Source organism: Polypterus senegalus, chromosome 12, assembly GCF_016835505.1.
Source record: "Polypterus senegalus isolate Bchr_013 chromosome 12, ASM1683550v1, whole genome shotgun sequence".
NCBI classification, from domain to species: Eukaryota; Metazoa; Chordata; class Cladistia; order Polypteriformes; family Polypteridae; genus Polypterus; species Polypterus senegalus.
This window is the reverse complement of record NC_053165.1, coordinates 36,212,396-36,337,962: the sequence shown is the minus strand read 5'-3', so window position 1 is coordinate 36,337,962 and position 125,567 is coordinate 36,212,396. Positions and strand designations below refer to the sequence as shown.

The following is a 125,567-nucleotide window of genomic DNA, read 5'->3' as shown; positions in this document are numbered from 1 at the left end:
ATATATATATATATATATATCCATATATATATATATGGATATATATATGTTTTAAAATGTTTCCTTTTCTTTTTCATAACTTCTTTAACACACTATTTCTCCGCTGCGAAGCACGGGTATTTTGCTAGTGTATGTATATGTACAGGTGCCGGTCGTAAAATTAGTATATCATGACAAAGTTGATTTATTTCAGTAATTCCATTCAAAAAGTGAAACTTGTATATTAGATTCATTCATTACACACAGACTGATGTATTTCAAATGTTTATTTCTTTTAATTTTGATGATTATAACTGACAACTAACGAAAGTCCCAAGTTCAGTATCTCTTAAAATTAGAATATCAATTGACCAATGCAAAAAAGGATTTTTAGAAATGTTGGCCAACTGAAAGGTATGAATATTGTCAGGGATGCCAGGGGCAACGACCCGGCTGGGACGCCGTGAGGGACCGGAAGAGAGTCAAAGCCCACCTTGGATCACGTGTGGGCCGCCTTGCTGGTTGCTTTGGGGGCCACGGGTTGAGGGCATGGAAGCCCTACCCTGTAGGGACCCATGGTCACCGCCAGGAGGCGCCCCAATGCCTTGGGGACCTGTTGCAGCACAGGAAGTGCTGGGGGGAAGACTTTGGGAGACACCCGGGGAGCTGCCGGGAGGACAGCCGGCACTTCCACCACGCTGGGGCGTGGCCAAGGGAGGAATGCCGGGAACACCTGGTGTTCATCCAGGAACCATATAAAAGGGGCCGTCTCCATTCATTCAGGGCTGGAGTCGGGAGGCGGAAGGACGAAGCACAGGAGAGGTGTGGAGGTGGCCCGAAGAAAGGCATTTGTGGCCAGGACTGTGTATTTGGGGGTTGTGCACTACTGGGTCTGTGTGACCATTTAATATTAACTGTAAATATTGTAAATAAACGTGTGGTGGTTGAAAAAACAACATGTCCGCCTGTCTGTGTCCGGGCCAAGTCCACAACATGAAAAGTATGAGCATGTACAGCACTCAATATTTAGTTGGGGCTCTTTTGGCCTGGATTACTGCAGTAATGCGGCGTGGCTTGGAGTCGATTAGTCTGTGGCACTGCTCAGGTGTTATGAGAGCCCATGTTGCTCTGATAGTGGCCTTTCAGCTCTTCTGAATTTTTGGGTCTGGCGTATTGCATCTTCCACTTCACAATACCCCATACATTTTCCATTGGGTTTAGGTCAGGTGAGTTTGCTGGTCTCCTCCTTGAACCGTCACCTTATCGTGGTGGAGGGGTTTGCGTGTCCCAATGATCCTAGGAGCTATGTTGTCTGGGGCTTTATGCCCCTGGTAGGGCCACCCAAGGCAAACTGGTCCTAGGTGAGGGATGAGACAAAGAGCGGTTCAATAAACCTCTGATGAAGAATAAAAACCTTGGACGACGTTTTCCCTTGCCCGGACGCGGGTCACCGGGCCCCCCTCTGGAGCCAGGCCTGGAGGTGGGGCTCGATGGCGGCCCTGGTGGCGGGCCTGCACCCATGGGGCTGGCGGGCACAGCCCAAGAGGTAACGTGGGTCCTCCTCCCATGGGCTCACCACCTATGGGAGGGGCCAAGGAGGTTGGGTGCAGTGTGAGTTGGGTGGTGGCGGCGGGACCTTGGCGGTCTGATCCTCGGCTACAGAAACTGGCTCTTGGGACGTGGAATGTCACCTCTCTGAAGGGGAAGGAGCCTGAGCTAGTGCGCGAGGTCGAGAGGTTCCGGCTAGATATAGTCGGACTCACCTCGACGCACAGCTTGGACTCTGGAACCAATCTCCTTGAGAGGGGCTGGACTCTCTACCACTCTGGAGTTGCCCCGGTGAGAGCGCCGAGCAGGTGTGGGCATACTTATTGCCCCGACTAGGAGCCTGTGCATTGGGGTTTACCCTGGTGGACTAGAGGGTGGCCTCCCTCCGCCCTCGGGTGAGGGGAAGGGTCCTGACTGTTGTTTGTGCGTATGCGAACAGCAGTTTGGAGTATCCACCCTTTTGGAGTCTCTGGAGGGGTTGCTAGAGGGCATACCTTCTGGGGATTCCCTCGTTTTGCTGGGAGACTTCAATGCTCACGTGGGCAATGACAGTGAGACCTGGAAGGGCGTGATTGGGAGGAATGGCCCCCCCGATCTGAACCCGAGTGGTGTTTTGTTATTGGACTTCTGTGCTCGTCATGGATTGTCCATAACGAACACCATGTTCAAGCATAAGGGTGTTCATATGTGCACTTGGCACCAGGACACCCTAGGCCTCAGGTCGATGATCGACTTTGTGGTCGTGTCGTCGGACTTGCGGCCATATGTCTTGGACACTCGGGTGAAGAGAGGCGGAGCTGTCAACTGATCACCACCTGGTGGTGAGTTGGCCGATGGTGGGGGAAGATGCCGGTCAGACCTGGTAGGCCCAAACGTGTTGTGAGGGTCTGCTGGGAACGGCTGGCAGAGTCCCCTGTCAGAAGTAGCTTCAACTCCCACCTCCGGCAGAACTTCAACCACGCCCCGAGGGAGGTGGGGACATTGAGTCCGAATGGGCCATGTTCCGTGCCTCTATTGTTGAGGCGGCTGACCGGAGCTGTGGCCGCAAGGTGGTCGGTGCCTGTCGTGGCGGCAATCCCGAACCCGCTGGTGGACACCAGCGTGAGGGATGCCGTCAAGCTGAAGAAGGAGTCCTATAGGACTTTTTGTCCTGTGGGTCTCTGGAGGCAGCTGATAGGTACCGGCAGGCCAAGCGAACGCGCTTCGGTTGTTGCTGAGGCAAAACTCGGGCATGGGAGGAGTTTGGAGAGGCCATGGAGAACGACTTTGGACGGCTTCGAGGAGATTCTGGTCCACCGTCCGGCGCCTCAGGAGGGGAAGCAGTGCAGTGTCAACACCGTATATGGTGGGATGGTGCGCTGCTGACCTCACTTCGACGTTAGGGTCGGTGGGAGGAGTACTTCGAAGACCTCCTCAATCCCACTAACATGCCTTCCAATGAGGAAGCAGAGCCTGGGGACTCTGAGGTGGGCTCTCCCATCTCTGGGACTGAAGTCACCGAGGTGGTCAAAAAACTCCTTGGTGGCAGGTGGATGAGATACGCCCGGAGTTCCTTAAGGCTCTGGATGTTGTAGAACTGTCTTGGTTGACACGCTCTGCAACATCGCATGGACATCGGGGACAGTGCCTCTGGATTGGCAGACCGGGGTGGTGGTCCCCCTCTTTAAAAAGGGGGACCGGAGGGTGTGTTCCAACTATAGAGGGATCACACTCCTCAGCCTCCCTGGAAAAGTCTATTCGGGGGTTCTGGAGAGGAGGGTCCGTCGGATAGTCGAACCTCGGATTCAGGAGGAACAGTGTGGTTTTCGTCCTGGTCGCGGAACAGTGGACCAGCTCTTCACCCTTAGCAGACTCCTGGAGGGTGCATGGGAGTTTGCCCGACCGGTCTACATGTGTTTTGTGGACTTGGAAAAGGCATTCGACCGTGTCCCTCGGGGAATCCTGTGGGGGGGTGCTCCGGGAGTACGGGGTACCGGACCCCCTTATAAGAGCTGTTCGGTCTCTGTACAACCGGTGTCAGAGCATGTACAAGCAACAGGGATAACCGCACCCTGGAGAGGATTGTGAAACAAAACCCATTCAAAACTCTGGGGGAGATTCACCTAGAGTGGACTGCAGCTGGAGTCAGTGCTTCAAGAACCACCACACACAGACATATGCAAGACATGGGTTTCAGCTGTCGCATTCCTTGTGTCAAGCCAATCTTGAACAAGAGACAGCGTCAGAAGCGTCTCGACTGGGCTAAAGACAAAACTGCTGCTGAGTGGTCCAAAGTTATGTTCTCTGATGGAAGTAAATTTTGCATTTTCTTTGGAAATCAAGGTCCCAGAGTCTGGAGGAAGAGAAAAGAGGCACAGAATCCACGTTGCTGAGGTCCAGTATAAAGTTTCCACAGTCAGTGATGGTTTGGGGTGCCATGTCATCTGCTGGTTTTGGTCCATTGTGTTTTCTGAGGTCCAAGGTCAACACAGCTGTCTACCTGGATGTTTTAGAGCACTTCATGCTTCCTTGGGTGTTAGGCAGACGCCCGAGGAGTAGCAGTAGTGGTTGCTCCCGCAGAGTTTATTATGAAGGGCGGGAGTGACCGGAAGGCGGATGACTCTCTACGGAAGGCAGTGGGAGTCGGGACTTGGGATTCCCCAACAACCAGGGCTCTCACGCTGGGGAAACCACATCCCAAGTCGCTGTTTGGTGGTGCCTACCGAAGCCAGGGATCAGAGAGGCGAACGACCAAAGCAGAGTGAAGAGAAGGCCAACTGCAGGAAGGGCCACTCCCCTGTTGAGAATTCCAGATGGGGGAAGCAGGGGAACCGCAGGTAAAGAGGCACTGGCTTGTTGTTATTTTTTAGAAGAATGCTTCCTGCACTATTTTGACCTCATTGTTTTTAAGATGACTTTTTTCTGTTGTTTTTAACCTCCACATTTCATTTCTGGTTTTATTGGATTATTTATTTAAAGACTGTTTGGAAGGCACTGCACTTTTATTTGAACATTATTTTGATTGTTGTGTTTTTTTTTTTTTAAATAAAAGCCTTTGGCACTTTTGTACACCATCCCCTTGCTTTGTTGTGCCTCACTGCTAAGGTTATCAGTAACATTACCGATGGTGTAGGGTTCAAGGGCTCCCTTCTTGAATGGGAAGTTAAGCTCATGTTAAAATTTAATACATTACAGCATGGCTTGAACAGAGACAAGAGTTTTATAGCCAGATATGAAGACTGTTTGCATCTCTCAGACTGACACAGACAACCTGACTACAGATCTGCATTGTTTTGAAAAACTTCACAAACTTCAAAGGAATTTATTGGACAGTGATCTTATCTAAAGATCTTGACCATACATTGTTCTTCTATCTCCTGTTAAATTAATCTTAGCCTGAATGAACCTATTAATTTTTTACATTTAAGAGTTTTCATTCAAAAATTTACCATTGTTGTTTCTTGTCCTAGTGTGTGGATATAAACACAGGAAACTTCAGTTTCTGTATTACATCTTGCCTGAAGAAGGGGCCTGAGTTGCCTCGAAAGCTTGCATATTGTAATCTTTTTAGTTAGCCAATAAAAGGTGTCATTTTGCTTGGCTTTTCTCTACATTCATAATGGCTAACACGGTACAACAACCTAGTACTATGTCTTTATTTGTAAATCTGACAAAGCAAATAGGGTTTCAGGAAGAACAGCAATCCTCCCACCCCTTACTCAACTCAACATGTGGAAAGGTTTCTCAAACCAGTTTGGCAAGTGACACGCTGCAGGACATACTCTCAACCAACCCCAGCAGGATAGCCATAAACTATCTAGCTGGCAATCTTCAGCTCAACAAATAATCTTGGGGGCAGGTTTGAAAAGGCAGCTTATGTACCCATTTCATAGGGCTGTTGGGGATTGATTTTGAATCAGAAGCCATTCTGTACCACAATGGCCTATTGGTGTAAGGATTTGGACAGAGAATATATACATTTGGTCACTTTACCCCTCCCTCTGTCCCTCTCACAGTATGGCCATGAAGAGAACCGGGCAAGCAAAACTCTTGTGGCCTGTCCTGAAGAAAGCCGACTAGAAATGATGACTTAAGGCATTTAAGTGTGTGCCACCTGAAACTATACACCTAGCATTTATCAGGTTGTATGGTTGCCAATATTCACATGTACTTTGCTTATTGTTAGTACTTTATGAATTATCATTAATACATTATTTAAAGTTATAACTTAACTTCCACTTGTCATTTTACTCTATGCAATTTCCTGAGGTTATGGGGAAGGTTGGGAGAAGTTATAAAGTACAATAACTTATAAATCTACAATCTATATGATTTGAGGCATTCTCATAAAGTCTACACAAAAAAGAATACAAAAGTAATAAATTTTACCAAGATAAAAACACTTGGTGTAGCGGGCAGAATTTTGGGGTAACCATTTTTACACCATGTTTGTGTGCTGTATGTATGTGTATTTTATTGTACCCAGTGTACAAACATATAAGCAAAAAATTGTTGAGACTTAATCTGTCATGAGAGCATCCACATATTTGTTATAGCTGGTGCTATTGAGTCCCTAATTGGAGTACTGTGGAGGTGATAATCTGTGCAAGTATTACCCACATGTACCTGAATGTATGGAATTTTAATGAGTCCTATGTGAAGTACTAATAAATGATTGGCAGTGCAGGATCATTCATAGTAAATGCTTGAATTGATAGGAATGGTGTGTGTGTTATCGTACAGGGGCAAAATTAGGGCGACCCATAACAGATTTGGCATATTGTATTAGAGTAGCATTGCAGACTTGAAAAAGGCGGCTTTTAGTATGAATTTAGGTATCTTCCAGTGGAGTGGCAAAGGCAAGCAGGGTAAATCTGGGATAATGGAAACCTGTAATGCAGGAGCATGCCACAAAATGGAAGGGAGTTGGAAGCATTAAAAGTAGGAAAATGGAGATTAGGTTAAAAAAAAACAGCTGCTGTTGTAAGAAGTTTATTTATAAGGACGAACAGTATGAGAAACAAAATTTCAAAGTGATTGAAAGTGGAAATGGAATGATGTGTGAATGTTTAAATTCTGAGAGATATAACAGTTGGCATTAAAGATTTGAGGTCCTAGCATGTCGAACACCCACTGCTAAAGGAAAGCAAAGGAAAATTGAGTGTAAACTGCCTGTGGTAAATGTTAGGGCAGTAGTAACAGGATCCAACTGGAACCCTAAACCATAGGTGGGTGACTTACCTAAGACTGATAAGATGTGAGCTGTGGAAATGTATGAACAAAAGGAGGCTCAATGACAGGAAATGGAGCAAGGGTGTTTCCTTCCATTATTTTTCAATTCACTGCATTCTCCATGCAATTCTGATGTCTGTCCAGTATTTAAAGAACATGTTACACTGTTCTGTTTTGCCACTGTTAGAAAATATAACCATGTTGTACTGAAATTTGATTTAGGAAAAAGAATTCAGATAGAAGGCAGAGAAGCTAGTGACTTTGAATGGCCATTGGTGACTGCACAGCATGAAGTGGATAATGGAATATGGGAACTGAGTAAAGACAGTGTGGAATTAAAACAAGGCACTGTGGAAATGAAAGAAATTCAACTCCTTGTGTAGGAAAGGTCTAAAAATGTTAGTGCAAGAATAACAGAGTTGGAAAGAAACTGCAGTAGGGCAATTGATTTCAATGAAAAAGGAAAACGGATCCTATTTCATGTCTGAAGGTGTATGCTGTGGGGGATGGTATAGTCATCCTGAAAGAATGTTTGAACCGGCCCTCTTTGTCAAAGAAACAGGAGATTGTTAAAGTCACTGCAACTAAAAGGGAGAGAAGTGAGATGACTCTGAACAAAGGTCAGTTTTAGGAGACCTGCTGTATTTGGCACTTTTAGCCCACATTTTCAGACAGCAGTTACCAGGCATTGAAAAAATTGGAAAGAAAGTTCAAGAGGACAGGAAAGAAAATATAAAGTTAATTCTAAATAATTTTTTTCCTTTTCTTGAACTTTTGTAACAGTGCAACTTTTATTTTGAGTTTTTACAGACTTTGGGCTGGTGCAGATAATAAAGAGTGGAGGCAAAATGCAGAGTAAAATCCCTGCAGGAGACCAGGTTACAACTAGAACATTGGAATGGAGTGGCCAAGCTGATCCAATCAATGCCTGGAAGCAAAGTTTGAGTGTTGGCACCAGGTGGACAACCAACAAGATGAGATGGACAAAAACTGCTTTGTCACCTTCCATTTTGCAAACCTGTCTACACAGTGGAGTAAAGAAACAGGCAAAGACTTAAGACAAAAGCATGAAGAAAAACTGAAGAGACAGCAAGGAAAAGACACTTAATGTGGTTTGAATGAGTAACTAGTTCACAAGTCATACAATAACAAGACTAGTCACAATAACTACAGATTTTCTGACCCAGGATATACTGGAATAGAGTAATTGCAACACATTTTCAAAAGTGGAGTGTTGTGGTGTGAAATTTTTTATATAAGGGCGCACACACACACACACCAAGCACAATTTAGGATTGCCAGTGCACCTGTCTTTGGACTGGGGGATGAAACTGGAGCAAACCCGGGAAGAACATGCAAACTCCACGCAGGGAGGACCCTGGAAGCGAACCCGGGTCTCTTTACTGCGAGGCAGCAGCACTACCACTGTGCCACCGTGCTGCCCCAAATATGAAGACTGTATAAAGCAAAATAAACAAAAGGAGCAAGCAGAAGCTGAAAAACTCATCAGGAGCACATCCAAGTTCTTCAGATTGTGTTTGAAATAAAGAAGATATGTAATGAACAAATTATCACACACAATTTTGAAAACAGCAATCACTGCAATGCAAAACACAAGTTGTGCATCAGACTCTTCAAACAATTAAGACTGCTTAATTATATCATAAAGACATTGTACAAAATATTTAAAAGAGGTGGAGCTCTGTGGTGTGAAATTGTGTATATAAGTTAATAAATATTTTTTATATCTTATCAAATAAAGCAAATGTAATAGTATTTCAGGAATGATGTTTTATTTCATTGATGACAGCAGCAAAGCTTTCATGTCTAACCAACCCCCACTCCAGTCTTTAGGACTGACTCAAGGTGTGGAATTTATTGTAAGGTTGCTGGAGGTGCCTCAAACTGGTTTGGCAAGTAATTCTCTGCAAGACTCACTTTTAACCAACCCCCACAGGATGGCCATAAACCTGGCAAGCTTCAGCTCAACAAATGGGGGCAGTTGTGAAAAGGCAGGGTGTGCATCCATTTTGTCTGAACTATGGCTGCTTGGCATTGATTTTGAATTAGAGGCCATTCTATCCCACAACACCCTATTGGTATAAGTGTTTGGACAGAGAATGTGTAAATTTGGTCACTTTACCCCTCCCTCTCCCCCTCTCTCACTCACACTCTCTCTCACTATGGCTGTGAAGAGAGGAACACAAGCAGAAAGCACAACTTGGCAGCTATATTGAGAAAGGCATGCAGCCTGTCCCGAAGAAAGTGTTTTGGGAAAAAAAACTTTCCTCTGTTTTCAAAGAAGTTATTTACAGAGACGAAGTGAAAAGGCAGAATGATTCTTTATATTTGCACATGTATATGCACAAATGTCTCAGGCTTGGAGTGAGCAATTATTTCCTTTTTATACTTTTCTGTTACCATTACCTTATCTAATACATCAAAGCATTTGATTCTTAATATGCAGAATTTAGTCAATCACCTACAGCCACCAGTAACTTTGTATATATGTCAATTCTTCCATTATTCTAAACATTACATTGTTAATAAGGGTGTTCTACTGGTTTTCCCATTAGTCTTATCACCTATTCACAATAGGGGTGTTTGGGCTTTCTCGCTATTTTGTTGTTGTTTTTTCAGGGGGCATTCATTATATATCTACTTCATTGTAACCTTATCAACTATCTTTGTGGCTCATCTAAGAGTCTAAGGGCTCTAAGGGCTCCTCATGTGCCCAAGCTTTAAGCCATGTTTAGTTAACCCTTTAGTTACATTCAGTCCTTTTCTTTTTGCTTTAAATAATCCATTGTTTCAACTTCATTCAAATATACAGTATGCTTATATTAATTTGGAAATATTACCATGTGTTTATTGAAAATATCTGATTAAAATTTTATAAAAGCTGACAGATGTAAGTCTCTTTGATTTGAGTCATTCTGATAAAGTCTACACAATAATATTTGATTGATAAATGGCATATAACCAAAAACTGTTGAGACTAAATGTGTGTCTTAATGTCTTAATGTGTGGCATGAGGGAATCCACATATTTGTTATAGCTGCTGATATTGAGTCCCTAATTGGAGTACTGTGGAGGTGATAGGCTGTGCAAGCAGCATCCACATGTACCTGAATTTATGGGATTTTAATGAGTCCTTTGCGAAGTATTTATGAATGACTGGCAGTGTAGGCATAGTAAGTGCTTGTGCGGATAGGAATGGTGTGTGTGTGTGTGTTAGCATACAGGGGCAAAAGTATAGGCCAACCCATAACGAAATTTGGCAAATTATTTTAATATACCATTGTAGACTCAGAAATGCCTAAATTCATAATAAAAGCAGCCACATTCCAGTGGAGAGGCAGAGGCAACCAGGCTAAAGCTAGGAAATGGAAACCTGTCGAGTAGTTACAGAGAGCAGAAGCTAAACAGAGCATGCCGAAAAAATAGAAGAGAGCTGGAAAGATTAAAAGTAGGAAAATGGAAATCAGGCATAAAAAAGACAGTTGCTGTTGTAAGAGGTTTATCATCTTATTATTATTGGTAATACGAAAGAATGATGTGAGGAGAACAACACAGTGGTTGAAAGTGAAAATGGAATGATGTGTGAATATTTAAGTTCTAAGAGTTAAGATGAAAAATGTGAGGTGCTAGTTGTAGAAAACCTACTGCTAAAGCAGAAAGAAGAGAAAGCAATGGTAAAAAACTATAAACCACCCATGGTAGAATTTAGTGCTGTAGTAACAGAATCTGAGTGGAACCCTAAAACATGGACTTTTTGACTAACCTGATTCTGATTAGATCTCAAATAAAGAAAAATGTGAGTGTGAGTGAGCAAAATGAGGCTGAAAGGAATGAAAAAGAACAATGGTGTTTCCTTCCATTATTCTTCAATACACCAAATTCTTCCTGTAATTCTGAGGTCTGTCGATTATTTAAAGAACATGCTACAATGATAGCTATTTCACCACTGTTAGGAAAGGTAACCAGTGCTGCACTGAAATTTGATGTAGGAAAAAGAAATTAGATAGAAGGCAGAAAAGCTGGTGAGTTTAAATGGCCATTGGTGACTACACTGGATGAACTGGATAATGGAATATGGGAATTGAGTAAAGAAAGTATGGAAATTAAACAAGGCTCAGTGGAAATGAAAGAAATTCAAGTGGTTGTGTGTGAAAGGTCTGAAAATGCTAGTGCAAGAATAACTGAGTTGGAAAAAAATGCAGTAGTTCAGCAGTTGGTTTGAAAGAAACAGGATTAGAGGGAAAAAGGGTCCTATTTCATATCTGAAGGTGTGTGCTGTAAGGGATGGTATAGCCATACTGAAAGAATGTTTAAACTGGTCCTCTTTGTCAGAGAAGCAGGAGCTTGTTAAAATCACTGCAACTAAAAGGGAGAGAAGTGAGATGACTCTGAACAAAAAACAAAGGTCAATTTTAGGAGACATGCTGTATTTGGCACTCAGATTTTGGAGGGTTTTAGCCACCATTTTCAGGCAGCAGTTACCATAAAATAATAAAGAGAAAATGCAGGCTATGAAAGAAATTAGAAGGACAGTACAAGAGAGGTAATTCTTAATTATTTTTTCCTTTTCCTGAATTTTTGCAACAGCGCTACTTTTATTTTGAGCTTTTACAAACTTTGGGTTGCTGCAGGTAATAAATAGTGAAGGCAATAGACAGAGTAAAATTCATGCAGGAGACCGGGTTACAACTAGAACACTGGAACAGAGTGCACTAGTTGCCAAGCTGTTCCGATGAATGCCCAAAAGCAAAGTTTGAGTGTTGGTGTTACCGGCCTTAGGCCTAGGGGAACCAGGGCCAGGTACAAGCCACTGTTGCTGCAGGATGTAGCCACAGCAATATGGTGAAAAAGCATAAAAGAAGCAGGTAGCAGTCACAAGTCTCAGACCATACTTCTCTGTTCTACTTTATTCTCATTTTACCAAAAATATACAAATGCTTCAATTTCTGCATAGATCAACATGATGATCAGCTAAACAATGGTGAATGGCAATTTACTCTGCAGAACAATATTATAAAAACATTTTGGTTCAACAATAGTATTGTTGTCAGCTATCACAAAGTACCTGATTAGAAACCGATGTCCCCAGAACTCATTAATTTTCAAAGGAAGCAGGCAGTTCTGTATCACCACATTGTGTGTGGATGAGGTACTAATCAAAGCAGTCTGATTTAAAAGTAGATTTAAAAATAAAATAACTTTGTTGGTGACCCAGGATATTCTGGCATAAAGTAATGGCAGCAAATGTACATTTCAACTGGTGGAAACTGTGCAGACCTGTTAGGAATGCCAAAAATAAGGGTGTTAATTTTGGTCTTATAAAGTGTAAACTCTGGGCATTAATTAATTAATTGGGATAATTCATCTAATTAATTCTATTATTAAGGAAAAGGTATATTGAGCACATTAATGAAGTTTTCAAATAGGCAAGCGCAGCTGGTACATTTATAAGTCATATGGGCTCCAATGTTTAGGTGTAGTCTAACTGGAAAAACATGGGAGCCCTGCTGCATTTGTCAGCTGTGTACAGACATTTCTGAATTGTGATGCTTAGCACAGTGGGTATACATATGATGATCAAATAATTCTAAAGGTGGCCTAAAGGGGGAATGATGAGGGTTATGTAGCTATGATGCCTGATGATGGTAATACCAGCCTATACGGGTAAAGGCCGATGGCAGTAAAGAGTTACACCATGGGTGGAAAAGTACAACAGGCAACTAACTCAACCCCAAATGTGTGAATAATTGTTTGTAACTACTTTATGCAGATCACATGTGCTCTCACATTCAAGATTTTGAATTTAATAGTACAGCTGCATATGCTTTGATTAATAGTTTGGAACAGTGCTCTAACTAGCACTTAGACACAGAACCAGCATAGACTAAGAAAATATTCCCACAATAGACTTAAATGGAAGTGGGTTAGTTCAGTGGAACCACCAAATCTGATAAAATATGAAGACTGTCAGTCAGCCATTGTCCAACCTGCTATAAGTTATAACCCGGCTAAGTTTAGGGCAGATTTCAAAATCTTCCTTTTAACATATAAAGCATTAAATGGCCAAGGTCCGGCTTACTTGTCTGAACTTATCATGACTTACAAACCAGAGCGCACATTAAGATCTCAAGATGCTGGTCTGCTTAGGTTTCCAAGGATTAATAAAATAACAGTGGGAGGTTGAGCATTTAGTTACAGGGCCCCTAAACTGTGGAATGGTCTGCCTGCTACTATAAGAGATGCCCCTTCGGTCACAGCTTTTAAATCCCAGCTGAAGACACGCTACTTCAGTTTAGCATATCCTGACTAGAGCTGATGATTAACTGTACAGACTTCATCTCTGTTGTTAGTCATTAGCATTAAAATATAAGTAACATTATAGTTATAATTTGATACTAACCCTCACTTATTCTGTTTCTCTTCTTGGTACTCAAATGTGGCACTCGGTGCCACGGCCCACCTGCCAAGTTGTTTTGCCTGCCTAAGGTAAAGTCATCCCTCATGGAGGATCACAGGAATCATGGGAAAGAGGGGTCCTTTCATCAGATTGGCTGGCCCAGCACTGTTTCAGCCGTGGAATCGCCAAATGTTGGAGGCAGCTTGATGGATGAGGTCTCCAGGACTCTAAACAAATCCAAATCATATTATGTGATATCATCTACTGTTAAATTCTGCTACGTACTTCTAAATTTTTTATTTGTATACTGTACTGAGGATTTGTTATGTTCTGTATATTGTATTGTATGGTATTGTATTGACCCCCTTGTTTTTGACACCCACTGCATGTCCAACCTACCTGGAAAGGAGTCTCTCTTTGAACTGCCTTTCCCAAGGTTTCTTCCACTTTTTCCTTACTGGGTTTTTTTTTGGGAGTTTTTCCTTGTCTTCTTAGAGAATCAAGGCTGGGGGACTGTCAAGAGGCAGGGCCTGTTGCAGCCAATTGAAGCACTCCTTGTGTAATTTTGGGCTATAAAAAAATGAATTGTATTGTATTGTATATCCTTACACAGGATCATGGGGTCTGCTGGAGCCAATCCCAGTGAACACAGGGCGCAAGGCAGGAACAAATCCCAGGCAGGGTGCTAGCCCACTGCAGGGCACACACACACACACACCAAGCACATATTAGGGACAATTTAGGATTGCCAGTGCACCTAACCTGCATGTCTTTGGACTGTGGGAGGAATCCGGAGAGAACATGCAAACTCTACGCAGGGAGGACCCGGGAAGCGAACCCGGGTCTCTTTACTGCAAGGCAGCAGCGCTACCACTGCGGCACCATGCCACTCCAAATATGAAGACTGCATAAAGCTAAATAAACAAAAGAAGCAAGCAGGAGCTGATAAAACTCATCAGGAGCACATCCAAGTTCTTCAGATTGTGTTTGAAATAAAGAAGATATGTAATGAACAAATTATCACACACAATTTTGAAAACAGCAATCACTGCAATGCAAAACACAAGTTGTGCATGAAACTCTTCAACAATTAATACTGCTTAATTATATCATAAAGACATTGTACAAAATATTTAACAGAGGTGGAGTTTTGTGGTGTGTAGGAGACGTTATAAAGTACAATTCCTTATAGTGGTATATCTTTAGGATATGAGGAATTCTAATAAAGTCTACACAATAAAGAATTCAAAAGGGGAAAGCAGAATAATAACTCTACAAAACAAATGTCATGACGTATATCTCTAAAGATGAGCCTGGTGATAAAATTCTTAATTCATTCCTCTTTGTTTCCAGGCTTCATATGAGGGTTCATATGAGAAGATTTGATGAATTTAGTCTTGTTGGAAGTGAGGCAACCGCCTTCATTCCATTATCACAGGTATGTGCATGATGTTTTGACCAGGTGGCACAAATCGCCACCACTGAAGAACCGGAAAAGACAGTAAAGAATAAAGTAGAGATTAGTAAAGATTGCAGATCCCTGAGAAATATACTGTAATTCCATGCCCATATAGTCTTTTAGGAGTACAACTAAAATGTAGCTACAAAAAAGACAAATTAAAACAATGGATTTTTAGCAGTTTCTTTTAAATGTTCCATAGTATTAGACTGGTGAATTTCTATTTGTTAATTTTTCCAGATTTTAGGTGTATAACAGCAAAAGCAGAGGACCCAGAAAGATCCTTGTGGTACACCATATACAATATCATGGATCTCCAGAGTACAATTACTTTAACTAACAAAGATTTTTTTACCTGTTAATTAAGGCTGAAAGCAATTTAAGATGCTGCTGGTGAGGCCTGCCCATTGTCTAAGGATACTGTGGTCTGTGGTGTTGAATGCTGCACTGAATTTTAAGAGAATTAACAGATATATGGTCTCTGTCCACATTAACCCACAAATTGTTTACTACTTTAACCAGTACAGTTTTGTACTGTGATTTGTTCTAAAACCTGATTGAATCTTGTCAAGAAAAAAATGTTTATTGAAGTAATCATTTAACTGCTGAAAAACGGCCTCTTCTAGAATTTTACTTAAGAAAGGCAGGTTAGAAATTGATCAAGACTTTGTGTGCAGAAACCACTTAGGGGGGCCACAAGTCATCAATCATTGCAGTTGTTGAAACAATCGAGACCAAAAAAGTGGTAATTGCTGTGCTACATGAAATGTCCAAGTGTCTGCATGCTGGCATGCTTAAAGTTTATTTGATTCTGTGTTAAGGAGCTCTGTTCATTATGTCACCCAGAGGCCTGTACCTACGCAAGCGTTGTAGTGTTCATACTTGTACGCGTACTTTACATAAATCTGGAGGAATCCACCAAGTGACAGTGCGAGATATTTTCACGGTGAGAATATGTTCGGCTTCTCTGTGTTGTGAATTTCCTAGAACACTCATTAAATTCTGATGACACCTTACCGCAATATCTCTGAAAATTATGTTTATTGATTAAATCCATCAATCCAGGGATGTGTCCATTCCTGCAATGAAGTATAACTCCGGCCTTAGTGTAACATAGAGGATACACATTTTTAGGAAGGATAGACAGAACAGAAAAGGAGGTGGGGTTGCTGTTTATGCCAAACACAATTTAAATCTGTCCTCTTCAGTTGGACGATGAGCCCCATCTTAGTGAGGATTTGTGTCTTTGCCTGGAAAATATTAGGAAAGTGGTCTTATTTTAATAGTGTGTTATAGACCACAGAACTCACACAGTAATTTCAAGACACAGTAATATCTAAAAAGGCAAGTTTACAGGGAGATTTTATAGTAATGGTGAACTTTAATTATCCAGATATTAACTGGGATAACCTTGCAGATTGAGGAGCACTTGAGCAGGAGTTTTTAGAAGTAATCAGTGACTGTTTTTAACAACAGTATGCTAAAGCACCAACACGGGGTAAATTCTGGAAAGTTGATTCTGTTCATCTGGACATAGTTTCTTCCCGATATGTTTTATCACTCATCCAAGTGACTTCCTCAGTCTCAGTTGACTGCAGGTTTCTTCAATCTCATAAACAGTTCCTTGGCCTAATGACCGAACTAGCACCATTGACTAACAATGGGCCGTGTCATCAATGATATGCAAATTATCCATTGATCAATGACCATGAGTACCATTCACAGAGAGTTGGGGAATGGCTGCAATCACTGCATTGTAAGATGGTGAAAGATGTACCCTTCGGCCCCCTCCTTGGTTCAGAGATGGTCGGTCGTTCCTTTTCCATGTAAATGGCCTCTTTGACTCCTTGCTCAAACCAGCGTTCCTCCCTGTCCGGGATGTGAACATCTTCGACGCTGAAAGAGTGACCACTGTCCTGCAGAAGTAAATAGACTGCAGAGTCCTGGCCTGACGAAGTAGCTCTTCTGTGTTATGCCATCCGCTTCTCCAGTGGTTGTTTGGTTTCCCTGATGTATGATTCACAGCAATCCTCTTGGCACTTAACTGCATAAACTATATTACTCTGTCTGTGCTAGGGCACCTGATCATTGGGGTGAACCAATTTTTGCTGTATCGTGTTTTGGGGTTTGAAAGCCACCAAGACCTGGGGCCTCATGTATAACGCCATACGTAGAATTCGCACTATAACATGGCGTAAGCACAAAAGCCGAAATGTGCTTATGCACAGAAAAATCCAGATGCAGGAATCGGTGCGTACTCCAACTTCCACGTTCTTCCGGTACATAAATCCCGGTCAGCGCGAAAAGTAATGCTCATGCATGCACCTTTATGTCCCGCCTCAACTCCTCCCAGAATTACACCTCTTTGAATATGCAAATCAATATTAATCACCCTTAAGCTCAGCCTTCTGTGAAAAGACAATGGCAAAAGCATGGGGGAAAAATATAAGAATTTCAGCGAATACCAAGTGGAGGCAAAGGAAAAACATACTATTTGTTTAATTAAAGTATGGTATAATCAACAAAAGGAAATTTATCAAGTGACATGGTGCAGTGATTGTGCGCGACCTTCGATGAAATTATTTATTGCAGCGGTACTCATGAGCGGCTCTAGGCTCGTGGCGGCTGTGGGCAGAGAAAGAATCGGTGGCTCCTTCGCCCGCCAATGTCAATATGGTATCTTATGCACGGCGGATGGCCATGTCCGTTGCAGACACTGCATAGCCGCCTCGTGCTTATGACACAAGCGTTTAACTCTTGTCGAAATTTGCCGCTGCATTTTTAGCTGTGTTGTTATTTTCTCTTTCTGTTTTATATTCAATATATATTGACGTGGCCGCCCCTGCAGTCCTTGCTTTTCCTTCTCCATGTAACCGATTACCACACAATCAGCTCTGTAATAGATGTTAAGCCATCTGTAAACTTAGAGCGCTGATTCTTCAAAATATTTAAGGAACATTGAAATATCTTCGTAGTACATGTTTAATTATTCTATCCTTCATGTCGGTCCCAGTGAAGAATATAGATTATTTAAATGAAGTTAAAGTTTTACCTGTATAATATAATAAACATATTTTGCTGCATTTCATCTTAAAAATGATTTCGTCATCATATGTAAATATGCGCTTTATAAAGTGGCTCAGATTGTGCAATATTATAACTGTAGTGCAAGTTTACAGTGAGGTAATTCTACTTATAAGTACAGATAGTTCTACAAGGAGCAATTGATTGAGTGCATTTAAAGTTCTTGGGATGAAACTGTTTCTGAACCGCGAGGTCCATACAGGAAAGGCTTTGAAACGTTTTGCCGTGGCTGAGGGAGTGTGTGCTTGATACTGTATACCGATGATTCTATTTCTGATCAGCTGCTGCTGTGATTCACACTCAGATACAGTGATATAAATACTCCGACTGGTGCAGTGAGAGTAATATGGAAACAGATGATCCGCTGTGGCAGCTCCTAACGGAAGCAACTGATAGAAGAAGAAGAAAGTGCAGTGAGAGTAACAATGCTAAAGCAGTTATGGTATTTGGAATACTATGACTATTCCCTGGACCATTGTATTGTTACAAGTTAATTACAATCAGATGCATCACACTAATAGACAATATGCAGTTAGTTTCAGTGTATTTATAAAGCCGCGCCAGGAAAATAAAAGAGTAACCACACAGGAACAGTAGCTTTGACGCTGGGTGCTGCCAGTCTGCAAAAGCGAGCGGAGAACTTGCGTACGACAAGGTATGAGTTACCGTGGAAAAGTGCGTGGCTTTATGCCAAGTGTAGGTTTTATACATTGTGATTTGACCATGGAAAAGTTCTTACGCAACATTACTGTGCATACACACTGTTTATACATGAAGCCCCTGGTGTTTTGAAACAATGCGTCTCAACTGTTCCAATACTCCTGACACATAAGGGATCACCAAAGGTTTTCACTTAGATAGCGGTTGTCCTTCCTCTCTCCTAAATTGCTTAGAGCATTATTTAGGTGTCTTCTCTGCTTTGACAAAAGTCCAACTGGGATAACCATATTTACTCAGGGCCTTTTTGATATGATGTTCTTCTGCTTCCCTGGCCACTCTGTCGGTGTTTGCTCTGTGTTGTAGAGTCCTGATGACACCAATTTTGTGCTCTAGAGAGTCAAACCTTAAATACAGATCCGTATGCATTGGTTTATGGTACACATCAACTTTTAAATGGCACTCATTGCTGATGGAAATTTCACAATCTAACAAAGCTAGCCTGTCATGTTTCATGTCCTCCCTGGTGAACCGAATGTGTTTGTCCACTGAATTGATGTGGTCAGTGAATTGTGGTACCTCCTGAGATTTGATTTTCACCCAGTTGTTGTCCACATACCTGAACCAATGGCTCGGTGGTGTTCCAGGATAGGATAATAGCTCCCTCTTTTCCACTTCTTCCATATACAGATTGGCCACAATAGGTGGAACTGAGGAACCCATGGCGCACCCATGTTTCTGCCTGTAGTACTGGCATTTGTATATGAAATATTTGGTATGTTTGGAGACACAGTTCCAACAGCAGACACACTTAGTTGGTGCTGAGAGTCATTTTTCTGAGTATGGGGTCATCCTGTAATCTCTTACAGACCACCTCCACTGCTTCCGTAACTGGAACGCAATTGAATAGAGATGTCACATCATATGAGACCATAGTGTCATCTGCCTCCATAATAACATCTCTCACCTTCTGCACAAAATCTAAAGTGTTCTGACTATGGTGTTTTGAGCTGCCTACCCAAAGGGTTGAGGACAGCGGCCAGGAACTTTGAGATGTTATATGTAACCAAATTGTCATGCACACAATGGGTCTTAACAGTGCATCCTGTTTATGTGTCTTCGGTAAACCATACAGACTTGGTGTAGCTTCCCATGGGTATAATCTGTGGTATGAGGTCTGGTCAATAGCGTTGTCATGCACTAACTGCTTGAGATGATCCATCACTTTTTTCCTGTAACCACTACCTGGATCTCGTTTTAGGAGTTCATAAGTGTTTTTGTCACTAAGCAGAGACAAAATTTTCTCATGATAGTCCGTCTGGTTTAGCACCACTGTGCACCTCCCCTTGTCTGCCAGAAGGATGATGCTTTCATCCTTACTGAGTACCATGAGAGGCTTCCTTTCCTCAATACTGATATTGGGTGCAGGGGGCTTGGCATTGCTGAGACATGCTGAAACTTTTATCCACAGTTGCTCCGCTTCCACCTCCTCAATGTTGTTATTTCTGATTGCTGACTCTGTGGCTGTGATTTTTTCCACTCGCGGGATTTGTTTCGGTGTAACAGCAAAGTTTAACCCTTTAGCAAGGACGTTTTTTTCCGCTTGGGTGAGTTGTCTATCAGACAGATTCTTCATCCACTTGTCCAAATCCTTGGTTTGTGACTGGCACCCTTGTGTCTGTTGGCTGTAGAGGACACTCCCTATCATATGCGAATGTTTATGGCACCCCACAAGTAGATCAAACTTCCTCTGCTGCCTGGTCTCAGACTTTTCGTGCTGTGCTAGACAAGTCTTCTCAGTGAATTCAATCACCTGTTGAAGCACGTTCTCATCTAAAAGCGATGAAAGCCTTTGTTGGATCTGCTCCTCTTTAGATTTCAAAACATCAATAGTAAAGTTAGTTTGTCTCACCCATTCATTTAGCAGCTGGCTCTGTGCATTCTGTAGGATTTTTGTAGCTCGGAGACCCTTCACTGATGATTTAATCTGTAGACTTTTAGGTGTAATTCCGCTCTGTCTACATCTGAGGCTGAATTTCAGGTGGTTCCTGTAATCTGCCATCTTACGTGTTGTTTGCTCATACTCTCGTACAAGCGTTAGGCAGTTCTTGCCGAAGTGAGTCAAAATGACTCAATGCTTGCTCAAGAATCCAGGTAAACTTTGGGTACTGTTTATAGGGTTGGAGAAACCTGCAGTCAACTGAGACTGAGGAAGTCATTTGGATGAGTGATGAAGCGTATCGGAAAAAAAACATGTCTAGATAAACAGAATCAACTTTGTAGAATTTCCTCACCTGGATTATTGAGCATGCATCGAGACAACACGGGGTGAAGCTTGTCTGGACTTAGCATTTTGTAATAATCAGGATAAAATTGAGGGTGTAGAGGTGATTGAACCACCAGGGTCAAGTGACCATAATATAATACAATTCTCAGTATTTTGTGTGCAGATGCAAAGACTAAAATTTTTAAGTGGAACTTTGGTAGGGCAAATTTTGACCAGATGCGAGAAGGTCTAAGTAGGAGAGACTGGGATAAGCTATTAAGCGTGGAGACAATTGAGGAGCAGTGAAACAGATTCAAAAATGTTTTACATGTAATGCAAGACAGATATATACCTAAAATTGGAAGTAATAGGAAATTAAAAAAAAAAAAACTCCACAGTGGATTAATAAAGATTGCAAAGGAAAAAAACTACTTTATAAGCCATATAAGACTAATGACTGCAAAGTGAATCATAGAGCGTATGAGAACATGAGGGCGTCCATTAAGAAAGATATCAGGGAGGCTAAAAGACAGTTGGAGAGGAATATAGCAGATAAGGCGAAAGAAGACCCTAAGAGATTCTTTCAGTATTTTAGTAAAAAAATAATAGTCAAGGAGGAGGTCAAGTTCATCAGAAATAGCAAAGGGGAATTAAAAGATACAGACAATGAAATAGCAGATGCCCTAAATTTACTTTGTTACTTTGCAATTCTAACATGTTCATTTTACATTATGTTAAAGGCTGATTTATTTGTAAAGAATTATTATTCTTTTAGATTCAATGTTAGTTCCCTGTTTTTTTTATGTGTCAGCTTCTCATACCATGATTTTTCTTGGGGATACACAAGAGACAACATGTTAAAATTCAACAATGTCACATAAAGATTTTTATTTAAGTAAATTTGCTACAAAAGCAATCAAATTAAATAATTAGTCCTTATCTACAAACATGGTGGATTACGTTTAATCTGAACCATAGGCAACTTTTATTTTTACAGGTGGCACAACTGTGCATTGACTAGATCCGCTGACCTCCTGCTATCAAGAAAATGAATTTTAAATCATCAACAATCATGAACAGTAGTGTGTCAGATGGGGACTTTTTTTTTGTACACTGGCTGGTTCCATTAGGCACCCATTGTTGGGATTGGGGGTGAGAAGTTAAAAGGCTGTCTGCAGGATGAAGGTATTTACTATATCGCAAAGGAGTCACCACTTTGAAGTTTTTGGCTGGTTAAGATTACAAACAATACCAAGCTGTGATAACAGATTATGTTATTTATCGGATGTTTAATCCGATTGTCTAGAACTGATAATGGTAGGGACTGAAGGAGATTTAAACTTCTGGGCAGATGAAGTCAAAGGGAGGGACAGTCCACTGAGAACGCTGCCAAGACTCGCAGAGAGCACAGGGGCTCACTGGCAGACTGGGGTACGTGGCTGGTGCGACGTGAGGGATGGCAACACTTACCCCGAGGGAGGAAGAGACAGCTCCACAAAAAGACGGTTGTGGGTCCAGCGGGAGAGGGAAGCCGCATGAAAGGACCGAGCAAAGCTGACAGACGAGAAGTGAGGCGTGCCTAGGTCACAGCAACACAAGGAGCCCAGAGTGGAGAAAAAGAATGACGAGGAGACGCTGACAGGGATTCCCAAATTTGACAAAACTTCTGTTGGGAAACGAGTGTCCAGTGAACAAAGTGCATCGGTGGACAGTTGGACGATTACTTGTTGGGGTAACACAGTGTACAAACTGGACTCTACACTACTCTGTATCCTCCACTTCTGTTTTTGACGGACTTTTAGAGTGTGGACTGTGTGTTTTTCTTTTATTAAAATGAAATTCGTTCTTGATATTGTTAGATTTTGTTTATGTTCATTTATCTTTTTAATGTACTTATTAAGGTTTGGTGTAGCAGAAGTTACTGTTGCTTTTCCTGAAATTACTGTTGTGTCTTTCATTGTGTGTTTACTCACAGCCAAATTTAAAGAAACCTGTGTACTATTATTGGTAAATTTCAGGAGTTCCCAGTCTCTTAATAAAACTGGGTGACGTAGTCAGATATTTTAACAGTGTCAAGGTTAGATTACCTGTAAGTGTGACCAGACACCTGTCACAAGTGGACTAACCTAGAAAAAATGTTACCAAATGGATGGTGACTGTGGTGTTTAACATGCACTCTGAAGAGTTATATCTAATCAGGCCACTTTAATTGTCACCATTTTGTGACAATAGATATATGCCCTTGTTAAAATGAGATGATTTTTGCCTGCATACAGTTGCACTTGCAAAACAAACTGAGATACTTATTGGACACAGCAGAGAGTTAACTTGTATTGAGGCCGTTTTTCTTAGCAGATTTTTGTCTGCATGGATTTCTAAGTTTCAGGTGAAAACTGCTTAGACTAAAGGTAGGGACACAACACTTGCTGTGCTTTTTTTTTGCTCAAAGGCCATCCATTCTTACCTGACTGGAACTACAGTACTGTCATCACGGAAGAATATTTCTGACAAAATTAAACAAATAAATAAATAAGTAATGCAACTTGGTTTACAGTCAACTTGCAATCCTTACATAATTTAATTTTGTCTTCCGAGTTTGATATGGGAATCACTCAATTATATGGACTCATTATGGTGTCAATCTCAGAACTGACAGGGTGGCCTTTAATGCTCATTTCCACTTTAAATGGATGTACTCATTTTATGCTATCACTAGTGACACTTCATTTGCTTCTCGTTTTTATCTTCTTCATTTAATGTGTACACAGTGGCTGTGTAAATTATCCCACACTTACTTTTTCTCCTGCTATATGTCCCATTTTACCATTCATGACACTTTTACCACATTCATGTTTACCTTTGCATCTACAGTATAACATTCCTCAGTTTGGTGATGTCTCTCATTCCTGGGCTTTGTGTACATTTTTATATTATGGCTCTTGTTTTCACACGATGGCATGCCATCCCAGACAGCATCCTGCCAAGTTTTTATTGGCAGTTTCTAATGCAATAGCTATTTTCAATTAATTTTCAAAGATTCATTTGGCTTCCAATAACAGACACCTTTGAATTTGGTTATTGTTGATTCTGCAAATTAATTGGTCTCACAGCTTTGTTGCAACATGTTGTCATATTTACAATCTTGAGCTACCCTCCTTAATTCCGTGATGTATTTTTTCACTGATTCTTTGGGCTTCCTGGAGTGAGAGTTAAATGTATATCTTTGAACTATCTCACTAGGTTCGGGGTTAAAGTAATCTTTTAAATGATTTGTTTATTTCATATAAGAATTTTTATTCATATTCATGGGACTCAGGAGGTTTCTCAATAAGCTGTATGTTTGTGCTCCTACAACACTGATAAGAATCTTTTTCTGTCCACTTCTATAGCTTTGTTTGCCACTAAAACTGATTTAGGAATTCATAGTTTGATTTTCGTATCATATTTATACTTTAACACTCTCTTTCTTTCTCTCTTTTAATTATTATTATTACAAAAACAATATGGAAAAGCCTACCACGCTCCTTAGACTGATGTGGAGAGACACTTGCTTCTTTTTTTAAGCCTGCACTATCCATGTTCTTGTTTTTGGTAACTGATATAATTAAAATCAATTGGGACTGCAGATTGCTAACACTGCTTAGTTAAGTCTGTTGGGGATATTATATTTGGTATAATATCCTCAACAATTAATAATTAAGACTTACTAATAATTAAGCCTGTTCAGGATATTATATTTTGTATTCATTTTTTAAAATTTATTTAAAGCAAGTACCATTCTATACAAACAAGTCAAACTTAACAAAACTAAATCCAGTCCAACCCCCACCCATGATAAATAGAGGAAAGCCAACAGCCAGGATAAAACTTTAAGAGTAGAAAAGAAGGAAGATAATCCTTCTCCCCAATATAAAAGCTTATTCTAAAATGTTATTGATTAGATCCTGCCAGGTTTAAAATAGTTTTGAATAGATCCTCTAAATGAGAATTTGATTTTTTCCATTTTCAAATATTATATGACATCAATTACCCACTGACTTAAAAGAAATGGGCTAGGATTTTTCCAGCTGCACAAGACAAGTCCACATGCTAGTAGTGAAGTAAAGGCAATTACAGTTTGTTTGTCCATCTCCACTTTAAGCCCACCTGGGAGTATACCAAACCCAGATGTTAAAGATTTAAAGATTTTGGTCCAGAACGATGTTAGTTTGGTACACACCCAAAACATATGGGCCAATGAGGCTTGAGCTTGATTGCAATGTTTGCAGGGTGGATCTTACACTAGAAACATTGCAGACAATTTTAAACAATAGATAGATGTGCTTCATAAAATATTTTAAATTGAATAATTGTATGGGGGCGGCACGGTGGCGCAGTGGTAGCTCTGCTGCCTCGCAGTTAGGGGACCCGGGTTCGCTTCCCGGGTCCTCCCTGCGTGGAGTTTGCATGTTCTCCCCGTGTCTGCGTGGGTTTCCTCCGGGCGCTCTGGTTTCCTCCCACAATCCAAAGACATGCAGGTTAGGTGGATTGGTGACTCTAAATTGTCCCTAGTGTGTGCTTGGTGTGTGGGTGTGTTTGTGTGTGTCCTGCGGTGGGTTGGCACCCTGCCCAGGATTGGTTCCTGCCTTGTGCCCTGTGTTGGCTGGGATTGGCTCCAGCAGACCCCCATGACCCTGTATTCGGATTCAGCGGGTTAGAAAATGGATGGATGGATAATTGTATGCTTTGCATATATGGAGCTAGAGTGAATTCTGTGCATGGCTGCTTTCCACTCCTTTTCTGAAATGTTGAGTAAGAGATCCATTTCCCACTGTACTCTTTGAAAGGAAGGGACTTTGAAATGTTTTTATATGTTATAGAAATGTTGTCTGAATCCTCAAGACTGATAAATATTTCTTCTGGAATAGAAGTAGGTGGGAAGTAAAGAGTGTAATTGTTCATAGGATGGAATGACATTATATACAAATCTCTAAGTGCTTTAATCCTGTACATTTTCCAAATATTAAAAACTATGTAAGTTTGAGAGGGTGGGAAAAGGTGGTTATCATGTAGAGGTGCCACAGATGAAAGTTTATTAGTCTTGAAGTACTACCTACATTGGTTCCATATTCTGAGTTAATGAAGAACAATTGGGCTGTTAGCATATTGACAATATATTTACTGGGACACAAAGCAAGGAATATAAAGAAGTATTGTAGGATTTTATTTCTATTGTGGACCAAACCTGTGTGTGTCCATCTATTTGTGTCAATGTCCAGGTTTTTAATAACTTGTATATTTGTTGCCCAGTAAATAAAATTGGAAATTAAGTAGAGCCATGCCACCTTCTGCTTTAGGCCATTGTAGGGTGTCACAAACTCGACACAGAGTCATACAAAGGTTTGGTGCAGCCACCTATATAATTGGTTTCCTGGCTGCGAAGTTGCTTATATTGATACAGCACTGATGTGCACAAAACCGAGTCCAAAACAGAACTGAGGGAATAGGGAAAAGGTGGAGGCTTTTAAAGGGGAAGCCAGGAAGTGAAGTCAAAGGGGTCTGGCTCATGCAGGTCTTCTGCCATTGGTGCGAGCCTGGGTGTGACATCACAGAGGCCAGAGCCGGCATTTGTCTCCTTCCATTGGCTCGGTCCCAGAAGTAATGTCAAGAGGACCAGGTGGAATCTCCCGTGAATGGTCTGCAGGCAAGGAAGAAAAAGAGTCAGTGCACTCTGCCACATCCCGGTATGTCTCAGAACTGTCCTTACTCAAGCCCTTTAGCTGCCTACCATATGCATGTGTGTGACAAGGGTCATCCTTTGGATGTTTTGAATTCCAAATAAATGAGGTTAGGATTGAATCTACTTTCTTAAAAAATGATTTGTTAATGTATATGGGATGTATATTCATCCTGACTGTGTTCATTCTCCCTACTAAAGTGCGATGGAGGGTTGACCATCTATACACATCTTGTTTAAGTTTTTCCATGCAGACAGCAAAATTTTGTTGAAAAGGAACTTTATGTTTACTTGTGATGTTTACCCCTAGGTATTTAAACTGATCTGTGTTGAAAAAAGGGGAGATGTCCAATCTAATGTTTAGTGCTAGAGAGTTCACTGGAAAAAGCACACTTTTATTCAAATTAATTTTGAGTCCAGATATCTTTTGAAATTCTGCTAGTGCAGGCACAGTATTTTGTGGATCTGAGACATATAGTACCATATCATCTGCATATAGTGATATTTTCTGTTCAAGCCATTCTCTGATAATATCCTTTATCTCAGAAGCATTTTGAAAGTAAACTGCCAATGGTCCAATTGGGACTGCAAATAGCAGTGGTGACAGGGGCCATCCTTGACTAGTACCATGTTCTAGTTTGAAGTAGTCTGAAACAATGTTGTTAATATAAACTTAGGCTTCTGGACCAGTATACAGTATTTTGATCCATGCACATATATATGGACAAAACCCAAATTTGTGCAATGTAGTGAATAGGTAGCCCCATTCAACCATAGCAAATGCTTTTTCTGCATCCAACGATAATAACATCTCCAGGGTGTTAGACTTTGTCAGTGAATATTTTACATTAAACAGGCATCTAAGATTGAAAGCTATGTGCCTGCCTTTTATAAATCTGGCTTGGTCTTATGATATTACTGAAGGAAGCACTTTCTGTTTTTAAAATTAATTTATTTTTTATACTTTTATTGATTTTAATTAGAAACAAATAACATTCCATACAGTCAAGTCAATTTTAAACAAATTAAGCACCTTCACAATCCTTCTAGCTAGAAGTTTAGAGAGTATCTTAACATCATTATTCAGAAGTGAGATTGAGTCTGTATGGTGTACAGTGTAATAAGGCCTTATTTTTCTTAGAAAAGATGGTAATTAATGGATGGCAAAAAGTTTGAGGTAGAATTCTATTGAGGTAGAATTATTTTTGAGAATATTTTTCAGCTATGAATTTCACTGGGATTAGACTTTCATGGTTTTCAGAGAGGCCTTCAATTCTGATATTATTCCTTCTGCATCTATTTTCCAGTGCAGCTAATCTGTCTCCAAGCACTTTGTATTTGGAATTTGCAGCCATTCCTTTTTCATCAATGGTAGATGCCAATTATTCAACTATTTCAATACAAGTCATGAGCATTTGCTTAATGATTTCAATTTGAGCACCAAGTGCTCTAAATTTATCCTCAAACTTTTTCGCATTTTCCTGTATTTTTGTTCCAATTTTTTTCTAGCATGCTTTTAAAGGTTGCCTCAAAACAATTACTTAAATGTTTCTCCTGGGGCCTCATGTATAAATGGTGTGTAAGCACAAAAGTGTTGCATAAGAACGTTTCCACGTTGAAATCGCGATGTATAAAACCTAAACCTAGCCACGCACATTTCCACGGTAGCTCATACCCTGTTATACACAAGTTCTACACTCAGTTTTGCAGACTGATGGCACCCAGCGTTAAAGCAGTGCTACTGTTCCTGTGTGGTTACCCTTTCTTTTTCAAATCCACATCCCTGATGCGGCTTTATAAATACACTGAAATTAACCGCATATTGTTTATTAGTTTAATGCATCTGATTGTAATTAACCTGCAACAATATAATGGTCCACAGAATGGTCAAACTATTCTAAATACAATAGCTGCTTTAGCTTTGTTACTCTCTGCACCTTCTTCTTCTTCTTTCAGCTGCTTCCGTTAGGGGCTGCCACAGTGGATCATCTTTTTCCATATTACTCTCTCTGCACCGCTCAGTATTTATATCACTGTATCTGAGTGTGAATCACAGCTGTACAGCAGTTGATTGGATAGAGAATTATTGGTATACAGCATCACGCACACGCTGCCTCAGCCATGCTGTCTATTGAACTGCACTCATATGGCAAACGCTTCAGAGCCTTTCCTCACAGTTCAGAAACAGTTTCATCCCAAGAACTATAAATGCACTCAATCAGTCCGTCAAGTGCTCCTTGTAGAACTGTTTGTACTTATAAGTACAATCACTTCATGGTAAACTTGCGATACAGTTATAATATTTTACAACTGAGGCACTTTATAAAGCGCGTGTTTACATATGATGACAATATCATTTTTAAGATGAAATGCAGCACAATATATTTATTATATTATACAGATAAAACTTTAACTTCATTTAAATAATCTATATTGTTAATAATTAAACATGTGAGGACACAGTGCTGCAGTGCTAGCGAGCCGCTGGTGCTCCATTCACGGATTGTTCATGCCTCGCTCTGTATATTTGCTGGGGTTGGCACAACACTGGATGGATAGATGGATAAATTAATTAAACACATACTATGAAGAAATTTCAATGTTCCTCAAAAGTTTTGAAGAATCTGCATTCCAAGCTTACAGATGGCTTACCGTCTATTACAGAGCTGATTGTATGACGATTGGGTATTTGGAGAAAGAAAAGTAAGGACAGGAATTTGAGGTTAGTACGTTTAAAAGAGACAGTACTGTTACAATAAAGTATTTCATCGAAGGTCGCGCATGGCGCAGGAAGCATCTTGTGTGAGACATAAACAATCACTGCGCCACTGTGTTCCCATGTTTAATAACATGCTTTAACTCCTATCATCATGAAAATGATATCACGTATACATCTCAGTATTTTAGCTATTCAGAGAGCTGTAATATCATGAATGTAATGGATTCAGTGACCTGTTGGAGGAAGAGAAAGCCCAGAAGCATGTAGTGATTCGCACACATAGACGATCAAATACAAAACAAAGCATTTAATGTGCTACTTTAGTTACGATGGGATTTGAGAAACTAGTAAATTAAACAATTTTAAGATGAAGTTTATGATGTTCTACTTTAATGACAAAATAAACTTTGTGATTAAAGTAGAAATTTCGAGACTAAAGTTGACATTTTGTGCTTTTTTCCCACTGTGTGCCTTTTTTTCCCTCTGTATTCTAATAAGCTTTCATATGACACTCAGACGGTGGGCTACGACTTGCCTTTTAACAGCGACTTTGATATTTGACAACTTCTTTTTTATTTCGGGCTCTATTTCACTCGATCAACTTCCTTTTGTTGTTTATACTACTGTTTAAACCAACAAAGAGTATGTTTTTTCCTTGCCTCCACTTGGTATTCGCTGAAATACTATTTTCCCTTGTGCTTTTGCCATGGCCTTTTCACAGAACACTGAGTTTAAAGGCTATTTATATTGATTTGCATATTCAAAGAGGCGTAATTCTGGGAGGGGTTGGGGTGGGGAAGCAGGCACGTGCATGTAGCAGAAGAACGTGGAAGTTGGCAAACGCACAGATTTATTCATCCAGATTTTTTCTGTGCGTACGCCCATTCCTGCTTTTGTGCTTACGCCATGTTATAGTGTGAGTTCTATGCACAGCGTTATACACGAGGCCCCTGGTGTTTAATATCCTGAGGTAGCTTCTTGTTTGTCATGTTTATGTCCTTTATATCTTTCCTTATATCATTTGTATCATTTCCAACCTTCTTTATATTATTTATATTATGACATTTTTAAATAGATAATTCTAGAATTACCTAGGATTCGGAATAGTAGAGTGGGCCATGCAAGGGGTTTTCTATACCAATTAATGATTCCAATCAATCTCACTTAGAAAACTGAAACTTTTCTTCTTCTCTATTTAAGTTCTGGTTATGGTATATTAACTTACTAGAACTCATCAAGTGTAGTGAGTATCTATAAACCCTAACTTATTTGGGTTTGTTTTACTATATTCTTTTTTAGTTACTTTTACTGATTTCACAGAAAATATCTAATGTAAATCAAGAAAATCTTGAAAATGGTTATTAAAATGGTGTTTGTTGGATTGTAACAAGTACATAGATTGGAAAAGGCTTGAATAGTTCAGAAGTAATTAAATAAAAACAGTTTGAAAAACAGGAGAAATAATATTATAATATAAAAATTATTAAAACTAGCTAAATTGGAAATTAAGCTTACAAACTCAACAAACAATTAAAAAAGGGATTGGAAGCATACAGATTTACAATATAATTTACACAGTTGATGTTTATACGTGTTACATTTGTGCCTCAAAGAATACAAAGACATCCAGAATATTAGGAAATAATTAAAAGATATGAAAAAAAAAATATTTCAAATCTATAACCCCAATACATTGTACAAGCTTTCTGAAAGAAAGCCAAGATTAATTAATTTGTCTTTGATCTTTACACAATTTCTGCAAGTACACAGAAGAACATTATGCTTGTATTTTAGGGTTCATATTTTCTTCTGCCTTGAATAAGAAAAATTTCTTTCATGATTTATGCTTTCAGTTTTTATATGACTGATTTTATAAGGTTATGCTTTTAATAAATATATTCATTAATGTTGTATTTTTGCACATGATAGCCAGTGCAGAACATTGAATCAAGCATTATTGTGAGCATATATATACAATTACCTTCCTGTTGGTAGAGTATAAAGGGCTTTAAAGCACCTGGATGGAGTGCAGGCATAATTAAAACATGGCAATGGGTGTTTTCAGCACTCACAGTCATCAGTGTTTGGCAGAACTTGTTAATTAAACAATACAATGTGATGTTTAAGAAGGCAGATGCTGCTTGTGAAAGACTGAAGATGCTGCTTGTGAAAGACTGAAGATGCTGCTCTATGTTGTTTCAAATGAAGTTAAAGAACGTTACAAGCAGATTTAGTCTCATTACAATGTTTTCTGTGTAGTTTCTTTGCATTACTCTCTTTTTTCCCCGGGCCACAGGAACAATTTTGGTAAGGAATGCTGCCAATGATGAAGCCTATATAGTAAGCATACACTATCCACACAGGCCTACATGACCTACTTGCAGTACATGCACGAGAAAGTAGTTTTGTGGTCTATTCCAAATGCAGCAGTTGCCACCATGAACCTGCAATTACAGTGCATCCGGAAAGTATTCACAGCGTATCACTTTTTTCCACATTTTGTTATGTTACAGCCTTATTCCAAAATGGATTAAGTTCATATTTTTCCTCAGAATTCTAAATACAACGACAACATGATAAAAGTTTACTTGAGGTTTTTGCAAATTTATTAAAAATAAAAAACTGAGAAATCACATGTACATAAGTATTCACAGCCTTTGCTCAATACTTTGTCGATGCACCTTTGGCAGCAATTACAGCCTCGTCTTTTTGAATATGATGCCACAAGCTTGGCACACCTATCCTTGGCCAGTTTCGCCCATTCCTCTTTGCAGCACCTCTCAAGCTCCATCAGGTTGGATGGGAAGCGTCGGTGCACAGCCATTTTAAGATCTCTCCAGAGATGTTCAGTCAGATTCAAGTCTGGGCTCTGGCTTGGCTACTCGAGGACTTTCACAGAGTTGTCCTGAAGCCACTCCTTTGATATCTTGGCTGTGTGCTTAGGGTCGTTGTCCTGCTGAAAGATGAACCGTCGCCCCAGTCTGAGGTCAAGAGCGCTCTGGAGCAGGTTTTCATCCAGGATGTCTCTGTACATTGCTGCAGTCATCTTTCCCTTTACCCTGACTAGTCTCCCAGTTCCTGCCGCTGAAAAACATCCCCACAGCATTATGCTGCCACCTCCATGCTTTACTGTAGGGATGGTATTGGCCTGCTGATGAGCGGTGCCTGGTTTTCCCCAAACGTGACGCCTGGCATTCACACCAAAGAGTTCAATCTTTGTCTCATCAGACCAGAGAATTTTGTTTCTCTTGGTCTGAGAGTCCTTCAGGTGCCTTTTGGCAAACTCCAGGTGGGCTGCCATGTGCCTTTTACTAAGAAGTGGCTTCCGTCTGGCCACTCTATCATACAGGCCTGATTGCTGGATTGCTGCAGAGATGGTTGTCCTTCTGGAAAGTTCTCCTCTCTCCACAGAGGACCTCTGGAGCTCTGACAGAGTAACCATCGAGTTCTTGGTCACGTCCCTGACTAAGGCCCTTCTTCTCCGATCGCTCAGTTTAGATGGCCGGCCAGCTCTAGGAAGAGTCCTGGTGGTTTCGAACTTCTTCCACTTACGGATGATGGAGGCCACTGTGCTCATTGGGACTTTCAAATCAGCAGAAATGTTTCTGTAACCTTTCCCTGATTTGCCTTGAGACAATCCTGTCTCGGAGGTCTACAGACAATTCCTTTGACTTCATGCTTGGTTTGTGCTCTGACATGAACTGTCAACTGTGGGACCTTATATAGACAGGTGTGTACCTTTTCAAATCATGTCCAATGAACTGAATTTACCACAGGTGGATTCCAAATAAACATCTCAAGGATGATCAGGGGAAACAGGATGCACCTGAGCTCAATTTTGAGCTTCATGGCAAAGGCTGTGAATACTTATGTACATGTGCTTTCTCAATTTTTTTATTTTTAATAAATTTGCAAATATCTCAAGTAAACTTTGTTTACGTTTTCATTATGGGGTGTAATGTGTAGAATTCTGAGGAAAAAAATGAATTTAATCCATTTTGGAATAAGGCTGTAACGTAACAAAATGTGGAAAAAGTGATGCGCTGTGAGCGAGGTGTGTACAAAGTGCAGGAGCATCTAAGAAGACGCATGTTTGTCGCGGATGCGAATTGCTGTATGTAGCGTGTAAAACAGTTTGCTATGGTGCACGCGGTCGTGTGTCGTAACCGAAAACTTGGTTTTTAAAGACTGGTTACTTCATTGTGTATACGACTGTAGGTGAATGAAAAGATGTAACTCTGGAGAGGGCAACATACAATACAGTGTTTTACACGCTGCATACAGCGATTCACATTCGCGACAAATTGTTTTACACGCTGCATACAGTGATTTACATCCGCGACAAATATGAATCTTCTTAGATGGTGCTGTCGCGTCCCCCCACGCTCTCGAAGTACACACACTGCCTGGTCATGTGCCCGCTCGCAAGAGCAACTAACAGAGACTCGCCCACCAACTGTAAGATCATGGGATACCCTTCGCAAACTGCTCTACACACCGCGTACAGCGATTCACATCTGCGACAAACAAACTGTTTTACACACTGCATACAGCGATTCACAGCCGCAACATGATTTTTCTTAGATGGTCCTGTCGCCACCCTCGCTCTCGAAGCATACACACTGCCTGGTCATGTGCCTGGTCGCAAGAGCAACTGACAGGGACCTGGCCACCGAGTCTAAGACCATGGGAAACCCCTCGGAAACTGTTTTACACGCTGCATACAACGATTCACATCCGCGAAAAACTAACTGTTTACACGCCGCATACAGCGATTTACATCCGTGACAAACATGCCTCTTCTTAGATAGTCCTGCCGCGTCGTGTGGTGCCTCTGTGTGAACTGGTCAGGCACAGAGAATGTCAGCTGCTGAGAGAATGTCTCGACTGTTGCAGGGCCTGCATTGGTGAAGCAGGTGAGACGGTAATGAAACAGAGGCACAGGGCTTATTGGTTTTTAAAGACTGCTTCCTTCATTTTGTTTTAACCTCAGTTTTAAAGGATTGTTTTAAGGATCCCATGGGATACCCCTCGCAAACTGTTTTACATGCTGCATATAGCGATTCACTTCTTTTGAGAAACATGCCTTTATGAACAGTCAACGTGGCTCAGAGCTTCATGTGAACTCTACGACAGATGAACATAAATGACGCCGTTTTTCCTGTGTCGTCGCGTCCGAGTTGGTGGCCGTGGCTCCTTCCTGCGTGCGCCATGGGCATCTCACTTGTCGGCGGCTTAGTGAATCCATGCCCCTTCCGGCGTGCTTTCCATGGTTGTCTTGCCTTATTGAATTATATATATAGATTATGGTCCCAATTGTTGATTACATCTATATATAGACAAATATTCTGATTCCTTAAAAGACCAGAAATTGTAATAAACAAATATATACGTATTATGTAATACAATAGACTGTAATATACTTATACTTCTGAAAGACAATTTTATGTGCTACTCCATACTATGATCATACAGAAAAATGAAATTAAGTAATAATAACGGATTGCCTTTTATTTGAATACACCAAATGTGGCCTTGCTTTCAGCTGTGTTGCTTATGAATGTTTTCATAAACGGCTCAGCATCCAGCATGTCCAGTATCTCCTTATGCATGTGTAATGATAATCTTACGGCTCAATTATTATCCCACCCACAAAGGGTGCTACTGCACCCATCTATCCTGTGTCCTTGCTTTATTTAGTCTCGGAGGCAATCCTTTGTTATTATATAGTGAATGATTTTAATCTAATGAAAAATACTTCATACTGAGTCAGGTCCAGCAATACACATTTATCTGATTTGTGATCATTGTAAAATGTTGCTCCTGAATGTTCCCTACGTCAATAGGGAATGCCAGCACAAACACACCCAAAAGGCCACAGTCAATTAGTCTTTAAGGCTTAAACAAAGAAATCTGATGCTATCTATTGCACAATGATCCTGAATTTTCTGGTTGTGCTTTCCAGTTTACTTGAAATGTCCTTCCTGTTGATTTATAAGTTCAATGTCTGTGAAGCAACACATGTAACAGGTCTCAAATGTCCACAAGGAGCATTCTCTGGCATTCTTTGCCCTTTAAATAGTGCAAAGGATGTAACACATATCAAGAACATCAATATATTTCTTCTAGACAAGGAGTGCTGCAAAGGGCTTTAACAAGCCACATTTTATGATAGTTCCCCCCCAGCCTTGACTACCTAAGAAGACAATAAAACCCATCCATTATCCAACCCACTATATCCTAACTACAGGGTCACGGGGGTCTGCTGGAGCCAATTCCAGCTAACAAAGGGTGCAAGGCAGGAAACAAACCCCGGGCAGGGCACCAGCCCACCGCAGGGCACACACACTAGGGACAATTTAGAATCACCAATGCACCTAACCTGCATGTCTTTGGACTGTGGGAGGAGACCAGAGCACCCGGAGGAAACCCACGTAGACATGGGGAGAACACACAAACTCCACGCAGGGAGGACCTGGGAAGCGAACCTGGGTCTCCTAACTGCAAGGCAGCAGTGCTACCCACTGCTCCACCATGCCGCCCAACAAGAAAACCTCCCCCCAAAATAATAAGTAGGGGAAAAAGTGGAAGAAATCTTGGGAAAGGCAATTTAGGTAGGTTGGGCATGCAATGGGTGACATAAAACGGGGTAAATACAATACACAAAACACAACACAAGTAATTCTTTTCACAGAACTATAGGGGCAATCTGTCATTTTGGATTAACTGAAAGCTGTATAAAGAACGATTAGAACAGCCAGTGAATACCACATTGCAATAGCCAAACCTACTAGAAATAGATGTTTTAATTATTTTCTCTCCTGCCTTGTGTCCTGTGTTGGCTGGGATTGGCTCCAGCAGACCCTCGTGACCCTGTGCTCGGATTCAATGGGTTGGGAAATGGATGGATGGATTATTTTCTCATTATCAACTAATTTCCATTCCTTATCTATTAAAACTCAGAGGAGACAATAACTCCAAAAAAGGAAACATATTTATAAAGCATCCCAGAATTATTCTTAGGAATTATAATAAAAGTCACACTAGGATAGGAATTTGTCCTAGGAGTAGGGCATAACAAGTACTTACAAAGACCCAGTCCCATTCCAGAGCTGGAATTTACATCTAAGAATGAATAAAATCCCAATGATGTCTAATATTAACACTAAAGTTTCACCACAAAGAAGATAATAATAATAATAATAATAATAATAATAATAATAATAATAATAAGAAGAAGAAGAAGAAGAAGAAGAAGAAGAATAACAAGAAGGAAAACAATAAGTTAGGATATTGCTCTCAGCTTCACATAATTGTTGCCACATGATCACAGCAATATCAAGAATAATATAATAAACACACCAAGATGGAAAGAACAAGACACAGAGAAGATGGAAATTAAGCCTGATAACAGGTTTGTTTATTTAACAAAGAATGATTCACTGCCGTATTTTCAGAAGAATCTACTTCCTGCTTCCTGCTTATCACTAAGGCAAGTGCCTTTGGTCCCTTTTACATAAGTTTTTGCCATGCGAAGTTTCACACTAGCTTGCCAATCTGCTTCTTGTGCCCTCTTGCACTTTCTCCCTCTCTAACAATTTCTCTATAGCAACAATCTAAGATGTATTTTCCCCATACGCTGTTACTGAAAACAGACTCAATTAAACCACTGTTTTTTATGATTTGTCAATTGCAACATTTTTTGCCCATATATTTGGTTAACTTTGGTTTCTTTTTGCTACTCTGAAGATTGTCTTCTATTTTTGTATTTTATAAGGTTCTTCCCTGGCAGGAGTATAACATAGATAGGTACACATTATTTTGGAAAGACAGGCAAACCTAAAAAAGTAGAGTTGCCATTTATGTAAAACATAATTAAAGTGCAAGGCTTCTGCAATTAGAAACTAAACCACAGCTTAATGAGGATGCGACAGGTGTCTGGTCACACTTAACAGGTAATCTAACTTAGACACCATTTGAATATCTGACTATGCCACCCAGTTTACCCCTTAACATCTCAGATTATCTCAGGCTACAACGTGAGCTACCACAGCTATGCTGATGACACACAGCTGTACTTATCAATAGCACCTGATGACACCGACTCTTTCGATACACTAACACAATGTCTTACTGGTATTTCTGAATGGATGAATAGTAATTTTCTCAAACTAAATAAAGAGAAAACTGAAATTTTAGTAATTGGCAATAATGGATTCAGCGAGGTTATCAGAAATAAACTTGATGCACTAGGATTAAAAGTTAAGACAGAAGTAAAAAATTTAGGGGTAACCGTTGACTGTAATCTGAATTTTAAATCGTATATTCATCAGACCACTAGGACAGCATTTTTTCACTTAAGAAACATAGCTAAAGTTAGACCTCTTATATCATTGAAAGATGCGGAGAAATTAATTCACGCTTTTGTTTTCAGTAGACTAGATTACTGTAACGCACTCCTCTCAGGACTACCCAAAAAAGACATCAATCATTTGCAACGAGTGCAGAATGCAGCTGCTAGAATCCTAACTGGGAAAAGAAAATCCAAACACATTTCTCCAGTTTTGATGTCACTACACTGGTTGCCTGTGTCATTCAGGATTGACTTTAAAATACTGCTTATGGTTTATAAAGCCTTAAATAATCTCGCTCCATCTTATTTATCGGAATGCCTGACGCGTTATATTCCAAATCGTAACCTTAGATCTTCAAATGAGTGTCTCCTTAGAATTCCAAAAGCTAAACTTAAAAGAAGTGGTGAGGCGGCCTTCTGCTGTTATGCACCCAAAATCTGGAATAGCCTGCCAATAGGAATTCGCCAGGCAAATACAGTAGAGCACTTTAAAACACTGCTGAAAACACATTACTTTAACATGGCCTTTTTATAACTTCACTTTAACTTAATACTGATACTCTGTATGTTCAATTCTTCATAATAACTATTCACAGTTGCTCCAAAATCCATACTGACCCCTACTCTCTCTTCTGTTTATTTTTCCGGTTTCTTTGTGGTGGCGGCCTGCGCAACCACCACCTACTCAAAGCATCATGATGCACCAACATTGATGGACTGAAAGCCAGAAGTCTACGTGACCATCATCATCAGGTCCTTCCATGAAAACCCTCAATACAAAGAGGACTGTTTGACTTATGTTAGGTAGATTGCCCAGAGGGGACTAGGTGGTCTCTTGGTCTGGAACCCCTACAGATTTTATTTTTTTCTCCAGCCTTTGGAGTTTTTTTGTTTTTTCTGTCCACCCTGGCCATCGGACCTTACTCTTATTCTATGTTAATTAATGTTGACTTATGTTTATCTTTTATTGTGTCTTCTATTTCTCTATTCATTTTGTAAAGCACTTTGAGCTACATTTTTTTGTATGAATATGTGCTATATAAATAAATGTTGATTGATTAACATGCACACGTACCGGTCCCGGTACATAACGACGATTTTACGACGTCACAATCATGTCACAGCCATGTGTGCATGCCCCTCTGTCATGCACCTCGACATACTACACATCAAATGAAAATTCAGAGTCTCGTCTTTCCGATGATATAAACCATTTTGACACACAACAACCACAGCACTGACACTAAATCCTTTTTTACAGAGAAGTAAATACTTTTAAGAGCTGACTTTTCCTACCTTTGACTACCTTTGAAGGCTCTCTGCACGTCAAACATCAATATTTCCGAGCAATATTGATCTCATTCTGTCCGTAAGGCTCCAGGAAATATAATCCAGTAAAACGATTAGGTCCAAAACACACGATAGATCCTCAAAGGGACAAAAACTCCAGAAAACGTTTTTTAGCTCGAGACTAGCTCCGACATTTTTTTTCATTTCTATTGGTCATATCAGACGTAATTTGTTTCTGTGGGCAATAACCATGCTAAAGCATGTTACACGGAAGTGTTAGCTTCTGATTGACACCTAAGTTGGCCAATTACGATGGGTCTGGGGGGTGACTGGCACCTCGTATAGCCAACGAGTGTCACAGACAGCTGAACGATGACGCACAACTCCAAACCCTGGTAGAATCTACCCGTTTGATTGGACGCTGTGAGTGACACTCCAAACTTACAGCCAATGAGCAGCTGACCACGCTGATATGTAACTTGCCATACCAACTTGTAAACAAAACCGATCGGAGCTGCGCGAAGCTGGCATTTGTGCCAGTCTGCAGACTTGGTGCGTGGTTGTTTATTGTGATTTCACCTAGTTTTTTCGCATTTTAAAATATGGATAAAAGTACAGATAAACGTAAATACACTCTCGATTAAATAATAGATGCATGTACGCGCGTGACAGTTATCGATCGACCAGGAGACGTCTAATGGCAGAGAGCGACATGTGACACGCCTTGTGCTTTCTGCCTGCTAGCGATTGCTACAATCAGTGGCACATGGAAAACGCTGAGCTGTATTGTAACAGTTTGTAAAAAAATGTATATAGTTTGTGTGCATTTTATTAAAAAAAAAGTAAAAAATATAATATATATATATATATTTTTAGCCCATAAGACTTGTTTTGACTATTTTTATATTGAAATGTGTATTCTTTATTGTTTTTATTATGGAATATGAATTTCCATAACTAATAGAGTGACACTGTATGTAGATATAGATTCCTTTAGGTGTAAGCTTTCAGTAGAGCCCTCATTGATATATGTGGGTTGAAGCATTCAAAAGTTATTACACTTTTTCCATACGTTCCAAAATGTGGATAATGGATAAACCATAGGTCCCTCTAAAAAGCACCTGGACATGCCCACATAAAACTGGTGTAAAAATGTCATTTTTACAGGTATTCTTTTCAAATTTGAAATGTGAGTAGTCAACAAGTTATTCTGTTGGTACATAGTGTGTTTCTGTCCCCACCTACCTACTGCAGCTATAGAGGCCTTTATTTTCACAAAAAAACTTAGGCAAGAACAAAAAAATTCATTTTTTCTGTGAGTTCTAATGTGCATAACTTTTGATCAGTCACACCTACAGTGATTCTACTAAGGGTGAAACTAGAGAATATTACCTTTACAAAGAGACCAAACATGTGTTTATACTCCAGATAGTTCAATAACAGCAATGATTCTAATTTGGAGTGGTCAAATTACAAGCGATTTAGCAAAAATGACCCCGCTTGATAAGGGGTTTTAAGGGACTAGGAACTCCTGAAATTTACCAATAATAGCACACAAGATTATTTAAATTGGGCAGTGAGTAAACACACAATGAAAGACACAACAGTAATTTCAGGAAAAGCAACAGTAACTTCTATTACACCAGACAATCATAAGTACTTTAAAAAGATAAATGAACATAAACAAAATCTAACAATATCAAGAACGAATTTCTTTTTTTTTAAAGGAAAACACACAGTCCACACTCTAAAAGTCCGTCAAAAACAGAACTGGAGGATACAACCTTTAGTGGTGCAGAGTCCAGTTTGTGCACTGTTACCCCAACAATCAATCGTCCAACTGTCCACTGCTGCACTCTGTTCACTGGACGCTCGTTTCCCAAGAGAAGTTTTGTCCAATCGTGCAAATCCCTGTCAGCGTCTCTTTGTCATTCTTTTTCTCCACTCTGGGCTCCTTGTGTTGCTGTGACCTAGGCACACCTCACTTCTCGTCTGTCAGCTTTGCTCGGTCCTTTCATGCGGCTTCCCTCTCCCGCTGGACCCACAACCGTCTTCTTGTGGAGCTGTCTCTTCCTCCCTTGGGGAAAGTGTTGCCGTTCATGTCCCTCACGTCGCACCAGCCACGTACCCCAGTCTGCCAGTAAGCCCCTGTGCTCTCTGCGAGTCTTGGCAGTGTTCTCAGTGGACTGTCCCTCCCTTCCCTTCTCCTCCCCAGAAGCTTAAATCTCCTTCCATCCCTACCATTATCAAATCTGGACAAATGGATTAAACAATGACACATCTAAATTTCCTAACAATTAATGAAAATACAAGTTAACAAAATGTATTGTTACCAATCATGAATAAGTACAGATATGCTGATTAGAAACCAATAGCGTCAGACATGTAATCTCCAAGTTAGATAAATACACACATCCTCCAAGGAAGTATTGTTTGGTATTGTTTGTATACTCACCCAGCCAGACTTCAAAGTGGTGACTCCTTTAACAGACAGCAATACCTACATCCTGCAGACAACCCTGACACAATCAGTAACTGGATTATACAGGAAATCGAAAAACAAGGTCCCCTTCTGACAAGGATGTTCAGACTACGCTTGATAGCATTAGGGATCAAGACCTTAAATTAGAAGTGTGTTTTAGACCCACTAATGCAGACTATTTAAGTTTAAATATAAATCTTTTTAATGATATTAAGAAGGCAAGTTTTAAGGGGAATATTTTAGTAATGGGGGACTTAATTTGCCAGAATATTAACTTATGAATAGAATATATCTTATAAATTGTGGAGCATAAGAATAGGCGTTTTTAAGTGTAATCAGTGACTGTTTTTTAACACAGCATGTTAAAGCAAAAGCCTGTCTAGCTTTAGTATTATATAATAATCAGAATAGAATTAAAGGTGATTGACCTATTAGAATCTAAATATAATATAATATAAAATAATATAATATAATATAAAGTCAAGTCAAGTTGGGAAACATGATGAAATAACTCAGGATCCTGGTTGGCAACCCCCCATCCAGACACGTGGTCCAGTCCCACCCTCCAGAAATGACTCTCTATCTGCCACAGCCAGGTGTTACATAGGCAACCCCTTGGCCTGGTCCAGCCACTCGGGTCCCCAACAATGATGATCTTATCAGCTGGATCACCCTCGGGGAAATGCGCCACATGGCTGTAGTGCTGTAACTGACACTCCCTCATAATGTAGGTAATGTGCCTAATTTGGGATTCCATGAGCAACTGCTCATTCGACACAAAGTCAAACCAACGGTACCCAAGGATTTTCCGGAGAGACACATTACCAAAGGAGTCCAGTCTTTGTCTCAGGTCACTGGATAGCGTCCATACCTTACAACCGTATAGCAAGATGGGAAACATCAGGGCTCTAAAGACTTGGACCTTTGTCCTTTTGCATAGATATCGGGACTGCTACACACCTCTTTCCAGCGACCTCATGACCCCCCCATGCTGTCCCAATCTGTCTACTGACTTCACAGGAAGAGTCACCAGAGACAGGAATGCCACTGCCAAGGTAAGTAAACCTGTCAACAAGGTCGACACTCTCTCCGCAGACAGACACACGGCTGTGCCCAAGAGGTCATTAAAGGCCTGGATTTTGGTTTATATCCAAGACACTCGCAAACCCAGACATTCAGACTCATTGCTCAGTCTCTTAAGCGCCCTGATCAGAGCTTCCATTGACTCTGCGAAGATCACAGAATTGTCAACAAAGTCAAGATCCGTGAATCTTTCTTCACCAACAGATGACCCACACCCTCAGGACTCCACGACCTTGCCCAACACCCAGTCCATACAAACATTGAACAGAGTAGGAGCAAGAACACACCCCTGACAAACCCCAGAATCAAATGGGAAGAACACAGAGCTACTGCCTCCAATCTGCACAGCACTCACAATACCAGTGTATGATGCTGATATCCAGCATCCTTGCGGGGATCCCGCGAACCCACAGGATGTCCCACAGGGTAGCTCCATCAACTCTAACCACAGTAGTTCTTTAAAGCAACGCCCAACCATCATATATTAATGTGACTGCATAGTCTCACTTTTTATTTAACACTAGAATTACCAGAGCCTATGGAAAAACTATGCTAGGAGCATCGGCTATTCCATCCCCCCACCAATTTAGAACATGCACGAACTTCTCTCAGCTCATGCCTTGATTGAGTATCTGGGAGTGAAGTGGAGTTTTAGAGTGGAAATAATAGATCATTATTTGGAACACATGCATTTCATGTCTGTTCCGTTTCTACAGTAATCTGTGTAAACACATTGTTAAAACAGAAACGTTTTTTATATTCTAGTAGTAGATGACAAAATGTAGGCATAAACTATATAATGTATGAAGCCTGAAGTCCAAATATCAAATAAAAAGGTACAAATATAATACAACAATTGCGCTTTTATTCAAAAATATTACTGCAGAAACAAAAAGCCGCCTTAACATGCGACATTGACAGCTGTTTATTGTAATTACCTCCGTGGTTAATTAGAATCAGTTCCTGTTTGGGAATCAAAAGGTTGCGAGTTCGATCCTGCACCACTACTTTTTGAGAAGTAAACTGTTCTTAGTCTTACTATTTTAGAATAAAAGCATACATTTGATTTCGGTCTGTAACAGCCGGTGCAATTTATGATCCTTGTAAAGGTTAGCTTTTTTTTTTTATTCACTTTTCATTCTCTCAGTCACGTTCAGAATCAATCAATACGATCCCATCTGACACAGCTGTTTTCACATAAAGACGCGCTATAGCTCTGCAGTGTACCACGATGCATACTAAAGCCCCCCCAAACCAGGTTGCTGACACACAAACGCTGGCGAAGCTGCTTTCTTCGTATCTCACTGTCACTTGATTTTCTTTTTATTCAGTTTTATTGAGTGTTCCTGCCAGTCTATGCATGTTGCTGTATGCTGTTTCTTTTGTACTCCAGGACATGCAGAGGAAAGAATGGTAAAGAGCAGTAACTTCGGCGCTATATGCAATAATCAGACACTCCCCATCTGCCCGTTGTTTTGTTATACTTTTACACCAACATATGTTCCTGTGTTTGAGCATGCTCAAACTTGCATGCTCAAAAAATACACGTGTATTGCCACGAAAAGTACACGCTGACACTTCATTTCGCAAACAAAACAAGTGCACTTTTATTCAAGACTACCTGTATAACCGAAGAAAAAAGAAAGCAAGTTACAGTAGGCGATTGATACGACAGCTTGTATGGTGCAATGCTAAGAAGTGCTGATTTCCATTCCGGGCTATATAAAATCATCACATTCAAATATTAACAGTTCCCAGACACCCAAGGATCGTCCTTCCTACATTTACGACACGTGTACTTGTTGCAGTGCACACACATCTCTGTGCTATGGTTCCTATTACACTGAATGAGCACCTGACACTGTACTTTCTTCCCTGGGGGAAGGTCCTACATCAGAGAATTTCCAGTTCCTGCATAAATTCACACCCGATCTGACGCTGTTCGTTTTCAAATAATATTGCATTAGTTACTTTTCGTGGCATTACACGTGTATTTTTTGAGTATGCCCGTTTGAGCCCGTGACAAGGACCCCCCCAGCCCAGACTCATTGGGTTGGGTGTTCCTGACTGAGAGGTCATGAACCCAAGAAAGAGCATTGGCGTTGGTGTGAACATAATCTTGATGATGAATCAACGAGAACTTGTACGGCTGTAGATCAAGAAACCACCTGGTAACCTGTGGATTCGACTCCTTGCGCAGGACCATCCACTTTAAAGGTGCATGGTCCGTAACAAGGGTGAATTCTTGGCCCAAGTGGTAGTACCTCAGCTGTGTAATCACCCATTTGATCACCAAAGCCTCCCTCTCCACAGCCGCATACCTGGTCTCCAACAATTTCCGACTCAGGAACATGATGTACGATGATGATGTGTTCAACACCATTGACGCTCTGGCTCAGCACAGTACCCTGGCCTATGTCCAAAGCGTACGTCTGAATGAAACATAGAGAAAAGTTAGGTGCTTTTAAGATTGGTGCGGACGTAAGGGCCTGTTTCAAGTCACTAAATGCAGCACCTGTCTTATCAGTCCATTCCACATTTTTTGAGTCCCTCTTCCTTGTCAAATCAGTCAAGTGCGCTGCTCTCTCAGAGAATAGGGGCACAAACCGGTGGTAGTACCCCACTAAGCTGACAAAGGCTTGGACCCTGCTGCTTGGTACGCGGACTGGGCCATTTCAAAATGGCATCTACTTTGGAGCACTGTGGCTTCACGGTACCACGACCCACCAGGTAGCCTAAATACTTGGCTTTGTTTAATCCAAAGAAACATCTCTTGGTATTAATCCGAAGTCTGGCCTCACCAAGTATCCATAATACTGCTCGTACCTTCAGTGATTGTTCTGTCTATGTGCTGAAATAGATGACCACCTCATCCAGGTAGGCAGCACTATATGCATTATGAGGCCTGAGCACTCTATCCACCAGGCTGGAAAGTTGCAGGAGCCCTGTGTAATGCAAATGGAAGGACATGATACTGCCAGTGTCTGGTAGGGGTACTAAACACAGTCTTAACTTTTGTGGAGTCCGTTAAAGGAACCTGCCAGTACCCCTTTGTCATGTCAAGCGTGTTCAAATATTCAGCCTGTCCTAGCCTCTCGAGGAGGTCATCCACTCGTGGCATTGGATAGACATCAAACTGGGAGACTTGATTATGCTTGATTATGATTGCAAAACCCTCAACTCCCATCAGGCTTACTGGCCAAGGCGATGGGAATGGACCAGGGACTATGACTCTCCTCTATTACTTCTAGTTCTAGCATGTGTTTGATCTCAAGCTCCACTTCCATTCTTTTGGCCTCGGGAAGACAATATGGGCGTTCGCGAACTATAACACCGGGTTCTGTCTCGATATCGTGCACAATCAGAGAGGTCCTTCTGGGTGTTTCACTCACTACCTCTGGGACGGACAGGATAACTGTTTCCAGCTCCTGTCGCTGTCTAGAGCTTAAATTTGTAAAGTAAATAAGCTACTTATGTGAGCAAAAAGTGAGTTGGGCTGACCAGAGGAGGGATCGGGGTCCCCGTCCTTCCACGGTTTCAGCATATTTACATGATAAACCCGCTCGCTCCACTGACGATTAGGCCGTTTCTCTCCTTAACTTCATATGGACCTAGCTAATGTGCTAGTAATTTAGAGTGGAAGGAAGGGACAAGAATCATGACTCGATCTCCCAGTTGGATTTCCTGGAGAGACATGCCTTGGTCATAATATCAGACCTATTCTGCTTGTGCCTCTTCCATGTGACTTTTAAGAAGAGGTCGAATTCTACCAATTCTGTCACGTAATTGTGCGATATATTCTAATATATTTGTGGAGGGAAGTGCCTCTTCTTCCCAGCCTTCTTTTAAAATATCCAATATCCCCCGGGATTGTCGTCCATACAATAACTCAAAAGGTGAGAACCCTGTTGAGGCTTGTGGAACTTCCTGATATGCAAAAAGGATGAGGGGGAGGAGCTTATCCCAGTTCCTTCCATACTCGCTGATCACCTTACGAAGCATTTGTTTGAGAGTCTGATTGAATCTCTGTACCAGACTATCCATTTGAGGATGATATATCGCAATCTTTAGATGCTTTATCTTGAGAAATCTGGCCGTTTCCTTGAATGTCTCTGAGGTAAAAGAGTCCCTTTGTCCATCGGAATTTCCTTAGGGATCCCAACTCGTGCAAAGACCCCTACCAATTCCTGTGCAATGGCTTTAGAAGTAGCTGAGGCCAACGAAACAGCTTCGGGATATTGTTTCCTTTGGAGGCATTAGCTCTCTGGAAATGTGTTATTTTGAAATTGCGGCATATTAAGTAACTAAACAATATAATAATATGACAGAAAAGGCGATATCCCTCCAATCGTGATTACCACGGTATAAGAATCACATGAGAAAAATATACTTTAGCTTACATTTACTGACGTTTTTTACGCGGTTACAGACGGGAGGCCTATGACAAACTCTATCCAGGTGTGGGAGTTTGGATCTACGCAGTCTGCCATTTTTCATCACCATGCTGTGAGAGGATTTTTGGACGGAAGTCCAAACAGCTTCAAAGGGTTTGGCTGTTGTCTAAGCCTTTTATACTGTCTGCTTCATGTGCTGGTCTTCTCTGGTCTCCCAACAAGGGCTGGTAAGGACTGAACTCCTCCTCCACAAAATACAGGAATAACATAATGCCTACATGCCGGTTCTCATTCTCCCAACAAGGAAAGAAGATTTTGTACTGACAGAGGACATAAATACTATTCTGTGTTTAGGCTGAGTATACGATCCTCCAGTTGTCTTTGGCTATCTAATCCAATGCTTGGTTGGCAATTCTAAATGCTGAGCCCCTGTGTGCCAAACTTAGCATGCACATGTGAATGGATCCTTTAACAGTGTTCTCCAGAGACTGTGACATAAATATTAAAGAAAAATGTATTATAACAGATATTTGATTGCATAATCCACAAGGACTAAAATATACTTGTGTCCTCAGGCTGAAGGTTCTCTGGGTCCGACTATGTCTACCCCGATTCTTTGAAATGGGACATCAATTAGGGTAATGGGAATGAGAGGAGCACGGTCCTTCCTAGGAGTTTGTCACAATTGACACTCTGGACAGGAAGTGCAAAAGCGATTAACCTCCTCATTGATTCCCAGTCAATAAAAGCAGAGCTTAATCCACTCCAGAGTGTTTTTGGTGCCGAAATGGCCTCCTAGAAGGTGGGCGTGTGCCAACTCACAGACATGCCGTCGGAAGGTCCGTGTGATTAGCAGCAGCTTTTGCACCTCCACTCATGCTCTGATACCCGATACAAAAGATCATTCTCTAAAATAAAGTGGGGATCCTGTGGCATGGGCTGATGAGTGCAGTGGCCATTGACAAGGATAACTGCATTTTTTATAAATTTAAGGGAATTGTCATTCCACTGTTCCCTTTTAAAAGAAGTCAGTGTTTCTCTAAATTGATACTGTAGGATAGAGAGAGGGTCAGGAATGTGGTTTCCTCCCATTCCGCCGCGACGTTGGTTGATGACATGTCAGTTCGCGACAGTCTGGGATTCGCCACGTCACTCTGGGGGACCTCTTCGTCTCTCTCCACTGGTTGGTTACACAGCGTGGAGGCAGCTTGAGATGGTTCATCTCAGCCTGTAATTAGGTCCAAATTTGACTTGTTATGAGTGTTATGTGTCCAACCATTTTTAATATTAGACCAGTCTCGCCCCAGTATCACCGGGAATGGTGGGTTTGGAAGGACCACCACGGTTAATTTATTTAGCGATCCTTTGCAATTGATAATACAGGTGGCGGACCTGTACCAGCGGATTTCTCCGTGGATGCAGGTTAGACTGGTCTTATGCTTTAACCACTGTTGTGGTAGCACAAACCGGCGGGCACCAATGGAAATGTTGCTGCCAGAATCGAATAAGGCTTCGGTTTTATACCCGTGTAAAATTACCTCCCCTGTATGTGGGGCCGTCAGAGGATTCGTCAGAGCACACCAACCTCCTCTCTCTCTCTCCTTGCACTTCCCCTTGTTCCAATGTATGTAGCATGCCCACGAACCCGGGGACTTTAGCACAGGCTCAGGTTTGTAAGGGAGGGGCAGAGACTTTGGGACATACTTCTTCTGTCATCCAATAAAAAGTCATTCTGCCTTCCCAGATAACGAGTCTGTCCTGGGTTTTTCATTGAGTACTGCAAGTTCTCTCATGTTTGTAAATGTTCCCCACACTCGCTGGGTGACATTACTCGGGAGACTGGTGAGAAATAGGTAGCAGGCCACCTGCTTCACCATTTGTAGGGCAGTATTCTGGTATGGCCTTAGCCACTGCCCTACATACTTCCACAGAGCCAAAGCCGATGACTGGGTCAGCCAATCTGGGTCGAAATGCCATTCTTTTAACTTAGCCACCTGCTGGTCTGGGGATGCTCAATATTTTATTGAGGCCTTGGCCTTACTGGGGGGAACTGCTCTCCCTTCCGAGAGAGCATAGTAAGCCCCCTTCGCTCCCCCCATAGGGACCAGCCCAATCCTGTGTACCTCTCCCAAACACTCCCCATGTTTTTTATTCTGCCCGGTTATGTATTTTGGGAGCAGAGCCTGTACCTGGCCTTTCCGAATCCTGGTACGTACCACCCACTCGGCTATGGTACTTTACCACCTGGTTACGTTTCAGGTTCTAACCCCTTCTCTTCTGAAATCCATTAATCCTGCTGGCAACGCCACTGTCACAAACTCGACCAAGAGCCATAGCAAGGTTTGGGGCAGCCACTGTATATTGTTTCCTGGTTGCAGAATTGAAAAAATGATAGCACTGAGGTGCATGATTCAGAGTCCAAAATAGAACTGAGGGAATAGGGGAAAGGTGGCGGCTTTTAAAGGTCAATATAGGAAATGACATAAGAGGGGCCGGACCCGGAAGGATCTTCATCCATAGGCTTGGACCTGGAAGTAACGTCAAAGGGGTCGGAAGCAGACTTGACGTCATCTGGACCAGGCAGAATTTCCCTTGAACAGTCTCTAGAAAAGCGAGTAAAAGAGTCAATGCACTCTGCTACATCCCGGTCTGGCTTCAAATTACTCTCATTCCAAGCCCTTTAGCTGCCTCCCATGCTCACGGTTGTGACAACATTTATACCAAAAATTTTTGAATGTTTCTTAAAAAGTTTGAAGAATCTGCGCTCTAAGCTTGCAGCAGGTTTTTCATTAGGTGTACGTTTGACAGACACAGTACTGCTGCAATAAAAAACAGTTCTGTGCGTCACAGCAAGCATCTTGCAGGAGGCAAGAACAATTCCTAAATGGGGCACCAGCTCATTGCTACCACTGCTCACCATGCTCCCACATGTTCAACACATGTGTTAATGCATTTCATCATAAAAATGATATCAAGTATACATTGTAGTATTCTATAAGATGTACTATTCACAGGGCTGTAATATCATGAATTTAACATATTCTGTGTGGCGAATGGCGATCACTGCTTGCACACTCCTGTCTGCATAAGAGAAAGCCTGTTCAAGAAGCATGTAGCAATTAATTACTGAGTCAGGGAACATATAGAATACAAAGCATTAAATGTGCTACTTTATAATGGGATTTGAGAAATTCAAATTCGTTCACGGTAGATTCAACCTGGCCCTGTTGATGTCACTTCCGGGACCGATGCTATGGAAGAAGACCTTGCCGGATCCGGCCCCTGTGATGTCACGTCCAGGCTCGAACCTATGGCTGAAGACCTTCCTGAGCCCGACCGCTTTGATCTCGCTTCATGTCTTCCCCTTTAAAAGCCTCCACCTTTTCCCTATTCCCTCAGTTCTGCTTTGGACTTGGTTTTATGTACAGCAGTGCAATCATTTAAAACGTCAATTTGCAGCCAGGAAGCCAATTATATGGGTGGGTGCCCCAAACCTTGCTATGGCTCTTTGTGGAGTTTGTGACAGTGGCGTAGCTGGCAGGATGGAATGGTCCCGGAGGAGAAGGGGACAGGGACTGCAATGTACCCAGCTTGGAGCATACCGGGGCCGAGTTTTCAGGCAAGGAGGGTGTCCCGTGGTTCGGAGACACCCGGCACGCTTGACTAGGCAACCTAGGCAGGCCAGGGAGTGTGCGGGAGGGGCTCACAGAATTGGGCTGCTCCGGAGGGGGGAGGCAAAAGGGGCTTATTATACTCTCTCGGAGGAGATTGCCTGCCTTCCTGTGAAGCCCGAGCCCCGATTTCCACCTAGGGGTGCCCCAGACTGGCAGGTGACTAGAGTGGAAAACTGGAGGTTCGACCCAGAGCGGCTGACTCCTCAACAAGCATGGTCCTTATGGGCAATGGTAGGGCAGTGGCTATGGCCACAAGAGAACAAGCCTACCAAGTAATAAAGCAGGTGGCCTGCTACCTGCTCTTGAAAGCACTACCCTGTGGCTTCACCCAGCAGGTCTGGAGTAAACACTTTAAGAATGTGGCAGAGCTCATAGAGCTCATAGAAACACATAGGACAGCCTCACAATCTGAGGGAGCAGAACTGTCTTTTAGTCGAACTCGACCGGAAACGTCCCAAAACCTAGCCCCAAACGACCCCACCCCCACCCCCACCCGTACAACCTAGAGCTTGTGCCGATGTTCCTGGAGTTGTGGGTGCCCAAACCACTTGGGAGTGAGAAGGAATGCAGGTGGAGGGGGAGGAGGGGTTGGTGTGCACTGACTAACCCATTGGCAGTCCCACACACAGGTGCGGTGATTGTAAATGGGTATAAGACCACAGCTTTATTCGATTCCGGCAGCAACATTACCATTGTTGCCCACCGGTTTGTGCTGCCGCAACAGTGGTTGAAAATTAACACCAGTATAACCTGTGTCCACGGAGAAATCCGCTGGTACAGGTCTGCCATCTGTGCCATCAGTTGCGGAGGATTGGTAAAAAAATTAACCATGGTGGTCCTCCCAAATCCACCACACCTGGTGATACTGGAGTGGGACTGGTCTGAAATTAAAAGCGGTGAGACACATAGACAGGGATGAGCTGTCTCAAACTGCTTCCATGCCATATACTCAGCCGGCAGAGAGAGAGGAAGTGGCCTTCCTGAGTGATGTGGCAAACTCCCGGACTGTTGCATCCGGATACGTCATCCACGAGTACTGAGATGGAATGGGAGGAAGCCATGCCCCTTGAGGTCGGCCTGGACCCTCTCAGAACTTTTGCACTTTCAATTTAGAAAAACACCGGCTTCTTTAAAAAGAGAACAGTGGAATGACAACTCCCTTAAGTTTGCCAAAAATGCAGTGGTCCTGGTCAACATCCAGTGCATTCACCAGTCGATGCCACAGGGTCTTCACTTTGTGTTGGAAAATGACCTTCTGTATTGTGTAGCAGAGCATGAGGGACAGGAGAGACAGCTACTGCTAATCCCGTGGACCTTCCGGTGGCAGGTCTGTGAGTTAGCACACGCCCACCTCCTAGGTGGCCATTTGGGCACTGACAAAACCCTGGAGCGGATCAAGCTCCAATTTTATCAGGAAGTTCGTTGCTTTTGCACTTCCTGCCTGGAGTGTCACTTGTGACAGATTCCTACGAAGGACCGTGCTACTCTCATTCCTATTCCCCTAATTGATGTTCCCTTTCACAGAATTGGGGTTGATTTAGTCAGACCCCTAGAGCCCTCAGCCCGAAGACACAAGTACATTTTAGGCCTTGTGGATTATGCTACTAAATACCCCGAAGCTGTTCTATTGCGCTCAGCCACTTCTAAAGCCATTGCATGGGAATTAATAGGGGTCTTTGTGTGCGTTTGCATCCCTAAGGAAGTCCTGACAGACCAAGGGACACCTTGCTCCTTAAAATAAAGCATTTAAAGACTGCAGTATATCATACTAAAACTGATGGTTTGGTAGAGAGGTTCAATCAGACTCTCAAACAAATGCTTCGTAAGGTGATCAATGAGGATGGAAGGAACTGGAATCAGCTCCTCACCCTCATTCTCTTTGCCTATCGGGAAGTCCCACAAGCCTCTATGGGGTTCTCCCCTTTTGAATTATTGTATAAGATATTAGATATCTTAAAAGAAGGATGGGAAGAAGAGGCTCTTCCCTCTACAAATATATTGGAATATATTGCGCAATTACGCAATAGATTTGGTAAAATTCGGCCCCTCCTTAAAAGTCACATGGATGAGGCACAAGCAGCACAGGTCCAATATTATGACCATGGCACGTCTCTCCTGGAGTTACGCCCAGGAGATCGGGTCATGGTCCTAGTACCTACCTCCCACTCTAAGTTGCTTGCCCATTGGCAAGGTCATTATGAAGTTAAGGAGAGGAATGGACTCGTCGACTATTTGGTGAGTCAACCCAATCATCGGCCGAGGGAGTGGGTTTCTCATGTTAATCTGCTGAAATTGTGGAAGGACAGAGATCCCGATCCCTCCTCTGGTCAGCTCCGCTCACTCTTTGCTCACACGGCTAGCCTTAACTTCGGTCCGAATTAAGTCTCAGACAACAACGGGAGCTGGAAACTGTTATCCTGTCTGTCCTGGAGGTAGTGAGTGAAAACCCCAGAAGGACTTCTCTGATATTGTGATATTGTGACAGAGCCCGGGGTTATAATTCGAGAAGGTCCGTATCGTCTTCCAGAGGCAAAAAGAGCTGAAGTGAAGCTTGAGATCAAGCACATGCTGGAACTAGGTGTAATCGAGGAAAGTCATAGTTCCGGTCCAGTCCCATTGTATTGGTTGCTAAGCCTGACGGGAGTTGGAGGTTTTGCAATGACTTCCGTCGACTTAATTTGATGCTTATCTAATGCCATGAGTGCACAACCTCCTGGAGAGGCTTGGACAGGCTCTATATTTAACCACACAGGACATGACAAAGGGTTATGGGCAGGTTCCTTTAATGGACTCCATGAAGGCTAAGACCACGTTTAGCACCCCTAGCGGACACTGGCAGTATTGTGTCTTTACATTTGGGTTACACGGGGCTCTGGCAACCTGCCAGCGTCTGGTGGACAAAGTGCTCAGGCCTCATAACTCATACAGTGCTGCCTACCTGGAGGACATGGTCATCTATTCCAGCACATGGATGGAACACCTACAGCAGGTAAAAGCAGTATTGTGGACACTTGGTGAGGCCGGGCTTTGGATTAATCCCAAGAAATGTTTCTTTGGATTGAGCGAAGTCAAGTATTTAGGCTACCTGGTGGGTCGGGGTACCGTGAAGCCACAGTGCTCCAAAGTAGATACCATTTTGAAATGGCTATGTCCACGAACCAAGCAGCAGGTCCAAACCTTTCTCGGTTTAGCGGGGTACTTTCAGCGGTTTATGCCCTGGATTTCGGAGAGAGTGCTGCTCTTAACTGATTTGACAAAGAAGAGGGCCCCAAACATTGTGGTATGGGCTGAAAAGACAGGCGCTGCATTTAGTGACTTGAAGTAGGCCCTTACATCTGCACCTATTTTGAAAGCACCTAACTTTTCTTTACCTTTTATCCTACAGATGGACGCTTAGGACACAGGCCTGGGGGCAGTGCTGAGCCAAAGCGTCGATGGTGTGGAACACCCCATCATGTTCCAGAGCTGGAAACTGTTTGGACCGGGAGTGGCTTTTTGACCTCCAGCCATACAAGTTTTTGCTCATTCATCGTCAATGTTCTTTCTCGGGTTCACGACCTCTCGGTCAGGGTCACCTGACCCGATGGGTCTGGGCTGGGGAGGGTGGGTCTTGTCATACACGTGCGCATGCGAGGCAGCTATAGGGATTGAGTAAGGGCAGTTCAGAATCATGCCAGCATGTGGCAGAGTGCACTGACTCTTTTTCTTCCTTGCCTGCAGACCATTCACGGGAGATTCAACCTGGCCTTCTTGATGTCACTTCTGGGACCGATCCTATGGAAGAAAACCTTGCCGGCTCCGGCCCCTGTGATCTCACTTCCTGTCTTCCCCTTTAAAAGCTTCCACCTTTTCCCTATTCCCTTATTCTGTTTTGGACTCGGTTTTGTGCACAGTAGTGCAATCATTTAAAACATCAATTTGCAGCCAGAAAACCAATTATACGGGTGGCTGCCCCAAACCTTGCTATGGCTCTTTGTGGAGTTTGTGACTATATATTTTAATATATATATATGTTGTGGTCCATGGCCGGCTTTGTATCCCAGCCAATACCCCCAGGCTGCCAGATGGAGCCCTGACAGTGGCATGGAAGGTCTCCGAATTCCAGCGGAGCCTCATGGACATTGTAGTTTTTATGGACAGCCCTGCTGGATACCATGGGGGCCACCAGGAGCCGCTATAGGGAGGCTTGGGGAGTGTTATTTGCCCTATGCCCCGGAAGTAATTCCAAGTCATATGAACGGAAGGAATGATGTACTTCTGGGGTGAGAAAAAAGGACTTTTATCTGACCCGGAAGTGATAAGGAATTATGGACTAAAGGATGAGAACACTTCTGGTTCGGGTACTATAAAAGGACCATGGGAACTCCCAGACAATGAGCTGAGCTGGGTGGTAGGAGAGCAACGCGTCTAGGAGAGGAGGATTGTGATTTATTATTATTGTATTGTGGTCAATGAATACTGTAGAGTGGAGGGGGCTTGGTGCACATTATTATAATAAAAATATTTATTATTGCTCTTTTACCTGGTGTTTGGCGTGGTACCTGATTGTTCGAGGGAGCGATAGCGCCCTCTACCACTACAATATATATATATATTTATTGTCACAGACGACTGGGGTTCAGGGACGCCTAAATGGACCGTAAGGTCATTTGAATAGCTTCTGGGCCACAAGGGGGCAACCGCCCTGGAGCAGGAGAGGACCACAGGAAAGTAGAAAAAGGGTTCTGGACTGTTTGGACCAATGGCCACCGCTAGGGGGCATCTTAAGCCTCCTAGAACCTGGGAGAACATTACTTCCGCCACACTTGGCAAGATGACGGAGGAACCTGCCAGGGATGCCCGGAGTGCTTCCGGGGCAAAGGGCAGCACTTCCGCCACACCAGGAAGTGCTGCCGGAAGATCGTCATCAGCTACCTGGAGCACATCCAGTCGGGAATAAAAGGCGCCGCCTCCCAGCAATCTGTCGGGAGTGTGGTATAGTGTGGTGTGGTGTGGTGTGGTGGACTATGTTTATTTATGTTAAATAAATGTGTGGCTTTTATAAAGATATGGTTTCCGACTGGTGGTGTCCGGGCAAGTCTCATTATATATATATATATATATATATATATATATATATATATATATATATATATATATATATATATATATATATATACATACTAGGGGGCTTCGCTCGCCAACCCCCGTTATTGTTTTTCCGGATACACACTCTTAAGATTTTTTTTTCTTTGAATTGTTGCTATTTCATTAGTTTCACTTTTATTTCAAATCTTCAGTAAAATCAATATTTGGAATCTTTCGAGTCCCAATGTGCTGAATCTTTTTAATGAGGTCAGTAAGACATGTGTTTAATGACTTTGTACCATAATTTAGAATAGGTTTCTCTGTTTGGAATTTCAGCACAGACAAAACGATCTACATCATGAGCAGTTAATATTTTTTTTTGCAAAGTAACCAATAAATGCATGTGAGGTAAACTCCGTTTTTGAAATTCTCTTGACTTAAACTTCAAAGCCTTACAATATTTGCATACTTGTGACATATCACCTATGTCCATATATTCGATCTCTTTTCGCCTTTTCATTATTTCTCCAAATAATAATTTCTCTTTCTTTGTGCTAATGCGATATTTACTTTGTTTGTTTTGACACTGTCATTTTTTTCTGCTTTCATATTCTTTATCTTGCTCTGCATGTGTTTCTACAAGTCTTTTGAATTCCATTTTTCATTATCTCTAACCTGCTCTGCATGTGTTTGGCCCCTTGTTTTTTAAGCTCTTTATGACATTTTACTTTGTTTTCTACTCTGTCTTTTATTTCTGACCTCGCTTTATCCTGCTTTTGTTTCAATGACACCTGGTCTGTGGTGATTACTTTCCCGTTTTCAAGTAATAATTTCAATTTGTTTGCACTCCCGAGATCTGTACTTTCTTTTTTTATACTTTCTAATGTTCCTACTTTCATATTCTTTAACTTTTTTCCACATGTGTATCGCGCCAACATTTTTTTTGCGCCTTTTGAATTCCACTGCTTTCATAAGCACTAACCTGCTCTGCATGTGTATAGTGCCAACGTCCGGATTGGGTGTGCTTTTTTTTTCAATCACACTTGTTCCGGGCTGATAATTACTTATCATTACTTTCATAATCTCTAACCTGCTCTGCATGTGTATAGTGCCAATGTCTGGATTGGACGTGCTTTTTATCAATTCGACTTGTTCCGGCCTGATAATTACTTTCCTTATTTTCTTAATTTGCACCTATATTATTCTTTTTCTTTTTTGTCTCTCCAACGCTTTTGAGTCTGTTTTCTCCACACTGCTTTCTGCCTGTGTACAGCAGCTATCCTTTTGCCACTTCGCATCTCTGTCGCTCGCGTTGTGAAGGGGCTGGGATGAGAGGGTGGGGCAAGGGTTAGTTTGGCTGAACACACGCTAAGGAGAAGCATTCTGATCATCTGCAGGCTTTTTGCTGCTGGCAAGCTGCGTGTTTTGCTTGTCTCTTCTCGTTGATTTAAGAGCTGGGAGCACATGAAGCATGCCTGCCAACAGCAATCCAACAACTGCTAGGTTATATGTCCGTGGACCTGTTTTAAATGATGTCTCACCTCCTTGTCTTGTATGACATTGTAAACACAATACTTGTCCTTTATTTCCAGCTCCGGGCGTGATTAAATCTCTTTCTCAGGACGTATAATGCTGCTCGCGTTGTCAAGGGGTGGGGGGCAGCTGAATGCATGCTAAGGAGGTGCCATCACGCTGCTATACGTCTTCCGTGCTGTACTCTGCCCTCCATCAATCGGACCTAACATTTAAAACCAAAAAGGCTTAACCTGGCTAGGATGCTACAATACTTTAAAATTTTATTGGTTTCATATTCTTTACCTTTCTCTGCATGTGTATCACGCCATCATTTGTCTGAGCCTTTCAAATTCCACTGCTTTCAAAATCTCTTATCTGCCTTTTTTTCTCTCCAACGCTTTTGGGTCTTTTTTCTCCCCGCTGCTCTTTCTTCTTTCGTTGATGTTTCATCTAGAACGCATTGTCCTTATATGCTTTATATGTGTTGAGAGCACATGATCTGTGTGTGCTATGTCCCTTTACATGACTGAGAGTTATTTGATATTGTTTGCGTCTCGTGCGTCTTTTAAGTGTCTTCCGAGAACTTCCAAGAAGATCATATATCGTTGCCCTGCTTTTCTTTTATATATATATATATATATATATATATATATATATATACACACACACACATACATATATATATATACATATATATATTGTAGAAGAAGCTCAAACACAGACAGATACTGAGACAGCCAGAAGTCCCAAAACACACCTGCTCTTCCTTTAGAGCGCACAGTGCACAAAGCACCACAAATAGCTGACAATCCTCTTTTTTCTCTTCTTCTTTGCCAACTCCACTCCTCTCCTCACAAGCTGTGTTCTCTGCCTCCCGACTCTGGCTCCCCGAGTGGAGTGAGACGGCCTCCTGTATACAAGCTTTCCCTGGGTTCGTTGCCTACCTCATGGATCCCATATATATATTGTGGATTTGAACCCGGACACAGACAGGCAAACATCTTAATTTCACCCAACACACGTTTATTTTACAAATATTTACAAGTTGACCTCACGTGCACCCCCAGTGCCTCCAGCACCGATCCCCCAAAGTCCAGGCCACACAGTCCTTCGTGCCTCTCTCTCTTGGCCGCCTCCAGTCCTCTCTCTAGCTCTGTCCACTTCCACCCGACTTCTGCCCTCGAATGAAGGTAGGCGGCCCCTTAAATAGGAACCCGGAAGGGCTCCAGCTGCTTCCCGGCACTCCTCCGTAGCCACGCCCCAGTGTGGCGGAAGTGCCGGCTGCGCGCTCGGAAGCCGTCCGGTGTCCCCTGTCATCTTCCCCCCAGCACTTCCTGGTGTGGCGGAAGTGCTGGGCTCCAGGGATATTCAGGCACCGGGGCGCCACCTGGCGGTGTCTACGGGTCCCTACAGGGCTGGGCTTCTAAGCCCTGTACCCGTGGCCCCCAACACAAGCCCTCCTCCGGTCTTCCTGGGCGTCCCAGCTGGGCTCCAGCCCCGGCCGGATGCCACAATATATGTAGTGGAATAAAAGACCAAATACTCATAAAGGTTTGGGGTGATTAGCCCTGTATGCTGCAACAAAAAAGGTCAAACAATTGCCACAAATCATTAGACAAAAAGGGATGAGTGGACGGACATTTTAAAGAGCCAGATCGGAAATTAAGAACGTGGAATGCTGGGAAGGCGTGGTGGTGGATGGGTAGTAGGCATCAACAGTGAGGGACCAGAGGATAGAAAGGGACCTGAAAGTGTCGTTCTCTTAAGTGTCCAGGTAGGATTATGGTGGTGGTGCTTTGTCTTTTCTACAGAGAAAGAGAGAGAGAGGTTAGTACCCCGCCATTGCCCCCTGGCATAACTTGTTGCGATGCGTTTCGGGTTCTTAAGCTGCTCCCCATGCGCTCGTGCGTGACAATATATGTATGTATATGACTGACTGACTCACTGACTCACTCACTCACTGACTCATCACTAATTCTCCAACTTCCCGTGTAGTTAGAAGGCTGAAATTTTGCAGGCTCATTCCTTACAGCTTCCTTACAAAAGTTGGGCAGGTTTAATTTCGAAATTCTACGCGTAATGGTCATAACTGGAAGCTATTTTTCTCCATATACTGTAATGGAGTTTAGCTTGAAAGCCGTGGGGGGGCGGAGTTTCGTGTGACATCATCATGCCTCCCACGTAATCACGTGAACTGACTGTCAACGCAGTACGTAGAAAACCAGGTAGAGCTCCAAAAAGCGCTGAAGAAAACATGCATTATATAATTGAGAAGGCAGCAAAACAATAAGAAGTGAGCGAGTGACATATACAACCATATTCATGAGTGCTGCTACTTCGGAATCAAAGCACGGTGTAAACCTAAAGTTTAAATTAAGTTCATAGACACGCTGCTGGCGTTTGTCATTCCACGGCTAATGCGGGATACAAGTTTAATGAGAGGACGCAGGATATAAACGAAAGTTTTGATCACTTTGTAACTAAGTTAAAATTGCAGGTGAAGGGCTGTGCTTATGCAGATTCCGAGAGACTGTGTTTGTGGGGTGATTGACAGTTAAGGCAGGTGGGGAAGTCACGTCATCATCTCCCCTCCTATTCACCTCATTTCGGTCTGAGCTGAGCTCCGCAGCTAACGCAGTCTTACGGAAGTGACTTTGTGACACTGCTACCAAATACTCACAGAAAAATCCACAAGTTAATACACACGCTGTCTCTAGAGTTTCTCCACACTGAAACCTTCAGGCACTACTTACAAAAGGTTACATTGACAATCGTGTTACGTTATTTTTAAAATGTTTCCTTTTCTTAGCACAAGCACAGCTGAGAAGCTTCGATGCATGTGCTCCATAACGTTAAAAAATAATGCATTTAATCACACTTTCAATTCCAAGCAAAGGGGAACTTCTGTCAATGCATGATTTTCTGGTACACCAATTACATTGATCAGCGCTTCCCGATTCATTTTACCCTCGCACCCCCTTGGTTTGAGAAGAAGTATGAAAAAGTATGAGGTTAACACAGAAAAACAGATCACCAATTGAATCTTTATGAATAATCGATTCGCCATCAATAATTGTTTTGGTAAAGCCATACTCAGTGTAATCCTCCTTCAATTTTATAAATTTTCCGCCACTAGCCATGATTAAATGAACGGTAAAAAAGTAATAGTGAAGCGAGGGTGACTTATTCAGGCAGGCAGGCGACAGCTCAATAGCTTGAATTTGGATATAAGTAGGTTCTATTTAGTCGACAGAAATATGTTTTTTAGGGATGGAAGTTGAATTTAGTTTTTAAATTTCTATGGTAAAGAAAAAGTTATGCAATGATAACTAAATTTAACTATATAAAGTCAAAACTTGTGTATATAAAGTCATTCCCGAATATATAAAGTCAAAACTTGATTATGTAAAGTAAGTGCTGGAATATATAATGTCAAAACTTAAATATATAAAGTCAAATTCGGAATATATAAACTCAGCTCTGGAATATATAAAGTCAAAACTTCAATATATAAAGTCAGCGTCGGAATATACAAAGTCAGCGCTGGAATATCCATCCATTTCCCAACCTGTTGAATTCGACCACAGGGTCACGGGAGTCTGCTGGAGCCAATCCCAGCCAACACTGGGCGCAAGGCAGGAACCAATCCTGGGCAGGGCACATGCATCATTTTCAAAGCATTAACCGAACTGTGTTTTTTTAATTTATTTTTCTTAATATGGGCGGCACGGTGGCGCAGTGGGTAGCGTTGCTGCCTCTCAGTTAGGAGACCCGGGTTTGCTTCCCAGGTCCTCCCTGCGTGGAGTTTGCATGTTCTCCCCGTATCTGTGTGGATTTCCTTCCACAGTCCAAAGACATGCAGGTTAGGTGGATTGGCGATTCTAAATTGGCCATGGTGTGTCAGCCTTGGTGTGTTTGTGTGTGTCCTGTGGTGGGTTGGCACCCTGCCCAGGATTGCTTCCTGTCCTGTGTTGGCTGGGATTGGATCCAGCAGTCCCCGTGACCCTGTGTTCAGATTCAGCGGGTTGGAAGATGGATGAATACATTTTTGTTAACTTAGTTCAGTTCAGAGTCGTTTCAATCAATATATTTTGACTTTGACTTTATATATTCAGGAATGAGTTTATATACTCCGATGTTGACTTTATATAACCAGGAATGACTTTATAAATTCTGACGCTGACTTTATATATTCAGGTTTTGACTTTATATATTCCAGCGCTGACTTTATATATTCCGACGCTGACTTTATATATTTAGGTTTTGAATTTATATATTCCAGCGATGACTTTATATATTCCGACACTGACTTTATATATTCAAGTTTTGACTTTATATATTCGGGAATGACTTTATATATTCAAGTTTTAACTTTATATATTCCAGCGCTGACTTTATATATTCTGACGCTGAATTTATATATTCAAGTTTTGACTTTATATTGACTTTATATTTACCGACGCTGACTTTATATGTTCAAGTTTTGACTTTATATATTCTGACGCCGACTTTATATATTCAGAAAATCAATGTATTTGCCTGTTTGGCACCCCATAGTATATGTGTGTGTATATATGTACACATGCATGTATATATATATATACATCTATATATATATATATATATATATATATATATATACACTCACCTAAAGGATTATTATTAATGCAATTATCTAATTAACCAATCACATGGCAGTTGCTTCATTTAGGGGTGTGGTCCTGGTCAAGACAATCTCCTGAACTCCAAACTGAATGTCAGAATGGGAAAGAAAGGTGATTTAAGCAATTTTGAGCGTGGCGTGGTTGTTGGTGCCAGACGGGCCGGTCTGAGTATTTCACAATCTGCTCAGTTACTGGGATTTTCACGCACAACCATTTCTATGGTTTACAAAGAATGGTGTGAAAAGGGAAAAACATCCATTATGCGGCAGTCCTGTGGGCGAAAATGCCTTGTTGATGCTAGAGGTCAGAGGACAATGGACCGACTGATTCAAGCTGATAAAAGAGCAACTTTGACTGAAATAACCACTTGTTACAACTGAAGTATGCAGCAAAGCATTTGTGAAGCCACAACACGCACAACCTTGAGGCAGATGGGCTACAACAGCAGTAGACCCCACCGGGTACCACTCATCTCCACTACAAATAGGATAAAGAGGCTACAATTTGCACGAGCAAACCAAAATTGGACAGTTGAAGACTGGAAAAATGTTGCCTGGTCTGATGAGTCTCGATTTCTGTTGAGACATTCAAATGGTAGAGTCAGAATTTGGCGTAAACAGAATGAGAACATGGATCCATCATGCCTTGTTACCACTGTGCAGGCTGGTGGTGGTGGTGTGATGGTGTGGGATGTTTTCTTGGCACACTTTAGGGCCCTTAGTGCCAATTGGGCATCGTTTAAATGCCACGGGCTACCTTCATGACCACCATGTACCCATCCTCTGATGGCTACTTCCAGCAGGATAATGCACCATGTCACAAAGCTCGAATCATTTCAAATTGGTTTCTTAAACATGACAATGAGTTCACTGTACTAAAATGGCCCCCACAGTTACCAGATCTCAACCCAATAGAGCATCTTTGGGATGTGGTGGAATGGGAGCTTCGTGCCCTGGATGTGCATCCCACAAATCTCCATCATCTGCAAGATGCTATTCTATCAGTATGGGCCAACATTTCTAAAGAATGCTTTCAGCACCTTGTTGAATCAATGCCATGTAGAATTAAGGCAGTTCTGAAGGCGAAAAAGGGTCAAACACAGTATTATTATGGTGTTCCTAATAATTCTTTAGGTGAGTGTATATATATATATATATATATATATATCTTTTCTTTTTACTTCTCCGCTGCCAAGTGCGGGTATTTTGCTATATATATATATATATATTGTGGAGCCGACCCGGACACAGACAGGCGGACATGTTGTTCATCAAACCACCACACGTTTTATTTACAACTATTTACAAATATGGTCACTCAGACCCATTCCACTAGCGCACAAAACACCCCAAACACAGTCCTGGCCACAAATGCCTCTTCTTTGGGCCGCCTCCACTCTCCTCTCTTGCCTTGTCCTCCTTCCACCTCGAATGAAGGGAGACGCCCCCTTTTAAACATGACCCGGATGAGCTCTAGGTGCTTCCGACACTTCCCCGTTGGCCACGCCCCAGCGTGGCGGAAGTGCCGGCTGTTCTCCGGCAGCTCTCCGGGTATCGTCCTTATTCTTCCCTCAGCACTTCCATGCCCTCAACCCGTGGCCCCCAGAGCAACCAGGAAGGCGGCCCCCACGTGATCCAGGGTGGGCCTTGACCCTCTTCCGGTCCCTTATGGCGTCCCGGCCGGGTCGTTGCCCCTGGCATCCCTGACAGTGCCCCACAGCCAGCGAAGACCACTAGGGAAGAGCGACCCGTCCCACGAGGGCAGCACAGTCCCGAAGCGGGTCCTACTCCAGGACAGCCGGGGTCTGGTCCTGCTCTCCAAGCAGGGATAGGGGCGGAGACGCGGCCTGAGCACCATCACCTGGTGCTCCCCTGTGCCTCGCACAGGTTCCGCTCCCTCCTCTTACCGGCACCCTGGGGCCCCCTCGTTTGGCACCCCCTCCGAGGCCTCCGCGCCCCTTTGGTCAGAGTCACTCGCTCCCTTGCAGCCTGCACCCGCACACCAGCAGAGAGATCCCTCAACAGACGGTCCGACATCTGAGGGCAGGTCCCCAACGAAGGTGGTCTGTCCCTGCAATAGAGAAAAACACGGGGCAGAACCGCTGCCTAGGCACCCTTCCTGTGCCACGCACTGGCAGCGTTCCCCCCTCCATTAGGCACCCCGGCACTTGCCTGTTTGGCACCCTTTCCGCGGCTTCCATGTCCCTCTTGATGGTGGAACCGCAGGCACCGCCTGCGCTCTCTCCGCCGGCCTCAGGGCGGCCAGTACCCGGACGCGTGCAGCCAGCACCGCGTCCCAACATATCGGAGGAACCGGCACTCAGCCTGCCATTCCTCCTGTCACTCTGGGATGCCCTGACGGTTTGAGACTCCTTACTACAAAGAAAGAGCCTCTTTCCCGTCTGCGTTCCTACAGTGCGGCGCGAGACCGTGGCCGGCTCGGGGGGGAGGGTGCTAGGACCCGGGGCACTCAGCAGCCCGTGTCTAGGCAGCGTCCTCACGGACTCCCCCCTCGCCGCGCGCACAGCTCGTTGCGCCTCACCCACTGTTGGTGGGCCGCTCACTTGGAGCTGATATTTGGCATCACAGCCATGTTCAGCAAGCCCTCCCTCATGCTGTACAGGGATGGCGAAACCTACCTTCCCCGCCGTGCCGTTCCGGCTGGAGAATCCAGAGCTGCGCCTTCGTATTGCTACTTGTAGCTCCTCTATGGACGCAACTGCCTTCCTCTCCAGTTCCTCCATCTCTGCCCGGAGGGCACGTAGCACCTGGAACAGCCGGCAAAGACAGGAAGTTAACTGACACGGAACCTACCTGTCTGTCAGCCTCCGACGCCGGCCACTTCCTGTTGGCCTTCTCCTCCGGCATTGGGGCGCCTCCTGGCGGTGACCACGGGCCCCTACAGGGTGGGGCTTCAATGACCTCAACCCGTGGCCCCAGAGCAACCAAGGCGCCCCACGCGATCCAGGGTGGGCCTTGCCCCTCTTCCAGTCCCTCACGGCGTCCCGGCCGGGTCGTTGCCCCTGGCATCCCTGACAATATATATATATATATATATATATATAGATATAGATATAGATATAGATATAGATATAGATATAGATATAGATATAGATATTGTGGCACCCGGCCATATACTCTGTGGCGAACGGAGCAGATGCCCAGAAGTACAGGAGGAGGGATTGCGTTTCATCCAGACCACGAGGGGGCAACTGGGAATCACGGGAAAGGAGCATGGAAGAACGTGGTCCCCGCCAGGGGGCACCCAGATGCCTGAGGAGCCCTGGCCGTCAGCACTTCCGCCACACCTGGACGTACTGGGGGTTAGACCAGGGACACCCGGAGTGCTTCCGGAGCACAGCCGGCACTTCCACCACACCAGGGAGTGCGGGCAGGAGTTCATTGGGAGGCACCTGGAGCACATCCAGGTGGATATAAAAGGGGCCGCCTCCCTCCATTCGAGGGCTGGAGTTGGGTGGAAGAAGGACAGAACTTGGAGGAGAGGAGTGGAGGCGGACTTGAAGAGAAAGGCATTGATAAAAGGCCTGGACTTTGTGGGTGCTTGGTATGGGGTACTGGGTTGTGTGCACTGTAAATATTGTACAGATGAATAAACGTGTGTTGGTTGGTGAACTATCTGTGTCTGCCTGTCTGTGTCTGGGCTGGCTCCCACAACACACATACATATACATATATTTACTAGGTGAAACACCCAACGTTGCCCGGGAGGAAAACACATTTTTTTTAATTGTTTGAGAAAAACGTAATTAAAAAAACACAACTTTTTAAAATAAAAATAAATTAACAAGCAATAAACCTGGGTTCGATTACCGGGTCCTCCCTCTGTGCAGTTTGCATGTTCTCCCCATGTCTGCGTGGGTTTTCTGCGGTGGGCTAGCACCCTGCCCTGGGTTTGTTTCCTGCCTTGCACCCAGTGTTGGCTCCAGCTACCCCTGTGACCCTGTAGTTAGGATATAGCATGTTGGATAATGGATGGATTAATAAAGACTCACTAATGTGCTTGTCTTGCAGTGTTATATGTATGTTATCATTCAGTTGACGCTCGGAACCAGCCAACTGTTTTTAATTTGAAAAGCAACAGGGGCGCATTGGTTCTCAAACATAAAGAATGCTGGCAGTCACCTCCAGTTCGCCCTTGTGTTTTTTTTAATTGTTTGAGAAAAACATAATTAAAAACACACAATGTTAAAAATAAAAATAAACTAAGAAACAAAGACTCACTAATGTCCTTGTCTTGCGGTCTTGTATGTATGTTATCATCTAGTTGACGCTCGGAACCAGCCAACTCTATTTAATTTGAAAAGCAACAGGGGCATGGTGCTGCTCAAAAATAAAGAATGGAGGCAGTCACCTAGTATATACTAACTGTGTAAGCCCATGCTGTTAAAAGCACAAGATCCTAGAAAGTATTTAAAACGCCAGAAATACTCTGGGCATCTCTCTGCTAGAAGGATTCATGTTGCTGAAGTGATTGCATCGTTTTGTGCATTAACAACTAAGCAACTGTCTTTCCTTTTGCCTGTGTACTGGCCACGGTTGTGTATCCTCGGAGATGGAGCCCTCACCCCGACTCTATGTTTCACTTCCTGGCCTGACAGACACATCCACCTCCACGCGTAGAATTCTATTTAATTTCAAAAGCAACAGGGGCGTAGTGGCGCTCAAACATAAAGAATGCTGGCAGTCACCTCCAGTTCGCCCTCAGGTGGTCATTCCGAGTGTCAACTGGATGATAACATGCATACAAGACCGCAAGATCACCCCCCACCCTACACAGAAGGGGGTGGGTTACGGCTGATTTCACCCTACAGTATTTTTAGTCAACCAATGAGGAACATGTGCATTAAGTTTCCTCAAAATCGCTCCAGCCATTCGGACGTGATGCTGAAACATACATACACACATTGACTTTTTTATATATACATTTACACACATACACTGTGTGCACAATTATTAGGCAAGTGAGTATTTTGACCATATCATCATTTTTAATGTGTATATTCCAACTCCAAGCTGTATTAACTTGAATGCTTATTGGATTTAAGCACGTCAGGTGATGTGTATTTGTGTAATGAGGGAGGGTGTGGCCTAAGGAGATCAACACCCTATATCAAGGTGTGCAGAATTATTAGGCAGCTAGTTTTCCTCGGGCAAAATGGGCCAAAAAAGAGATTCAACTGACTCTGAAAAGTCAAAAATTGTAAAAAGTCTTTCAGAGGGATGCAGCACTTTTGGAATTGCTAAGATATTGGTGTGTGATCACAGAACCATCAAACATTTTGTTGCAAATAGTCAACAGGGTCGCAAGAAACGTGTTGAGAACAAAAGATGCAAATTAGCTGCCAAAGATTTGAGAAGAATCAAACGTGAAGCTACCAGGAACCCATTATCCTCCAGTACTTTCATATTCCAGAGCTGCAACCTACCTGGAGTGCCCAGAAGTACAAGGTGTTCAGTGCTCAAAGACATGGCCAAGGTAAGGAGGGCTGAAACCCAACCACCACTGAACAAGAAACATAAGTTGAAACGTCAAAACTGGGCCAAGAAATATCTGAAGACAGATTTTTTTCAAAGGTTTTATGGACCGATGAGATGAGAGTGACTCTTGATGGACCAGATGGATGGACCTGTGGATCAGTAATGGGCACAGAGCTCCACTCCAACGTGGAGGTGGGGTACTGGTATGAGCTGGTATTTTTAAAGATGAGCTAGTTGGACCTTTTGCATTGAAGATGAACTCAAAATCAACTCCCAAACCTACTGCCAGTTTTTCAAGACACTTTCTTCAAACAGTGATACAGGAAAAAGACCATGATTTTTATGCAGGCCAATGCTCCATCACTTGCATCGAGTTCTCACTGCGTGGCCAGCCAGTAAAGGCCTTAAAGATGAAGGAATAATGACATGGCCCCTTCCTCATCTGACCTAAACCCTATCGAGAACTTGTGGGCACTTCTTAAACGCTAGATTTACGGGGAGAAAAACAATACACCTCTCTGAAGAGTGTCTGGGAGGCTGTAGTCACTGCTCCACAAAAGCTGATCGTCAACAGATCAAGAAACTGACAGACTCCATGAATGGAAAGGCTTATGACTGTTATTGGAAAGAAGGGTGGCTATATTGGTCATTGATTGATTGATTTATTTTTTGAAATGTCAGAGATGTTTATTTGTAAATTTTGAGGTGTTTGTTTATTATTCTCACTATAACAGATGAAAATAAACAAGTGAGATGGGAAAATTTTCATTTTTCCTTTAGTTGCATAATAAATCTGCACACTAATAGTTGCCTAATAATTGTGCACATATGTATTCCCCTGATGATGTTCACACTCACATTTCCGTTGTGAAACATTCAGGTTTCAGGTTTATTAACATTTTGGATTGACTGATAGCACTGTGTTTGTTCCATATTAAAATTAATCCTCAAAAATACAACTTGCCTAATAATTGTGCACACAGTGTATATATACACACATATATATATATATATATATATATATATATATATATATATATATATATATATATATATATATATACACACACATATAGTGTTGCAGATGCTATACAAGCAGAGATTGAACAGTACCTCCCTCGGGATGCTAGATGGTAGCCCCCTTGGGTGGCAGTGGTGTCTTGGATTTCCACAGGGCTCCATGGGAGATGGAGTTCTATACATCCCTGTTGTGATCCAGGGGTGCAACAAGGGGGTGCTGCAGTGGTTCATGAGCCAGTCACACCCAGAAGTGCAACAGAAAAAAATGGTTGTCAAACACTTGGAGCATATCCAAGTGGGCTATAAAAGAAGCCAGCAGCCACCACTCCAGGAGACAGAGTCGTAAGGAGGGATACAAAGCTTGCCAGAGAGGAGTGGAGGAGAAAGAAGTAAAAGAGAAGGATTGTGATTGGGATAGTGCTTATTGGGACTGTGTTGTGCCTGAGGGAATGGGGAAGGCATTGCCCACAGGCAAAGAAAAATAAAAATAAAACATTTATTTGTTTTATCAGTGTGCCTCCTGCATCTGTCTGTGTCAGGTTGAGCACTGGTATAGTGGCTTTAGTCACTATACACACACATACTGTATATACAGTATATATATATATATATATATATATATATATATATATATATATATATATATATATATATATATATATATATATATATATATATACACACATATATATTTAACCTACCAACAGGGGATGCACTTACTAGTGTGTTTCCTTGTGCTGCTCCCAAGCCCAGACAAATAGGGAGGATTATGTCAGAAAAATTTTTCCAGATCAACATGTAGACAACAACACAGATTTCCATACTAGATCGGTCGAGCCCTGGGTTAACAACGACTACCACCAGTACTGCTAAACAACAGGGTGCTGGTGGAATTTGGGCTACTGTTGGCCGGAGAAATAGAAGAAGAGGCGGCAGACGTGTCTGGAGGAAAGTGGAGAGGAGGAAAATAAAGAGAGTGGAACTGAGGGTAGGAACTTAGAATGTTGGCAGTATGACTGGTAAGGGGAAAGGGTTAGCCGATATGATGGAGAGAAGGAAGGTTGATATATTTTGCGTGCAAGAGACTAAATGGAAGGGAAGTAAGGCCAGATGGATCGGATATGGATTCAAATTGTTCTATCATGGTGTGGATTAGGGAATCCTGGACATTTTTCATTCCTGCATTCCTGGGAATGAAACTGCTGTAATTCCCGAGAAACCGGGAACAGCCAAGCTTGCATATATAGCGTGTAAAAGTGTAAAAATCGATCAAGAAATAACAGAGTTATAGTTGAAAATAATTAAGTGACACGGTTTCTTGGCCCACATTGTAGTGTGTTGCCAATTAATTCAGTCAACAACAGACCAGCAGCTAAGACTGAGCACAGTGTACTGGGAGGAGTCTGCACTCTGCAGCTCATGAATGCCGGGACGGGGCAGACTTTATTGACGTCTGTCAGACTACAGCCTTGAACAGCAACTTGAAATAGCAATCCGCATTATCTGTGCCAAGAAACTTGCCATGACAGAATAATGACAAGAAACTGGATGCATCAGTAAAAGCTGAAATGGCAGTGTTTCAGACCAACGGCAAGCGCGGGCATTGTTTAGAACAAGTGTATCAGTATCTGATGACTGTGCCGCCTACTTCAGTGGAAGCAAAGTGTGCTTTCTCAGCGGCTGACGTACTCTGCATGAAGTGCGCTCTCGCCTAGATGACTGCACGCTGGACACGTTGTGCTTTCTATGCTCTTATTACCGCAACTAACTAGATACATGTACTTATATGACAGTATGAACTGCTTATAGATAAGGTTAGTCTTTTATTGGTGTCAACATATTGCACTAGTTTTATTAAAAATAAGTGTTGGTCATTCTAAAACTGTTCACATGCGAGATGCCCGTGCACTGTGTGATCCCCAGGAGCTCAGGATTCCTGGGAATGACATGCAGGATTCCCAAATTCCCAGGAATGGACAAACCCATCTGGGAATGGATTCCCTAGTATGGATGGGAGGAGAAATGGGGTAGGAGTTATTGTGAAGGAACAGTATGTCAAGAGTGTTTTGGAAGTGAAAAGAGTGTCAGACGGAGTAATGATTATGAAGCTGGAAATTGGAAGTGTGATAATGAATGTTGTTAGTGCATATGGCCTGCAAGTTGGGTATATGATGGATGAGAAAGATGATTTCTGAAGTGAGTTGGATAAAGTGATGAACAGTGTACCCATGGGGCAGAAAGTGGTGATTGGAGCAGATTTCAATGGACATATTGGTGAAGGGAACAGAGGAGACGAGGAGGTGATGGGTAGGTATGGTGTCAAAGAAAGGAATGAAGAAGGTCAGATGATAGTGGATTTTGCGAAAAGGATGGACATCGCTGTGGTGAATATGTGTTTTAAGAAGAGGGAGGAACATAGGATGATGTACAAGAGTGAAGGAAGATGCACACAGATAGATTATATCCTATGCAGAAGTGTCAACCTGAAGAAGATTAAAGACTGCAAAACGGTGGCTGGGGAAGTGTAGTTAAACAGCATAGGATGGTGGTCTGTAGGATGATACTGGAGATCAAGAAGAGCAGGAGAGTGAGGGCAGAGCCAAGGATCAAAAGGTTGAAGTTGAAAAGGAAGAATGCAAGGTTGACTTTAGGGAGGAGGTAAGACAGGCACAGGGTGGCAGTGAAGAGTTACCAGATAGCTGGGCAACTACAGCAGAAGTAGTAGTACCGTGTAGGTAGAAGGCTGACCCCATCTTCACGAAATTTGGTATGTGGCTTCCCTGCACTATCCAAAACCGATGTACATACTTATTTCGGTGGTATGACGCCACTGTCAGCCACCATATTGAACTTTCCAACGTCACTAATTCTCCAACTTCCCGTGTAGGCTGAAATTTGGTACTTATTTCGATGGTATGATGCCACTGTCGACCGCCATAATGAACTTTTCAATGGTCTTTGTTACTTATGGGCCCATCTTCAAGAAATTTGGTATGCAGGTTCCCAACGCTAACTGAATCCTACTTACATATATATATACGTCCATAGCCTGCAGCTTGGTCACCTTGTGAGGCGGCGTTGGGTGCACCATCCCAACGCCTCCCACGTTGCTGGCTGCCTGCCTCTATAAGGCCGTCCGTCGCTCCGGTCTCTACATTCCCTTCCTTGCTTTGCCACGGGATTCACGTCTCCCTGCTGATAACTACAGCCTTTTTATTTAATTCCATGGATTCTCTACTGTTTTATTGTTCGTTCATTACGATTATAGTTATTGCTTAGGTATTTTAGACTTACTTTACATTGTTCAGGTACCCATTTCCTTTATCATTCCAACCGTACCCCCATTAACATGTCTATCGAGGTGATCACCATCGATCAAAGAACTGTCACTTACCAAGTGGTTTCCATGCCCGGAGATGGTGCCTACCTTTTCCATTCTCTGTGTTGCATATTGCCATATCAGGCTCACTCTTGATATGCGGAGGAACATTGTGTCTTATGTATTGAATGACTGGGACAGGTTCAAGGTGTGGACTGATGATGGTACAGGAGATAATTATACTACACAGGAGCACTATAAGAGTGAAATGCTTTTAAGCCCTTCACCTATGGTTCTGCATGTGAGTTGATGGCTGCCGCTGAATTGTTCGGTTGTCGCTTTCAAGTGTACCGAAATGGCCAAATATTTTACACCTTTCAACAACTGTCAGTGCCTCTTAAACATCTTAGATTCACAGGTGACGATTTCAGTAGTGGACACTTTGATGTTTATGAATGTTTAAACTCTCAAAAGCTGGATGTGAAGTTATCGATGAAACTGGTTGTATGCTTACAATGCTTGATAGATGCCGAATGTCACTTCAACACAAGTCCTGCAAATACTGTCGTAATTGAAACAAACCATGAAACTCATACCGATTATTACAGCAGCAATCCAAGCTGTGAGATTTGAAACAAGATTATTGTTCACATGGCCAACTGTACGTTGCATGCTCAAGAGTAAGCTCAGCGCACAGCTTGGTCATATTACAACCGGAGGGCCGAACTCACAATGTGGTATACAAAGAGATCCTTAAATAATTATTGGTATATTTTCCCTCAGTTTAAAAAGGTTTAATTTTCTTCTTAATAAAAATTTTAAGGCAGTACAAGTTTGCTAGTGTATGTATATATATATATATATATATATATACAGTAATCCCTCCTCGATCGCGGGGTTGCGTTCCAGACCCCGTGATAGGTGAAAATCCGCGAAGTAGAAACCATATGTTTCTGTGGTTATTTTTATATATTTTAAGCCCTTATAAACTCTCCCACACTGTTTATAAATATTCCCTGCAGAGTTATCTATACTAATAAAAGGCAAAGCCCTCACTCACTCACTCACTCACTCATTCACTCACTCACTCACTCACTCACTGACTCATCAATAATTCTCCAACTTCCCGTGTGGGTGGAAGGCTGAAATTTGGCAGGTTCATTCCTTACAGCTTCCTTACAAAAGTTGGGCAGGTTTTATATCGAAATTCTACGCGTAATGGTCATAACTGGAAGCTGTTTTTCTCCATTTACTGTAATGGAGATGAGCTTGAACGCCGTGGGGGCGGAGTTTCATGTGACATCATCACGCCTCCCGTAATCACGCAGTACGTAGAAAATCAGGAAGACCTCCAAAAGCGCTGAAGAAAACATGCATTATATAATTGAGAAGGCAGCAAAACAATAAGAAGCGAGCGAGTGACATATACAACTATATTGATGAGTTCTGCTACTTCGGAAACAAAGCACGATGTAAACCTACACTTTAAATTAAGTTCATAGACAGGCTGCCGCTGGCGTTTGTAATTTAGTGCCTGCCCATATAAGGCCGTCCGTCAGCGGCAATCCAATAGCAAACTCCCACTAAATATTCACGGGTTAAGGACTGTGCTTATGCAGAGGAAGATGAGATGGTCAGGGTGGTGTTTGGCACAAACTCAGCGAAACTGCGAGAGAAAGTTTTAAGTGCCAGGACTAAGGTAACATTAAATACAGCCATGGACATAGCACGAGATGGCACCAGCACAACTGGGGAACTTCGCTGCATGTACACCGAGCTGCTCACGTGAACCGGCGCAGTGCACAGATAAAGGCAACAGTTCCAAAGAGCGCTGAACAAAAACCGAATTACACAATTGAAAAGGCTGCAAAAAATATGAAGCATTTGATACATACAAGCATATTCATAAATGCTGCTACTGTGGAAACAAAGCACACGGTGGAAAAAGTTAATGTCCCGCTAAAGGAAGACAGTGTAAAAAAAAAACCCGTGCATGCAGTGTGTCAGGTCTCGGATAAAGAAGAAGACGAGCTGTTTATTGATGCAGTAAGAAACGAATCGATGAATGAAACCTGTCATCTTTACAACGATTGACAAACACGGAATGTAACTTGAACACAACACATCCTACAAATACAAACCTGATTGAAAGAAATAATGATAATCAAATCCTTGATGACAGCAACACTCAGTAAAACTCACAAAACAAATACTGTATATTGACAGTCATGTTACGTTATTTTTAAAATGTTCCCTTTTCTTTTTCATAACTTCTACTTCTCCACTGCGATACACGGGTATATATTTAAATGTATATATATACCCCGATCTACAGTACATACTGTATTTTCCCCTTGGGATTAATAAAGTATCTATCTATCTATCTATCTATCTATCTATCTATCTATCTATCTATCTATCTATCTATCTATCTATCTATCTATCTATCTATCTATCTATCTATCTATCTATCTATCTATCTATCTATCTATCTATCTATCTATCTACTCTCGCATGGACAACCCACATGCTGTGGCGCAATTGTAGAGTCTTCGCCTCTAATGCCGACATTCGAGGTTCGATTCCCGAGAGGGGATGCACTGAGTATGTACGCGCACTACCCGATTCATTTTACCTTCGCATCTCCTTGGTTTGGGACGTATGAAAAAATATTCGGTTAACGCAGAATTATGTTACGTTATTTTTAAAATGTTTCCCTTTATTAGCACAAGCACAGCTGAGAAGCTTCGATGCATGTCCTCCATAACGCGTTAAAAAAATAACGCATTTAATCACACTTTCAATTCCAAGCAAACGGGAACTTTTGTCAATGCATGATTTCCTGGTACAGTACATCCATTACACTGATGCACACATCACAGCTACTAAAATGTTAGAGTCGGAATAAAGCGCGTTCCTACGACTGATCATTTCGACTTCCCGAGCGAAGCCTTGATAAAAGCGTGGTTTTGTGCACACTGAAAAGCAAGCAAAATTAGATGCATTACAGAAAGCAGACTTTGTGGCTCTTACTGGGGATCATTGGACTTCCGTGACCGTTAGTAATTCTAATTACATCTAATTATAAAATGTTCAATGATCACACTGTTTTAGTCTAATGTACAAAATAATTTTGGCTAAGGTTACTCAGAGTTTAAAGATTAAGTTGGTCAAATTACCTTTTATGTTTCTGACTTATTTTTTTAAGAAGAAAAACTGTACTTTATGTTGAAATTTTGGTTATTATTATTTAAAGACAATACTATTCTGAAAATCTACTTAAAGTACTTAAACTACCACTTTATTTTTAAGTCTGCCCAATTTTAACCAGGGGGGTATTGCACAAAACCAAGATAAGGAATTAAGCTGGGATTTTCTGGTTATCCGGGCTGAATTTAGCCCTGACTCGGTTGCATGAAGGGAGGCTAAATTAATCTACATTAAGTTACTATGGAGATTTACACTTTGCAGCTAGCCTGCTCCAGAGCAGGCTAACAACCAGGCTAAGATTAATCTTAGTGATTTATCGGCTAGTTCCTCCCTAAATCCTACTAGATATTAATGTGTTTTAGTCATTTCATGGTCCTGCATTAAAAAACTAGATATACTGTCATTCATCTATTTATGCGTACTGTCATTTTAGTTATTATTGAAAACTGCTGTTCATTTCACTGTCAGAGGTTTGATGAATATATATATTATTCGAGATTTAAAGAGATTTAAAACACCCAGTGAGGAAAGCACATTTTCCTGAGCAATTATTACTTTGCTGTCCACAATGAATGCCAACACAGTGCAAAAGAACTATACTATACAATATGAGAAATAGAATATAGACTATGTATATCTATATATGCAAGTATACAGTAGAAATGTATTGTTGAATGATAAAAAATATCAATATATTATATTTTATTGCAGTTGATGAGATAATAAGAAATGGCTCCTCAATTTGCAAATGTGGTTTCAATTAAGTCCGTAACGAGGTCAATACGTAGTATATATAGACTAAAGATTTGTGTGTTTCCTATCCACAATGGCTTGCCCTTTGTTGAATGATGTAGTTGATGAGGAAGTTTTAATACTCAGACGAGCATTCAGGCATGAAAGAGTCTTCCGAGATAGGGCAGACCCATTGGCCTTTTCAGACGAATATCTGACTGAGAGGTACAGATTCTCAAGTGATGGCATCAGATATTTGTGTAGGCTGCTGGGTCCAAACATACAGCACAGGACCGCACGGAGCCATGCTCTCACTGTCCCACAGATGGTCTGCATAGCACTGCGATTCTTTGCAAGTGGCATGTTTCTGTATTCTGTCGGTGATGCAGAAAACCTCAATAAAGCCACTATTTGCCGCACAATAAGAAAAGTAAGTCTGGCATTGAAATCTCTTGTGCACATATTTATCACCTTCCTGGCCACAGAAGATTCATCCACATCAAGGAGGAGTTCTACAAGATTGCAGGTAACATGAATAATAACAGATTACTACAAAATGTTACATTAGCACAGTCACAGTATGACAGTCATTGTTTTGTGTTATAGCTTTTCCTAATGTAATTGGTACAGTGGATTGCACCCATATTCAGTATCCAACGCCCCTCAGGGGCACATGAGGGAGATTATGTGAACAGGAAATCCTTCCACAGTGTCAATGTTCAGGTAAGAATAAGTAATGGTTACTGTCAGCTACATAATTATTCTGTGCATTAAATTACCTTAATAGGCTATATATTGTTACAGATGATCTGTGATGCTGACTGCCTTATCACAAATTTAGAGGCAAAGTGGCCTGGCTCAGTCCACGACTCCAGAATCTTTCGGCCAGTAGAATTTACCAGAGACTCTCTCTAGGTAAACCACCCCATTTTTTAAGCACCTTGAACAGCAAGAGTACAGTACTTGTAAGAATTATGTTTTGTATTCACAGGTGAGTTCTCTGGTGTGCTGCTGGGGACAAAGGTTATGCCTGTGAGACATTTCTGATGACTCCCTTACAGACCCCCAAACCCCAGCACAGCAAGCTTACAACCATGCCCATGCCAAAACCAGGGCTCGAATTGAAATGACCTTCGGCCTCCTGAAATCCCGATTTCAGTGCCTGCACCACCTGAGGGTCTTCCCAGACAGAGCATGCGACGTGACTGTTGCCTGCACAGTGCTGCACAATATTGCCAGCCTAAGAAAAGAAAGGGCTCCCAGAGTTGCTTTGGATGTTGATTGGGACAATGCTGCCATATTCCCAGATAACAGAAATGGTAGACTTGTTAGAGAACAATACATTGCAAATTATTTCAGTTAATTTAGTTTTGATTTAGCCCATCCCTTAATAAAGGATAATGTAGGCTATATAACTTTTCATGTGTACATGCATTTTATTTGGCATCAGTAGCACACACTGTGGTTATCTTCCCAAATTCTAGTTCCACTTCACTGGATCGATCACTATAAAGTGTACCTGACAGTCATAAAAATTGTAGAAGACCACAATGGTTTTGGAATATTTTTCTTTTATTATTTTGCTGTTATCACTTGTCAGCTTGGAGCTGTGGACAGAACAAATTATGATGATTAATACATTGGGTTACAGTCATGGTTACAGTATGAACTGAAGTCACTTACTTCTGTTTGTAGTTTCTGGATTTCCAGTTCTAGTTTCCTCAGTGTCTTGCGTTTAATTTGCATGTCAAGGTCCATGTCCTGCAGCTTTCTTTTGTTCACATCAATCTTGACTTCTGAAAGCTCGATCTGTCTCTTAAGATGTGTTGTGTAGAGATGTCTGACAGTTTGTGAATTCTGTGAACACCTTTTGTTAGCATAGCACAATTTTTGCATAATGTAAATTTACTTTAGGCAATACTCACTATGTTACCAGGCTGCTTATCAGACTGCCCAATGTCAGGATCCTTTAACAAATGATATTTTCTATTAGTACCACTTCCTGACTTCTTATCTATTATAAACTTAAAAATGTGTCCATTTCCACAAAATTGACATGATACCTCGAGCCTTCTAGAGTCCAACGACACGGTCTCATCATCGGCAGAAGTGCACTCCACTGCTGTAGATGTGGCTTCCCTCTGCCATATTCATTACTGGTATTGATATTTTTGACAGAACACGCAAAGCCAATGATTTAATAAAGAATACTCACCGGCAAATCATAGTCTGGGGGATCCAAAAGTGTAAGAGTGTTCCCAGCCACTGCAAGGTAAAGCAAAGTCACACAGTCCACATAACAAAATATAAATGGATTTTAATATTTTCCATGCGCAGTAGTATGGCAATAATGTACATTGTATGAAGAGGCCAGTATCCCTTGCTGGGCCAGAGTCAGTGGCTGTCCCTCCCTGGATCCCTTCAATCACTGGCTTCCCTTTATTTGAGTCCAGGGCCAGCTCCTCTGCTGGGGTGAAGTCTTGGGTTGGAGGGCCACCCCGTACCAGTAATATGACTTTTCTTTTTTATGGCTAAAATCAGCACAGATAATAAAATGTCAGCAAACATGTCACCTATGTTCTCAGCAAACAAGTCACTTACCAGCCTGCAAAATATTCTTGTATTTAATCTTGACTTGCTGCCAAGTCCTTTTTTGGCCAGACATGTTTGTTCTTTAAGAGGAATAGAAAGATACAAATGATAAAATAGATTAGATGGATAAAAATAGAGCAAATTATCTGATTATAGATTACATCAAATTAATTAGAAACAAAACCTACATACAAATAGATAAGAGTAAAAGGATTAAACACATTAGAGACATAAAATAAACTAAATATATCAAATAGATGCATATAGTGGGTAAGTGTTTGCAATTATTCTTCATGTTAAATGCATGTCCACTGGACACATTTAAGGCAAAGTATACAATTATTTTTGAAAATGACAAGTAACTCCTTGAATTGTAATTATGAGGGTTTCAGTGGAGCACTGGTTATTTGGACTACTTACGCATTCAATCGGTCCGCTATTGTTTGCCAGGCATTCTCTCTTTGCTTTATTACAGCAGCTGTATTGCCTTTTTTACATATTATATGTTTCACTTCTTCATACGTTTCCATAAGAAGCTGTTGCTCATTAGGCGAAAAGTATGCCGCACGGGTTTTGTCCATTTTTGCATCGGTGATTCTGTGATCGATTTGGTGATCTTTTTAAGAATACCATGAACGCGCATTTATCCAAACTATATACACCTGGCTTAACATATCCACGCGTTCTCATCCTGGCTCAGCAAACGTGCAACGGATTAAGCCAGGATGCACTGATTAAACTAGGTCAAGCCGCGACTGTTCTGTTATCCTGGCTTTCTTAATTCTACTTTTGTGCAATACCCCTCTGGGATGATATTTTTGTTTCTGTTTTGAATTCAAATGCAGTTTAAAGGCTTTTTTTTTTCAGAAATTAAAACAGCTTCAGTTTACAATATTCATGTACATGTCTATTATTTGATTCTGTAAGCCCACTAAAACACTTTTAAATTAAAAAAAAAACACATTTGCGAATTGGGGCAAATTTACGTGTGCGATTACATACGATTAATCAAGATTAATTCTTACAGAGCCTCTAATTAATTGGATTAATTTTTTTAATCGAGTCCCACCCCTAATATATATATATATGTGGATATATATATGTAGATTTGTATATATAAATGTGTATATACAGTATATATGTAGATATGTATATGTGTATATACAGTATGTATATATATCTGTGTATGTATATATGTATGTGTGTATATGTGTATATATATATATAACTGTGTATATATATGTGTATAGATGTATATATATATATATATTTATATATATATATATATATATATATGTTTGTATATGTGTCTGTGTGTGTGTATATATATATATATATGCCAGCAACACTCATGACAATGACAAAACAATTACATTGTCAATCATGTTACGTTATTATTAAAATGTTTCCTTTTCTTTTTACTTCTCCGCTGCCAATCACAGGTATTTTGCTATATATATATATATATATATATATATATATATATATATATATAATATATATATATATATATAAATATATATATATATATATAACTAGATAGATATGACAACAACACTCAATATCAATGACAAAACAATTACATTAACAATCATCTAACGTTATTTTTAAAATGTTTGCTTTTCTTTTTCATAACTTCTTTAACACACTACTTCTCCACTGCGAAGCACGGGTATTTTGCTAGTACAGCATAATCCCTTTGTATTCTCTTAGATATTAGGTAAGATTCATTGAAATTATGTATATAAACACACTGTTTATATACAGTAAAACCTAAATATTATTTTAAAGATATTGAGTGTCTCCGATATCACATGTTACAGCCATTACGATAGACATGCCACCAGCAATAAATACGTAAAATGCAACAAAAATAGTATACAGTAAATGTGTGTGTACAGTGACACTAAACGTACGTACATGTACTAAGTACTGTAAGTAAAAAATTAATTATGGTTACTCACCAACAATGACACGATGACTTGTCCGATAACAATGAGTTTTATTTTACTGCACAACAAAGGAGAGCGTTACAGCCTTTAAAGGAGCCACTTCAGGCGATTGTGTAGCACTGCCGTTGTTCTTCTTCTGGCAGTCTTCAATCCAAATCCCTAAAGCAGATTCCATCCAGACTACTGCCTTATTACATCCACTTACAACTTGTTTTGCACCCTGGTTAAAAGGACACTGCGCGTAGATCTTATATTCTTTCCTATTTTTTAAATAAAAAGAATCGTAGCCTTCAACAAATCCAAAGCGCTTTACCTTTTCAGCAATCGTTAACATCTTCCGTTTGCGCTTGAGCACGGCCCCTGAAGCAGTAGCAGATTGTTTTGGAGCCATAATGAAGGCCTTGACTATGCACAAAGATAAACACAAAAGAGCACAACTCTTTACACAGCGAAACACGTTGATGCTGAATGAGCAAGACGAGACTTCCTGGTTAACACTGCATTCAGCAAGCAGGAACTTAACTGCGTGCTCTGATTGGTTAGCTTCTCAGTCAGGTGAACTTAACTGCGTGCTCTGATTGGTTAGCTTCTCAGTCATCCGCCAATAGCGTCCCTTGTATGAAATCAACTGGGCAAACCAACTGAGGAAGCATGTACAGGAAGTAAAAGACACATTGTCCATAGAACCTGCAAAGCAGCGAAAAATCCGCGTATATATTTAGTTATGCTTTCATATAAAATCCGCGATAGAGCGAAACCGCCAAAGTCAAAGCGCGATATAGCGAGAGATTACTGTATATATATTTATATATATATATATATATATATATATATATATATATATATATATATATATATATATATATTTAAACCCCACCATATATACACATTTTTCAACTTCCTTATGGTTACCATAATATCTCAAAGTTAACCCCTTTCAGTAGTTACTCCCCTGGTGGGGTTTTTTTATCTGTTGATAGAAATGGTTGAATTTTGCTGGAACATTATATAACTGACATGCGAGTTAAATTTTTTGAAGAAAAAAAATTTTAAACTACAAATGAAATTATTTAAACAATGTTTTGTTATCAACAATAAGCCAATTTCATACCCCTTTTTCATGTTATTTTATTTAGGAAAAAAATTACTTACCAATCAGGGTATTTCATCATCTTATTCTACACCATCACTAGCAAACTGAACAGAATATACGCGTAGATGAGTGACTCTTATGTAGGATGACGGGGTAGAACAACGGTTATTGGTGCTGCTTCATGGATCTAGCGCTATGAGTTTGAATTGTGTGCCTGGTTGTTGTCCGTGTAAATAATAATATCAATCTTCATATGGTCGCTTGGACTGGTTTCACATCAACACAAAGGAAGCAAAAAACAAGATAAATAAACAAACTTACTCTAAAGAAAGTTCCCCATTTAGGTTGTGATCATTTCTTCCAATTTAATTTTGGAAAGTGGGAAATTGTCTCTAAAACTCCATGATGGATGATAGCAGAAAATGTCTGAAAATATCCTTATCTGCTGCATATAGTGCAGCATTGCACATCAAATCAAGCTCATTCTCAAAATGTCTAAGTTTCCAGAAGTGAAAACAACACATCCCACTCCAAGCAAAAGAGACACCCTTTCTTTTGTGAACATAACTTCACATTTTCGACATATGCACCACCATAGCCTTTTGTTTACTGTGTCACCTTCCAGTTGAATAATTTGCTCTTTTTGTTTCTGCAAAAAAAAACTCTCGACAAGGTTGACACTCTGTCCGTAGACAGACACACTGCTGATGGCTGTGCCCAAGAGGTCATTAAAGGCCTGGATATGGGTTTTTATCCAGGACACTCGCAAGTCCAGACACTCAGACTCCTCACTTAGTATCTCGAGCGCCCTGATCAGAGCCTCCATTGACTCTGTGAAGATCATAGCATCGCCAGCAAAGTCAAAATCCATGAATCCCCATGACCTTGCCCAACACCCAGTCCATACAAGCATTAAACCTTGTCAAGAGGTTTACTTACCTTGGCAGTGACATCGATGTCTCTGGTGACTCTTCCTATGAAGTCAGTAGATGGATTGGAAGAGCATGGGAGGTCATGAGGTCGCTAGAAAGGGGTGTGTGGCGCTCCCGATATCTATGCAATAGAACGAAGTCCAAGTCTTTAGTGTCCTGGTGCTTCCTGTTTTGCTATATGGTTGTGAGACATAGATGTTATCCAGTGACCTGAGATGAAGACTGGACTCCTTTGGTACTGTGTCTCACCAGAAAATCCTTGGGTACCGTTGGTTTGACTTTGTGTCGAATGAGCGGTTGCTCATGGAGTCCCAAATGAAGCACATTACCTGCATTGTGAGGGAGCGTCAGTTACGGCACTACGGCCATGTGGCACGTTTCTCTGAGAGTGATCCAGCTCATAACACCTGGCTGCGGCAGATAGAGGGTCATTTCCGGAGGTTGGGACTGGACCCTGGGGGATTGCCAACCTAGATCCCAAGCTGTTTCATCGTGTAATGGGTGTGGCAACGCTCTGTACCAGTGCATGCTCCCCAACTTGACTTGACTTGATTTTGTTTCTACAGTTCTGTTCACCTCTCTATTCTTTCCACTTCAATATTTTGGAGCTCTTCATCACTATATTTTGGCTCATTCGAACATAGTTCGGGAATAATACTAAATGTGTCCTCTCCTTCATAGTTAGAGCAAACCATCTTATTTGTATAAATCCTGAAAGAAAATGTAGAAATGTAGAAAGTAGTAGATTCTCAATATGAAAATGGTGTGTACAGCATTCCCAACATAAGCTACAGGAAACCATGCTCCAGAGGTGTAAATGGTTACTGCAGAAGAAGAGAAAATTCATCGAGATGAGGTGCAGGGACATGTTTTATTTATTAGTTTGTTTAAAATGGTCAAATCTCACTAATGGTTTTACTGTTTTCAAATTTTTCTAAAGCAATGAGGATGCACGGTTTAATAATATTTGTGCCATATCAAGACATGAATACATTTTCAATAAAATTGTTGACTTAAAAATAGATATATTTAGTATGATTAATCTTTTTTCATGTTTAGACTCTGGTTACCTTAATCTCAATTGTAAAAGGTGCAAGAACAGAAAAGGTGTTTTTAAAATGTATTAAAACGCTTCACTTTACAACACAATATTATTTGGCAAATTAATATATACCCTGGATGTGAAGAAATAAGTTCAGCTTGAAAATAATGAACTAATTCTATGCTGAGACCAATGAGGCAAGCAGATCATTGTACAGGAAAGGCTCTTAAATATTTTTGTAGTTTTACATTTTCTTAGGATTTTCTTACGTTAAGTAAATATCAATGGTTACACATGGGACAAATGACTTTGGAAAGATAACAGTTTTTTTTTTCTTAAATAAAATTGTCATTTGATTGGAAATTCTTTTTTCTATTAAAGGAAAGAAACATGACACATGCATTGTGTTTATTATGTAAATGGAGAAGTCTCCACCTCATTATGACATAAGAGAAAATTCCAAAGGTCATTGTGGTAAATAACTCCTACAGCTTCCTGATCACAAACTTGAAGTTGCAATTCGGGGAATTTGCATTCTTCTTGGATGACAGAACAGCATGAGTCTGTTTTTTGTCGTTTGTTTAAAGATAAGCCAGTTCAGCTTAGCTGCTGACTCACTGATTATATAGCTAATCCAAACCATAACTCTACACATACCCACCTACCTTAGGGGTAAGATATTGTCATAAAATGATGAGAATGCAATTTTAGTCTGCTATTGCTGCTAAGATTTACTCACAGGTACAGTAGAAGCCTTTGTGCCTCTTTTTGTGAGTTGTTTTTCTTGATTAAAGAAGAAAAAGAATGGTAGGGCTTTTCTGACTTCAGTTCAGAATAATTGTTACATAGGATAATTGTCCTTTACAAATTATATTTTTCATAGCTTCATTAAAGCTTCAAATAGTCATGGAATAAGGTAATTTCTATGGGTCTGATGCTGGGTCTGAGATTTCTAATCCATGCTGATGTTAATTGTCAACACTAGTAAGGATACCTTCACCAAAATGAGAACAGTCGAAATGACACCACAAGACATTGCAAAGTGGTACAGAATGTAAAATACTTAATAGCCAATCACAGCAGTTAACCATCTCCTACAAAATTGTCTCAACAATCATTCCTGTTTTGCTCTTATGCATTCTATCTTTGATCTACATTTTTTAAATAATCAATGACCAGAAAGCCTCCACATAGTACACAGTATTCAGGCACAAGACTCAAACCCATGTTAATACAGTACTAACAACTATACCACAAATCAACAGGAGGAATATTGTATGGGTTCAACTCCCCCTACTAAAATGCTTTTTAGTGGAAGGTCATGAGGTATTTATAACCTCAAAATGAGCCCTCCCCCATTTTGTTGACAAAATATTAAGTGCTGACAGGATGATTCCTTCTCCAACCTTAAACTTACCTCACCCCACGTATCTAACAGGAATGACCATGGACAAAAAAATACCCTCATACCCACTAAAATTTGAAACTGTTGTTAAAGTTAAACCCATCTTTTTTATTGAATAATTACATCCTGCTTGTGGCAGGACACTGCAAATTTATCAGAAGGAAATTACTCCATCGTGCATACAGTAATTGTTGGGTTGTACACAGTTAAAGATCTTTTAATGGGCCGAGTCTTTGTACAACCAGCTTTACAGGTATTAATGTGAAACTTGGAACTGATCCTGATACAGTATGATCTGAATGTAGAAAATAGCTTGCTGGTGCCATCTAGTGAGTTGTGTAAGGCATGCTGAAAATGTAGAGTAATTAGTATATGTGAAATTGTAAGTTTTAACACATTATATTACAATGTACATTTATTCAGAGTACATTTTTACAGACTCTGACTCAAGAAACCCAATACTTTCTTCCTACTCAGACTCCACAGCCTGTGAACATGTTTATCTATTCAGTTAATTCAGACTGCACCTGAAAGTGTCTCAGTTGTATTTCTGAAGTGATTCATATCCAATATGACTAATGTGTACTAATATCTGTCCTGAATCTGCAAAAAGTAATAAACATAATTAAACAGATGTGACTGATGAAACAAACACAAATATCATCTATATGATAATGCTTAACGATTTGTACAGTGTAATCATCTCTATTGAATCTCTCTGCAAGATGGTCTCAGAAAAATGAATATTTGAGGTGAGGCACTGCACCAAAATATGACAATTGGACTATAGTGGCAAACTTTCTTTCTTTTTTTCCACTTTTCATATAACTTTTGGTAAAAAGATTAAAAGTAGTTGAAGTTTAGTATAGCCTGCCAGGTAGCTTCAAGTGATGTTGCGCCTTTTTATAATTTTTAATTATGCAGCCCTATAAACTGTAACCATATATAAATTATATTTAGACCATTGAACTGATAACCTAATATAATAACAAAATTCAATGATATTGAAGTATAATGTTTTTCTCTGAAAACTTAATCATGATTCAAAAGGTTCAATAATTCAATAATTAAATAAATTAATACCACAATTCAATCAATTCTCAACATATGTTTTTCCATCTATTAAGTTTTTTTAGCATGTCAGTAGCAGAAACAAATGCAAAGAGTAGATACATGAAGTCACTGATGGTGGTGAACAACAGAGAATGTGATTTTTGGAGTTTTAATACAAGTGTTAAAGTAAGCCCATTATAGTAATTATGGCTTTCTGTAAAATTTTGTTAATTTCTGGAATCTGTTTAATTTCATGTTTAGTTAAAAAACTAGCTCCAAGGACAGTTTGAAATTACTATAGTGATTAGAGAAGGGTGCATAATTAGCAATTTAGCTAAGTGTTCTCGTTTCATATCTTCCAGCTGTATTGTTTTTTTAATTTATATTCATGATTTATTGTCTTAAAACTAGTGTTAATGGATATTATATTTTTTGACCGGTGTTCACAGAAAGTACTGTAATGCGATGCAATTAAGTGCATTGTCTCCTCTCTACTATGGATGTGGAGGGGGAGTGGTTTCGGGTTGACAGTGGGTGGGGAGTTGTTAAAGGGTATCAGACATGCACTTTGATTTTGCCTCAAGCTGTATAATAATATGACTGTTTCTACTCCTAAAGTGTGTTTCTAACTCACTACATTTATTGGACTTTAAGTTAAACTGAAATTTACCAAACTAAAATTTGCAGAATTTAGATCCAATATAAAGGGCAATGCAATATATTTTGTCATTCCATAAGTTGTGATTACAATATGATTTTATTCCAATCAGAGCTATTCTAATAAGACCCACTTTTTTCTAGTATCAGAAACTGGTTTTGCATTAGTTTATTAAGCATTTGTGGAATTGTGCTCAACTTTGCCAAACGTTTACAGGCTTTAAATCCACTATATTGTGCAATACAGTATGTTTAATTATGTAGATGGATTGGCTTTTTATTGAAGCTCTTTAGAAATACAGAGGTTCTGTACAAAGGCTACAATAGCTGGTGTTTCAATGACAACTTGCTTTAAACAGGGATTTGCTAATGGCATATGACAATTTCTACTCTATAAAAGTGTATCTACCTTGATATGTTACATGAATTTAAGTTAAACTCAACTGTACCAAACCTGGATTTAAAGCTTCAAACACAAAGCACAGTGCATTATTAGAACTTGTTCTAAACAATGTCTTCCTAGTTGGATTCATCTGTTTCTTGTATTAAAGCGGTTTTGCAATATTATTGAGTTATGCTCAACAACACCTAACCTTCATTTAATGCACAACCTCAAATGCACTACATGGTGCAAAATAATATGTTTATTCATATGGCTTTTGCTTCAGTTAGTACTTGATCTAAACAGTGATTTCCTGCTATTAATGAACTGTTTCTGTGGGTAGAAAGTGGTTTTGCAATAGTATGTTAGACATTTACAGAGTTACACTCATATATAACAAACCTGCAATTACGAGCTGTACAGGTTAAAGAGCTGGTTCACCATTCCTTGGCCTGGACAGAATCCACATTGCACCTCCTGGACCTGAGGTTTCACAGCTTTTTTCTAGTTCCCTGGTATAAGCTTTTCCAGGAAGGATGAGGAGCGTTACCTCTAATAGATGAAGCACACCTTCCTGTCCCCCTTTTTAATAATGGGGACTATCACCCAGGTCTGCTGCTGCAGTGGCATAGTTCCTGATGACAATACAACATTTAAAAGGTATGTCGGCCATGACAGCCCAAAAATGTCCAGAGCCTTCAGCATTTCTGGGTGGACCACATCTTAGAATTGTTCACAGTATTCTGTGACTACACAGAGTGAAGACCACTATACAAAAATAAATTGCATTGTACTGTACATAACTAACTCACTGATTTGAACAGCCTATTAATCGCAGGTTTGTTATATATGAGTGTAACTCTGTAAATGTCTAACGTACTATTGCAAAACCAGTACAACCTGTAATTGCAGGTTTGTACAGTATATATGTACAGCAAGTAAAAAAATTGTCATAAAAATTAAAAAGTGTGTTGACTAATTTATTTTTATCTATAATGTCACCAAATTTCAATCAAATCCATCAAGGCATTTTTGAGATTTTGGTATTTAACTGTTCTATTGTGGTGGGGATTTAGCTCAAAATATTGATATATCAAAATGTCCTTTCTAAGTAGATACTTACTGCTCTAGATATTCACTCCTGCAAAATTTCAACTTAATGGAAAATAGTGTTCTAGACAAAAGCCTAGATTTAGTATTTTGTAATAATCAAGAAATAATTAAGGACGTAGAGGTAGGTGATTGAACCACTAATGTCAAATGAACATAATATAATACAGTTCTCAGTGTTTTGGAAGAGTGAGGATACGAAGAACAAAACTTAACTGCATCTTTTTTTCTTAACTGCAGCCTTTTCAGCAGCTAGATGCAAATACCTGCGGGAAGTAGAAAGGAGGAGGACTCGCTATCTATGTAAATACAAGGTGGTGTAACTCTGGACATGTAAATGTCAAAATCTCCACCTGCTGCAGGGACATCGAACTGTTGGCCATAAGTCTGCGTCCCTATTACTTACCCAGAGAGTTTGGACACGTTGTTGTTATTGTTTACATCCCTCCTCGGGCGGACGTGGAGATAGTTGCTAAGTTACAAACACAGCACCCCAAGGCGCTTGTGCTAATTGCTGGAGACTTTAACCATGTGATGCTGGACAAAACATTACCTGCCTTCTCCCAGTTTGTGGATTGTAACATCCGGAGAAATAGGACTATTGACCTACTGTATTCAAACGTTAAAGATGCATACAGTGCCACCCCACTGCCTGCGCTTGGGAAAGCAGATCATGTCACATAGTGAGAACATTGAGGAGGTTGCTTACTGCACTACTGACTACATCAACTTCTGTATGGGCATTGTAGTTCCAGTAAGAACAGTACGCTGCTATGTTTAACAACAAGCCATGGATTACAAGTGGCATCAAGGGCCTTTTGAACCAGAAGAAAAGGGCTTTTAAAGGCGGTGATCAGCATGAGCTCAAGCGCGTGTAGAAGGAACTCCGAGTCCAGCTCAGGGCGGCGAAGGAGCAGTACAGGAGAAAACTGGAGAAGAAGTTGCAGAATAACAGCATGAAGAAAGTGTGGAATGGGATGAAGATCATCACTGGCTGGAGCTTGAAGCAGAGTGCCACCATTGAGAGACGTGGAGAGAGTAAGCCAAATGAACAACTTCTTTAACAGGTTTGACCACCCTAACCTACTCTCACCTCGGAGTACTGCATCCTCCACCCATCCTTCTGCTGATACCAGTATAGGAGAGACATCCCCACCCACAATTACAGCAGCCCAGGTGAGCAGAGAGCTGAGAAGACTTTGTGCCAGCAAAGCAGTGGGTCCAGATGGAGTATCGCCACGACTGCTAAAGGTCTGTGCGCTGGAACTGGGGAGTCCTCTACAGTGCATCTTCAACCTGAGCCTGGAACAGGGGAGAGTCCCAAGTCTTTGGAAAACATCTTGCATCACTCCAGTCCCAAAGGTATCATGTCCTAGTGAGCTGAATGACTGTCGCTCTGACGTCACATGTGATGAAGACCATGGAGCGGCTGCTGCTTCACCACCTAAGGCCACAGGTCCACCACGCCCTCAACCCTTCCTTAGAAGACTGGCGTCCTTCGACATCTGCAATAAGATGCTGCAGATGTTCTATCAGACGGTTGTGGCGAGTGCCCTCTTCTACGCGGTGGTGTGCTGGGGAGGCAGCATAAAGAAGGACGCTTCACGCCTGGACAAAGTAGTGAGGAAGGCAGGCTCTTTTGTAGGCACGGAGCTGGACAGTTTGACATCTGTGGTGGAGCAACAGGTGCTGAGCAGGCTCCTGTCAATCATGGAGAATCCACTGCATCCACTGAACAGTAACATCTCCAGACAGAGAAGCAGCTTCAGTGACAGACTGCTTTCACTGTCCTGCTGAGATAGTTCCTCCCCCACACTATGCGACTCTTAAATTCCACCCAGGGAGGTAAAAGTTAACATTATACAAAGTTATCGTCTGTTATACCTTAATTTTAATCACTCTTTCATTTATTATTGTTTATTTTTATCAGTATGCTGCTGCTTGAGTATGTGAATTTCCCCTTAGGATTAATAAAGTATCTATCTATCTATCTATCTATCTATCTATCTATCTATCTATCTATCTATCTATCTATCTATCTATCTATCTATCTATCTATCTATCTATCTATCTATCTATCATTTAACAAAGTCTTTGATTAACTTCCTGTACTCCTCCTCCTGCCCACTCCTGATGCTGCCCAAAATAGCAGTGTCGTCAGCAAAGTTTTGCACGTGGCAGGACTCCGAATCGTATTGGAAGTCTGATGTATATAGGCTGAACAGGACCGGAGAAAGTACAGTCCCCTGCGGTGCTCCTGTGTTGCTGAACCCAATGTCAGACCTGCAGTTCCCGAAATGCACATACTGAGGTCTGTCTGTAAGATAGTCCACGATCCATGCCACCAGGTGTGAATCTACTCCCATCTTTGTCAGCTTGTCCCTAAGGACCAGAGGTTGGATGGTGTTGAAGGAGCTAGAGAAGTCCAAAAACATAATTCTTACAGCACCACTGCCTCTGTCCAAGTGGGAGAGGGATCGGTGTAGCATATAGATGATGGCATCCTCCACTCCCACCTTCTCCTGGTATGCGAACTGCAGAGAGTCGAGGGCGTGGCGGACCTGTGGCCTCAGGTGGTGAAGCTGCAGCTGCTCCATGGTCTTCATCACATGTGACGTCAAAGCAACAGGCCGGAATTCATTCAACTCACTAGGACGTAATACCTTTGGGACTGGGGTGATGCAAGATGTTTTCTAAAGCCTCAGGACTCTCCAATGTTCCAAGCTCAGGTTGAAGATGTGCTGTAGAGGACTCCCCAGTTCCTGCACACAGGCCTTCAGCAGTCGTGGCGATACTCCATCTGGACCCACTGCTTTGCTGGCACGAAGTCTCCTCAGCACTCTGCTCACCTGCGCTGCTGTAATTGTGGGTGGGGATGTCTCTCCTATGCTGGTAACAGCAGAAGGATGGTTGGAGGATGCAGTATTCCGAGGTGATAGTGAGTTAGAGTGGTCAAACCTGTTAAAGAAGTTGTTCATTTGGTTTGCTTTCTCCACGTCTCTCTCGATGGTGGCACCCCGCTTCGAGCTCCGCCAGTGATGATCTTCATCCCATCCCACACTTCCTTCATGCTGTTATTTTGCAACTTCTGCTCCAGCTTTCTCCTGTACTGCCCCTTCGCCCCTTTTACCCTGAGCTGGACTCGGAGTTCCTTCTTCCTGCGCTTGAGCTCATGCTGTATCACCGCCTTTAAAAGCCCTTTTCTTCTGGTTCAAAAGGCCCTTGATGTCACTTGTAATCCATGGCTTGTTGTTAGCATAGCAGCGTACTGTTCTTACTGGAACTACAATGTCCATACAGAAGTTGATGTAATCAGTTGTGCAATCAACAGCCTCTTCAATGTTCTCACTATGTGACCCCTGCAGTATATCCCAGTCTGTAGTTCCCAAGCAGTCTCTCAGAGCCTGCTCTGCCTCAGGGGACCACTTCCTGAATAATTGTGTGAATGCTGGTAGCGCCTTCACTCTTGGTTTGTAGTGAGGCTGAAGCAGAACCAGGTTATGATCTGCTTTCCCAAGTGCAGGCAGTGGGGTGGCGCTGTATGCGTCTTTAGCATTTGCATACAATAGGTCAATAGTCCACGTACTGGGAGAAGGCAGGCAATGTTTTGTCCAGCGTTACATGGTTAAAGTCTCCAGCGATTAGCCCAAGCGCCTCAGGGTGCTGCGTTTGTAACTTAGCAACAGCGGAATGGATGACATCACTCGCTATCTCCGCGTTCGCTCAAGGAGGGATGTAAACAATAACAAAAATCATGTGTCCAAACTCTCTTGGCAAGTAATAGGCCAACAGTTCGATGACCCTTCAGCAAGTGGAGATTTTAAAGTTTACATGTCCTGAGTTGCACCACTTTGTATTGACATAGAGAGCGACACCCCCTCCTTTCTTCTTACCACAGGTATTTGCGTCTCTGTCCTCTCTAACTGTGCTAAAACCAGCTTCACGTTATCATCTGGGATGGTAGTTGTTAGCCACGTTTCACTAAAACACAGCAAGCTGCATTCTCTATAGGTTCTGACATTTTTCACCAGCGCAGCCAGTTCGTTGATCTTATTTGGTAGTAAGTTCACATTTCCCAGGATCACAGAAGGCACCGATGGTTTATAGCGCCACTTTCTCGCAAGCTGCTTGGCTTTTATCTTATCTTTTATCTCAGCGCCGGCTCCGCTGCCCCGATATCGTCTTCTTACCTTGTCAGGTAAATTTACAGCTAGAGACAATAAAATTCTACCTCAAACTTTTCGTCAAGCATTAATTACAGCAGAAATTTGGGTTTGGCCCGAACATTTGTACATGGATCAAATTACTGTATACTAGTCTAGAAGCTTCAGTTTGTATCAACAACATTACAGGGTTGCCTCTTGTCACCACTGCTTTTTGCAATCTCCGGAGTCACTGGCAGTTCACTGTCTAAATACTTATGAGATAAAGAGGATTGATAAAGAAGGACTTGAACAGAAAATTTCTCTATATGCAGATGATATGATACTGTACATATCAGATCCACAAAAGTACTGTGCCTGCAGTCCTAACAGCACTAACAGAATTTCAAAAGATTTCTAGTCTCAGGAATAATTTGAATAAAAGTGTGCTCTTTCCAGTGAATTCTCAAGCATACAGTATTAGATTAGACACCTTCCCTTTTTTCATTGCTGATCAGTTTAAATACCTGGGGGCAAATATCACAAGTAAACATAACACTCTTTATCAACAAAATTTTACCATCTGTATGGAAAAAAATTAAACAAGACTTGCAAAGATGGTCTACCCTACATCTCATTCTAGCCGGAAGAATTAACATTGTTAAGTTGTTATCCTTCCTAACCTTCTTTTTTATTTGAAAACATTCCAATATACATTAATAAATATATTTTTTTAAGAAATTAGATTCAACCATAACCTCATTTATTTGGAGTTCAAAACATCCACATATCCAAAAGGCGACCCCACAAAGACCTAAGGCGGAAGGTGATATGGCTCTACTTAATTTTCAGTTTCATTACTAGGCAACAAATATACAAGCTATAGAAAACTGGACATGGACAGAAATAGATGAACATACAGAGGCTTGGTTTGCAATAGAAAGTAAATCCTGAAGTGCTTCTTTATATGACAACACAATGTAACCAATGTAGGAAGTATTTTAAGATAGAGAAGCTTTAATCTGTGGCACCTCTGCACGAGAACCACCTTTTTCCACCCTTTCAAACGTACGCAGTTTTTAATATCTGGAAAACATTCGGGATTAAATCACTTAAAGACCTGTACATAGACAATGTCTTTGCATTCTATAAATAATTACACTTTCCAGTAACACATTTCTTTCACTACTTCCAAATTAGAAACTTTCTTAAACAAAAATTACCCAATTTTCCTCATGTTCCACCTACCTCTATGCCAGAAAAAATATTGACCAGTCTTGAGGGCTCAGACAGCATCTCTGTAATATATAAAACAATTTTACAGTCCCTCTCTTTCAACGCTCCAAGAGTACAGTGGGGAAAGGATCTTTCACTAAACATCTCAGAAAAGGAGTGGAAGGTAGCAATGCACAGAATTCACTCAAGCTCCATATGCACAAAGCATAAGATTATTCAACTAAAAATTATATATTGAGCACATTTCTCTTATTTTAAATTGTCCAAAATGTTTCCAGGGCAGGATCCAAGCTGTGAAAATTACAATCAAGTTCCAGCCTCACTGGGCCACATGTTTTGGATGAGCACCGAATTAACATCGTTCTGGACCAAAATCTTTAAATGCCTTGGTGTCACTATACCTCCAAATCCATTAACAGTTGTGTTTGGTGTAGTACCAGATCGGCTTAAAGTGGAGAAGGACAAACAAATTGTAATTACCTTTACTACACTATTGGCACGTAGACTTATCTTGCTCAAATGGAAGAATTCTAACTCTCCTATTTTAAGTCAGTGGGTAAGTGATGTTATATATTATCTGAAATTGGAAAAAATCTAATTCTCACTTAGGGGATCTATACAAAACTTTTTCAAAACCTGGTAGGATCTAATCCATAACATTTTAGAATAAGCATTTTAATTTAGGAAACAGAGTCAGTCCATCTATTTATTTATTCAATTTTTAATAATTTATTAATGTATCTATCTATTATCTATTATTTACTCTGCTCCTAGCTGTCTTTCTCATGGGTGGGGGTTGATTTGTTTTCAAACCTAGTTTTGTAAAACTTGACTTATTTGTATGGAATGTTATTTGATTTTAAAAGGAAAAAAGAAAGACATACATATATATATATATATATATATATATATATATATATATATATATATATATATATATATAGATAGATAGATAGATAGATAGATAGATATATACTCAGCAAAAAAGAAACGTCCTCTGACTTTCAACTGTTTTTACTTTCAGTAAACTTAATGTGTAAATATTTGTATGAACACTAAAAGAGTCAACACCATAAGACATAAACTAAAATTGTTTCACAATGTGTCCCTGAGTGAAGGGAGCCTCAAAATCAAAAGTACCAGTCAGTATCTGGTGTGGCCACCAGCTGCTTGAAGTACTGCAGTGCATCTCCTCCTCATGGACTGGACCAGATTTGTCAGTTCTTGCTGTGAGATGTTACCAAACTCTTCCACCAAGGCACCTGCAAGTTCCTGGACATTTCTGGGGGGAATGGCCCTAGCCCTCACCCTGCGATCCAACAGGTCCCAGACGTGCTCAGTTCCTTCGACGATAAACATGAATCCGTCCATCACCCCTGGTGAGACAAAACCGTGACTCATCAGTGAAGAGCACTTTTTGCCACTCCTGTCTGGTCCAGCGAAGGTGGGTTTGTGCCCATAGGCGGCGTTGTTGCTGGTGATGTCTGGTAAGGACCTGCCTTACAACAGGCCTACAAGCACTGATGGAGGGATTGTGTGTTCCTGGTGTGACTCGGGCAGTTGTTGTGGCCATCCTGTACCTGTCACGCAGGTGTGATATTCGGATGTACCGATCCTGTGCAGGTGTTGTTACACGTGGTCTTCCACTGCGAGGATAATCAGCTGTCCTTCCTGTCTCCCTGTAGCGCTGTCTTTGGCGTCTCACAGTGCGGACATGGCAATTTATTGCCCTAGCCACATCAGCAGTCCAGCATGCCTAATGCACGTTCACGCAGATGAGCAGGGACCCTGGGCATCTTTCTTTGGGTGTTTTTCACAGTCAGTAGACAAGTCTCTTTAGTGTCCTGCGTTTTTAGAACTGTGACCTTAAATGCCTACTTTCTGTAAGCTGTTAAGGTCTTAACGACCATTCCACAGGTGCATGTTAATTAATTGATTATGGTTAATTGAACATGCATGGAAAACATTGTTTAAACCCTTTACAATGAAGATCTGTAAAGTTATTTGGATTTTTAAAACATTATTGTTGAAATACACAGTCCTGGAAAAGGGACGTTTCTTTCTTTGCTGAGTATATCTAGATGGATAGATAGATATAGATTGATTGATAGATAAATATAGTGTCACACATGTGTGAATAGGAGGCAGCTAAAAGGCTTGAGTAATTGTAATGCCACATCAAACCAGGGGGGCGGCAGGTTGTGCTGACTATCTTTCTCAGTTCCTCACAGATCATTCCCGGGAAATTCCACCAGATTCCAGCACTTTGGATAACATCACTTCCAGTTCTGACCCTGATGACATCACTTCCTCTACGGGCCTTTAAAGCCACCAGCTTACCTCCAGTCTGACAGTTCTGTTTTGGACTCAGTCTTGTGAATATTTCTGTTCAATTATTTAAAACTTTCGCAACCAGGACACAATATACAGGTGGCTGCCCCAAACCTTTATGATGTCTAGTCTGAATTACTTGTTACAAAGATATATAGAGATAGATACATAGACTGGCCAGACAGAGGCACCTGAAGGAACTGAAGGCTTGTCTACTGAAAAAAATACTCCCCAACTTCTGAGACTGTCACAGAAAATCGCGATTCAGCAACCTCAACTCCACACCATGCTGCTCACTTTTAGGGCCGAGTGAGTTTTACCCCCATGCCTCGTCTTAGTGACATCCTTAATGACGAGAGAATTGGCCTGTTTCAGCTATGCAGGCGGGGTTTAAGGCTAGATCATCTCCATTGGCCCAGGCAAGCATCTCCACCCAGAACCAGTTTGACCCTCTTCGGTACCCCACTGTGTCGGCAACCCTGGGTGATGTATTTGTGATTGGACATTCTATCATATGAGACCTAAACATTTCTTGCCCGAAACAGAAATGTTTTGTTTCTTGTCTTCCCAGTGCTCATTGTTCAAGATGTTATGAGAAGAGCGCCAACAATCTTTGAAAGGTACAAGAACAGGGCAGCAGGATCCATCGTAATACATGCCGGGGTAAATGACGTGAGATGCCGACAATCGGAGGTTCTTAAGGCAGACTTAGCAGCATTTATTAATGCCATGAAGGTGAAAAACCTGGCTACAAGAATCTTCATCTTGGGTCCCTTATCTCTGGTTAGAAGATCAAATGAGTGCTGCAGTTGTCTGCTGGTATTAAACATCTGGTTGAAAGGGTTCTGCAAGGGACAAAACTTAGGGTTCGTGTACAACTGGGATCTCTTCTGGGAGAGGCCGTGTTTCTTCAGGCGGGATGGTCTGCATCTTAATTGATTTGCTGCCCAAAAAAATCTCTAAGGTAAATTGTCTCTCTTGACTACGTACTTCTAATTTTTTCCATAATGCCTTGTTAGGACATAATAACTCTGTAGCGAACTCTTCTTCAAAAGTGCACTGCACCAATACTATAATAACCAACTTCAGTTCATGTAAAAAATCCAGACAGTGCGGCATAAATGCAAATAATTTAATTATCATTTCACCTCTAGATGTGCACTTTATTTAAACTATAAAAACAGACTAGATTAAATAAAAAACCGAACAAAGCAGCGCTAATATGAATAACTTAATTACCATTTCGAACAGCCGTAACACTCTTCTGAGACCTTAAATATAGCCCTATTAAATGTTAGAGCATTAACCAAAAAGACATTTTCCATTTGCGATCTTATTAGTGATAGGAAAATGTAATGTCTCTGAAAAACGTCCAGTGAAATTTGTGAGGCTTTTGCTATATTTTTTAATCACAAAATTAATGGTATTAGAAATAATATAGTACATACCACCCCCCCCCAATACTGATCCTTTTAAACTCCAGTATTCCATTTTAAGCAAATTAAATTCTTTCACCAGGATTTATATAAAATAATTTCTCAGCTGAGACCTTCCATCTACATCCTTGACCCAATAAAAAATTTTTTTAAAGAAGTATCTGATGTGCTAACTGAGTGTTCTTGACATAGTAAATTCATCATTAGATATGACACAATGTCTTTCTTGTGTTTCTAAATGGATGAGTAGTAATTTTCTCAAACTAAATAAAGAGAAACTGGAAATCTTAGTGATAGGTGAAAATGGATATAATGAGGGTATTACAAATAAACCTAAACCATTAGGCTTAAAAGTTAAAGCAAATGGGTTATTATTGACTCTGACCTAAATTTTAAATCACATTTTAATCAATATTTTAAATATTAGCACAGCATTTTTTCACATAAGAAAATATATAGCAAAAATTAGACCTCTTATAACTTTGCAAGATGCTGAAAAATTAGTTCACGCTTTTGTTTTTAGTCGACTAGATTACTGCAATGCACTTCTCTCATGACTACCTGTTGTGATGGGAGATTTTACATATAACTTGATAAATGTTTTGTATGTCTTTATTTATAATTTAGGCAAACCAAGTGGTGAGAGGTATTCGTGTTTGCACAACCCCCCCCCCCTCCCCCTTTTTACGACTGTCTCTTTGTAATTTTATGACAGGATTTGGGGGGATGTGTCTTAAACCAGTTTGATCCCCCACACAAAGCCAGGTTAGCTTAACATATGGTCTTGGGGGGGTTGCAGGTGTTAAATGTACTATTTCTCCCATTGGTCTGAGATATGGCTGTTTGGAATTGGCTTGTCTCAGAGGCCTTTAAGTACCATGATGTCCTATTGGTTCTAGGAATTGGAGAGAACATCTATAAATGTACTTGCTCAACCACATTCTCTCTCTCTCTGACCAACATATGATGAAGAAGCATCTCTCTTGCTAACCTGTGATGATGAAGACAACACAATGAAGAGCACAGCTCAGCAGCCATATTGAACAGACATGTGGCTGAAAGCTGAGCACCAACGATGCCTTAACTAGAGACATTTTAAGTAACTGCAAGTCTGTGTGCCACCTGAATTACACATCACCATTTTATCAGGTTGTATGGTTGCCAATATTCAAATGTACTTTGAATTTTTTTATTATTTATGAATATTATCAGCAATACATTATTTTATTTGTAACTTAACTCCTGCTTGTCTTTTTACTACATCGAATTGCCTGAGGTTATAGATATAGAAGGGAAGGTGGGGATAAGTTATATACAGTGGTAAGTCTGTGAGATTAGGCATTCTAAGGCTACATATTAATAATACAATAGGGGAAAGTAGAGCAATATATATTACTCTACCAAGATAAAACACTACCCAAAAAAGACATTGATTGATTGCAACTAGTGTAGAATGCAGCTACCAGAATCTTAACTAGAAAAAGAAATTCTGAGCACATCTCTACAGTTTTGATGTCACTACATTGATTATAGGTGTCATTTAATACTGCTTATGGTTTACAAAGCCTTAAATAATCTCAATTCATTCCTATATCTCGGAATACCTTTCACCTTACACTCCAAATCGTAACCTTAGATCTTCAAATGAGTGTCTGCTTATAATTCCAAGAGCTAAACTTTAAAAGAAGTGGTGAGGAAGCCTTCTGCTGTTATGCACCTAAAATATGAAATAACTTACTGATAGAAATTTGCCAGGCTAATATGGTGGAGCACTTTTAAAAAACTGGTAAAAACCTATTACCGTAACATGGCTTTCTCATAGCTTCATTTTAGTGTAACCCTGATATTCTTGACAGCAGGTATCCATGATGCCTGGAACTGGAATCAAGGTGCTTGTCCAGTAGTCAGCTGATCGATGGCCTGATTCACGACTTGATTCCCTCTCTGGTATGGCTGGGTTCTCCTTGGAGTCAGATGATTAGTTTAACTGCAGACCTTTATCACAGTCCAATCTCTGGTTCAACTTCAAATGCTGTCATCTACAATGCACTAGGTAAAAACAGCTTTCACCTGCAGATGTAAAGACTTAAAAATGATCATTTAAATAGTCAGCATATTAATTCTTCATTGGTAGCTACTTATGGATCCAAAAAATAATATGTCATAAGATGTCAGATCTGTTTCGTTGGGGGTACCCCTACTAAAAATATTGCTAACAGTGAAACAAACGGTCATTTCAATCCAGTCTGTGCTTGTCTAAGTCAATTTGTCCTTAAACAGTCAGAGTAAAAGTTTAAATTGATAAGCACAATGTTCAAGTCCTCCTTTATAGCTGTTTCCAGTTTGGCTGCGATTGCAATTTCCACTCAATTAAAAACATGTCCCAAGTCAATATAAAAATAAAGTCGATCAATGTATTACAAAAAGGAAATGTACTTAATAATAAATTATTACAAAAATTAGTCCCAATAATATTGACATAATATTCAAATTATCTGCATTTGTTCCATAATAATTAAAAAATAGTTCCAAAATTTAAACTGGTTTCAAAATGCAAAATTTAAACAAAATTAAGCATACTTATACAAATACTTATTATACCAACCCTTCCTCCCTTATTGACACTTGTGTCAATATTGCTGTTTTTATTTTTACAAGTAGAAGAGATGTGGAGCAAGAGGGTAACTAAAACTGATCCCATGAATATAATAATATTGAATAAAAGCCAAATTTTTTAGCTCCCTTACAGGGAAGACAAATACGTCCAGGGATAGAGAACAAACAGAAGCAAAGAGAAAGTTGAGTATTTATTAGTTAAAAAGCCATGCTCCGTGGAGGTTGGTGTAAAAATCAAGAAGACTTCAGTCAATTATAATAAATTTGTCTTAGTGTTCATTGTACCCCTCCCTTATATGATCGTCAAGTATACCAACAACCTCCAGAGAACATCTCATAATTAGCATAGCAAGTAGAGTCAAGAAGGAAATCCACACTCTGGACGGGTAAATTCTTAATTACTTTTCCTTTTTGATATTAAATATAAAAAAAATAATTAGGCTCCACATTTCTCTCCCATGCATCTAATCATAAAACATTGTTCAATTGTGCAAAGCCCTAAAAACATTTTTCTTTTTACACAAGGTGTTCATTTTTGAGTATATTTGGACCATATCTAAGATTAACAAGGTCAGTGAAGTAAAATATTTTATCCCTTCCCACTCAAAGCCCCTTAAATTATTTCAAAGGTTATTTAGCAGCAAAAAATAATCTTGGACTTCATCTCTAACCCCTTATAAAAAGATTTAAGTTTCTATACATGTATCCCAAATAATATTTCTTTCTTTCTTTTTATTACTAATTATTTAATTAAAATACCACATACATTTGGATCTTAGTTTAGAATCTTAATAAAATTATTATTATTATTATTAAAATGTCTCATTCAATATTTCATTAATGCATCAAAAATATAAAAGTGAACCTTCCATTAGTTTTGTTGTGATACCAATATTCCACTATATTTCACACAAACATGTCAATATTACACACAAAGGAAATGAGAAAATAAATCAATATATCAGAATGCCCTATAATGCAAAATGTGCCTTTATTTACTATGAGGCCCTCCAAGAAATTTACACATTCCTACCCATATTTAGAATGAAGAACCCACTTCTTTACCGGGTAAATTTTTCCCAGAATCACAAACTAAGAAAATACTTTTAAATCTACTTTAGTTACATACACTGATTTCATTTCCTCATAACCTACTGCTAAAGTCACTTGATCTTGCATGTTCTTTAATTATTACCTTTCAGATGTTTGTTACATGTTTTTCAGAATGTTAACTCCAAAGAGCACAGTCTGTTTTTCTATTAGTTAACCCCCCTTACGTCCCAAGAGCCAGTTTCTGTAGCCGAGGATCAGACCGCCAAGGTCCCCGCCTTCGGCCACCACCCAACTCACACTGCACCCAACCTCCTTGGCCCCTCCCATAGGTGGTGAGCCCATGGGGAGGAGGACCCACGTTACCTCTTCGGGCTGTGCCCGGCTGAGCCCCATGGGTGGAGGCCTGGCCACCAGGCGCTCGCCATCGAGCCCCACCTCCAGGCCTGGCTCCAGAGGGGGGCCCCGGTGACCCGCGTCCGGGCAAGGGAAAATGTCGTCCAACGTTTTTGCTCTTCATCGGAGGTTTGTTGACCTCCGAGTCAACAGTGAGGGAAGAATGAAGCGTGAGATCGACAGGCGGATCGGTACGGCGTCCGCAGTGATGCGGGCTCTGCATCGGTCTGTCGTGGTGAAAAAGGAGCTGAGCCGTAAGGCAAAGCTCTCAATTTACCAGTCGATCTACGCTCCTACCCTCACCTATGGTCATGAGCTATGGGTAGTGACCGAAAGAACGAGATCGTGAATACAAGCGGCTGAAATGAGTTTCCTCCGCAGGGTGTCTGGGCTTTCCCTTAAAGATAGGGTGAGAAGCTCAGTCATCCGGGAGGGGCTCAGAGTAGAGCCGCTGCTCCTCTGCATCGAGAGGAGTCAGATGAGGTGGCTCGGGCATCTGATCAGGATGCCTCCTGGACGCCTCCCTGGTGAGGTGTTCGGCGCGTCCAACCGGGAGGAGGCGGGGAAGACCCAGGACACGCTGGAGGGACTATGTCTCCCGGCTGGCCTGGGAACGCATGGGATTCTCCGGAAGAGCTGGAAGAAGTGGCCGGGGAGAGGGAAGTCTGGGCCTCTCTGCTTAAGCTGCTGCCCCCGCGACCCGACCTCGGATAAGCGGAAGAGGATGGATGGATGGATGGATAACCCCCCTTATTCCCTCTTTTTTTAGAATATTTTAGCATGGAACACAACCTGGACTGGAAGCCACTGCTTTTCTTCAGCTTCATTTACTATATTAAAGAATGTCTCCTTCAATTGAATTTTTATTCCTTTTAATTCAAATCCTCCCTTTTATCAGAGTCTGGCCAGTACTCAAATGAAAGGGGTTGCTCATATAATATGCCTAATCTGGAGAATTTTTACGACACCTGTTCATATCTTCTTTTTTTAAATTTAGAATTAAGAGCTCTTTTAATTTCAACATTTACATTCACATTCTCACACACATTAATGTCAATTATTTCATCCTTGCAAACAACACCACACGGGAAGTTGGAGAATTAGTGACATTAGAAACTTCAATATGGCGGCCGACAATGGCATCATACCACTGAAATAAGTACGTACATCGGTTTTGGTTAGCGCTGGGAAGCCACCTACCAAATTTCATGAAGATGGGGCCATAAATAAGAAAGTTCAACATGGCGGACATTGTTGACCGTTATGATCGTTACACGTAGAATTTCGAAATGAAACCTGCCTAACTTTTGTAAGTAAGCTGTAAGGAATGAGCCTGCCGAATTTCAGCCTTCTACCTACACGGGAAGTTGGAAAATTAGTGACGTTTGGAAAATTAAATATGGCGTCCGACAGTGGTGTCATACCACCGAAATAAGTACGTACATCGGTTTTGCTTAGCGCAGGGAAGCCACCTACCAAATTTCGTGAAGATGGGGCCATAAATAAGAAAGTTCAACATGGAGGACATTGTCGACCGTTATCGACCGTTATGACCGTTACGTGTAGAATTTCGAAATGAAACCTGCTTAACTTTTGTAAGTAAGCTGTAAGGAATAAGCCTGCCAAATTTCAGCCTTCTACCTACACGGGAAGTTGGAGAATTAGTGATGAGTCAGTGAGTCAGTCAGTCCGTCAGTGAGGGCTTTGCCTTTCATTAGTATAGATAATAATGGGAATGAGTTTTTTACAGTAAAATAATGGGAATTTGAGTTTTATGCAGTATAATAATGGGAATGAGTTTTTTGCAGAAAAATAATGAGAATTTGAGTTTTTGGATAATGGTATTTGGTTATTAATAGAAAACGCCCTGATCCGGGGGACAGGGGACTGCACGGTGCAGAATATAGCTCCCTCCGATCCGGGGGATGGAGGCCTGCATTGTAACGGGTGGTGCTGAAATCCTATCCAATACTAGGGTTGCACTAGTAACGGAGAACCGAGAGTATACTAAAGTTGCTGTAACAACCCTATCAAATACGAGGGTTGCCCTAGTAACGGCGAACCGAGAGTATACTAAAGTTGCTGTAACGACGGCTTTCCGAGTATAGATAGGTGTGGAATTCCTGAGCTAGCATCTATTGCTGTGGCTGTATGTTCTCCAGTAAGATGAGCGAGATGTCGTAAAATTCCCGCTTGTCTCGAGAGAGAGACAATCTTTGGGAAACGATGAGAGCAGTTCTTTCTGATTGTGCCACAGTAAAGGAGTTAATTCAGGTGCGCTTGGAGACCTATCGTTGCTGCCCTGAATTAGAGAAGGGGATTGGCAATGTATAGGCAGAAATTCCTGTTCGGATAAACGCTTTCAAGTTCGGTATAGAGAGCTGGTGAAAGGGATCCGTGTGGTAACAGGTGGAGTGAGTGTGCTAGTACAAGGGACAGATAAGGGAATTAGAACTTTATTTTATTTTATGATTTCTCTTTTGGGTAGGTAGGGAGGCACACAAGTACTATGTAATCAAGTGCTGTGTGAATGGAGCGTTTTTTTAGAAAAAAGCGTCGCGGCAATCGTTGAAGCACATAAAGGTCATGAGAATGCTTGGAGCGCTTTAAAAAGCGACGCGGTGAGTGAAGCACACAGGTGCAGATTGGAGAAGAATGAATGGTACAGAGGTACAAAAACTATTTCAGGGCAAAACAGGGTATTAGGGATTAGTACACTAGGTGCTAAAAAGTGTGATTGAGTATGAATGTGGATTTTTAGGGTGTAACTTTTTATGTGTAAAATAAACTATATTGATTAAGAGAATATAGAAACCTAAGCGTATAAAAGTAGCTGTAAATAAATATCACAGAATGAAAGGAGGAAGTGTAGAGCTAAGACACTCGGTAAGGAATAGAGAAAGAGGTCTTTTGTTTAGATATACTATATAGTTTTGACCTTATATACCATTTGGAGACGTGTATGGAGAAAATATTATTGCGGAAGATATAAGTTGTGAAATAAAGAAGACAGAATAGGATCGAACATTTTTACAACGTGTGTTCGAAGGAGAATAAAAGAACAGTGCTATAAATAGATAAATATATACGTAAGAGTGGAGGAGAAATAAAAATATTGCAGATTATTGAGGAGAAACAAGAAAAATAGCAGGAGCTGTAGATCGAATTACAGGAAGAGTGCTGTGTAAATACTGGAAGGTTGACACTCAGGAGAAGGATAGTACAAGATTTATTACTGTGGTTGAAAGTGGTGGAAAAGTTAGGCAGCAAAATCTATGGAACAAGAAAGGTCCTGTGTAAAATCAAACCTAATTTAAATAGAAATTCAAAATTAAGATTGGCGATAGGAAACCCACGGCTACAGGGAGTTAAAATGAGTGCAAGCGAGTTGCCCGTGGATATATTGGGGCGTAACGACCCCCTCCACAAAGATCTTATTGAAAAATCATCTCAAAAATGGCATAAGAGAACAAAAAGTTTTCAAAACCGCTGGCCCCGAAAAGGTTCATTTAACCTGGGACTATGCAAAGAAATGATAGAGCACATAAAAAATCATAAATTAGACTATGTTAGCAAAAAACAAAGAGAAAAGGGGAACTAAACATAATGCAAGTGTCAATTGGGGAAGCAATAAAAAGAGGCACAACATTAGATAGAATGAATTGGTGCTTTACTGACAGAAAGATAGAGAATAAAATCCCACTGGCACCACAGTCGGGTATATCACATGAGCTCCCAGTAACAGAAGAAAAGATAGAATTTAAAATACAAATAACAGTGACAAATGAGGGGGAAGAATTAAGAGAAAAGAAAGAAAACATGACAGGAAGAGCATTTGAGTACAGTGGATGAAAATGCTTTTGTGACCAAATTATTAATAGCAATGAAAAACAGTAATTAGGGTTGAATCATTAAATAGCAAAAGCAGCTAGGTGAAGTATAGCCAGACATATATATATATATATTTTAATTGCCCCACCCTCGAATAAGGAATGAATGATTGTGTGAGTGACTGCATAAGCACTGTTATTTCTTAGTTGCAGTAAAAATAAACCACAAGTGCGGAGACAAGTGTGAATGCGAGCGAGCTCCAGACCCAATTAGTGGGTACCGGGAGATACAATGAAGTAATCAAGCACATAACGAGTGTGAGTGAGATTTTATAATCAAGCACTTTTTACATAAAGATACATTGAGAGATTTTTCATCAAGACGGTATCACTGTTAGGAGGTACAGCAAATAAATATATGAAAGCCAAATTAGTGAGTTAAGAGGAAATAAATTAAAGATCAAAGAGAGTATATTAAAAAAATATATCCAGAAAAGCATTAACGTAGCTCAAGTGACATAATTTCTTAAAAATAAATTTAATACCATGATTTAAGTACTTTTAGTTGGCATGGGTTTCCTTCCTTGCAGCAGTAGGATTTCGTAAAATTATCAAGAAAGCATAATTAACGTAAATATAGACAATTAGAATAATTAATAAGAATTCGGATATTAAAATGTGAAGTTTTGAAAAGGTTAACTTGATTCAAATAGTTGTGCTTCATGTTGCTCCCTGTTAAAAACAATTTAAGCCGTTTTTATATTCTGATAAGTAAAGCAGCCTTCAAAAAAATGTAGGAGGATAGCACCCAAAAAGAAAAATTAAGCGATAGAAAAATGTTTGAGTATATAGATTTGTGTGTAAATATGTATATATCTGTACTTATATTTGTGGGGAAAGAATGACAAGCGTTGAAAAGAATATCATGCGCGAAAAAAGTGCACTGTATTTAACTTCAAAGGTACCTGGTGCTCGCTAATGTCTGTGTGTGTGTGTAAATATGTTTGTGCTAAAAATGTGTGAGCGTGCGTGTTGTTTGTTCTGTGGGTGCACGTGTGTTTGGGAGTAAGAAAGCAAAAACATGGAGACTTCTGGGTACTTCATGTAGTTCAATTATGATTTGCTGAAACTGCCTTGTGCATATAAATTTCCAGAGCTCTGAGTAAATATGGGTTAAAATAAATTTGAGTATTTGTAACATTTGATAAAATGAAAAATGCATTCACTTTTAATAATAAATAATGTTTATAAAATATGTGAGTCATCTTTCCTTCGGACCCTGATCAAGTCTTAACGAAAAGTGCACTTTTGATAACTATAACATTCAAGGGAAACAATGTCTTTCAATTTCCTTCTGTCCTTTTCTTTTTCTTGTGATGTGTGTATGTGAAATTGTGCTCTATAGGGAATATTACAGTGGAGTGTGTGGTGGCGCAGTGGTTAGCACTTATGCCAAGATTCGAGTTTATTTGTGATTTGTGTTGAAGCTTACATGTTATTTGTTTTGAGTTAATATTCTCAATGACCGTTTAGTCTTTTTGATGGGAGTGCTGTCTTGCTGTGGTATCGAACCACGTGATTTCTCGATAGTTGGATTTGCCCTAATTGACGCAGGAATAGGATCGCCACAGAAGGAATTCCTCATTGTTGCTGAGTCATTCCGCCAATAGAGTCTCCTTGATCTAGAAACCAGGGCCGTTTCGAGCTGAGTAGGATCGTGTTATGTTTCCTAGGGTTAACAACAGCTAACGTTATGAGAGGCTGTTTTACTGTATATTCGTTTGTCCTGATTGCTAATGTTAAGTGAGAATGGAACTTTCTCTTCTTCAGAATTCAATTTCTATTTCCGATTCCTTTGCTGCATTGTTTCCAAATATAGTGTGTAACAATAAATAATAAGTAATAATAAGTAACAAAACTGGGGTAAGGTTGAATGTATTAAAACAATGGTTTTGGTGATTTTGTGTATGTTATATAGTGTATTAAAGGGATCCCTATGTGTGCATGTTAAATAAGTTTCAGTGTGTTTAAAAGTATGTGTAAAATGGTAGAAGGCTGAAATTTGGCAAGCTCATTCCTTACAGCTTACTTACAAAAGTTAAGCAGGTTTCATTTCAAAGATCAACGCGTAACGGTCATAACGGTCAACAACGTCCGCCATGTTCAACTTTCTTATTCATGGCCCCATCTTCGTGAAATTTGGTAGGCAGCTTCCCTGCGCTAACCGAAACCAATGTACGTACTTTTTTCAGTGGTATGACGCCACTGTCAGCCGCCATATTGAATTTTCCAACATCACTAATTCTCCAACTTCCCATGTAGGTAGAAGGCTGAAATTTGGTACTTATTTTGGTGATATGATGCCACTGTCGGCCGCCATATTGAACTTTTGAACAGTCTTTGTTACTTATGGGCCCATCTTCAAGAAATTTGGTACTCGGGTTCCCAACGCTAACTGAATCCTACTTACGTACTGTGAAGGATGGCCGGCCATTTATCCCGGCCAATACCCCCAAGCCGCCAGGTGGAGCCCTCCTTGCAGCATGGAGGTCCCCAGAAGACCAGCAGGGCATCATGGACAATGGAGTTTTTATGCAAAGCCCTGCTGGATGCCGTGGGGGCCACAGGAAGGAGCTGCAGGGAGGACCGAGGGCTTCTTCGTGCCCTGTGACCCGGAGGTTCGTCATAGGAAGAGCGACGGACTTCCGGGTTGAAGAAAGAACTTTACCTGACCCGAAGTGGTTGAGGATCACATGGACTGGGGATTGAGAACACTTCCGGGTCAGGGATTATAAGGACTGTGGGAGCTCCCAGACGGCGAGCTGAGCTGGGTTGAAGGGTGGCAACGCATCTGGGAGCTGGAGGATTGTGTATTATTGATTTATGGTGATTTATATGAGTATTGTGGTCAACTTGAGGACTTTTACCTGGTGTCTGGAGTCATGGACAGGGGTTCAAGGGAGCGAGAGCGCCCCCTATCGTTCACAGTGGCATAGTCGGCAGGATACTCTAGCGTCATTTGCAGAAAATGAAACAAAAATTTCTGTGGGAAACGAACCCTGAACAGACGACAGAGTCAGGAATCGTCACAGCATCGCCTGAACCCGAAAATTCTGAGTCCAAAATTGGGAAGAAGAAGGGCAAGCAGAGCAATATCGCCAGCGGGAGTGACCTGTGTGTAATGGCCGATGCTCGGGAGGAGTTAAGGAGCGGCCTTTCAAGTCCGGAGAAACCTCCAGGATTCAACGAGCACTCTGAGGTACGTGATGGGAACGTTATAGAGAATCCTTTTGTTATAACTCACTTTGTCCCATGCATGAACCTCGGAGAAGATCACCTGGAGGCTCTGCAGGGAAAAGAAGACTGCCCTGGAGACAACGGCCCGCTCCTGTCGGAACCTGAGCACAGGGGAAAAGACTTCCGCATGATGGCAGCCGACGAGGGACACGGCAGCAAACCCGGTGCATTCTGGAAAGGAGGAGCTCAGCGTCCGCTGTTTGCGCCGAGCCGAAGGAGCGGACTTGGTCTTTCTGAAGGGGAAGGGGGAGGCGAGCTAGGCATCGCTCAACCCACAAGAAGGTAAGGAGGGTCGGGAAATAGCTGATCGGGATGTCACAAAAGTATTAAAGACAGACCGCAGTTCGCCGAAGAAGGCAACTCGACTCTCTGAGAACTCCAAGTCCCAGAAGCCTCCGCGAGACCCATCAGAGCTCGTGCCTGAAGCGGGCGTGCTCATTGGCTCCCGGCCGGCAGAGAAGACAGACAAGGAAGTAAGTCTTATGCCGGTCGAAATAAATAATATTGACTTGCGGGAACTCGAGCGCTTGATCGAGCCCGTAAAGAGTTGTTTACAGGTCCTGACGACCATTGAGAAGATCGTCGGGGAATTGTGAGAGGTAGCCAAAGAGCCGTTGGAGAAGCTGAGGGACTACGTGCTGCGATTTGGTGGGGAGCCTCCCATATATTATAATGTGGCGGTACAGGTATGTGAAACCCGTACCGCATATAAAACAAGAGGGACACAGTGTAATCCGGGCCCGTGTTTATTAAGTAGCGGGTGCCAATACACGCCGTGCCCTACAAGAGAGGCCGGTACGTTAACCGAGTGGTCAGCGGAAGGGCTAATCGATCCGGGGCAGCTAGACAGTGCTGATTCCCAGAGCAAGACGGCCCTTAAGACGCTGCCACCGGTAATTTGTAAATCAAGAGGGGTGCAGACAGTAAAGGGGCTCTCTTCATTTAGTAGAGAGACTCAGACTGTGGACAAGCCCCAGATCAAGCAGGAGATCCCGAAAATAAAACAGGGGTCTCCTGACAAGAAAGAGATAGAAACAAAAAGAGAAAAAACACTGTTACAGGCGGCAGGGGTATCTCTCCCAGCAAAAGGGGCGGACCTAACATTTCCTTGTTGTTTTCAGTCACATAGGGGGAGAATACCAGGAGGACAGAGGCAGTGTTACGGGTGCCGAAGGTTGGGCCATATTTGGCAGGAACTGTCCTTGGAGAGAGGGGGACAAGATGTCGGTTTGGACTAATATTCCCCCTAAGTTCTCGGGGGACTAAGATATTCGTGTCAATCAAGGCTCAACCAGGACATCCTCTTGGTGGAAGACTTTCCTCTCGGGGCATGCCACTCCGAATAATAATTCGTCGCTGGGGGGGCAATACTGTGAAGGATGGCCGGTCATTTCTCCCGGCCAATACCCCCAAGCCGCCAGGTGGAGCCCTCCTTGCAGCATGGAGGTCCCCAGAAGACCAGCAGGGCATCATGGACAATGGAGTTTTTATGCAAAGCCCTGCTGGATGCCGTGGGGGCCACAGGAGGGAGCTGCAGGGAGGACCGAGGACTTCTTCGTACCCTGTGACCCGGAGGTTCGTCATAGGAAGAGCGACGGACTTCCGGGTTGAAGAAAAGAACTTTTACCTGACCCGGAAATGGTTGAGGATCACATGGACTGGGGATTGAGAACACTTCCTGGTCAGGGATTATAAAAGGACTGTGGGAGCTCCCAGACGGTGAGCTGAGCTGGGTGGAAGGGTGACAACGCGTCTGGGAGCTGGAGGATTGTGTATTATTGATTTATGGTGATTTATATGAGTATTGTGGTGGAGAGTGTGCTTTGTGCCCTGTGGCATAAAAATAAAGTCAACCTGAGGACTTTTACCTGGTGTCTGGAGTTGTGGACAGGGGTTGAAGGGAGCGAGAGCGCCCCCTATCGTGCACAGTACATAAATACGTCCATAGCCTGCAGCTCGGTCACCCATCCCAACGCCTCCCACGTTGCTGGCTGCCTTCCTATATAAGGCCGTCCGTCGCTCCAGTCTCTACATTCCCTTCCTTGCTTCGTCACAGGATTCACGTCTCCCTGCTGATAACTACAGCCTTTTTATTTAATCCACGGCTTCTCCGCTGTTTTATTGTTCATTTATTACGATTCTAGTTATTGTGTAGGTATTTTAGACTTACTGTACATTGTTCAGATACCCATTTCCTTTATCATTCCAACCGTACCCGCATTAACATGTCTATCGAGGTGATCACCATCGATCAAACAACTGTCACTTATCGAGTGGTTTCCATGCCCGGAGATGGCACATACCTTTTCCATTCTCTTTGGTACATATTGCACGGCCATATCAGGCTCACTCTTGATATCTGGAGGAACATTGTGTCTTATGTAGTGAATGACTGGGACAGGTTCAAGGTGTGGACTGATGGTACAGGAGATAATTATACTACACAGGAGCACTATAAGAGTGAAATGCTTAAGCCCTTCACCTATGTATCTGCATGTGAGTTAATGGCTGCCGCTGAATTGTTCGGTTATCGCTTTCAAGTGTACCGAAATGGCCAAATATTTTACACCTTTGGACAACCGCCAATACCTCTTAAACATCTTAGATTCACAGGTGACGATTTCAGTAGTGGACACTTTGATGTTTATGAATGTTTAAACTCTCAAAAGCTGGATGTGAAGTTATCGATGAAACTGGTTGTATACTTACAACGCTTGACAGAAGTCCTACAAATACTGTCGTAATTGAAACAAACCATGAAACTCAAACCGATTATTACAGCAGCAATCCAAGCTGTGAGATTTGAGACAAGATTGCTTTTCACATGGCCAACTGTACATTGCATGCTTAAGAGTAAGCTCAACACACAGCTTGGTCATATTACTTTCCCTCAGTTTAAAAAGGTTTAATTTTCTTCTTAATAAAACTTTTAGGGCAGTACTTCGCTGCTGCAAAGCGCGGGTATTTTGCTAGTACTGCATAAAACTCAAATTCCCATTATTTTACTGTAATCAAATTCTCATTACTTTACTGCAAAAAACCCAAAACTCAAATGGCCATTATATTGCTGCACAAACAACAACAACAACAACATTTATTTATATAGCACATTTTCATACAAAAAAATGTAGCTCAAAGTGCTTTACATAATGAAGAATAGAAAAATAAGAGACACAGTAAGAAAATAAAACAAGTCAGCATTAATTAACATAGAATAAGAGTAAGGTCCAACGGCCAGGGGGGACAGAAAAAACAAAAAAAAACTCCAGACGGCCGGAGAAAAAAAATAATAAAACCTTAAGTTTCCATTATTTTACTGCACTCTCAATCATGCCATTCATACATATGCATTCATATAATCTACACATTCTGTTTAAGTCTGTCTGCCCATCCTTTATTCCTACCTGTTCTTTTTAGAAAGGCCCAATGCTGCTTGTCTCCGTTGGAGGGGCGGATGCTCTCTGAAACTTCACACAAATTAGTTTAGCGAAAATATCGCTTACCTTACAGGTGGCCACCAACTGTGCCCGTTTCATAGAGCATTGCCCCTGGCTCTGGATTCACGCAGCTGCCTTATTAGTCTATCACGTCGGAAGGTCACCAATATGTCGTGACGAAAAATTCATCATCAGAAGGCTTTTTACCTAAAATTAAAGGCTATTAGGACTCGAGATAGACAGACAGAGTTTTAAGGCTTTATTGCAATAAATCAACCACACGGACTCAACCCAATTCGGCCGAATGAGATTGAGCCACGATCATTACAGCCATTGTAGTTTTTATAACAATTTCTTATCATTTTGGCTCATTCAATTAGCTCATTCTGCACTTGGCTTCGCTGTTCATTATTCCTCTTGGTGTCAACTTTACTTTGGAAATTTTAATGTAAGCCTATAAAATAATACAATATAACTGATTTTTAGTTAACTATTTGCTTAACATTCTAATTTATGCTTAATCTAATGTTTTAGAAGCTTTTAATTACTTTTTATGACTTTATATGCTAATTTGCTATTCTCTTATGCTAATAAAAAATTTTCCTTCTACAGTACTCATCAGTTAGCTTCAACTCTCCACCAAACAACGGGCCCTCACCCTCCTTGGACTTTGCCTCACCATCCTTTTCGGAATCTGCATCCTTCAGCCAGTAGCATGCCTCTGTACTGTCTCCCCCTGCGAGGTAGGCACCCAGAACACCACTACAATACCCCCAGGGCAAACACTTCCTGCCTTCGGTACCTACCTCTTGGATCCCTTCTTCCAAAGGCTGCTTTCTTCACCTGGCCGCTTCTTCCGGCATGCCGACCCTTTCGACGAAAGGCTTCTTCGCAGCGCTTGCTGTCTTTGGGCTGCACCTGGTCGTCCTCTTTCCCATTGGGGAAACAATGGTTCACACAGACCTTCAGCAGCTTTGCCAACTGAGTCAAGAGGTGCGGTGTGTGCGTGCAGTGGCTATCGCATGTGTGTCTCACACTGCTGTGTCAGGCGCTCCACAAAATTATTTTTAATGATGGCTTCCCTACCTGTTCAGCAGCCCAGAAGTCCCATCTGGGATGCCATTGTGGAGTTTGAGCTGCCGGACACAGACAGACAAACTCAAAACACACACGTTTTTTTTTTACTTTTCTGCAAAACACAATGCAACCACAAATCTTCCCAATAACTCAATCCTTTTCTTTTCTTCTTTTTTCTTTTCTTCACTGCCTCCTCTCATATCCTGCAGGATTTGTCCTCTTCCACCTGACTCCGGCTCCCAGAGTGGAGTGAGGCGGCCCCTTTTATACCACACCCAGAAATATTCCAGGTGTTCCTCAATTAAGTCCCAGCAGCACTCCCGAGTTTGTCGGAAGTGCTGCGTTTTAAATCTGGCTTCTCTTCTTTTGGTTGAGGCAGAAGTGCTGCAGACCATGGCTCCGGAATTATCCCAGTGGCCCCTGTAGGTGGTGATGTAACCCAACAGACTTGAGCATTACAGCCCCATGCTCATTGCCCCGATGTAACCCACGGTAGCTGTCCTTTCATGTCCCAGGGAATGGCTTTCCTTTTCTTGGTATCCTGCTCTCCCAGGCTTCCTAACAGTGCACGATTCCCGGCTGTGAGATTGAGATAGATAGATAGATAGATAGATAGATAGATAGATAGATAGATAGATAGATAGATAGATAGATAGATAGATAGATAGATAGTGTGATGGATGCCCAGGGACCTTGCTCCACCAGGAGGTCTGGAGAACCAGGGGATGGGAGTGGGGCAATTCCATCCCCAGGACGCAAGAGGACAGCCATCTTGGATTGAATGGGAGTCTGGGAACTGGTAGACTAAACCCTGTGGGGATCCATGTTCACCACCAGGGGGCGCTCAAAGGACTAAGGAGCCTAGTACCACAGCACTTTCTCCACACCAGGAAGTGCTGCCAAACCAGGAGGCAGGTACACCCGGAGTGCTTCTGGGTGCCCATGCAGCGGTTATCTACTGAAGTGCTTTTCAGCTCTTGAAACGTACTATTGTAAATTCAAGTTACATTCAACTATTACTCAGTGCCCAGACAAAATACTGTTATAAAAACAGTTCTAAATGATGAAAAACATAGTTCCCTAATGGTTAAGATCTGTTTGGATGGATTCCGAAGTGTTTTTCAAAATGTACTTCAACATCTCCAATTCACTTGTTTTCTCCTTTGAAACATATTGGGCAAAACTGAAGTTGAGTTATGTGTTGCAACCACTTGTCTCACATGTGAAATATAGGATTCTACCAGAAATGTACTGTTTTGAACAGTTTCCTTGTGGTAAACAAGCTGTAACACTTGTCATCCACTGAAGAGCTTTTCAGCTCTTGAAATGTGCTATTGTGAATTCAAGTTACATTCAACTATAACTCAGTGCCCCATCAAAATACTGTTGTAAAAACAGTTGTAAATGATGAAAAACATAGTTCCCTAATGGATAAGAACTATTTGGATGGTTTCCTAACTGTTTTTCAAAATGCAATTAAATATCTCAAATTCACTTATTTTCCCCATTGAAACGCTTAGGGCACAACAGTGTAACTCAATGATTCTTAACTTCTATTTGCTGAAACCACGTGTATCACATGTGAAATGGAGTATTCTACAGAAATGTACTGTTTTGAACAGTTGTGGAAACCAAGCTGTTACACATGTTTACTGAAAGTGATTTTCAGCTCTTGAAACACGCTATTGTGAATTCATGTGACCTTCAACTATAACTCAGTGGCTAGTCAAAATACTGTTGTAATAACAGTTCGAAATGATGAAATCTTCAGTTCCCTAATGGTTAAGAACTGTTTGGATGGTGTGGACTTTGCCCGGCAATTTATCCCGGCCAAGACCCCTAAGCCGCCAGATAGAGCCCTCCCTGCAATGTGGAGATGCCCCGCATTCCAGCAGGGCACCATTAACTTTGGAGTTGTAATACACAGCCCTGCTGGATAACGTCTAGGCCGCCAGCGGACGCTGCAGGGAGGCACAGAGATATTTGGTGTTCCTACAGCCCGGAAGTACTTGCAGACCACGAGAATGGAAGGAATAAAGTGCTTCCGGGCTGAAGAAGAAAGAAGAGTTTTGATTTGACCCGGAAGTGCTAGGAAGTCACATGGACTGCAGGTTAAGGAGCACTTCCGGGTCGTGTACTATAAAAGGACTGTGGGAGCTCCCAGACGGCGAGTTGAGCTGGGTGGTAGGAGGGCAACGCGTCTGGGAGTGGAGGATTGTGATTTATTTATTAAGAATTGTTTATTTGTGAGTATAGTGTGGAGTGGTGGTGCTTGGTGCACTTTATTATTATAATAAACTAGCAGAATACCCTCGCTTCACAGTGGAGAAGTAGTATGTTAAAGAAGTTATGAAAAAGAAAAGGTAAAATTTTAAAAATAACGTAACATGATTGTTAATGTAATTGTTTTGTCATTGATATGAGTGTTGTTGTCATATCTATATATATATATATATATACAGTATATCTATATCTATATCTATATATATATATATATATATATAGCAAAATACCCGCGCTTGGCAGTGGAGAAGTAAAAAGAAAAGGAAACATTTTAATAATAACATAACATGATTGACAATGTACAGTAATTGTTTTTTCATTGTCATGAGTGTTGCTGGCATATATATATATATATTGTAACAAAGGCGCTATATAGGCTGACCCGCACAAAAGACACGGAGGCACGTAAAAGTACAAAGACTTTTATTTTCTTCAGCTGTGGGACACATCTTCCCCGTGCCACACAGCCCAAACACAGTCCCAAAGCACAATAAACACAACCAATAATCCATCTTCTCTACCACCACTCCTCCTCAAGCTTAGTCCTCCTCCTCCCAACCCTGGCTCCTCGAGTGGTGGTGGCTGGGCCCTTTTATAGCCCACCATGAAGACTCATCCAGCCGGGCTGTGGGAAGCAGACAGCCCCCCCTAGCGGCCACCCCGGGCCCCAACCCAGCTGTGGAGGACTCCATCTCCCATGGAGCCCTGCGGGCAGTTGGAGAATCACCGTCGGCCAGGGAGGCTGCCACCAAGCGTCCCGGGGGAGGTATTGGACTGTCCATGGTGGCGGGAACATAAGCAGCAGGGGCGTCCCTGCTGGGCATGGGACCCGGCTGTCCTTCACAATATATATATATATATTGTCAGGGATGCCAGGGGCAACGACCCGGCCAGGACACCGTGAGGGACTGGAAGAGGGTCAGAACCCACCCTGGATCACGTGGGGGCCGCCTTCCTGGTTGCTCTGGGGGCCACGGGTACAGGGCATGGAAGCTCCACCCTGTAGGGGCCTGTGGTCACTGCCAGGAGGCGCCCCAATGTCTTGGGGACCTGTTACCCCAGCACTTCCGCCACACCAGTAAGTGCTGGGGGGAAGACTTAGGACAGCACCCGGAGAGCTGCCGGGAGGACAGCCGGCACTTACGCCACGCTGGGCGTGGCCAAGGGAGGAACGCCGGGAACACCTGGGGCTCATCCGGGGACTGTATAAAAGGGGCCATCTCCATTCATTCAGGGCTGGAGTCGGGTGGAGGCAGGACGAAGCACAGAGGAGGTGTGGAGACGGCCCGAAGAGAGGCATTGTGGCCAGGACTGAGTATTTGGGATGTTTTGTGCACGTGACTGGGTCTTAGTGACCATAGCCTGGGGTCTGTGTGACCAGTTCATTTATTGTAAATAGTTGTAAATAAACGTGTGGTGGTTGAAACAAATGTCCGCCTGTCTGTGTCCGGGTCGGCTCCACATCTGGCGTAGTCGGCAGGATGCTCCGCCTGTTACAAGGAGGGGACCTGTAAGTAAGAAATGTGTTGTGGACTGCCCGGCGCAGCAGGGGACCCCACCTATGCAGCACCCGCGGGGTAAAGGAACCTCACAGACCGCCAGGGGACCGCAGGAAGGCCATATACCCCTGATGTGGGCGGGCGGTGTGCCTACCAGGAGTGCAGCGGGCCCCGAGGACCGCGCTGTTGCTGGAGGCGCCCGGGACAGCATGGCGTCGAGAAAGGCCACGCCGAGGAGGTGTCCTCGGTTTGACGAGTCCGGGAAGGTGAGCTCTCTGCCTAGTGGCAGCCGGCCCGTGGGGGCCGGGCGTGTTTTCTTTTTTACAGGCAGGGACCTCCCGGATCCACGTCAGTGGCGGGCGCATGTCGGTCTGCGGGGCTTCGACAGCATGGCGGCAGCCGCGAGGGCTGCGGAGGAGGAGACGCTGCAGCTCGAGAGGCGCTGGCAACAACACGGCTGCCGGCAAGCACGTCGCCGCCACAGAAGGGGACGCAAGATGGCCGCGGACCAAAAGTCCCTCCCCCTGATATGCACGTGATTGGATGGTGTGTCTTGCATGCCCGCCAATGACCTTTGAAAGGCGGGCCCAAGGAATGTCCATCACGGGCAGGGGGGAGTCCCGATTGGGCCAGAGAAGGAGGCCCACAGGAAGTTCTCGGCGTCGGAGACTGACGAACAGGTAGGCTCCGCGCCGGCTGAATGCCTGTCTTTGTCGGCTGCTCTGACGAAGCCGGAGGCTTGCCTTCGGCCTGCAGAGCAGTCTTTATTGCAGATGCTACGTACCATCCGGGCTGAAGTGCTGGTACTGGAAAGGAAGGCGCTAACGGCGCTGAAGGCGTTTTGATCGACTACGGGACGGCGAGATGCTGGAATCTCCAGCCGGAGGGGTACGGCGGAGACGGTGAGTACAGCCGACTCCGTACAGCATGCAGGAGGGTTTGCTGAACATGGCTGTGATGCCAAAGATCAGCTTCAAGTAAGCAGCCCTCTGGCAGGAGGTGCAACGCAACGGGTTGCGCGTGTGGCGAGGGGGGAGTCCGTGAGGACGCTGCCTGGACACGGGCTGCTGACTGCCCCGGGTCCTAGCGCCCTCCGCCCCAAGTCGGCCGCGGTCTTGCGCCGCACTGTAGGGATGCAGATGGGAAAGAGGCTCTTTCTTTGTAGTAAGGAGTCTCAAACCGTCAGGGCGTCCCAGAGTGACAGGAGGAATGGCAGGCTGAGTGCCGGTTCCTCCGATATGTTCAGACGTGGTGCTGGGTGTACGCGTCCGGGTGCTGGCCGCCCTCTGGAGGAGGGAATCCTGCCAGTGCATGGCACAGGAAGGGTGCCTTGGCAGCGGTTCTGCCCCTGTGTTCTTCTCTATTGCAGGGACGGACCCCGGGCGAGCAGTAGGACCCCCTTCGTTGGGGATCTGCCCTCAGACGTCGGATCGTCTGCTGAAGGATCTCTCTGCTGGTGTGCGGGTGCCATCATGGCTGGAGGAGGCTGCAGGGGAGCGAGTGACTCTGACCAAAGGGGCGCGGAGGCCTTGGAGGGGGTGCTGAACGAGGGGGCCCCGAGTTGCCGGTAAGAGGGGGGAGCGCAACCTGTGCGAAGCTCAGGGGAGCACCAAGTGGTGGTGCTCAGGCCGCGTCTCCGCCCCTGTCCCTGCTTGGAGAGTTTATATATTCAAGATCTGACTTTATATATTCCAGCGCTGACTTTATATATTCCGACGCTGACTTTATATATTCAAGTTTTGACTTTATATATTCCAGCGCTGACTTTGTATAATCAAGTTTTGACTTTATATATTCGGGAATGACTTTATATATACAAGTTTTGACTTTATATAGTTAAATTTAGTCATCATTGCATAACTTTTTCTTTACCATAGAAATTAGACTAAATTCAACTTCCATTCCTAACAAAGATATTTCTGGCGACTAAATAGAACCTACTTATATCCAAATTTGAGCTATTGAGCTGTCGCCTGCCTGCCTGAATAAGTCACTCTCACTTCGCTCTTACTTTTTTACCGTTCATTTAATCATGGCTAGTGGCGGAAAAATTATAAAATGGAAGGAGGATTACACTGAGTATGGCTTTACCAAAACAATTATTGATGGTGAATCGATTATTCATAAAGCTTCAATTGGTGATCTGTTTTTCTGTGTTAACCTCATATTTTTTCAAACTTCTTCTCAAACCAAGGGGGTGCGAGGGTAAAATGAATCGGGAAGCGCTGATCAACGTAATCGGTGTACCAGGAAATCATGCACTGACAGAAGTTCCCCTTTGCTTGTAATGCAAAGTGTGATTAAATGCGTGATTTTTTAGCGCGTTATGGAGCACATGCATCGAAGCTTCTCAGCTGTGCTTGTGCTAAGAAAAGGAAACATTTTAAAAATAACGTAACACGATTGTCAATGTAACCTTTTGTAAGTAGTGCCTGGAGTATTCAGTGTGGAGAAACTGTAGAGACAGCGTGTGTATTAACTTGTGGATTTTTCTGTGAGTATTTGGTGGCAGCTCCTCCTCGAACCATCACCTTATCGTGGTGGAGGAGTTTGCGTGTCCCAATGATCCTAGGAGCTATGTTGTCCGGGGCTTTATGCCTGGTAGGACCACCCAAGGCAAACTGGTCCTAGGTGAGGGATGAGACAAAGAGCGGTTCAACAAACCTCCGATGAAGAGCAAAAACTTTGGACGACGTTTTCCCTTGCCGGACGCGGGTCACCGGGGCCCCCCTCTGGAGCCAGGCCTGGAGGTGGGGCTCAATGGCGGCGCCTGGTGGCGGGCCTGCACCCATGGGGCTCGGCGGGCACAGCCGAAGAGGTAACGTGGGTCCTCCTCCCCATGGGCTCACCACCTATGGGAGGGGCCAAGGAGGTTGGGTGCAGTGTGAGTTGGGTGGTGGCGGCGGGACCTTGGCGGTCTGATCCTCAGCTACAGAAACTGGCTCTTGGGACGTGGAATGTCACCTCTCTGAAGGGAAGGAGCCTGAGCTAGTGCGGAGGTCGAGAGGTTCCGGCTAGATATAGTCGGACTCACCTCGATGCACAGCTTGGACTCTGGAACCAATCTCCTTGAGAGGGGCTGGACTCTCTACCACTCTGGAGTTGCCCCCGGTGAGCGCCGAGCAGGTGTGGGCATACGTATTGCCCCGACTTGGAGCCTGTGCATTGGGGTTTACCCTGGTGGGCGAGAGGGTGGCCTCCCTCCGCCGGGTGGGGAAGGGTCCTGACTGTTGTTTGTGCATATGCGCCAACAGCAGTTTGGAGTATCCACCCTTTTTGGAGTCTCTGGAGGGGTTGCTAGAGGGCATACCTTCTGGGGATTCCCTCGTTTTGCTGGGAGACTTCAATGCTCACGTGGGCAATGACAGTGAGACCTGGAAGGGCGTGATTGGGAGGAATGGCCCCGATCTGAACCCGGCGGTGTTTTGTTATTGGACTTCTGTGCTCGTCACGGATTGTCCATAACGAACACCATGTTCAAGCATAAGGGTGTTCATATGTGCACTTGGCACCAGGACACCCTAGGCCTCAGGTCGATGATCGACTTTGTGGTGTGTCGTGGACTTGCGGCCATATGTCTTGGACACTCGGGTGAAGAGAGGGGCGGAGCTGTCAACTGATCACCACCTGGTGGTGAGTTGGCTTCGATGGTGGGGAAGATGCGGTCAGACCTGGTAGGCCCAAGCGTGTTGTGAGGGTCTGCTGGGAGCGGCTGGCAGAGTCCCCTGTCAGAAGTAGCTTCAACTCCCACCTCCGGCAGAACTTCAACCACGTCCCGAGGGAGGTGGGGACATTGAGTCCGAATGGGCCATGTTCCGTGCCTCTATTGTTGAGGCGGCTGACGGGAGCTGTGGCGCAAGGTGGTGGTGCCTGTCGTGGCGGCAATCCCGAACCCGTTGGTGGACACGGTGAGGATGCCGTCAAGCTGAAGAAGGAGTCCTATAGGACTTTTTTGTCCTGTGGGTCTCTGGAGGCAGCTGATAGGTACCGGCAGGCCAAGCGGAACGCAGCTTCGGTTGTTGCTGAGGCAAAAACTCGGGCATGGGAGGAGTTTGGAGGCCATGGAGAGCGACTTTGGACGGCCGAGGAGATTCTGGTCCACCGTCCGGCGTCTCAGGAGGGGGAAGCAGTGCAGTTTCAACACCATATATGGTGGGGATGGTGCGCTGCTGACCTCGACTTCGGGCGTTGTGGGTCGGTGGGGAGTACTTCGAAGTCCTCCTCAATCCCACTAACATGCCTTCCAATGAGGAATCAGAGCCTGGGGACTCTGAGGTGGGCTCTCCCATCTCTGGGACTGAAGTCACCGAGGTGGTCAAAAACTCCTTGGTGGCAGGGCCCCGGGGTGGATGAGATACGCCCGGAGTTCCTTAAGGCTCTGGATGTTGTAGGACTGTCTTGGTTGACACGTCTCTGCAACATCGCATGGACATCGGGGACAGTGCCTCTGGATTGGCAGACCGGGGTGGTGGTCCCCCTCTTTAAAAAGGGGGACCGGAGGGTGTGTTCCAACTATAGAGGATCACACTCCTCAGCCTCCCTGGAAAAGTCTATTCGGGGTTCTGGAGAGGAGGGTCCGTCGGATAGTCAACCTCGGATTCAGGAGGAACAGTGTGGTTTTTCCTGGTCGGAACAGTGGACCAGCTCTTCACCCTTAGCAGAGTCCTGGAGGGTGCATGGGAGTTTGCCCGACCGGTCTACATGTGTTTTGTGGACTTGGAAAGGCATTCGACCGTGTCCCTCGGGAATCCTGTGGGGGTGCTCGGGAGTATGGGGTACGGACCCCTGATAAGAGCTGTTCGGTCTCTGTACAACCGGTGTCAGAGCTTGGTCCGCATTGCCGGCAGTAAGTCGAGCCCGTTTCCAGTGAGAGTTGGACTCCGCCAGGGCTGCCCTTTGTCACCGATTCTGTTCATAACTTTTATGGACAGAATTTCTAGGCGCAGCCAGGGTGTTGAAGGGGTCGGTTTGGTGGACTCAGGATTGGGTCACTGCTTTTGCAGATGATGTTGTCCTGTTTGCTTCATCAGGCCGTGATCTTCAGCTCTCTCTGGATCGGTTAGCAGCTGAGTGTGAAGCGGCTGGGATGAGAATCAGCACCTCCAAATCCGAGAGCATGGTCCTCAGCTGGAAAAGGGTGGAGTGCCCTCTCAGGGTTGGGGAGAGATCCTGCCCCAAGTGGAGGAGTTCAAGTATCTCGGGGTCTTGTTCACGAGTGAGGGAAGAATGGAGCGTGAGATCGACAGGCGGATCGGTGCGCCGTCTGCAGTGATGCGAGCTCTGCATCGGTCTGTCGTGGTGAAAAGGAGCTGAGCCGTAAGGCAAAGCTCTCAATTTACCAGTCGATCTACGCTCCTACCCTCACCTATGGTCATGAGCTATGGGTAGTGACCGAAAGAACGAGATCGCAAATACAAGCGGCTGAAATGAGTTTCCTCCGCAGGGTGTCTGGGCTTTCCCTTAAAGATAGGGTGAGAAGCTCAGTCATCCGGGAGGGGCTCAGAGTAGAGCCGCTGCTCCTCCGCATCGAGAGGAGTCAGATGAGGTGGCTCGGGCATCTGATCAGGATGCCTCCTGGGCGCCTCCCTGGTGAGGTGTTCCGGGCACGTCCAACCGGGAGGAGGCCCCGGGGAAGACCCAGGACACGCTGGAGGGACTATGTCTTCCGGCTGGTCTGGGAACGCCTTGGGATTCTCCCGGAAGAGCTGGAAGAAGTGGCGGGGAGAGGGAAGTCTGGGCCTCTCTGCTTAAGCTGCTGCCCCCGCGACCCGACCTCGGATAAGCGGAAGAGGATGGATGGATGGATGGATATTTGGTGGCAGCGTCACAAAGTCGCTTCCGTAACATTGCGTTAGCTGCGGAGCTCAGCTCAGAGTGAAATGAGGTGAATGGGAGGGGAGATGATGACGTGACCCCCCCACCCACCTTAACTGTCAATCCCCCAGAAACACAGTCTCTTGGAATTTGCATAAGCACATCCTTTCACCTGCAATTTCAACTTAGTTACAAAGTGATCAAAACTCTCGTTTATATCCTGCATCCTCTCATTAAACTTGTATCCCGCATTACCTGTGGGCATGACAAACACCAGCGGCAGCCTTTCTATGAACTTAATTTAAACTTTAGGTTTACACCGTGCTTTGTTTCCGAAGTAGCAGCACTCATGAATATGGTTGTATATGTCACTCGCTCGCTTCTTATTGTTTACTGCCTTCTCAATTATATAATGCATGTTTTCTTCAAGCGCTTTTGGAGCTCTTCCTGGTTTTCTACGTACTGCGTTGACAGTCAATTCACGTGATTACGTGGGAGGCGTGATGATGTCACACGAAACTCCGCCCCCACAGCATTTGAGCTCAACTCCATTACAGTATATGGAGAAAAATAGCTTCCAGTTATGACCATTACGCGTAGAATTTCGAAATGAAACCTGCCCAACTTTTGTAAGGAAGCTATAAGGAATGAGCCTGCCAAATTTCAACCTTCTACCTACACGGGAACTTGGAGAATTAGTGATGAGTCAGTGAGTGAGTGAGTCAGTGAGTGAGGGCTTTGCCTTTTATTAGTATAGTGTGGTCCCCGGCTGGGACGACCAGGAGGACCAGAGGTGGGCTTATGCCTCCTCCAGACCGAGAGGGGGCGTCCATCCTGGTTATGCTGGAGGCCTCGGGTAGAGGGCTTGAAAGCCTAGCCCTGTAGGGACCCATGGCCACCGCCAGGCGGCGCCCCAGTGCCTGATTATCCCGGGGGAAGATGACAGGTGACACCTGGACGGCTTCCGGGTGCACAACCGGCACTTCCGCCACACGGGGGTGTGTCCACGGGAGATTGCTGGGAAGCAGCTGGAGCCCATCCGGGTTCCTATAAAAGGGAAGAAAAGGAGAAAGAGAGGCACAGGACTGTGTGGCCTGGACATTGGGGGAATCGGTGCTGGAGGCACTGGGGTTTGTGAGTGCACTGAACTGTAAATATTGTGTACAATAAACGTGTTTGGGTGGAACTATGTTGTCCGTCTGTGTGTGTCTGGGCCAGCGTTCACAATAGATAATAATTATTGATTTTTACCTGGTGCTTGGCGTGGTAACTGAGGGTTCAAGGGAGCGATAGCGCCCCCTACTGCTACACTGGCGTAGTCAGCTGGATTCTCTGGCCGTCTGTTGGCAGAGGACCTGAATTTTAAAAGTATTGTGTGGGCAGAAAACCCTAAGAAGGTCCCGTTGAAGAGCAGTGGGAGGTAAGAAACACCACCTACTACAGAAATCGCTGCAATAGTGAGCCTTGCAATACATCGGTCCGCCATGGGGAAGAAAACAGCCAGAAAGATTCAAGCCCTAACTGATGCCGAAAAGGCGTGGATATACCTGACCGGATGTGAGGAAGACAGGGCGCTGATTAGGGCAGAGCAAGCCTGAGCGGCGCAGCAGCAGGAGCGCTGTCGGTTATTGGACACGCTGGACTCCCTAGGTGAACTGGGAACACGTCATCTAAGTTCGGAGGTACGTGCCGGAAAAATACCCGAAGCGTCGGTGACTTTTTATTCGTTTTTTGCAGATGTCTGTCCGTAGAAAGCAGACGATGAGCCTACCTGACACCCAGGCAAGATGGCTGTGATGGTGAAAAGTCGAGCCAATCTAGGAATCCTTACGGGCAAGACCTATTCACTGGAACGGGACACGTGATCTCGTCCGAAGGATTTTGGGAAGGAGAAGGTCATCGTCAGTCCCTTGGTGAGGTTGTTGTTTTCCCAACGGACTCGAGCTCCCTGAAGGGGGAGGTGAGTGAAGCAACGCCGAATATAATTAAACACAAAGAGGAGCTGGATGTGACTGAATGGTCCACCGTTAAATTAGAAAAGGCGGATCACAGTCGGCCGGTAGCTACCACCTGACCCTCTGACAACTGCAATTCCCAAGAACCTTTGCGCAACCCAGCCGAGCACGTGCCAGGAGCAGACGTGCTGATTAGCTCCCGGCCGAAAGGTAAGACAAATGATGACTATAGTCTGCCTTCGTCTGAATTAAATGACATTATGGGACTGCGGGATCTCGAGAAGTTACTCGAGCCCGTATACAGTTTCTTCCAGGGCTTGGCGGAGCTGAAGAAACAGGTGGAAGAGCTGGGAGCAAGGGCCGAAGCTCCGCTGGAAATACTCGAGGAATACATTTGCTCGAGAGGCTCCCGTTATGATTGATGCAGTGGTACAGGTGAGTGGGACCGATACCGTACAGCATATGGGGATGCAGTGTGATCCGGGCCCGCGTTTATTGAGTAGCGGGTACTAAATCACTGCACGGCTACAAGAGAGGCTGGGACTATAACCGAGTGGTCGGTGGAAGGACTGAGCAAGCCGGAGCTGCTGAATGGTGTGGCTTTTCGGAGCGACTCGGTCCTAAAAACCCCGACCCGTAGTATACGCAAGTTGAGTGTGAGAATAGAAGGGACGGGGGAAGCGCCGATCGGACCGGTGCAGCGGAAAAGTGCTGTCTCCCAGAGTGATGTGGTGCTGAAGATGCCGCCTCAGAATAAATTAAAATCGATGGGCGTGCAGACACTAAATGGGATCTCTTCGTCTAATAGAGAGACCCAAACTGTGTACAAGCCCCAGAATAAGCAGGAGATCCTAAAAATAAAAAACAGATCTCCTAACAAAATAGAGAAGGGTGATAAAAAATCAGAAGCGGCTTTGGAAACCTCCTCAGTGGAAAAAAGTGTGGAGACGGACTTTCCTAAGTGCTTCCAATCTCGCCGAGGGAGACAAACAGAGGGAACGCGGTTGTGCTTCGAATGCTGCAGGCCAGGACATGGGTGGCGAAGTTGTCCTAGGAGGACAGGGATACAAAAAACTCATTTTTGTAATGTTCCTCCTAGGTTATCGAGAGAATGTCACCAACATGGCCCGACCGGTGGATCCTCCTGGAGGAAGATGTCCCTCGCGGGGTTGGCCACTATGAACCATAGTTCTTTGCTGGGGGGGGAGTATTGTGGACTGTGCCCGGGCAGTTTATCCCGGCCAAGACCCCCAAGCCGCCAGATGGAGCCCTCCCTGCAATGTGGAGATGCCCCAAATTGCAGCAGGGCATCATGGACTTTAGAATTATAATACACAGCCCTGCTGGATAACGTCGGGGCAGCCAGGGGACGCTGCAGGGAGGCACAGAGACATTTGGTGTTCCTACAGCCCGTAAGTACTTGCAGATCACGAGAATAAAATGCTTCCGGGCTGAAGAAGAAAGAAGAGATTTGATTTGACCCGGAAGTGCTAGGAAGTCACATTGACTGCAGGTTAAGGAGCTCTTCCAGGTCGTGTACTATAAAAGGACTGTGGGAGCGCCCAGACGGCAACGTGTCTGGGAGTGGAGGA

At 42.5% G+C, this 125,567-nt stretch overlaps 1 pseudogene; it reads right to left on the bottom strand.

The window, feature by feature from the left end:
- Window positions 1-14,577: 14,577 nt before the first annotated feature.
- Window positions 14,578-64,322, bottom strand: LOC120540227 (annotated as a pseudogene).
- Between the last annotated feature and the right edge of the window lie 61,245 nt (window positions 64,323-125,567).